At 58.8% G+C, this 137,257-nt stretch overlaps 6 protein-coding genes across 8 annotated transcripts; 3 read left to right on the top strand and 3 right to left on the bottom strand.

Annotated features, from left to right (window-relative positions):
• Positions 1-4,717: 4,717 nt before the first annotated feature.
• On the bottom strand, positions 4,718-21,669 carry PFKFB3 (6-phosphofructo-2-kinase/fructose-2,6-biphosphatase 3). 2 transcript variants are annotated; one of them, XM_056114556.1, is made up of 17 exons: positions 21,578-21,669; positions 16,997-17,122; positions 16,200-16,296; positions 15,301-15,367; positions 14,954-15,028; positions 14,568-14,624; positions 13,058-13,182; positions 11,698-11,905; positions 10,778-10,924; positions 10,544-10,648; positions 9,670-9,799; positions 9,232-9,294; positions 9,075-9,139; positions 7,960-8,133; positions 6,693-6,715; positions 5,715-5,766; positions 4,748-4,879 (listed from the first exon to the last, which is right to left on the bottom strand). In XM_056114556.1, the coding sequence occupies exons 1-16, from the start codon at positions 21,651-21,653 to the stop codon at positions 5,724-5,726; spliced, it is 1,581 nt and encodes a 526-aa protein (XP_055970531.1). In that variant the 5' UTR covers positions 21,654-21,669; the 3' UTR covers positions 4,748-4,879; positions 5,715-5,723. The 2 variants fall into 2 exon arrangements, with proteins under 2 accessions (XP_055970532.1, XP_055970531.1); XM_056114557.1 differs by lacking the exons at positions 5,715-5,766; positions 6,693-6,715 and having other exon boundaries at positions 4,718-4,879.
• Positions 21,670-40,603: 18,934 nt separating this feature from the next.
• Positions 40,604-51,338, bottom strand: RBM17 (RNA binding motif protein 17). Its single transcript, XM_056114560.1, has 12 exons — positions 51,243-51,338; positions 51,023-51,160; positions 50,015-50,131; positions 47,803-47,969; positions 47,546-47,643; positions 47,228-47,284; positions 45,903-46,044; positions 44,541-44,722; positions 42,772-42,845; positions 41,955-42,053; positions 41,206-41,278; positions 40,604-41,125 (listed from the first exon to the last, which is right to left on the bottom strand). The coding sequence occupies exons 2-12, from the start codon at positions 51,143-51,145 to the stop codon at positions 41,022-41,024; spliced, it is 1,236 nt and encodes a 411-aa protein (XP_055970535.1). The 5' UTR covers positions 51,146-51,160; positions 51,243-51,338; the 3' UTR covers positions 40,604-41,021.
• An 8,832-nt stretch (positions 51,339-60,170) lies between these two features.
• Positions 60,171-84,590, top strand: IL2RA (interleukin 2 receptor subunit alpha). The gene is made up of 7 exons (XM_056114578.1): positions 60,171-60,294; positions 78,479-78,667; positions 80,961-81,176; positions 81,494-81,586; positions 82,699-82,767; positions 82,925-82,997; positions 84,483-84,590. Exons 1-7 carry the CDS (start codon positions 60,171-60,173, stop codon positions 84,505-84,507), a joined length of 789 nt encoding a protein of 262 aa, XP_055970553.1. The 3' UTR covers positions 84,508-84,590.
• Positions 84,591-91,575: 6,985 nt separating this feature from the next.
• IL15RA (interleukin 15 receptor subunit alpha) lies at positions 91,576-97,770 on the top strand. Its single transcript, XM_056114577.1, has 4 exons — positions 91,576-91,704; positions 95,284-95,478; positions 96,658-96,756; positions 97,688-97,770. Exons 1-4 carry the CDS (start codon positions 91,593-91,595, stop codon positions 97,768-97,770), a joined length of 489 nt encoding a protein of 162 aa, XP_055970552.1. The 5' UTR covers positions 91,576-91,592.
• Positions 97,771-100,880: 3,110 nt separating this feature from the next.
• FBH1 (F-box DNA helicase 1) lies at positions 100,881-124,355 on the bottom strand. Of its 2 annotated transcripts, none has more exons than XM_056114553.1 (21): positions 124,241-124,355; positions 117,934-118,089; positions 115,092-115,672; positions 111,865-111,995; positions 111,651-111,786; positions 111,223-111,413; positions 110,445-110,537; positions 109,514-109,617; positions 108,558-108,726; positions 107,703-107,925; positions 107,340-107,427; positions 106,791-106,877; positions 106,101-106,237; positions 105,870-105,969; positions 105,666-105,787; positions 104,754-104,829; positions 104,400-104,597; positions 104,030-104,155; positions 103,281-103,387; positions 101,480-101,611; positions 100,881-101,218 (listed from the first exon to the last, which is right to left on the bottom strand). In XM_056114553.1, coding segments are annotated over exons 1-21 (3,129 nt in total). In that variant the 5' UTR covers positions 124,242-124,355; the 3' UTR covers positions 100,881-101,047. The 2 variants fall into 2 exon arrangements, with proteins under 2 accessions (XP_055970528.1, XP_055970529.1); XM_056114554.1 differs by having other exon boundaries at positions 117,934-118,092; positions 124,241-124,350.
• A 258-nt stretch (positions 124,356-124,613) lies between these two features.
• ANKRD16 (ankyrin repeat domain 16) lies at positions 124,614-136,449 on the top strand. Its single transcript, XM_056114561.1, has 7 exons — positions 124,614-124,957; positions 126,726-126,946; positions 130,235-130,277; positions 132,219-132,327; positions 133,792-133,953; positions 134,931-135,009; positions 136,199-136,449. The coding sequence occupies exons 1-7, from the start codon at positions 124,650-124,652 to the stop codon at positions 136,432-136,434; spliced, it is 1,158 nt and encodes a 385-aa protein (XP_055970536.1). The 5' UTR covers positions 124,614-124,649; the 3' UTR covers positions 136,435-136,449.
• The last annotated feature ends 808 nt before the right edge of the window (positions 136,450-137,257 follow it).

Raw genomic sequence — 137,257 nt, 5'->3', positions numbered from 1 at the left:
TCCTACACCCTGAGGCCTCCACAGTGTAGCCTCTCACTATCCGCTTCAGAAGCTCTGCACACAGTCCTGCGGGGTCTAAGGAGCAACAGATTAGCCTTCCAGCCACCAGACCAGAAGTCGCGGTGCAGGTTGGGTCCTGCACACAGACCTCTGCAGCCTCCACCAGGGCAGATACTACCAGGCTCTCTGACGCAAACCTCTGCCACAGAATTATTTGTTGGCCGTAAAGCAAACTTCCCTTTTAAAAAATATATATTTTTAAAGGGACACTCATGTAAAAGAACACAGTGAAGCACCGAAGCCGGATCCTCCCCAGCCCTGTCACCATTTCCCGGAGACTTCTGGTCAGGAATCACAGCCCCGGCCCTGTCGAGGCACCTATGACTGTGTCTCCCATTCCTGAGTGGCTCTGAGGGTCAGGGGCCTCCACTGGGTCATGCCACCACCTCCGAGCACCTCTGGCCTAGCCCTGGGGCCGTCTGCATGGGCCCGCGGCTTGCACCCACGAGCACCTGAAAACCTCCACCTGCAGACACAAACCAGGACCCCCCTGAAGAGGCCGCTCCCTCCACGAGGCCTGCGGGTCCAAGGGCACAGAACCCCGCCAGGTCTTCCTGGCCCATGCACAGCTGTGACCGGTATTGGAGGCCAGTGCCAGCCCTCAGCACTGCACGTGGCCCCCGGAGCCTGGGCCTGAGCCTTGCGGTCTCCCTGTCACTGCGGTCCCTTGCAGGGGACAGAGGCCCCTAGAACTCAGTTCCACGTGCCCACAGGCCAGGCACAAACATGAGGACAGTGGGGCACCGAAACTCATGCCATCCCAGCTGCACAGCTGCCCTCCCGGCCCTGAACACGGCTCCCATTTGTATTGTAGGATAATCTGGGGACCAAACTGCAGCAAATAGCTTTCAGGGTGGTTTGGGTTTTTTAGGGTTTTTTTTTTTTTTGATATTTTCCCTCTGTGGGCTTTAGGAAGTTTTATAAAATATTTTCACCAAGGAATCTTGGTATTTCCTTTGTAGTTGTTTTGGCTTTGTTTTAGTTGCTTTCAAGCTTGCTCTTCTTCCATCCAAAACTTAAGCATTTTATTTATTTTTTAAATAGCTTCAAAAGATTGTTTTGCAGAGCCAAAGGCCAAAATCCAGGGCCTCCCACAAGCAAAGCCTGTGCTGGCCGGGAGAGCCCATTCCTAGCCCTCAGAGCTGAAGCCATGAGGATTCACGGAGAGGTCACAGCCAACTCTCCACAGCCACCCCTGCGTGTCTCTGCCTGGGTGGTGATGAGGGGCTGAGGGGCGGGTGGGGAGCGGGGATGGGACTCAGGTTCTGGGGACGTGCCCCATGGGAGCCCAGGCCTGAGGGCTGACTTTGCCTTGAAAAGATCAGTAGGACTTCTGGCTGCTCAGAGTCTGTGATCTGATTAGCTTTTCCCTTCCAAAGAGCTGGCCGATTCTCCCTGGGCTGGTTCAGATATTCTAAATCAGAATACTCTCAACCACGCCCACGGGGAAAGTGCAGAAGGAGGCCAAGGGCGAAGCAATAGAAAAATAAATTAGCTAGCGTCTGACCCAGCAGGCAGGCTTGAAAGGTCGTGGGAAAATTCAAAATAATGGTGGTGGGAGGCGTAATGGTGGCGGGATTGGTGTTGAAATATGAAATGTAATCAATAAATGTGAACAACCTTTTGAAAATAAAATTTGAAAAAGAGAGATGAGAAGCTGGAGGCACCCAGGCGGCAGGGGGGGGGCGGAGCCTCAGAAGCATGAGCTTAGCCGGGGGCGGGGCCTGTGAGGTGCACCTGCGGGGCGGGGTCTGGGGATGTCAGCGTGGCCCCGCCTCAAGGCTCCGCCCCCAGCATCGCCCCCCAGCATCGCCTGCAGCCCAGGTTCCCTGCAGGTCGCCTTTCCCAAGCCCTCACTTCTGCCTCCCCTTTCGCTCAAGTGCCATCTTCAGCCTCCGAGAAAAGCTAGTGAAATTCCAGGCAGAATCTGGGCATTACCTGGAGAGTTCCAAGATCCCGGATCGGGCTGCCCTTTCCAACCGCTGATGACTTCCAGAAGGGCCCTGGCCATCCAGCTGCCTGTTCCAGGGTCAAAAACCTATCCCCAAAAGACGGAGACTCTTCCGGTTACGGGTCTTTGGGGCGCGGGGGGCGGGGGGCAACTGGCAGGCAAGCCCCGCGTGCCGGGCATCGACTGCTTTCCGGCTTCCAGAGCTGCAGGGCCCTCAGCTCCCCCTCACTGCACTCTCAGTGCCTCCGCGGGGCCTGCCCTGGACAGCTGGTGCCTCACATCCTCCCAGGGCCCCTCCCAGTGTCCTGGGTCCAGAACCTGAAAGACCTGAGAGGAAGACCCCCATTCCACCCTAGCACCCACAGGTAGCCAGGTCAGGCCATGGTTACTCTGCCATGGGGTGCCCCCACAGGGGCCGTTTCAGTGATGCCTGCTCTCAGCAGCAGAGCTGGGAGGGGCAGCCTGGGGGGGCACCAGACACCACCCCAGGCCTGACTGCTACCAGCACTGCTGAGGCCAGGCTGCTCCCGAAATGCATGTTTCCCCTGAACGGAAAGGGGCAGGGTGGGGAGCAGCCTTCTTGGGACTGTCCGCGGTTGCCAGAAGGCTGACCAGACCCTTCCCCTCTGCCCTGGGCATGCAAAGGCAAGCGGGGTCAGGCTCACGCACACCGTGAGGTGCACCTGCGGGGCGGGGTCTCGGGATGTCAGCGTGGCCCCGCCCCAAGGCTCCGCCCCCAGCATCGCCTCTTGACGAGTGCAGAGGGCCGATCTTGAGCCCAGAAAGAATCATGGCACACGCTGTCAGGGTTTCAACCAGGCATTTTATTGATCTGGCAACCGCAGAACAACGTCTCCGAAAGGCAGCCCCCACCTGAAAGGTGGCCGCTTGTTCCCAGACAACGAATTTGGACCCACATGGAAACACAGAGGCAGCCTCAGACCCATCCGCACCGCTCCCCACCTTCGGCCTCACGTACGTCTTAAATAAATAAATAGCACATCTGCTATCAAAGTAATATAAAAATAAATTTCAAGTTTTACAAATGCAAACGTCCTTGGTGCAGTTCAAACAGTTGTTCCTCCCCCCAAAGGGGAGGTTGGTGGTGGTCAGTGAGGAGGGCAAACACAGCGAGACTCTGACCGGGAGGCCAGAGGCTGTTGCAGGCCCCGCAGTCCCGAGGGAGAGGTCAGTAGTCAGTGGCCACAGCCACGCACCCCATCAAGTTCTGGCTAGGGAAGGGTCCCCGCCCTAGGGCCTCTCACTTATGCTGCAGTTACCCAGGCCTCACCAAACCAAGGGGCCGTGCTGAGCCCATAAGCATCAGAAGGGGGTAGGGGGCAAGGAGGAGCAGGGCTGCAGCCCTAGGCCACTGTGGGACGGCCAGCTGACCACGCAGGGCTCACACACCCAGACACATACCAAACCACAGTGCTCGGACACACGTGTACACACGTGTGCACACGGACACTTATGTTCACACATGTGTATGCAGACACGCATGTGAACATGAACACTTCTGCTCATACGTGTGCACACAGGCACACTCATACATGTGCACATGAACATTTACGCTCACACGTGTGTATGCAAACACACACTTGTGCACATGAACAATCACGTGTGTACTTGTGATTGCACTCACACCTTTGCTTAAATGCTCAGGAATGTGCATTCTGGCACATATACAATCATACATGTCCTCATACATGTGTGCAGACATGCATTTGCACTGACCTATGCGCTCATACCAACACATTCACTGACATGTGTGCTCCCACTAATACGTGCATGCACCCATACGAGTGCACACATGGATACACACTGACACACATGTGCATGAGAGATGAGACTCCAGAGGGACAGAGAGGGGCGACCATAGCTGTGGGCACAGGAAGGACACTGTTGGCTGCCCCTCAGTGGGAGAGGGTGGGATGGGCTAAGGGTCGGCTGGATGTTGCAAACGGGCTATGTCTAGAGCGTCCCTCCCTTCTGCTGACCCCACTGAGAGGACAGCGCTCTAACGGCAACTCCCCCCCCACCAGAGCTCGGCTCTTGTCTGCCCTGGTAATGCAGCAAACGGCGAGGGAGAGCGTGGCTGGGGAAACCCCAAACTGGTTGCTCATTCCAGCTGCTGAGTCCCAGGACAGGCCTGAGTCCAGAGCAGGACTACAGGGATGCAGAACCACAGGCCACACGATGAAGGCAGGGCCCCCAGGCCCCCGCCCTGCAGGAGGCAGAGAGCCATGAGGGCTGAGGCAACACAGACTTTAGAAGCAGGAGCCCGGCCTGCCCCTCAGATGGGCCCCGACACTGGGCCACTGTCTCGGCCCTGCACACGGTTCATCACAGGCACGCCCCTTGCAGCTACACTTACTACCCTAAGAATGTGCAAAAGCAACCACCGAGTGCCGAGGGCCGGGCACGGTGGAGACAACAGACAGTCCTTGACGATGTCGGCGCTGGGCTGTGCCCTGGGCAGATGCGGAGACACCAGCCCTCTGCCCCCCGAGCTGCTCCTGGTGTCCAGCGCGGACACCCAGAGCCAGCCTCCTACACGTGGCACTCCGTCGACACTCTGTCGCAGACTCCTCCGCTGCCAGAGCCCCCCCTTCATGGGGGGGCAGGAGGCTGCCCACTCCAGGAGCCCCGAGGGCGCTGCAGGTGCTGTCCCGGGTACAGGTGGCACCGCTGCTGTGGGCAGGGTTCTCGTGGGCCGCAGGGTGGTCTTCTAAGCAGCCCTCAGCTCAGGAGCAAGGGTGGGCGTGGGGCGGAGGGGCTGTAGCGAAGCTGCAGAGACGGGCCGGGCCGGGCGGTGGCCGCTCAGCGGGGCCAGGAAGGGCCACTGCTCTGGACGTCCTGCAGGTTCTGTTTCCGGGAAAGCGAGGCAGTGGTTAGTTCCTGTGAGGAGGCTTCTGAGGCCAACACCAAGCCATGCACCCGCACTCCCACACCCCACACTGGCGCCCCCAAACAGAGAATGCGACAGGAAGGAGCTCGGGGAAGAGGGTGGGCGTCTCCCTGGGGCCCCTATTCTGCCAGCAGGACCCGGGCAAGACCTGATACAGGAGAGCTTCCTGGCACCCCCAGCTCTCTCCCAGGCAGGAGCAGAGCCTGGACCCAGGCGCCGGCAGCTGGAGCACAGGGCATTCGGCGTGGCCACTCTGCCCACTTCTAACCAACCCACCCCAGCCTCCAGTGGTGGACGACATCAACGCCTCAGAACATTTCCGGGTGTGACTGCCGCCTCCTGCCCTGAGCCCTAAGCCCTGAATCTGAGTGTGTGGCCAGCAGGGCTGCACTGGACGCGCATTCCGCCCCCCCCAACCCCGGGCCAGTTGGCGCAGACCAGAGCCCACATGGGAGAGGCCACAGCCAGGGTGGCCGACCAGCCCTCCCAGCCACGATGCCCGCCACGTGGGGCCTCCCGGGGCCCCACATCCAGAAGCCCAGCCCCGTGTGGGGTGGGAAGGAGATGCTTTGAGCCACCTAGACAGACAGTCAGCCCCATGGACAGACGGACGAACGTGGCAACGAGGATGCCAGAACAGCACAGAGGGGTCTGGGGGGCGCTCAGGAGAGGAGCTGGAGCGACCTGGCTGTGAGGGGCGTCGGTGTCACGCCCACAAGCAGGTCACACGCAGACAGGACACCAGCACAGTGGCCCGTGGCGCAGGGCGGCCGGCATGCACCGAGCATTTACCTGTCCCTCTCAGTAAGGAGAGAACTTTGAGAAAAAGTGACAGACAGTTCGCCTTGCGAGCAGGGCGGGGGGAGGCAGAAGCAGATGGAAAAGAAAAACAGAACAGCTTTAGTGCTTTCACAGTGCATGGGACGCGAGACTTGAGGTGCAGGAACTGTCCCAGGGAGGACTGGGCCCAGGGAGGACTGTCCCCACAGGGAGGACTGTATCCATAGGGAGGACTGTGTCCCAGGGAGGACTGTGTCCATAGGGGAGGACTGTGTTGCTGGGAAGGGCTATGTCTCTAGGGAGGACTATGTCCATAGGGAGGACTGTCCATAGGGAGGACTGAACACAGACTTGCAGGCCTTCTCCCTAGGAAATGGCAACCCACTGGCATCCATGAGAGCTCGACTCCTCCTCCCCAGTGTCATGTCCCCAGGGAAGTGCAGGAGATGGATAGGGGGCAGGGCCGGCCCCGAGGCCCACAGGGCAGCAAGGGTGGCCCTCTCCCATGTGCTCGGCCCCCTGGAGACCCGGCAGAGACTGGGGACCTGCTGTGTTTGGGCCCCCAGAGCAGGGGATAGGCAGGATCAGCCCAGCTGGAGAAGGGGACCCGGGCTGACAAGCACTGCTGACCCATCCCTGAGCGGTGTCCTGGGGTATCCCTAGGACAGGAGGGACAGGCTAAAGGACCATACTCGGGGAGCAACTCTCTCAGACACGTCCCTCAGAGTGGAAGAGTGTGGGGCGGGGGACGGCTGAGGCCCAGTGGCCCCTCAGAAGGGACCAGCAGCAAAGGGGAGACTGACAGAGTTGGGGGGGGGACGGCACCAAGGTCAGTGGCAGTGGGCACGCGCCCAGCGGACCACCAACTATTGTTGGCAGGGGAGGCCACGGGCCCCACAGTCCTGAGCCCCCTGAGATAGCCCCCACCCTCCTCCCCCTCAACACGGCAGGAGCCCAGGCCACGGGTGGGGAAGGGCGCCAGGTACTTACAGGCAGGCCTTCCCTAGCAAGGGCTGCAGAGAGAAGCGAGAGACAGTGAGCGAAGCCACGGGCGGCACAGGGCGTGCCCCGCCCTCCCGGCCTCACACGCCTCTGCCCGCACACGCCAGAGCTTGCTGCTCCCTCCCGCACTCGGGCTCCAGGGGTGCTCCCCGCCTTACCAGACGGAACCCGACTGTCGACTGTCATGTGGTGAAAGACAGAGGAACGAGTCGGAGGCCACGGGGTGACCCTACATAGCCTGAACTTGGCCCCCTCACACAGGGGACGGGGGGTGACATCCAGTCTCACCCCAACATCCCTCCACTGCCTTCTGCAGGGCTGCCAGTCCCCAAGCCATAGACGGATGCGGAGATGGACAGGGCGGCAGAGTGGTCCGAGGCTCCACGCCCCTCGCTGTGCCCCATACACAGGGTTCCCAGGGCAACGCCCAGACATTCTGTGCCCGCCTGTGCCCAGGCTTGGCTGCCTTCGTGGGAAAGCAAGTTCTGAACACAGATGCCAGGCCCAGGGGCCTATAGCTGCTCTACTCACGTCAGAGCAAGCAGAGAAGGAATCCCGAGAGGAGCCCTGAGGAGCCCTGAGGAGCCTTGAGGGGAGCCCTTAGGGGAGCTCTTGGGGGACAGGGCAGCAGAGTAGTGAGGGGAGTCCTGAGAGGATCCTTGGGGGGAGTCCTGAGGGAGCTCTTAGGGAGCACTGAGTGGAGTCCTGAGGGAAGCCCTGAGGGGAGTCCTGAGGGGAGTCCTGAGGCTTGCGCCCTTAGGGGAGTCCTGACAGGAATCCTAAGGGGATCCCTTAGGGGAGCACTGAGTGGAGTCCTGAGGGGAGTCTTGAGGGAAACCCTGAGGGGAGTGCACCCATCTGCTGCAGAAGAACCAGAGAAAACAGCTACTTCCACCTGGGTCTGAATGGCCAACAGTCCTAACCTGAACATCAGAGTCAGTGGCACAAGAAGAGACCAAGGAAGCATCAGCATGCAGCTGGAACCAAGAAGATGACCTTGGGCCACACAGGCACCACAACCATAGCTGAATGGAACCTTCCAGAAAGGTCTAGAAGCATGCCCTAAACTGTTTCGGAGAGCCTGCACTAGAAGGTGGCTGACCAGGCTCTGCTCTCTCTGCCCCCCGCCCCCAGGGCCACAGGGGCACCCTGGGCCAGGAAGACCCTCCAGGGGATGCCGGCTCCACTGCTGCCCACCCGAGAGAACCGCAGAGGGAGGAAGGGTGAGCATGGGGTGAGCGCGGGGTGAACGCACGTGGCCAGGCAGCTGCGTGGGCGCCTCCGGGGACAGGCAGGCAGGCAGGGCAGCCGAGGCAGAAGCCGCAGGCTCCCCCATGCTGTCGATGCGAGGCTTTTTGGTGGGCTCGGGGCTGGCTAGCGGGGTGACACTATTGCGCCTCATCAGTGGGTTAGGCCCCTTCTTTGCATCCTAAGCCAGACAAAGACAAAAGAGAGAAGGCGACAGTTACAGGGAGAGGGTGCAAATAAGCCACAACACAGACAAGAGAACCCAGCAGGGCGCCCCCCGATTTCCTGCTGCCTCAGACACTACCCAGGCCTGGACCACAGTGCCCCTCTGCTCCGCTGACCTGCAGCCCATGGGACCAAGAGGGTGTGTGTGCAGGGAGCAGGACAAGGAGAGGAGGCTGGGAATTAAAGAGAAGGGAGGGAGGAGAGTGGGAGAGAGGCGGGCAGAGAGGGGGCCCTGGAGGAGGGACGCTGCATTGAGCACCCTGAGGACAGCAGAGTGGGACGAGCTGGCTCTGCAGAGCTGCCACAATGGTCCACAGGCCCCAGGCCCAGCTGGGGTCTGTGGTCCCCTGAGGTCCCCACAGACTCTGCCCCAGTCCTGGGCAGGAGACCAGGAGCCTGCCTGCTCCCCTCCCCATCCCCCACCAGCTGGTCAGCTGGAAGATGCTGAGCTTTTGAAGCAGAAATCGTGGGCCCAGCTGCTGCCTTGGGAGTGTGAGGGGAGAATGTCTTCAGCCCTCTGCTCCCCAGAAGACACAGCCCCTGCCTGCTCCATCAGACCTGCTGGGCCACTGTGTCCCTGAGCACAGACAGAGGGGCCTGGGGGGCTCTACGTTCCAACATCACGCAGGTCACTCAGGGACAGATGGGAACCCAGGAAGGGCTTCCAGGTGCATGCAGCTCGTGCCCAATGTGGGAGTTGTGGCCAGACATGGGGGGCCCTAGGGCCGGGTCAGGTCAGCAGCGTAAAGAGGAAGGCAGGGGCACTTGGGCAGCAGGAAGCAGCAGCAGGAGGCAGAGCCTGGGAGGCAGGGCCAGCCCTCCTCAAGGCCGGCAAGAGGGTGAAGCCAGGCCCACACAGCAGCTCTGTGGAGACCCTAAGTGGGGCCCTGCACTCACCTCAGGCCTGTCCCTGTGGGTGCTCACCGACCCCACATTCAGGTAGACGGACTCGACACGGCAGCCTGGCCAGGTGGAAGTGACAAAGGGGTCGGTCACTAGGGCCCCCCAACCCCCAGTCACCGTTCCCTGGATGCAGTTCCAGACCCCCACTCACCATAGGCAACGGGGGTCAGTTTGAGGACAGTGTGAAGGGGACACTTCAGGAAAGGCATCTCCTCTGTGAGGGGGGACATGGTCAGGGTCTGGGTGGGCTCCAGGGATCCCAGCTGCAGAGGGAGCCCAGTACCTACCCAGACTCAGAGGCTGTCTCTACTCCAGCCTCACAGTCACCTGCCCTCAGCCCCAGTCACCCGCCCTCATCCACAGTCACCTGTCCTCAACCCCCTAGACACCTGCCCTTAACCCCACAGTCACCCATCCTGACCCCCACAGTCACCCGTCCTCACCCCCAGTCACCTGTCCTCACCCCCTTGGTCATCTGCCTTCACCCCTACGGTCACCCACCCTCACCCTAGTCACCTGCCTTCATCCCCACAGTCACCCACCCTCACCCCCACAGTCACCTGGCCCCCCACGTCACCCCTCCAGGCACCTGCACTCTTGTCCAAGAAGTAGGCCAGGAGGCAGCGCAGCACGGCCTGGTGGCAGATGACCAGCACATTCTCCCGCCGCTCGAGCTCCATGATGACGGGTTCCAGCCGCTGCACCAGGTCCTGGTAGGACTGCAGACAGCAGGACACAGACAGAGGGACAGAGCTTGAAGACCACCGTGGCCACATGGGTCCTGTCACCAAGACTCCAGGAACATGCCACCCACCCACCCACATGCCACCAGCTCCAGCTCTGGGTTCCCCCCAGCCCCGCAGCACCAGTCAGAGGGAGGAGGAGCCGGGGCTGGAGCACCAGTCAGAGGGAGGAGGAACCTGGGCTCCTATGCTGGGCCAATGTCTCCCTCAGCCGAATCCAAGCCCCCAGAGCCTCCCTCACCCGCTCACACGGGGACTCTGGCCTGGCCGAGGCGACCGGCCACTCCAAGTGTCCGGGTCCTTGTCTGACAGGACACTGGCAGCTCCATACAGCTGGCCCCAAGGGTTACATCCCTCTTCCCCTTCCGCCTGGGGCTAGGGGTCGGGGGACCCTGGGCAGGGGAGAGCTGGGCCTCTCGGGAGTGATAGAGCCTCTGAGCCTGTTGGAGTCACCTGTGATAGCGGAGCACGGCGGGCCCCTGCGAGGGCTGCCCTGAACTGTGAGTTCCACCTCAAAGAAGGGGAAGGCCCTGACCACCTGGGTCCCCCAATATCCCAGCCCCCCACCCCTCCTACTCGGACCGGGCACAGGGGACAGGGCAGGGAGTTGGCTGAGGGGACTGAGCTATGGCCACCAGAGGCAGAGGGCATCCCCCGCCCAGAGCTCTGGGCGGACTGTCCCGGCGTCTTCGGCGCGCAGCACCTGGGGAGCTCACGCACCTCGCCCGTCGGGTAGCGGTAGTAGTACTTGTCCTGCTCCCGCAGCGCGTACTCCTCAGGGTACGTGGCCTGGATCTCCTCATAGGTCATCTCCTCGCAGACGCCCTGTGGGAGCACCGGACTCCCTCAGCTACCTCCTGAGTCCACACGGTCGGGCCACCCAGCCCAGATCACTCAGGCACCCACATCTCCTGGGCCTGCCCGCCAGGTCCACGCACCCACCCACCCGCTCACCGCGTCGATCTCGTTGAGCGCCTTCCACTGCTCATAGGGCAGCTGCAGGGCCTCCGCCGTCTGGATGGTGCTCTTCAGCTGGCTCGTCCACACCTTCAGATCCTTCAAGTTCTGCTCCTCCACAAATTTGCTCAGTGCGCCAGCAAACTGGGAGGGCAGAGGCACAGGTGAGGCCAGCCCTGCTCCCCAGAAACAGCTTCGCTCCACATCTGAGGGGCCCCAACCCTGGGGCCACTGAATGGAAGGGCCCGGGAGCGACCAGGTGGGTCCTGTACACACACCCTCTCTCGAAGCTGGAAAGTCTCCTCTTACTCCCAGACACATGCACTACACACGGAGGGGCAAAGACACACATGTAACAGACATGGACATCCACACATGGGACAGACATAGAGACATCCAGACATACACACAGAGACACACATACATACTCCATGCTGTGAGTAATAGGCACGGAGACAAACAGATGCATCCACATAATAGACACAGAGACATATATCTCTATGTTATCTAGAGACATATATCTCTGTTATATCTCTATGTTATATATCTCTATGTTATAGAGATACGCAGACACACATGTAATAGATATGGAGACATATAGACACGTAATAAAAGGCCCTCCCGTTGATCGTCGATTTGCTCGAGCGGGCCCAGTAACGTCTCCATTGGAGACTTTGTTGTTACTGTGTCTGGCATATCGAATACTCTCGGTAGCTTGCCAGGCTATCCGAGAGGGGCGGAGGAATCGAACTCGGGTTGGCCATGTTGGCCGCTTGTAAGGCGAACGCCCTACCCGCTGTGCTATCGCTCCAGCCCACGTAATAGATACATACAGATACACACGTTCATGAACACTCACAGATACATACACACACACACACACACACACACACACACACACACACACACACACCTACCTTGCGGCCCCTGCTGGATAGGCCCGAGTCTCCCCCAATCTTGCCCTGGAGGTTGTGCTCACTCTCGCCGTGCCGGCACAGGTAGATGGTACGGGGCTGCACGTGGATGTTCATCAGGTAGTACACAATGCGGCTCTGGATATGATCCTGGACCCGGTTCACCAGGAACCGCCGGCCGACATCAATCACCTTGATGAAGGATAGTTCCCTACAGGGCAAGGCCACAGACCCCTCAGAACCCACCAGATACCCCTCAGAACCATCAGATCTTTCCTCAGATCCTCCTTAGAACCCACCAGATTTCCCTCAGAGTCCCCATCAGATATTTCTTCAGATTTCCTCAGAACCCACAAGATTCCCCTCGGATTCTCCTCGGAATCCCCATCAGATCTTTCCTTAGATCCTCCTCCCTCTCCAAGCCCCCAACAGATCTCTCCTCAGATCCTCCTGAGAACCCACCAGATTTCCCTCAGAATCCCCATCAGATATTTCTTCAGATTTCCTCAGAACCCACAAGATTCCCCTTGGATTCTCCTCGGAATCCCCATCAGATCTTTCCTTAGACCCTCCCCCCTCTCCAAGCCCCCAACAGATCTCTCCTCAGATCCTCCTCAGAACCCACCAGATTCCCTTCAAAGTCCCCATCAGATCTCTCCTCAGGTCCTTTCATGTTTCCTTTAGATCCCTTCAAGCCTTTCATTCAATTCCCTATCAGATTTCCCCCTAAAATCTTCCTCAGAGCCTCCATGAGATTCCCAACAACACCCCCATTATAGCCCCCCAATCAGGATCCCCTCAGAAGCCCATCAGCTCCTCCTCAGATCCCCCATCAGAACCTCACCAGATCTCATTAAAACCTCCAATCAGAACCCCACAAGAACCCACACCTGGACCCCTCACATCGCGCCTCAGATCCTGTCAGATCTCGGACCCGCCACCGAAAGCACACAGCAGGGCAGTGCCAGGTGTCTATACCCAGGAGATCTGGGGAACAGGAGCCTGTGGCAGCTCCTGCCCCGCCAGGGTGGGGCCCCAAGGACTGGCCTCCCACCACAGGACAGAAGCCACACGGGGCCTTCTCTTCACTGCCTTGCTTATACACCATCCTTGTCCAGAAAGTTCCCACTGAGACACAATCCAGGATCAGGTTTCATTTTGCGGGTGGGGTGAGGGACACACCCGCTCGGTATACTCCTGGCTCTGTGCTCAGGAATTACCCTGCCCTATTCAGGGAACCATATGGGATGCTGAGGATCAAACCCGGGCTGGCCGCATGCCAGGCAAATGCCCTCCCTGCCGTACTACGCCTTGAACCCGGGACAGAGCAGGAAGGGGGAGCCAGTGGCAGCCGCAGCATCACCTGTCATGCTTGTCAGGGTCCAGGGGCTGGTAGCTGGCCTCGTAGCAGCTGATCCTCTTCATGAAGTCATCCATGGCCTCTGCTGAGTTGCAGTCCCGGTAATCGGGGCTGGACAGCTTCACTTCCTGTGAGCCAGAGGCAGCGGTGAGTCACAGTCCTTCCGTGTCCCAGCACAGGGTTGGGAGAAAGCACGGCATTTCAAAGAAAGCAAAACCCCGGGGAAGGGAGGGCTGAGTCACGGGCTGCAGGCTCCTCAGAGAGGACACCCCTCAACCCAGAGAACGGGGGCCCAGAAGGACAAAGACAGGAAAGGCCTGCGAGTCCAAAACTGCCGCAGCGTCTACACCCACAGGCCAGGTCTGGGTCCCCGCCCTCCAGGGCGGCAAGGTCCTTCCCCGGGTCTGACGGGCTCTGGCCCTCTGTCAGGATCACCTGCCGCTCTTCTAACTCAGCAGAAGCGTTCAGAGCATTGAGGTCTTTGGACACTTACAGCTATGTCTGGGATCGAACCCAGGGCCTCACACATGCAAGGCAAGCGCTGTGCCACAGAGCCACCAGGGTCCCACACTCTGCCATCTGGGCAAGATGCAGCCCCTCCTTGGAACTCCAGGTTCTGGTGTGTTGGTATCTGAGGGGCAGACTTGGGGGCCATGGGGGTCAGCTAATCTCGAGACGGCGGGAACGGTTCCCATGAAGCGGGGCGGTGGAGGCGAAAGCCTTTGTGTTTGATCTTTCCTACACTAGCTGAGCAGCTCACAAAGCTCCGGATGACGGGCCTGCTGGGCAGAGCTGCTCCCGGCCTGGGGCCAGGGCTGGCCACAGAGCAGCAAAGGAACAAATCTCACACCACACCAAGAAAATGTTTTCTGTGCTCACTGGGCTTCCCCACCCTGCAGGACAAAGAAAGTGGCCCCCAGAGTGTGAGCTGAGTCCCTGCTTACACTCACTGCTTCCGCTTCCTTCCTTTGAGTCTCTTCCCTGCCACAGCCCCAGGAACCTGGCCCGAGGCCTGCCTTCCTATAAGAGGCGGCGTTTCCCAGAAATGCAGAGAGCTTGGGACACTGAAGACACTCGTGCCGCGCCAGAGCCAGTGATGAGTGCGGGGCCTGGGGAGGTGCCCCTTCCCTCAGGCTGTGCTCCCCCCTGTCACTAGACAGAAGATCAGTGACACAATCAGTATCTAATACCTGGACGTGATGAAGCATTGGAACCAAACAGGCTAGGAGCCATCTCTGATTATGGCAGCCTCCATGCTGGTGAGCCCCCGCAAGCCTCTTGAGGTCTGTCCCCACACAGCCGCTTCCAACCGCCAGGAACCCCCGCCCCTTTCCCCTCTGGGGCAGCTGCCCTTTGACCTGGCTGCCCCCTCACCACCAGCAGCCCAGAATTCCGCCCAGGTCTGGGTCCCACCCGCTTCCCGCCAGCCTAAGAAGGACACCCTCCGCCACTGGGCCTTTCTAGGGTCCCCCTTCCTCAGCACCCGCCCCCAGGAGTCCCCACAGGTTCTCACCATGATGTTGGAGGCCACTACGGTGGGGTCATCACACACAGACTCGATGAAGAACACCTGGTGGGGGTGGAAGGCCAAAACAAGTGGTTGCCCAGGGTGTGCGCCCCTGGGCCAGGCACCAGCCCACGCCCCCAAGTGCAGAAGCCCCAGGCTCATCCCAAGCCTCTGCACCCTGAATCTGTACCCTCCCTAGACGGTACCCAAAGGTCCCCGCAGGAGAGCCCATGTCTCGGGGGGCAGGAAGAAGGGCCCTGTGGAGACGCCAAGATGGGGGTCTGTACCTGCAGGGGTCACCTGCTCCTGCCTGCTCCTGCCCTCTCCTGCCCATTCCTGCCCACTCCTGTCCACTCTTGTCCATTCCAGACCCCAGCAGGGCTTCAGCTCACCTTGAAATCATTTTCTTTGGCAAAGTGAAGGATCATTTGTCGCCTGTCCCTGGTCGTGTTGGTGGCATCAAACACCTGGTCAGGAGGAGAAGGACAGGCCGTGAAGTCCGCGGGTGGCTGATTCGCCCTGTCCCCAGGTCCCTGGGCACTGTTGGGGGTATTGGGGGCGGCCGGGCATAACCCCCCAAGCAAACAATGCAGCACCGATGAGCCACAGGCCCTGAGTGGCCCCAGGTGTAGCCGAGAGGTGCCTCTGAGAGGGCAGCGTCTCCCACAGCCCTGCCGAGTCCAGCTCAGCACGGACCACGGTGTCCCCCTCAGTCACAGTTCCCACGGCCCGGACTCACTGCAATCTGGCCCCCCTCCTGCGTCAGGTAGGTCCTCACATCTCTCAGCGCGGCGAGAGCACACTGCCTGCAGCGCAGAGAGGCATATCAGAGGGCACCCTGTGCCTGCCCCACGGGTCCTCCCACACCCTGTGCCCGACCACACCCACGGGCCCTCCTGCTGTGTGTGCCTGCATCCACAGGCTCTCCTGCACCCTGTGTCTGCCCCCATGGGTCCTCCCACATCCTGTGCCTTCACCCACGGGCCCTCCTGCACCCTGGGTCTGCACCCACAGGCCCTCCCGCACCCTGGGCCTGCACCCATGGGCCCTTCCGCACCCTGTACCCACACCCACGGACCCTCCCACACCCTGGGCCCTCACCCACGGGTCCTCCCACAATCTATGCCCACCCTCACCCACGGGCCCTCTTGCTGTGTGTGCCCGCATCCTCGAACTCTCTCCTACCCTGTGCCCGCCCCCATGGGCCCTCCCGCACCCTGGGCCCGCACCCACTGGCCCTCCCACCCCCATGGGCCCTCCCGCACCCTGTGCCCTCACCCATGGGTCCTCCTGCACCCTGTACCCCCACCCACAGGCCCTCCTGCTCACCCTGCATGAGAATCCCAGACACATTCCAAGACTCAGAGAGTTCAGAGCAGGGCCTGGGGAGGGGGGGTGAGCCCCCCAGGACCCTAAAGCCTAGCCCAGGACCCTACACTTACTTCTGGGACTCAGGGTCACCCCATTCCTACATGATCTCATTGAGATGTGGGGACAGGCTGTGTCTCCCCACCCAGTCTCCCGCCCTACAGCTCTGGCTACAGAAAGCAACCAGCCCTGCCCCCACCATGCCCCCGCCATGCCCCCGCCTATGCCCCTGCCTGCACCCTGCCCGTGCCCCACCCGCGCCGGCCTCACTTGCGCACTCTCATGGCCTCCTCGTTGTCAGGCCGGAAGAAGTCGTAGGAGCTGAAGTGTCTAACAGCCTCACGGCGGTACTCGCCCACGTTGAACACTGGGGAGTGATACAGACCCTCAGGGCCGCCCGCTCACACCCGGGACAGGTCAGACCCACACACAGGCACAGCCTAGCCACCACCCAGGGCAGCCCACCAGCCTGAGAACAGGCCGCACGTGCCGTGATTGCAGCCCACCGTGTCCAGGAGGGAGAGGGACCCCCACACACGCCGGGCCCCAAGCCACACTCATGGGGGACAGGGCCCAGGTATGTGCAGTGAGCCCTGGAGACACGGCTGGACAGACCAGGCTACTGGACAGACCAGGCCACAGAGCCTGGGGCCACAGGACTCTTAAGGGGAAAGAGAGGGTGAGACCCCCATGGGCCAGGACGTCTGCGACGGAGTCAGGTCCAGCACAGGGACCCCTGCACTGCAGGGCTGGTAAAGGTCGAGTTTTAATTTTCATACCCTGGGACCAGAGATATATAAGGGGGAAATGCTTCCACTGCACATGGCCACCCCAGGTTCGACCCGAGCACCACAAGAAGTGATCCCTGAGCACAGAGCCAGGAGTCAGCCCCAAGCACTGCTGGGTCGGGCCCCCAAACCAAAAAGAACCCGTGCCTGTGAACGCGCTGACATGGGCGTGTGCCACCAGCGGCGTAACCAAAACGAGCCAGAGCAGAAGCAGGCACGCGGTCAAGAGGAGGAAGAGAGAGACGGGCAGGGAGGTGAGGGTGGGCGCAGCCAGCCTACCTTTCGTGGGGACCCCGATCCAGTTGAGGTAGCGTGTGAGCTTCTTGGAGATGTAGGTCTTGCCGCGTGCTGGGAGGCCCACCATGACGATGACCGTAGGCGAGTTGGTCAGCTTGGGCCCGCAGGCTGCCGGGACAGAGGGGTGGGGGTCAGGGGGTCTCCAGAATTCTACAGAACGCCCAGGGCCCCCACCAGAGCCTCCCGCAGAGCAGGACCTGGGTTCAAGCCCAGTGGGACTGCGCCAGGCATGGAAGGGAGTTCCCGAGGCTGGAAGGGCCCAGTTAAAGGGAGACAGAGTGGCCTGGGACCCCCAGCCACAACACAGAGGCCAAGCACTGCTCCCCAAGTTCCTTCCTGAAAGCAGGTCAGGACGTTCGCCTGGATAAGACCAGCTCAGTCCAGGAGTAAATGCGGCTCCTGTGGGGTGACGGGCACAAGCACCCATCCCTGGGGGAGCCTGCCTCTGTATGCCTACTGTCCAGCTGGACAGAGGCCCGGATGACAGGGGTCCCCGGTTAGGGCATAGACCCAGGGAAGCGTCCAAGAAGACACACAGAGTCTGTCCTAGTGGTTCCAGAGTGTTCTAGCCTGGGAGCCTGAGTGACTGTGGGCCATGAGACACCGGCCACCTGGTTGCTCCAGGCAGCTGGCCATCTGGGGGTGGGGGGCGGTTCCGGCCAGCGCAGGCCAAGGCCACAGCAAGTGTCTCTGCAGACGGGCACCAGTCACCAAGCATAGAGTGGCGCAGCTGCCACACAGCCCACTGGGTCTCAAGAGCAAGGCCTGGGGCCAGATTCTAGAGCCAGGGATGATCACACCATGGACAGGGTAAGTTTTGGGGTTCTGAGCAGACGGCATGGTCACGGAGTTCCAGGGGCAAGTGTGGGAGGGGACTGTGTCCTCAAGAACCAGCCAAGCCCAGGGACACAGGAGTTCAGCCACTGGAGCGGGCTGGGGACACTCGACAGCACCGACCACTGAGGTTTTCCTATTGTCTGGTGAGCCCATGGGGCCACTGACCAGAGCAAACATGCACGCTCACGCGGCGTCTGCATGTCTGTCTGCGCGACCATCTCTCCAGCTGCTCCCACTCGGCCACTTTGTCCAGCCCCACACCAGACAGGGGCTGGAAAATGGGTCATCTGGGGGGCAGGTCCACTCCTCCTGCAGCCTACACCAGGGCGAGGCCCAATAGCCCAGTGCCCCTTCCCTGGCAGAGGAAGTCGCTTTCCCCAAAACTGCTGACTTGGGAGCGAGCCGGCGGCCGTCCCCACTTAGCACTTGGCAGGCAGCTGGGCAGGAGGGGGCAGGGCACGCGGCACCCAGACACAGGGCACTGTGGGGAGACGCAGGGACGTTCCAGAATGCCCCCTTTCTCACCGGGTGGCACCAGCCAAAACCGCCCCTCCTACTGCTCTGCCAGCCCAGCTCTGCCTCAGTTTCCCCTCAAGCCCCTGCCCAGTTTCCTCCCCTCCCAGCACAGGATTCTGGAGAAGTCCAGGGTTAACACTGGCTGTACTGACCTCTGTCACAGCCACAGCGGGAGACTCAGACCCATGCCAAGCCCAGCCACTGAGCCTGGAACAGGGCCATGGGTGTCCACTACTCCACGGAGAGCAGTGAAAGACCCCTCTGGGCTGCGAGACCAGGCATGTGCTGGGTGCGGGCTAATCCCCAGAGGCGGGTCCCCACACTTGCACAAAAACAGAGCAGGGCGGGCACCCTCCCTGAGTGGAGAGGGTCGAGCCCAGGAGCCATGCAGGTTCTGACCAGGACCCCCAGTACCAAGTCACAGACTCTCCCCGCCTAAGCCGGGTCCACTCCTCACTTGGTGTGGACACCTTCAGTGTTTGGCTATCCAGGGGGCCATGCCCAGCGTGCTGGGCCGGGGTGGGTGGCTAGAGTCAGGGCCGCACACGGCTCATGCATAGACTGTTTTTTCCACACTGCCCCAGACCTGCATGAGGTGAGACAGAGCTGAGATTGGTGCCATGGGCGATTAAGGACCCCCAGCCCCTGCCCAGGCCTGGTTTAAAGTCAGCCAGCACCGGGTGGCCCTTCTCTCCTGGAACTGGGATCCAGAGGAGGTCACGAGCCCTGCATACAGCAGGACTCACCCCAATGAGCACCCCGGCCCTGCACACACACCCACAAAAGCCCAGGAAGTATCTTCCTGTCAGCATCTGATGCCAACCAGAGCCTGAGCGCCAGGCTCAGTGTGGTGAGCAAGGGACATGGCACAGGAGGAACGCCTGCTTTCCAGGCACAGGCTCCATCCCTCAGAAGCACCCCCCAAGTCACCCAGTGAGCTCCCCATTCCTGCAGGTGTGACCCCCCAGGAGCACTGACCATGTGAGTAATATCAAGTAGGTGTGACCCCAGGGTCATATCGATTATGTGTGATCCCAGAGTAATATTAAGTATGTGTGACCCCGAGTAATATCGAGTATGTGTGATCCCAGAATAGCATCAAGTATGTGCCCCAGAGTAACATCGAGTATGACCCCAGAGTAGCATCGAGTATGTGTCCCAGAGTAACATCAAGTATGTGTGATCCCAGAGTATTATCAAGTATGTGTGACCCCAAGTAACATCGAGTATGTGTGATTCCAGAGTAGCATCAAGTATGTGTCCTAGAGTAACATCGAGTATGATCCCAGAGTATTATCGAGTATGTATGTCCCAGAGTAACATCAAGTACGTGTAACCCCAGAGTAACATCATGTAGGACCCCAGAATAATATCAAGTATGTGTAACCTCAGAGTGGTATCAGGTATGCATGAACCCAGAGTAACATTGAGTACGTGTGTCCCCAGAGTAACTGAGTCTGTGTGACCCCAGCAAAGGGGAGCTGGGTGGGCGGGGAGCAGACAGGAGGAAAAGGGGGCGCCTGCCTCCTCTGGGACCCTGGGGAGGGGAGGGTCTCAGGCTCCCTGGAAGCCCCCTGCTCTGGGGAGAAAACTGGAAGCAAAGCCCAGCCTGAGACATCAGTCACCACCTCACCCCAGGGCGGGTCTTGCATACCGGTGTTTGCATGTAAGGAAGAGACCAGTCAGCAGCCAGCAGCAGCCACAGGGGTTGGGGCGAAAGGTGGTCAATCCCTGACAGCTGATGTCACTGCCCCCACACTGAAGAACCTCAGGACAATGGGCCAGGGCTCCCCAATCCCTTGGGAAGAAGCTGTCTGTCTAGGAGAAACGCCCCCTCCATCAGCGATCCCCACCCGCAGGGCCCCAGGTCCCTGGATATCGAAGGGGACCGAGTGAAGAAAACTGAGTAACAGGGGAGGGCGCACAGCACAGGCATGGGGGCCCAGAGCCACAGCTGGAACAGGGCTGAGAAGCTTTCCCAACCTTTTAATCACCAAGACAGCCGGGGCAGGGGGGGAAAGGGAACCAGAAGAAAGTCTCCTGGCACCAGAGCGGCCAGCGTGACCGTCCAGCGTGACCCGCACCGGCTCCATTGGCGGCACGTGACCAGTCGGGCTACGGAACTAGTCGTCAAAGGTTTTTATAGGCGCCCGAGACAACCCCGGGAGCCACCCGCGGCGGGTCCGGAATGGCCGGGGAGGGTTTTTCGGCAGATCTCTCCTCTGCGTGCGAGACGTGCAGCCCGGGCGCGTGCAATGGACGGAGGAGGGCGCAGGGACGCGATCCGCCCCGGCCTCCACCTGCCCGGGGACACCTGCTGCCAGCAGCGCTAGCGGGGCTGTACCCCCGTCTGGGTCCAGCCCTTAGACTCCCTGGGAAAGTCGGGGAGCGGGAAACTGATCGTCAGCCGCCCCGGAAGCCACAGAGTCATCCTTAACAAAGAGGGGCTGCCCGCCCGGGATTCGGGAGGGGCGAGGCGGGCGCCGAGCGGCCGCTCCAGGGTCGGGCCAATTCCGTGGGGTCACTGTCCCCGCTGCCCAGGAGGGGCGGCTCGGCGGCCGAGCCCAGAAGCCCCAGGGAACGAGCTGTCAAGGCGGCCGAGGGGACTCGCCCGCGGGGCCGCGAGAGTCAGCGCAAGGCCGCACACGCACCCGGCGCTTTGGTACCTCCGGCGCCGCCCTCCTCTCCCCTCAACCCGCGAGGGGCCCCTGGGGGCCGTGTCGCTTCCAGACCACCCAGATTCCCAGTTCGGACTAGCCAGAGCCAAAGATACTGGCCGACGCGACCGGCGGCCCCCGCATCCCCAGCGCGCCGGCTGTGCTCGTGCCCCGACTGCGCCCCCAGCGCACAGCCCGGCCCCCAGCCCGGCCCGTAGCCCCCGCCCGGCGCGACAAGTGGAGCGCGGGGTTGAGAAACGCCCTGGGAGGTCGAAGCAGAGAGGGGCGGACAGGCGGCCGGGAGGGGCTGCCGAACCCGGCGACCCCCAAGAAGCCTGAGCCTCAGCGCCACCCCCCTTCCCCCGCGCGCTCCGGGGCGCCGGCCCTGCTTAGGAGCGGCCGGGCCACAGCGCCCCCGACGCGGGCAGCGGGAGGCGCAGCTCGGGGCGCCCCCGGCCCGCCCCGCCGACACGCACCCGGGGGTAGCCGGGGGTCCCCGCCGCGCTGCACAAAGCCGGGCCGGGCACGCGGCCGCGCCCGCATCCGCACTCACATCTGGGCAGCGAGGGCCGGTGGTCCACCGGGATCCAGATCTTCTGCACCCGGCTCTGGGTTAGTTCCAAGGGCATCTTCGCCAGCTGCGCGAGGCGCCGAGACTTCAGGCGGGGCCGACCCCCCGAAACAAAGCCGGACCAGGGGGCGCGGCCCGACTCGTGCTTGGGGCTGGATGCGGGCGGAGCCGCTGCCTTCGCGGTGGCTGAAGAGCCCCCGGGATGCGCGCGGCGCGGTGACAGCCGAGTCGCTCCCCACCCCTAGCCCGCTCCCACTCTGCCCCGACGCCCGGCGCTGCCCCGGCTTTTAAGAGTGGCCGCGGCGGGCAGCGCGACGTCAGCTCGGGGCGGGGACGCGGGCGCGGGCCGGCCCCCTTGGGCGGGAGGAGCGTGGGGCGCGGGCCCGGCCGCGGGCGCCCCTGCAGGCAGGAGGAGGCGCGCGCCTCTCCGCGCCGGGACCCTTGGAGGCCCGCACCCCCAGATTCCTCGGGCACCGCGCCCCGCCAGGCGCCCCGCTTGAAAAGCGTTGTCCCGGCCCGGCTCCCCGGGCGCGGCGCCCCGATGCCCTTCGCCACACGGGCGCAATCCGACCCGGGAGCCCCGGCTCAGGGTTAAAGGCTGCAGAGGGCACTTGGGGCAGCGAGATGCCTGGTGGAGCGAGGGGGGTCTCGGCTGACTTGGAGGAAGCCAGAAGGACGCTTGGGAGGGGGGGCGTAGGGAAGGTTCTTGGGGTCGCCCCTTGCACAACCTGAGCGCTCCCACCCTGACCTCCACGCACCACCCGGAACCCCGCAGGGTCCTGGACTCCACGTCGTGGGTCTGCTGCTGGGGTGGGGCAGCCCTCTGCGTGCGGAGGGCAGAGGACGACCCCCCCCCCACGCCGGACCCGGTCGAACCCGGTCTCTGGACCTTGGGACCTGCAGCAGACGCAACCCAGGGCGCGTGCGGGGCTGTTCCTGCCCTCGCGCCCCAGGATCCCGGGGGTCGCGGGATCGTTGCTTCTGCCCCGCATCCACGCCACCGCCCGGCTCGGTTTGTCCTTTCGGCCACCCCCACGCCCCCTGCGTCCCGGCGCCCGGGCACGTTGGCATCATGCGGGGGACCAGTCGGGCCGGCGCGCCAGGCGACCACACGTCGCTCACGTCCCTCAGGGCTCCAGTCCGCCCAGACTGACACACCCCCGCCCAGAATGACACGCCCCACCCCGATGGACACGGCCCCGCCCCCACCCAGGCGGACACGCCCCCGCCCCCGCCCAGATGGACACGCTCCGCCCAGGCGGACACGCCCCGGTCAGGCGGACACGCCCAGCCTGCCGCCCGCGCGCTCTGATCTCCCATCTCCAGGCCACCCTCCCGAGGTCAGTACCGCGCCTGAGCATCCAGAGGCCTGCCTGGCCGCGGCGGTTTGGATCCCGAGCCTGACACGAGAAACCTTCCTACCTTTATTTCCTCCCTTCTTTCCTTTCTTTTCTTTCCTTCCTTCTTTCCTTTCTTTTTCCTTCTTTCCTTTCTTTTTCTTCCTCTTTCTTTCTTTCTTTCTTTCTTCCTCTCTTTCTTTCTTTCTTTCTTTCCTTTCCTCTCATTTCTTTTTCTTTCTTTTCTTTCCTTTCTTGCCACACCCAGCATGCTCAGGGCTTACTCCTGGCTCTGACTGGGGGTCACTCCTGGCGGTGCTCAGGGGACCATATGGGCTGCCGGGGATCAAACCCGGGTCTCCTTACGCGCTGTACTATTGCTCTGACCCCAGGAGAACTTGCTTTTTTCTGCAGTGGGATGGGAAGAGGCCGAGGGAGCAAAATCCCAGGGGGAGACACCAGTCCCAGAACCCCAGGGACGGGCTGTCGCCCTAGAAATGGGGCGGGGGGGAGGGTTGCATCCGGATGGTTGTGCTGGCCATACTGGGTGCTAGCGCCTTCCTGAGGGGGTGTCCCCAGGAGCCTGCTGGTTTCCTACATGGCCTGGCCTGCATACAGCCCTGGGGAGCAGCTGTAGGAAGCGGCCAGGTTTTTAAGGGACCCTCATAATGTGTGTGACCCTGTCTGACTCTGGGAGCACTAGTAGCTGCCGGGGTGACCAGCTGGACCTCTGGTGGGCAGCCCTAGCCCTGATTTCTGGGCACGCTCCACTAGAAGGAGGGTGTCCCCCTGCACCTGGCATGGAGGTCTGGGCGGGACCCTGAGCTCAGGTCCCTTCCTCCTGCCCACTGAGCTGACCAGCCGGCCACCCTGACTCGCACTGCCCATGAGCTCCTTCACTGAGACTGTGGCCAAAGTGAGGTGCCACCTCACCCCTAATCCAAGCAGGGGGAAGCCCCAAGATCCAAACTCCCTAGCACTCTATAGGGCACAAGAACTTTCTAGATAACCCAGCCACCGTTTTGTTCTCAGTCACTGGAGGGAAGATGAGCGATGGAGTTGGGATAAGGGCAGGCATGGTGAAGGGTCTGGGTCAAAGGTCAGGGAGCTGGGCCAGCTCAGATGCCCCACACACCCCTCCTTGGCACACGGGCACATCCTCCCCAGGACTGGCCTCAGAGTCACAACACCAAGTGAGCAGATGCGGATGGAGCCACAGGGGAACCTCTGGCCAAGAAGGCCTCCAGCTCAGGGCAGATGGGGACAGGATGGGTAAGCCCCTCACTGCCCCTGCATGGACAGAGGCCCCACTCCCTGAGGGGCCCCATCCTATGCGGTCACTTCGCCAGTTAGAGCAGATCACTGGGGCCAGAGCCGTAGGACAGTGGGAGGGTGTTTGCCTGGCGCAGCCCACCGGCTCCCCCTATGTACCAAGCTCTCCTCTCCCCAGTCCACCGCGTCCGAGTCTGTGGCGAGTGGTTGGTGACCCCACAGTGCAGGGCTTTCCAAAAGCAACTTCCATGCTGCAGAGGGGAGGGAGTCAGGGTTCAGTCCCAAGCACGCATGTGACCCCCGAGCACCCTTGGGAGTGACCCTGAGCATACAGGGTGCCAAGAACTGTGTTCGAGTTCTGATGCTTTCTGACCAAACTGGGGGAGAGTAAGGGAAAGGGCCATGGGACTATGGATATGATTGGGCAACTCTGGTTTCAAAATAAAAAGCTTTTTAAAAACAAAATCTCAGCGAAGGCTCAGTCTGCTCATATTCTGGGGAAAAGCCTGACAGGGCAGAGGTGACACCCCAGGGGAGAGGCAGGAGCACAGGCGCTACGCGACATTCGCCTGCCGAGCAGAACAGAGCTCGGCTATTTCCCGGATCCCAGTGCCACTTGCCTCCAACCAGTCCGGGTGATGGGAGATGACACGGTGTCCCTCACCAATCTGGGCTACAGGAGATGACACGGTGTCCCTCACCAGTCAGGGTGATGGGAGATGACATGGTATACCTCACCAGTACTAGTGATGGGAGATGACATGGTGCTACTCACCAGTATGGGTGATGGGAGATGATGCGGTGTCCCTCATCAGTCTGGGTGATAGGGGATGACATGGTGTCCCTCACCAGTACAGGTGGCAAGAGATGACATGGTGTCCCTCACCAGTCTGGGTGATGGGACATGATATGGTGTCCCTCGCCAGTACAGGTCATGGGAGATGGTATGATGTCACTCACCAGTATGGTTGGCGGGAGATGATGAGGTGTCCCTCACCAGTCTAGGTGATGAGAGATGACATGGTATCCCTCACCAGTACAGGTGATGGGAGATGACACGGTGTCCCTCACCAGTACAGGTGACGGGAGATGACACAGTGTCACTCACCAGTACAGATGACGGGAGATGACATGGTGTCCCTCACCAGTACAGGTAATGGGAGATGACACGGTGTCCCTCACCAGTATGGGTGACAAGAGATGACATGGTGTCACTCACCAGTACGGGTGACAGGAGCACAACACGGTCTCCCATGACCTGGAATGATGACCAGATGCCAAGAGGGCCAGTCCAGGGTGTGTGACGTTGATGCGGAACAGATGGTGTCCCAGGCCCTTACCTGAGAGCCCCAAGAATCCAAGATCTTCTAAAGTAAAATGAGAAAGCAGGGAGTAGTTGGGGAACTCGGAGAGGGTTCCCGCCCCAGCACCTAAAGCAGGAGGACTCCAACATGGAGGGGGCTGTGAGCACCCGTTCACCAGGGCCCACCTGTGCCCTGGCTGCGGGGAGGCCTGTGAGACTGGTCATGGGGCTGAGGTCATGACCCGGAGACCCTGGAAGAGCTGGGGACCTGAATCTGCAGGGGAGAAGGGCTGAGGGGAGAGGGGCTGAGGGGGGAGTGTTTGAGGGGAGAGGGGTTGAGGGGAGAGAGTCTGAGGGGAGAAGGGCTGAGGAGAGAGGGGCTGAGGGGAGAAAGGCTGAGGGGAGAGGAGTTGAGGGGAGAGGGGCTGAGGGGAGAGTGGTTGAGGGAAGAAGAGCTGAGGGGAGAGGCTAAGGGGAGAGAGGCTGAGGGGAGAGAGACTGAGGGGAGAAGGGCTGAGGGGAGAGGGGTTGAGGGGGGAGTGGTTGAGGGGAAAAGGGTTGAGGGGAGAGAGGCTGAGGGGAGAAGGGCTGAGCAGGGAGTGGTTGACAGGAGAAGGGTTGAGGGGAGAGGGGCTGAGGGGAGAGGAGCTGAGGGGAGAGGAGCTGAGGGGAGAAGGGCTGAGGGGAGAAGGGCTGAGGGGAGAGAGGCTGAGGGAGAGGGGAAGAGGGGAGAGGAGCTGAGGGGAGAGGGGATGAGGGGTGAAGGGCTGGGGGGAGAGGGGCTACGGGGAGAGGGGCTGCAGGGACTCCGTGAGCAGGACACTGAATGAGTCTCTTGTTCCAGCTGCTTGGCTCTTGGTTCCCCCACCAACCCCAGCACTTATCCTTGCGAAACTGAAAGAGGAAGATCAGCCAGGAAACTTTATTCTGGAAAATTCCTTGCCAAGGCCAGAAAAGCAGGATTTGGGTGGGGAGGGGGTGCCCACTGCAGTGCGAGGGCTGGCGCCCTGGAGAGCAGAGCCAGGAGGCACCACCACGGTCAGAGAACCACCCTCAGCTCTGGATCAGCCATCCCAGGCCCCAAGTCCTTGAGTCATGGCCGCTGGGGACCCCCTCCTTCCCTCTTCCCTTGAGCCACCCAGGACAGGCCCTGAGGCTTCAAAGTCCAGTTCCCTCCACCCCCACCAAAGCAGCTGGGATCTTGTCCCGAGGGGCCTGGGGCATCACTGCTGCTGGCTTCTCAGGCTCGAGCTGGCCCAAGTGCCCACAGTTGTGTGAGGCCAGAGGACACGTGCAGGGGAGCAAGACCCCCCCTTTTCTAGGTGCAGCATACACGGAGGGGGTAGGGCCTCCCTCCAGGGCCACAAGTCCCTCATCCCTGCCTGCAAACATGCCTGTGTCCCACGAAGCCACAAGTGAACTTCGGGCAGCCCTCAGTCCAGCCAACAGCATGGCCACGAGACCAGTGTCCCTAGAGCTCTTCTCAGGCCCCTGTCGAAGCAGAAGCCCAGTGGCAAAGGGGGGCCAGAGACAGTTCCAAGCCCCCAGCCATCCGCCATGTCCACCCGCCATATCCAGCTGGCCCTCCCTTTGGGCCCTGAGCACTCACGTCTGAGGATGGGCAGCAGTGGCCTCATGGGGGTCTACCTGTGTGTGTGTGTGTGTCTGTGTGTATCTCTGTGTGTCTGTGTGTATCTGTACGTCTATATCTGTTTTCACTTGTCTCTATATGTCTGTCCATATGTCTGTGTATATCTGTGTTTGCATCGAAATCTCTGTATGTGTCTGTGTGTCTATACCTGTGTGTCTGTCTGTGTCTGTGTGTATGGTGCCGGATCTCTAACCACCCGCCCATCTCTACCCAGAGCAGGAGTGACATTTCCTGGACCAGCCCTGGGCAGGCACAGCTCTGGGAGACTGAGGGGTATGGGCAAAGGATTGTCACAGCCACCAGCTGCAAACTCCACCAGGAAAGCCCGCCTGAAACAAACAATCCCACCGGGAACGAACATTCCCACCTGGACAGAACATTCCCACCAGGAGTGAACATTGCCTGGGTTCCATTCACGGCCCCCTGCTCTCACCCTTTGACTCTGCCCATAAGGAAGCAGCTTGGGGTCGCTGCTGGGGAAGGCACTGTGGCGGGTGCAGGGGGGTTGGGAGCCGAGGCTGACCCCCACTGCTGTGTGCCAGGTCTGGCGTGGTTCCCACAGGCACCACATCTCACTATTCCTGGGGCACTCATGGCTAAGGGCTGACATTCAGCACTTCTGCCAGGAACCCCAGGTGTAGACCCAGATGGGCGGCGGCACGCACTGGGGGTGATCAAAGTGGGGCTATCTCAGAGCCCGGAGCACCTTATGAAGCCCCGCACCTGCGCGCGCGCGCACACACACACACACACACACACAGACACAGACACAGACACACACACACACACACACACACACACACACACACACACACACACACTCCATCCATACAGAAAAGTCAGCACAATTCCCTGATGCCTGAGTACATTCACTGGGCAGATTCGGAAGATGTATCACTCTGGTTTTTGTCTTGGAGGAGACCCCGCCATGTAACTCTCAGTCACCGAGTCAGGGGCACCCTAACCCCTACACCATCTCTCCGGCCCCTGCATCTCTCTCTCATTCTAAACCTTAAAGCGAGGGGCCCGAGAGAGAGAATAGCAGGAAGGATGCCTGCCTTGCCCACACCCGACCTGGGTTCAATCCCAGCACCCCATAGGAGCCTCGGAGCACTGCCAGGTGTGGCCCAAATGCAAATCAACCAATCAGTCTTAAAGTCCTCTTCCTGCTCCCCACTCAGCAAGGTGCTGCCTCCCTGCACTTCCAGCTGGGTTAAGAAGCTATTTCTGGAGCTCGGGACCGGTAAACATGGGGTTCCTGCTCCAACTCTCCTCCCAGTGACCCAGAGGCGCGCCTCCGCCCCCCAACCCGCTTCAAAACAACCACATGGAGAAGCCAGGTTTCCAGAATGTGACTAATTTAAGGTTCCTGCAAACTCACCGCTCCCCCCTCTCCCCCCCCCCCCGCCATCCACCCTCCCATCTCTGTAGCCAGCCTCTCAGCCCAGACACCCCCCCACGCTGCTGAGCGGCAAAGGATTTTGGGGAATTCGCAGACACAACAGAAACTTCATAAAAACAGGGAGTGCGGCGGGCCCATCCCTCCTAACTGGATCCTGGACCAGCTTTGCCCTCGGAGCTCAGAGGCTGGGAATCTGCCCGGGGCCCACACTTCACCAGGGTGCCAACATTTTTAGAATGATTCAAAGATTTCCACATTGTCGTCTCTCTCTAGACCTCCGCAAACACCCCCCTTCCTCTGTGCCCCTCGGACCTGCCCCACCTGCACCCCATCAGTGGACAGGGCAGGGTTACCCCAGAGCAGGACAGCTGGGGTGCAGATTCAACCCCAGGGACAAGCCGCCATGCTCGAAAGCCCCCTCTGGCTCAAGCCCAGCCCTGTCTGCTGGGGGCAAGACATAGAGGGGCGACCAAGAGAACTGAAAGCTTTTGCTCAGGGGACTCCCCTCAGACAGTTGTACTTCCTGGAGTGGGGAGAGGGACCCCCAGAGCACTCTGGGCCCTGGATTGTCAGGACATTTCCTGCACTTGGTGGGCAGGGGGTTCCACACTGGCAGGCAGTAACAGGCGGGGCAGGTGGGGGCGGGGCGGGGTGGGGGGAGCAGTCTTCCCAGCCTCCCGGAAATCCTCAAGATGCAGGGGGTGGCAGCCCCCGGAGAGTACCACAGCGCCTTGGGGGGCGGGATGAGTGTTTCTGCTCTGTCACCCTTTCAGACTCACAGACACAGGCAGGCTGAATAAGCTTAAGGAGCTTATTCAGGCCACAAAGATGGGGCAGCAGAGATAGGACAGCAGCTAAGGAGCTGACCTCGCACATGGTCAACCCAGGTTCAATTCCTGGCACCCCACAGCATCCCCTAAGCACCGCCAGGGGTGATTCTTGAGCTCAGGGCCAGGAGTAACCTCTGAGCATTGCTGGGTATGGCCCAAGCAACAAACAAAAGAGAAAGGTCACAGAGTTTCTGAGTGGGGTGCAGGCATCTGAATTCACATCCCGCAGCCCCCGCACATTGCTGGGGGGGGTCCCCTCATTCATGCCTGGCGGCTCAGACACGGGTTGCAGGAAGCCTCTGCTCCCACAGGCCAGAGTGCTGCGGAGGGAGGCTGGGGAAGGGAGAGCCCCGTGACTCCAGCCTGCCAGACCCTGGCCCCAGGCTGTTTATGCTTCAGAGCCCCAAGGGAACCAGCTCCTCCTAGCTGAGTCCTGCCTGAGAAGAAGCGCAGAGGAAACGCCTTTTCTCATCTTCACAGCCTTGCGGGTAGGGAATGCAGAGGACAGCAGACAGCAAGCACAGGGCAGGACAGGGCTATCAGATGTCCTCTAGGCGGTCACAATGGGCACATGCCCGTGCAGCCTCAGGCAAATTCCTGGTGGGGAACAGTGCTCAGCTGCTGTTTCCCTTCTGATAAGGCACCTCACCAGGTCTGCTTGGACACCCAAGGAGGGCCATTGTGTCCTCTCTTGACCCTGTCCACTCCCGCCCTTGGGGGACGCTAGGCTGAGTGGCACTGGGCTTTCCTGATTGATCAAGTCAGTCCAGTGATTCTTGTCTCCGTGGGCTTCCAGCCTCCCACACTGAGGACTCGCCTGCTCCTCCCTGGACTTGCGCTTCTGCTCAGCCAGGAGGGCAGAGAGCGCTCAGTCCAACTTCTCTTTCCTGTGGCTCACATGGCAGGGGCACATCTCATCCTGGTGAGGGAGCTGGTGACAGATGGCTGCCGTGATCACTGTTGGCCTCAAAGTCAAGGCGATTGTCACAGCAAGTGTGAGAGTACCTTTCACAGGGACATGAGTCAGGGCTGCCCCAGGGGCCAAGGGCTGCGCCTTGCTGGGAAGTCTAGCTGCAGGGGAGCTGCAAGGTGGGGCCGCCTGACACCCACTCTGGATAGCAGCGTTGGCCACATGAGCCTGCCAGTCCTGCTCATCCTTCGGCATTACTGTCACTCCCAAGGTGTAACCTATTAAACCAGAGGAAACCTGAGAAGGGCCAAGGCTGGGAGTCGGCAGGGGAGTGCTGTGTCTTGGCCTTACCACAGTCCCTTGCGAGGACCGTTCCACAGAGGAAGAGCTCCACAAACATACCGGGCCTCTCCGCAACTGACCAGAAGCCATCTCTGATACACGTAGCTGTGCCCACAGGCAGCACAGCACAGCTGTAGTCTCGTGCTCTTAGGAGAGGCCTTGAATATCTCTGGGCTGAGCACCAGGTCCCCAAAGCCCATCGGGGTTAAATGCTCACTTCTCCCCTGCCCTGGTGGGTTTCCAGTCCTTTCACTTGCCAACTCCTTCTAGAAGTTAACTTCAGGTGCTTCAGGAAAAAGGGCTGTGGCCAGGGTCTGAATTCATGGGGTGGAGGCAGGAGAGGACATCCTCGATCACAGTAGGGGTCTGGACCACAAATTGAAGCCGGGTGGCCCTTAAGTTCTGGAAGAGTTTGCTCACAGGTGCTGTGGCTGGGGTGGACAGACAGCTGTGATCCGTATGTACCTGCTGTGGCTGGGGTGGCCAGCTCTGGCCTCTATGTACTTGGACATACCCTCAGATATCTGTTTACAGTTTTCCACGGAACACTGAGTCCATGACCGGCGGGCCTGGCTCATCCATCTGCCAAGCAGGGAGAAGCATGGCGGGACTCTTACCCTATGTACTCGGGGTGCCGCCCTCGCTTATGCAACCCGCGCCGTTTCTGGAAGAGCCTCCTTCCTCTCTTTCCCAGGCGGGGCTGCATTCCAAAGACACCTGCGACCCACGCCCCTGGGTGCTCCTAAAAGTTTCACACACACAGCCACACCACACACCGTCATACACAGTAAATACACAGCATCTCCCGGGCCTTTCTAGGAGAAAAAGGTTGCTGGCCTAGGGGAAAGGACAGCAGGGGCAGGAAGAGGCTGCGAGGGTGGACACGGTGCCCGCCTGAGCGGGGTCAGGGCGCTCCCAGCACAGACCCAGGTGAGAACACGTGAAAGCATCGAGACCACGCGGGGAGGAGCAGGACGGGGTGGGGCGGGGCGTGCCACTCGCACAGCCAATCCGTGCGCCACAGAGGCCCTCACGCCCCGCCCCTTCCACCAAGGCTCCTCCCCCACCCGCCTAGCCCCGCCAGTACTGACTATGCCCCGCCCCTCCAAGCTCTACGCTGCTGGCAAGGCCACGCCTCCTTCGACGAGGCCCCCCCCCTCCAGGGTCTGCACCGCTGACAAGGTCCCGCCCCCACCTATGAGACCCACCCCACCAGGTCCAGCGCATCCTCAGCTGATCTCTCTCTCCAGTGTTCCCCCCAGCAAGTCCCCACGGCGATGGAAGGTCCGGCTTCTGGCCCTGACTCCATCCCACAGGTGCCCAGGTCCTGGGAGTGCCTGCAGGTGTGTGTCCCTTCAGTAGGTCCGGGTCTGTCCACCCTGCTGACCCCGCTCCAAACGGGGGAGCTGGGACTCAGGGAGAAAGCTGGCTGGGCTTCAGCAGAGAGGCTTCAGGAGTGGAAGGAAAGGACCTTCCCAAGGATGGGCAGCGCCTGAATGTGGATGGCCCCGTGTTGTACGCTTTGCCTTCAAGATGACCACTGGCGATTCTCAGAAGGGCCTGTGTGCATTAAGGCCTGACTGGGAGACGCAGGAAGAACAGCAGACGTCTCTGGGTCTGGGCCAGAATGGATAAAGCCCCGAGAGAGGCTCAGCTTTCTCAGTGCTGGATACCCGCTCTCCTGCTCACTGTCACTGCAAGGGGGACTTAGACGTTCCTCCAAGGAACTTTGTTTCCTAATTAGTACCAGGAATAAAGGGTTTGAGGTGCAGCCTCTGTTTATTTGGGGGCCACACCTGGCAGTGCTCAGGGTTTACTCCTGGCTTGCACTCAGGGGTCACTTCTGGCAGGGCTGGGGGGACCATATGGGATTCCAGGGATTAAACCAAAGCTGTATGCAAGGCAAATGCCCTGGCCGCTGTCTGTGGTTCTGGCCCGTTGCTCCTGGTGTGGGGCTCCTGGAGGGGGCACCTGCCTGGCATGTGTGGAACCGTGTACCCTCATGGTCCTCAGCTCCTTGGAGGCCCTGAGCACTGTGGCTGAGGTACAACCTGTGGGCACCGTGAGAGTGAGGAAGGGGAGTGCAAAGAGCCAGCGGAGGAGGGAAGGGAAGAGCCTCTGGGATGGACGGGAGCCAGGACAGCGGGGTGAGGGTCTGGGGGCAACAGGAAGCTGAGACCCTCTGGCGAAATCTTGGTCTCTCGCTCCAGTCTCCGGCCCCCCTACTCCCCTGGTCTAGGCTCTGGAGAAGGGCAGGAGCCCCCTAAGGGGGAGCAACAAAGGGCATGAGGAGACCACTGCAGTCATCACTACACACCCTGCCATCCACATCCACTCCACACAGACCCACGCACCACACACAGTCACACACACACAGACTCCCCCCCCCATAAACTGACCACACACACACACACACACACACACACAGATACACACAGTCACATACACAAACCCCCCACCACACAGACCCCACAGTCACACACACACAGTCACACATGGTCATACACAATCACACACATACACCCTCACACACAGACACAGACCACACACACAGACCCCACACAGATACACACAGGTACATATACACACATAGTCACACACACAACCCCCCACAGACCCCACACAGTTTCACACACACAGCCACACCACACACCGTCATACACAGTAAAAGCCACAACCCTCACACACCCACACACACCCAGATCCCTCCACACACAGTCACACACACATGCTCCCGTACCCAACCCACACCCCCCCACACACAGACCCCCCAGCCACACACCTATACACACATACACACTTACCCGCCCCTGAACTGGTGTTGGACCACCACTAAGAAGCTAAGAGGTGATCCAAGTGCCTTAAAGGGCCAACAGGCAAGTCCCACGCACGAGAGAGCAGCCCGGGAGGGCGAAGCCGTGATGCCTCCCTTGTCCTGTTCCAGAAGGTTGAGATGGGAGGGTGTCAGGGCAGAGCAGCTGCCTCGCACACATGAGGACCCAGGTTCAAGGCCCAGCACTGCATAAGTAAAACGACCGGAAAGAGGATCCTCTGTCCACACTCAAAGCGCCTCCAGGTTCCCCGGTTGCAGGGACTCCCCTCATGGTACAGGAACCACGTGGGGTGGGCTAAGTGCCTCCTGGAGAGCGATGATGGGGAACAGTGAGGCGAGCAGTGGGAAAAGCAGCAGGGAGGCTCGAGGGGGACAGGCTGAGAAGCCCCCACCCCTGCTGTGCAGCATAGGCCATGGGCTCAGTCCCTGGTGCCGCCTCATGTGGTGTGGGTCCCGCAGGCTCTGTCTGTGATCTCCTGCCACACTCCAGGTGTGTGCAAAACTCCTGGCAAGGGGGAGCCAGAATATGCAAGAATTCCACACCAAAGACTGTCCTCGTGGGCCGGTGTGCCAGTACCCAGCTAAAGCACCACGCCCTCGGTGAGCACTGAGCCTGAGGAGCAACACTGGGTCCTGGCAGCCTCCACAGGGGAGGAGCAGAAGGATGCAAGAGATCAGGCGCACGGGACTTTGTATTCCTAAAGTCAGGCAGAGAAGGGGGCGCGGCCTGCAGGGTCGGGGTCTTCCCAGAGAGAGAGTCTGTCACTGCCTCTGTTTGGGGGTGAAAACCACATCCCCCAGACCCAGCGATCCTGCTGAGACCCAGTGTGCTCCCCCAAGACGCCCTCCCAGCAAGGTCCTCGAAGGGTCCTTTTGTTCACTGGAGCAGCTGCTGGGGACACGGTCACGCACCATTCTGGGACCGTGACAGACCTGCATAGACACTGCCGGCCCAGGCTTCTCCCCAGCTGCACGCCACTCCGTGTCCCCACTGCCGAGCCTCTAGGATGCAGACCCGTTTTCTCTCCTGTCAAGTGTCTTATGTAGTGGATGCAAATGAAGTCACTGGACCTTTTGCAAGCTACAGTGGGCATCAGCACTGCTCCCTGAGGACCTAACCCCATCTGTTCTGATGGGCTTGTGGGCAGGGCCTGCACACAAGCTCCCCTCAGCACTCCCCCAGGCCCGCCACCTCCAAGTCAGGATTGCTGGATATAACACAGCCCACACCCATGGTCATGCCTCTGAGATAGACCCTGGGCAGCACAATCTCTCCCAACACCTCCAACCCCCTAACTCGGGGCCAGGTAGTACAGCAGGAAGGGCACTTGTCTGGCAGTCAGTCACCCCAGGGTTGATTCCGGCACCCTATAGAATGCCCTGGGCACCATCAGGAGTGATCCCTGAGCACAGAGCAAGGAGTAAGCATGGAGCACAGCCAGGGGTGGCCCAAACACAAACAAATGGGCTGGGGAAGAGCTCAAAGCCTTCGTGTGTGCGAGGCCCAGTGCCGCGTGCCCCTCCCCCACCCCGCTGAGCCCGGGGTGGCCTGGCTGATCCCCAGCACCTCTGGCTGAGAACCATCGCATCCCCAAGCCTGCACGCTGAACCATCCGGGATGGTTGGTTGGGTGTCACTGATCCTCAGGCCCCCTGGACGTTAGCTGGGAGCTTATGCTCCAGTTCTGACTGATGTCTCCTGCCTCGAGCCCCTCAGCCTGCCCTCTGCCCGAGGCCAGCACTCTTTTATCTCTTGCTCCACACTTCCTGACTTTTCAGAGCTGTCACCAGTCAATTAGGGCCTTGTGACTGAAGCCAGAGAGTCGGATGGCAGCAGAGAACAAAGGGCTGTAGGGACAGGTCCCCCCATGCCGCTCGGGGATGCATTGTGTATGACTCGCTTGAGCTTCGCAGAGTAAGAGCACGGTCATGGAGTGACCTCTGGCTCGTCTGAATTCACAGCGGAGCGCATGAGCGCCTGCCTGGGCCCGCTGTCACTGTCCAGCGTGTCCAGGACACAAGGTGGCAAGGGCAAACATGTCCCGCATGGCCAATTCGCGCCCCAGTTTGCTTACCTCATCCGCTTGTCCACAGACTCTGCCCTGAGCCCTGGCCAGGCGCAGCACCCACTCCTCTGCCCTTCCTCAGGATTCTCTGAGGTGCCCACGGGCATAGCACTTGGAAACTCCTGTTCAGGTCTCAAGCCTGTAGCCCAGGACTGGAACCAGCACGCACCCTTCCTTCCTGCCACCCAGTTGTGAACAAAGCACCCCTAAGTCTACAGGGCCGAGACCCGTGGGTGTCATGGGGCCCGTTCGTGGCTCAGGGTTGGCAGAAGGCCGCTGGTCTTGGGACCATCTGAAGACCAGCATGGGAAATCCAGGGGGCAACCCAGGGGTCTGGGGTCAGCTGGTCAGTAGGGGGCTGCACGGGGCTGGCCCAGGAGGCTCCCGTGTGGGTCTGAGCTCAATCCTAAGGAGCAGGGATCCTGCCAGCCCTCCCCTCCGCACCCCACTTTCCCCATGCCAAGTTCAGGAACCCCTTCTGGCTGGTAGGGCTCACCAGCCTTGAGGCCAGAGCCATTTCTTCCTAAGGAAGGGCACCAGGGCGCTGACCTGGAGGCTGCTGGCTGAGCTATGGACAGACCCAGAAAGGCAGCACAGAGGGCCACTGGCTCAGCCCGTCTCCCGGCCCACGTGCCCAGCTGCTCTTGGGTCCTGCAACCACTCGGAAAAGCATTTGGGGGGTGGCCCCAGCCCCCCCTGAGGCCAGCGCTGCCTCTCTCTCCTCCAGAGCCCCCCTACCAGCCTCCTCTGCTCCGGCACCCCCCCCTCCCCGGTCGTTCACCCCACATCCAGCTCTGTTCTCTGGAGGGAGGGGCTTAGTCTATGACATAATGACACCCTCAGAGGTGCATGAGGGGTGCCCACGCCATCCTCTAGCCCCTTCTCAGCAAGCAGACCCTCCTAGGCCCCGCCACACGCAGTCTCTGTGCCCCAGGACCTTTGCACCTCCACAACTCCTGAGAGAGCACACAGCTCTCTCCTTGAGTCTCAGTCCCTGCCCAGGGCCCCGTGACTCCTGCCTCAGCATTCTCTCTCGTACCCACCAGGAGGCGAGTTTGCGGGCCTGGCTGGTTCCCGAGGCAGCACTTCCTTTTCCATGATGCCCCCCTGCACCCCAGTGTGAGAGTGTCCCTGCTAGGCTGCCCAAATGTCCCCAAAGAACTGTGGTCCTGGAAGGTGGCTGGTTGTGGGCTTCTCTGGAAGGCCGCCTGGGCACACCTGGGCCCGGTCAGGGAGGCTGGGGTTCAGGGGTGGGCCGCCGGGCACAGGAGAGGCCAGTTTCCTACTGGACCTGTTTTCAGGCACATCCCTGCTGGCCTGGCGGAGCTCTGGGTGGAAGACATGGCCCTGGGGTTGCTCCCAACTCTGAAGACCCCCCCCTCCGAGGCCTTGCCCAGGGCTGTTGGCAGCGATCCTGACCCTGTGTTTGATCAGAGAACACCCCAGCCCATGGTGACCTCCTCCCAGGGACACCCCAGCCCATTGCGGCCTCCTCCCGGGGATACCACAGCCCATCGCGGCCTCCTCCTGGCCGCCTCCTCAGGCTCTCCTGCCCTTCTGTTCTCCTGAACTTTTTTCCCTCTCTCCAGAGGAAAGCTGTCTCTCAGCTCCAAAGCTGCGTCTTCCAGCAGTACTGCCCCAACTCAGCTCCAGGAGGCCGCCATCTGCCTGACACTGACCTGTCCAGACAGCTGGTCACATGGAGGCCAGATGGGAAACGCCACCAGGTGCCACCCAGACCAACCGCAGCCTCATTGTCCATTCTGTGCTCAAGGCTGGCGCCTGCCTGATAATAAACTGCGAGGCCTCAGCTCAAGCGGGATCATCTCTATTCACCTCGCACCCTCACGCCTGGCGGAGCAAGGGCATCTGGAGGCCGAGGGCAGACAGTGGATGGATGGATGGATGATGGGACGGTGGACAGATGATGGGCTGGATGGACGGATGGTTGGCAGGTGGGTGGAAAGATGAATGAAAGGACACACAGAAGGATGAACGAGGATGGAAGGACAGAAGGGTGGGTGTGAGGACGGATGGATGATGTAAAATTCAGTCACTCCAACCCAACTGCTTTAGGGCCAACGATCCTGGACTGGTTACTTCTGACCACCAGCTCCACCCTCAGGATTAGGATCCACTGGTGTAGATCCGATCCCAAGGGCCCCTGGTCAGCTGGCCACCAAAAGCCAAAACCTTAAGGTCAGAGGGAGATAGGAGCCTTAGTGGGGAGGGGTTCTCCCAATTTTCTGTCTGTAGACGGGGTCCCTGACCTCCAGCTCCATACCTGGCGTTCTCGCTCCCCTCTGTGCTTTTCCTGTACCCCACACCCCTCCACAGACACCCCCTTCTCAGCATTCCCACCTGCACTTCCTTCCAGGCCTGACCGGCTGACACGCGCCCCGGGGATGGGCATTGTGGGCCAGGGAGACCCTTCTGGTTGCTCCTCTCCTGACAGGCAAGTACAGAGCAGTTTCACTTCCTGATCTTATCACTCGCTTGGAAGAGCTACTCATTAAGATGGTCTGAGTGCCTGAAATCTGAAAGGAAGTACCCCCAAGTGCCCCCACCGGGGCTGTCCCGCGATGGAGCGAGGTGCCCTCACATAGAGCTTCTAGGACCCATCAGCCTTCAGGAACCCCCAGCAAGGCCAGGGGCCCACTGCTAGGGCAGCTGTAGGGCTGCTTCCACAACACCCCGTGCAGGGGCCTGGGGCGGCAACCAGAAGGCAAGCATGCTCAGCCTGGTGGGCTGCTCGGGACAAGCCCACCGGGAGCCCCTGGGTGTCCGAGCTTCTTGGCTGCTCCTAGGAGAGGCTTCAGGGGTTGCATGGGTGACAGCAGGATGGGCAAAATAGCAGGTCCTAGGATAGGTGGGGGTGGGAGAGCTGGAGTGATCATGGGCCACACTAGTCTTCAGGTTCCTGTTCTGAGCAGCCCCTTCCTCCTGGGGAGCCCTGACTTCCCTGCTGCTGCCCTAGAGCCCCTGCTGGCCTGCCCCAGGCAGCTGGCTAAAGGCACAAAGGTTAGGGGGAAGCGGGCACCAGCCTTACCTGCCCGTGACACTGAATCACCAGGAGCCCCGCCCAACCGCCCGCCCGCCCGGCCCCGCCCGGCCCCCAGGCCAGCTTCCGGGTCCCCTGTTGGCCTTGAGCCCAGGAGGCCTCGGCGGGCGGCGGGCCGCGGTGTCCGCAGGGAGGGGAGGGTAGTGAGTGGCCGGCACTTGCCTTGCCCATGGCCGGCGGGCGGGTCCACGCAGCACCGCACAGGAATGAAGAGAATAAGAAAATGAAACGAGTGACAGCTGGGAGAGAAAGTGAAACTGAGCGTCCTCCCGCGGGCAGCGCCCCTTCCGTTCCCCGGGCTCGCCTCGGGGACCCCCGACAGGAGGGGCGCGGGGCGCGCGACCCTCCCCGCGGGCCCGCACTGGGTGGGCGTCCCGGAAGGGCCTGAGGGGCCCCGCGGAGGGCTCACTGCGCCCATGGAGGAACTGAGGCTCGGGAGGGGGACAAGGCGGGGCGACCTCCCGGGACCCCATCCCGTGCGCGGGACCCCCAGAGGGGCGGCGCGGGGGGGCAAGTGTGCGGGACCGGCAGGGAGGCGGGTGGGCACAGCAGGGGGCGGCGCGGGGCGGGGCGGGGCGGGGCGGGGCGCCCTGCCCTGCCGAGCCCATCTCCCCCGCCCCCGGCGCCCCCGGCCCTGGAAGCGCCGCCGCCCAGCGCGCGCCCCGCACAGACCCGCCCGCCCCTGCCGCCCGGCGCCCCGCCTACCTCTTCGGAAGGACATCGCGGCGGGGGTCCCAGGGGAGCCCGGGACCCCGAGCCCGCAGACGGAGTCTAGCCGAGCACGGGGCGCCGGCGGGTCGCGGCGGGCGGGACGCGATGGAGTTGGGCAAAGGCGGCACCGCGGGGCGGGGCAGGGCGGGGCGGGGCGGGGCGGGGCGGGACCGGGGCTCACCCTTCTCCCCACGCCCTGCGCTCCGGCACCCTGAGCTCGAGCACCCTGCCTGTGCCCCGCGCGCCCAGCGCCTGAGCACCCTGTACCCCGCGCGCCCAGCGCCCCGCTCACCCAGCGCCCTGCGTCCCACTCGCCTCGAGCACTCCGCGCTTCACCCCCCCTCCCCCCGCCGCAGTACCCGTGGCATCCCTAGGTCTGGGCACAGGCGCTGTGATGTCCAGGCAGTGAGGACAGGAGGGCGCGACCCCACGGGACACCCCGCCCCCACCGGTGTCTACGCCGTGGCATTCCCAGAGCCCAGCCGGCCCGCGTTAGCCCAGAGCAGCTGCTCCTGATAGCCAAGTGGACAGGAGGCCTGGGATGCTGATGCCGCTGTTCTGGAAAGTCTTGCTGGGCGCCCCGTTGGTGCAGGGGAAGGACCAGCCCAACCCACACCCAGAACGCACCCTGCTCGGCAGGAGATGACCAGGTGCCCCTGGTCTCCTGTCCCTCCTGAGGTCAGTCGCCATCCCGGGGAGCTGCTCTGGGGCTGGTGCATCTGGGCAGCTCGCGGGACCGCGGACCTCCGGTGCCCCCTGCAGGCGGGGAGCAGAGCGGGAATTTCATGCCCCAGGCCCAGTGTCTCCTTGGCTGTAGTTGAGGGATTCCCAAAGATACTGACCCTGGGCCTTCTGGGTGGACAGCAGGCTCCCTGCGGGAGAGTGGACCCCAGGGAGGGACTGCAGTTCTGCCCCTCCCCCACATGGCTATCCCCCAACCCCTGGCCGTGACAGTGGCAGCAGGCTCACTCAGTACTGCAAGCTGGACCCAGTGCTAGTAGGCCCCGGGCTGGCGTGGGAACGGGTGTGCTGGCCCCAACCATCCCTAACCCAGGAGTCGGATGGTCGTTCTAACCTACCCTGAAGACTGAAAGCAAATGCCAGTCCAGGGCTTTGCGCCTCTGCCCCTGCACCCATCACAGCCCGAGCTTTAGACTGAGCCGGGCTGAAGATGAGCATCATGGGCAGGGCCTGGCGGGCTCGAGCCTCGCCAACCTCAGCGCAGGGCAGGAAGCGCCTTCCTCTGACCCGGGAGGCCTCTGTTCGAGAAAGCAGACATTTTTGGCAGACCGCCAAAATGATACTTTATTACGTGGTTTGTGAAGCTGCCATCCAACACCCAAGAGGTATAAAAGGAGCCAAAACAAGAGCAAAGGATAAACGAACACAATCCAGGTGGCAGAGCTGTCTGAGATTCGGGTGCAAGAAACGCTGGTTCATCAAAGCACTTCAGAATACCAGAGTCCAAGCAAAGCACATGACCAGCTCAGGAGCAGTGAAGGAGAGAACCAGAGGCACACAGAGGTTTTTTCAAAGGATTTTTATACTATATTAAAAAACCATAAAATAAAAAAGGGATCAATCAACATATATCCTAGAAGTCTTTCGCGTCTGCCCGGCAGCCCGGCGGGCAGCTCGTGCCTCTCTCCTCCATGCGCTCCGAGGCTCAGTTTGGGGTCGGCAGGGATGCCTTGTGCCTGATCCTACAATCACACTTGCTCTGCCAAATCCAGGACCCTGAATTTATCCAAATTGTAGAAGCATGCTTTGACCACCCGTCCGCCGAAGTACCTCCCATTCAGGTCGACCACAGCTGAAAGGCAAGAGAAAACTGAGGTCAGGGGCGGCCTCGGGCACAGCCTGCAGCCACTCCTCAGGACTGCTCCCACTCACCTTTGATGGCCGACTCCACCCGCTCGAACTCCAAGAATATCCGGACTGCTTCATCGTCAGGGGCGCCGGGGATCTGGGAGGAGATAGCCATGAAAGACACAGTAGCCATCATCCCCTAAAAGCTCTTCCTCGTCAGGCCTTTTTCCCAATTATCACCACCCCAGAGAAGGACAGAGGGGCCAAAGGTGATGTGTCCGGCCGGGCACGGAGGGGCCTCTGCAGCCGACATGTGAAGCACCTGGCCACACAGAACTATGCCAAGCAGCAGCGACATGGCACAGAGCACAGTGGACATAGCTGAGGGCGAGATGCATGCCGGGCACTGGCATGAAGGGAAGGCGCTGGAAACCTGCAACCCCCCAGTCCCGTTCAAAGACTTTCCCAGGCTTCCTATGACTGATTTAACCCTGTCTTCACTTCCTCCGGCAACACTAAGTCCCACAGCTAGAAATTCTCTATTTTAACAAAGGCTTGTTCTGCCTTTGGCTCAAATGACCATATGGGGAATGTGGGAGGCCCTGGGCAGACGTGGGCACCGTGTCCGAGTGACCCACTGCTGCTGCGCTGGGACAGTCCTGAGTGAAGTTCAGCAGAAACACTCTTCACCAGGCTGAGTGGGGGCCTCCCGCTGTGTTTAAACGGCTATTCTGAGTGCACCACAGCAGCCCAGGCAGCCCGCCTGCAGGAGACGCTTGGCGCTCTGTCAGAACTTGGCTTCCATGTAAACCCAGAGATAAAAGCCCTCTTACTTCAAATATCACACATTTCCCAACTTTGCCATATTTTTCACATTCTTCCTTGGTTTCAACTTCCAAGTCTTCATCTACCTCTCCTGCACCAACCATGTTCTAAAAACAAAAACAAATTAATTCAAGGAACAGACATGATTTGGAAATGCGTAATTAAAATACATAGCTTGCTTTCATGATGGTAAAGGTTCTCAAACCCAAATGACACAATGAAAAAGAATAATTTTTGGTTTGTTTTTGGGCCACACATGGTGATGCTGAGGGTTTATCCCTGGCTCTGCACTCAGGGGACCATATGGGGTGCCAGGGATCGAATCCAGGTCAGCCTCATACAAGGCAAACGCCCTACCATTGTACTAGCCCAACCCAGTGAAAATGTTTAACCCCATAGCACTCCCAAAGTTGGCATTTCTTTAGAAAACAAAGCAAAAATACAGAAACTTTCATTGCCAACAGCCAAATTAATTCAGAAAATAGAGAACAAAACTGGGAGGGGCCAGAGAGAGGGTTCCAAGGGCTGAGCACAATCCCGGACAAGCCCTGAGAAGACCCAGGAGTAGCTCCAGAGCACCTCAGATGTGGCCCAAAGGGTGGCTCCGCCCCTAAGGAACAGACCCCCACCTTGACTTCATGCTGAGGAGCTGCTGCCGGGGGTGGGTGAGGGTCCTTGGATGAAACTTTGGTGAAGAGGGTGGTATGGTGTCCAAGGAGGTCGGAGGACACCGGACCCCCCAAACCTGATCCTGCAACCCAATGTCACCTCAGGAGAATCTCTGTGCAGTGGGGAAAGCACACAGGCCTTCCCTCTGCCTCTTACCCTGAGCAGGACCACTTTGGTAGGGCACTTAAGGATTTCTGTCAGTGGGTTTGAGTCTGACTTCTTGGAAGCATCTGCAGAAAAAAAGTCACCATTTGAGTGTCTACAGCAGCACCGAGTGACAATTAGGCAGGCTCACACCCCCTGGGTGTCACTGAGTCACAGGCACAATCAGGCACATCAGACAGACACACCCCCCAGGTGTCACTGAGTCAGTAAGAGTCAGGCAGACTCACACGAGTCACACACACACGCACGCACGGCGACAGCTCTCCCTGCCATGGGGACTCCTGGACTTCTAGGACCTGCCACGTGTGCAGACACCTGAGTCTGGAAGCACCGCCCTGTGCGCGCCCTCGTCCTTCCACCAAACTCCTTCTGCTTTCCGGTGTTCATTTCTGTGTCCCTATCTCTGGAGTATCCCATATTCCACTCTGAACTAGTTTCCATTCTTAATAAAACTGATCTTTTTTGCTTTAAGAAAAAGCTAGCTGGAGTGATAGCACAGCAGGTAGGGCGTTTGCCTTGCACACGGCCCGACCCGGGTTTGATTCCCAGCATCCCATATGGTCCCCTGAGCACGGCCAGGAGTAGTTCCTGTATGCATGAACCAGGAGTAACCCCTGAGCATTGCTGGGTATGACCCAAAAAAGCAAAAAAAGAAAGAAAAAGCTACATCACAGATACAGGGGGTAGGTATTATTATTTGATCAGTCATTAACACAAAATACACCCAAGGCTAAACTGCCAGACCCACATGAGCCAGGAGCGGGCCGGGCAGTCCCGAGCCCTGCAGGTCAGACGGCTCATCACAGATGCTCGGATCACCAAGAATTTCCAGGATTGCTCACCAGGGAGCAGCGCTGTTTCTCCAATTTTCTTGCCAATAATGTCTTTTCTCCAGCTTACTGTATTCGAAAATACAGTGGCAACACAGGAACATGGACATTTACTTCACTCTCACTACTAGAAGTCTCAGAGTCACCAGCAAGCTGAGAGTTAAAGGTTGGGGAGCGTGGAGGTCAGAGGTACAAGTGCCTGAACCCCGATGTGTGCAAGTACTGACTGCATCTGTGTCCTAGATTTCTACGAGCACTGAGGCAGGTGACTGAGCAAAAATGAGCCCTGTCTGGGAGGGAAGCAGCTGCCTGGCTTGGTCTACTTTACTTTAACTAGCTTCCGGAAGGCACCCACACTGCCCCCATCTATCCACACCCCCCCATCCATCCACACCCTCCACCGTCCGTCCATCCACACACAACCCCGTGCATCCATCCACACCTCCCCGTCGTTTATCCACAACTCCCGTCCATCTATCCACACCCCCCCATCCGTCCATCCACACACACCCCCATCTGTTCATCCATACACCCCCGTCCATCCACACCCTCCACCGTCCGTCTATCCACACACACCCCCGTTTGTCCATCCACACCTCCCCGTCTGTCTATCCACAACTCCCGTCCATCTATCCACACGCCCCCATCCGTCCATCCACACACCCCCAGTCCGTCCATCCACACATACCCCCATCTGTCCATCCATACACCCCCGTCCATCCATACACACACACCCCTGTCCGTCCACACACATACCCCATCCGTCCATCCACACACACCCCTGTCCATCCATCCACACATACCCGTCCATCCATCCACACACACACACACCCATCATCCATCCACACACACCCGTCCATTCATCCACACCCCTCCCCATCCCCCGTCCATCCAGCCCCTCCCAGAACACCCAACAGAATAGCACGTCACCTGGGAAGCCCGGCCGAGGTGGCGAGCCTCCTTTCTCTGTGGCGTCCCCCACAATGATCTTGCCTCCTCGCTTACTCGTCTTCTCCACCGACAGCGCCGTGCTCAGGCCCTGCTCATGCTTGCCGAGCCCCTGGCCCTCCCGGAAGCCATACTTCTGCATGATTTTATGTGCAACCGTGCCACTGCGAGAGTGAAGAAGGGTCCCCCTCAGTCACCGGCCCTGGCCATGCCCCACCCATGGAGAAAAGCAACCTGGCTGGGAGCTGCAGGAAGCTCCTCACTTCCCCTGATTTTCGGTTGATTTTTGTCTGTTGAAGACTCAGAAACCTGTAACTATTGTCTAATCACCCTTGCCCGACCCCCAGCATTCAGTCATGTGACTGTGAGGACATGAGGCCGCCTAGAAACTGGGAGTAGAACATCAGCTGGAGGTCAGCTCCCAATGGTCTTCTGAGAGGGGACAGTCCTCAGGCTCCCACAGTGTGGCATATGATTAAAAACTGTGGGTGTTTTGAAGTAGGAAAAGTCCCGGCTGAGGACGGGGATGGAGCTCAGGGCTAGCGCAGGTGCCCCGTGCCTGGTGCCCAGCTAAAGGCATCATGGGACTAATCTTCCAACCACCCTCAGAACACACTGGCCCAGGGCGGCAAGGGAAGGCCCAGAAGCCCAGGGTCCAACCATAGCACCAGCTTAGAGCAGACTCAGCAGAACTTCAGTCTTATCACCAGCAGGGGAAACAGTAACAACACAGGCAGTTTCCCACCTAAAGATCCGCGACTGCCCTGTGGATGCCAGAAACCAGCACCCTACCAGGGGCTGTCTCCAGCTGCGCCATCAGCCCAGGCCCAGAAGCTGCCCTGTCCGGTGCTCCCCAGACGCTTCCCTGTAGCTCTGGGATGAAGCCGCCAGCCCGGGGCCCTCAGAGCCAGACTGAGGGCAGAGGGGTGCAGCGCCCGCCTCCCACCGATGAGGCCCACGGTCCTGGCAGGTGAAGGGCCCAGCACATGCTCCCTAGCACCACCAGGAAGCACTGGGGATGCCCCAACACTCACAATCGCAACCCGAAAGGCGCCTTCGTGGACATCAGAGAGACGAAAAGCTTCTACACCCAACGGAGAACGCCGCCCGGAGGCAAATGCTGCCTGGTGTCCCCAGACGGAGCCCGAGTCCCACTCACGGCTGGGAACCGGGCCTGCCTCAGGACCAGTTTGCTCCAGAAACTTGAGCCTTAAAGGCTTCAGGGGGTGAAGGGAGCCTGCAGCGTCTTGTGGGCCACCCTCGCCCTCCTCCCAATGAAGCGGGGGCCGTGCGCCTCATTGGCAACAGCACAAGGCGGCTGGGAAGGAGCTGGGGCAGACTCACCCCATGTTGGCAAGGAAGGAGTTCCCAGGCCCAGGAGGGGACCTGGGCCTGTCCTGCTCCTCATACACGGGCGGAGGGATGGCGGCTTTGGACGACTGTGAGCGCGGCCGCGACTCCTCCTCGTAGGGGAAGTCTCGGGGCACTGTGGGGAGAGCAAAGGCATCAGCAAGAGGCTGCAAGGGAGTCGGAACCCTTCTGTCCGGACCCGCTCGTTAGGTGGCAGTTCTGGTTCTCTGCGAGAAGAGCCTCATCCAGGGCCTGGAGACACAGGACAGTGGGCAGGGCTCTGGCCTTGTACGCAACATCCCACAGGGCCCCCAAGCACCACTAGGACTAATTCCCGAGTGTAGAGACAGGAGTACCCTCTGAGCACTGCTGTGTGTGACCCAAAACAAAAAACCAAAAGAATAGCTGAGTCCGTTTTTAGTTCCTACACATTTTCTTTTCTTGCCTCTGGTTTTGAGCCTCACCTGGGGGTGGGGGGGGCTGTGTGGGGTGCCAGGCTGACGCCCTCCCAGAGGTGCTGCTTCTTGGGCACATTCGACCCCCCTTCTCCATGAACAAACTGCAGAGGGGTCACGAGCTCTGCAGGGTCCACCTCCTCCTGCCTATGGCCCATCCGGGGCCTCCCTAAGGAGACCGCCTGCCTGCTGCCCTCCAGTGATTAGTCCTGGGGGGGCAGGGTTCCCAGGGATGGGCGCCCACCAGAGTGCAGGGCCGTCTGACTGGCCACACAAGGCGCTACTCGGGGCTGCTCCTGGCTCAGTGCTGTGGAGAAGCACACGGCAGCCTCCATGCCGGGCACGGGCCCCTGGCACACACAGACCAACCAGGCAGGGCTGCCAAGCCCGGGGCTGGCCACACCAGGGGGATGGACCGGATGAGCTTCACTGAACGAACACCAGATGTCAAGAGCTGGCTGGTATTGAAACTACAGAGCAGAGCTGGGCAAGTGAGGATGGCTGAGGGAGAAGCGCCAAGGGGCACAGCAGAGGTCGGGGTTACTCCTGCAGACCCTCAAGGCAGCCAGGGAGCACAGCGGCGGGGGTGGAAGCTGTGGCCAAGCCCAAGGGAGCCCAGCCCTCTGCCCCGTGCCTGGCCACCACTCAGCCGGTCAGCCGCCAACTACAAAGCTACTCAGTGCTTTTTCCCTGCCTCCTCTGGGGACCAACCCTGGGCCTCTCCCCCCTCCCCCCCCCCGCCCACAGAACATGCTCAGCCCTGATTCTCTTCAGCCCTAGAAACCGTTCAATTTAGCCCTAAATACAAATAAAAAAGCACGACACTGCCTGAGATCCCAGTGCGGCCGGGCCCAGGGTACGTACGCTCTTTGTCCTTCTCCACCAACGATGTGGGGGGCGCGATGGCAGCTCCTCCCAGGCCTGCGGGAACAAAGCACTGGTCAGAGGCACCTGCCCCACCCCACAAGCAGCGAGGGGAAGGCTCCCGACCCCCCCCATCCTGAGCACCCAGAACACAGCGATCTGGGTGGGAACGTGGCAAGTGGCCAACCCAGACTGACAAAACGCTGTCTGCATCTGCAGCAGGCAAACGAGACGGCAGCCTCCGCAGAGGAGCCCAAGATAGTCGGACCCTGCTGGGCACAGGGCAACAGCCAGGCCCACGCTCCGCCCGGCCCTTACTTCTTTTCCTCCTCTCTCGCTCATAGTCCTCATCTTCATCAGAATCCGGGTCTGGTCTCCGGGAGAAGCCACTGGATTCATGTCTGTCTTTGCGCCGTCTGTGTGGGAGAGACGCACAGAGCTGGTCGCAGACAATGAGGGCAGAGGGGACAGGCCGGGCCCTGATCCTCTCTCTCTCAGCTAGGAGGTGGGGGTCGGGCAGGGGACCGCCGCCCGCTCGGGTTCCCGTGCCAGGCCCCGGCCCAAACCTGCCGTACTTCTCCCTCTCCTCTATCTCCTTCTGTCGCTCCAGCTCCCGCTGCCGCTGCCGCTCTTCCCTCTGGCGCTTCACCACTTTCTCGTAGTCGTTGGGAAACATGGGGTCATACTCGTCAGCCAGAGGAATCAGAACTTCCCCCGCGGAGAAGCCACTGGGAACCGGATCCTGAGGAAGGGGAAGACACCGAGTGAATCCCACGGCGCGAGGGCGGCAGGACGCGAGCCCTCCTTCCGCCCGACGCCCAGACACAGCCACACGCCAGCGTCAGCGCCTCACCGCTCAGTGCCACGGGGTTCCCCGATGCCGAGGCAGCTTCCTGGACTTCAACCGTGTGAAATAAACACGAAACCGTTTTCTTAAAACTACATCTCTGTGAAAACTTAGAAGATGGGGCCGGGACGATGATGGCATGGCAGGTAGGCTTCTCGCCTTGCCGTGCCTGCAGCTGATCCCTGGCATCCCACTGGTGCCCCCAGCATCGCCAGGGGATTCCTCGAGTGCAGAGCCGGGAGTAACCCCTGAGCACTGCTGAGTGTGGCGCAAAAGAGCCAAAAAAATAAAATAAAATAATAAAAACTTAAAAGCAAGCAAGCCCACAAAGAACACAATCATTTTCACAGTCACTGAACAGAACCACCCCTGATTCTGAAACTTGAGAAAAGGCCCCTTCTGCTTTCAGAAGGCTCTAGAATCATCTCCCTGTCCAGGGGGCCCAGATGAGGTGCGTTCACAGCTTCGTTAATTAGGAGACCCAGACAGTAATGTAAGCGGGGCATCCCTGGAGGGGACACGGTCACCCAGACAGCAGGCCAGACCGAGAGGGACAGGGCAGCCTCCAGCGGAACGTGGCTGGCAAGAGGCTGAACCGAGCGGGCACCCGTGGACACCCAACCCTCCTGCTCACTTAGTCCCTCCCCAGCACCGTGCTAAGGGTCCGAGGGTCAGCATGCCCCAGTGCATCTCTAAGCATGTCCTCAAGCCCCCAAGCCCAGGCTGTCCTGGGTGACAGGAGTGTGTGGAGCCCCAAGGGGCTGCTGTGTGACACGAGGGGCCTCCGGAAGACTCAAGACAGCGCCAGGCTGAGGAACACAACCCAGTTCCGGAAGCTCTGCGCCCAGGGCCTGGCCAGCTGGACCCAAGCTCCAGAGTCCCACTGGTTTCCTTCCAGCCACAGCCCGCCCTTTTCTTCTTTCCTTTTCTTATCATTTTTGGTGGGGGGTTGGGGAAACGACACGGTCTCCTCGGGGGTCACTCCTGGTAGGGCTTGGGAGACTGTATGTGGAGTTAAGGACTAGATCCGGGTGTCTGCGCGCAAACCCTGCCCACTGTTATCTCTGGGCTCCCATAACTGCCCGTACCTAGAGATTTTGTTGGGGGCCACACCAGGCGCTGCTCAGGGACCATATGGGCTATCAGGGGTCCAGGTGGGTTGGCCGCAGGCAAGGCAAACGCCCTCACTGTGCTTCTCTCCAGCTCCCTTCTGCCCTTTGTTAGTTTGTTTTGGGGCCACACCTGGTGATGCTCAGGGATTAGTCCTGGCTCTGCACTCAGGGATCACCCCTGACAGTGCTCAGGGGACCATATGGGGTGAAAGGGATCAAACCGGGTCAGCCCCATACAAGGCAAACGCCCTCACCGCTGTGCTATGGCTCCGGCCGGGGCCATCTGCCGGTATTCTCATTGCGATCCTGACCGATCCTTTCCTCAGCCACTGGAGAGACACCCTGCCTGCCTGCACCCTCAAGCCCTGTGAAACCACTGGGACCAAGCGGGCAATTTACTTGGTTTGGGTCCACTCCTGCAAGTGCTCAGGGCTTACTCTCGCTTACAAAGCAAGTGCCCTCCCAATGTACCATCTCTCCGGTCCTGACGTAACTTCTTTCAGCTCTTTCTCCAACTTCCTCCAAAGTGAACAGTACGCTCAGAGATCCTTTGTCAGCCCAAAACAAGGATGCCTCCGAATTTCCTCCCAAAACGAACTTCTTGGCTTGTTTTGGGTCACACCAGCCATAGGGGCAGTTCACGGCAGTACTGGGACTCAGGGCTCACCACGGGCTTCAGCCCTCTGCGCTCTCCCTGGCCCACAACGTCATTTTTAAACTTGACAAAAGTGAGGGTCTGGAAACGCCCAAGGAAACGAGCTGGGTGCCAGGTGCCGCGCAGGGGGAGACGCCCCAGGCAGGAAGGGGGAGGGCGAGGAGAGGGCTCACCTTGAGGCCGGCAGCCACGTGTGGCGGGGTGTCCACGATCTGCCGCTCATCCGAGGAGCCGCCTCGCTTGAGGTCGATGACGGGGGCGAGGACAGTGCTCTGCTTTGTCCTCTGGCTCTGAAACCGGTGAAAACAAGTGCACTGAAGCTCTGGCGGCTTGTGTGGCCACCACGGCCTCGCTACACTTTGCCAGGCACAAACCCCACCCCGACTTCCTTCATTTTCACAAGGTGCCTGGGGAACTCGGTCCCATTGACTGAAACGTGTCCCCTTCCGTGCAAGGGCGACACAGGGCCTCTGCCCGACCCAGCGGACAGGCCTGTGAGCGAGGCAGGTCCACACACTGGACCAGAGACCACACCAGCTTTCCATTCCTTGCCCCCGCCACACCCCCCCCTTCATTAGGAATCCACAGAAATTGATCCTTTAAATTGGTTTCTAGCTAGGCCTGGGGGCCACAGCCCGCGGTGGATGGAAGCGGGGCCCCTCCGAGCTCTGTCTCTGCCCGGAAGCGATGGTCAGCCACGGACGGCCACTCACCATCCTGCTGGGCCAGTCACCCGCATTTCTCGAGTTCTCGGGCAGCTGGTGGTTCCCTGCCACCCTCCCCCTGATGTCCTACAGTTCCAGACTCGCTTGCATCCCGAGCCCCAAGACTCCCACCTGCAAAGTGAATAACGAGCCCGCACGGGATTAACCCAGGACCCGCTCTGTGGTCCTGCCCAGCGACAGGTGTCCTGAGCCGTCCTGCCTGCCACCGTCCTCCCCCCCAAAGCCCCCACCCAACGCCGGGGGCTGCGTGCTGGGCGCCGAAGGATCCGGGAGCTGCTGGCCACGCGTCCCCGGGCCGGGCACCGCGGCCGGACGTCCCTTGCGCTTGGCCAGGCCGCCGCGGGCCCCCTGCACAGGCGCCCCCGGCCTGCAGAGCCCGGCGCCCGCCCGGAGGCGGCGGCGGCGGGGCCCGGGGGTCGGGCGGGGTCCCGCGGGGTCCGGCGGGCCCGGCCTCACCTTGGCCTGCGTCAGCGCCGCCTTCTTCACCTGCAGCTGCGACTGCAGGAGCTTGAAGTTCTTGGACCAGCCCTCGGTCTTGGAGTCGCTCGTCTCCACGCCCAGATCGTCGTACAAGGACATGGTTTCCGCGGGACGCTGCGGGCAGAGGGGACGGCGTGGTCAGCGGGCTCCCCGCCGCCGCGGACGCCCCCGCCCGCCCGCCCGCGCCCGCACTCACCCGGCGCGCCCGGCCGCTCTCCCATGGGCCGCGGACGCAGCGCGGGGCGCGCTCGGAGCCGGGACGCGACGGCGCCGGCGCCAACCCCTGCGCGAGTGCGCGCCACGGGGTCAAGGGGCGCGTGCGGCCGGAAGAGCGGCGCCCACGCGCCGGCGCCAAGGGCCGCGGGCTGCAGCGCCTCCCGCGGCGGGAGGCTGGCACTGCGCCGCGGGCCAGGGACTGCCGCCGGCTGCAGCGCCCCGTGCGGCGGGAGGCCAGCACTGCGCCGCGGGCCAAGGACTGCAGCTGGCTGCAGCGCCCCCCTGCGGCGGGAAGCCCGCACTGCGCCGCGGGCAGGCTGCCTCGAGGCTTCCAGGTGGTCCAGCGGTGAGCGAGGCGTGGAATCCGTCTCTCCTGGCCAGGCTCGCTGGGTCTTTCAGAGGGGGGGCTTTAAAAAGAGGAAACAGGGCTAGAGCGGAGAGGGCGTTTGCCTTGCATGTGGGCCACCCAGGTTCGATCCCCTGCATCCCAGAGGTTCCGCCCTCACCCCGAGCACCGCCAGGAATCATTCCTGAGCGCTGATCCTGAGCACAGAGCCAGGAGTGAGCCCTGAGCACAGAGCCCTGAGCACAGTGTTGGGAGTCATCCCTGAGCACAGAGCCAGGATTAATCCCTGAGCACAGAGCCGGGAGTTGAGTCCTGAGTACAGAGCCAGGAGGGATCTCTGAGCACAGAGTCGGGAGTCAGCCCTGAGCACAGAGCCAGGAGTGAGTCTTGAGCACAGAGTCAGGAGTTCCGCCCTGAGCACGCTGGGTGAGACCCAAGATACAAAAAAGAAAGAAAGAAAGAAAGAAAGAAAGAAAGAAAGAAAGGAAAAGAAAGGCAGGCAGGCAATAACAAAGAAAGAAAGGAAGAAAGAAAGAAAGAAAGAAAGAAAGAAAGAAAGGCAATAACCAGGTAAGACCTTAAGAAATGGATGACTCTGTCAGCAGAGGCCAGCCTGGCTCAGGTGGCGTTGCCACTTCTGGACTATGGCCCGGTTCCTCACCTGGGTGCCTCAGAGCTGGCCTTCTGCCCCTCTCCTCTGTTCCCCAGGGTCCGGCTAGAAAGGTATTTCTGAAGGCACTGCCCAAGTGTTGAGATAAACCTGGGTGACGGGAAGGAGCCCGGTGCTAAGCGTGGGATGAGGGCAGAGGGGCAGGTAGGCGCTGACCCCAGGTTCACATCATTCCCTGGGAAACCTGGTGGGCAGCACGCCTGTGAGCAGCTGCTGCAGTCTGAGTGACGCTGGCTCATGGGCACAGAAACCAGAAGGCACAGCTGCACTCAGGACACCTGCATCCGCTTCTTGTCTCTTTCCTTGTCGCTGAAAACGTGGGAGTCGAGGTCACAGCCTGCACAGCCATAGGCAGAGGTTCAATGGGGCCCGTTGGCTGCGATCTTGAGGGTGCAGCCATGGCCATGGCCTCCTTCCCTGCCGAGCTCATCCCCGGTTACAGCAGCTGCAGAGTCTGGACAAGGAGAGCAAACCACCGTTACTCAGCCTTGGCTACACCTTCAGACTGCTTCTGCCCAGGCAGAGGAAACCGCCTCGGGCCCATGAGGCACAGCTGTAGAACCCGACCAACCAAGCCATGTTTCCAAGGTGGTGACACGCACCCCCACATGCAGAGCCAGATTCATGCCCCGCTCTGTCACACGCCACACAGAGTTGTACGGAGCAGTACCCACCGGGGACACGCTGCCATCTGCCAAGCAGAGGAGCAGGAACCGGCAAGGCAGCCACGGTGCCGTGAGCGGGCATGAGGCCAGAGAATATTCTGAAACCCAGGATCCAGGGGCATCTGCACACCAGAAAAATAATCGAGAGGTTTGGGAGAGGACCCAAGGGCCTTGCCTGTGTGAGGCCCTGAGTTTGATTCCTGGCCTGAAAAGAGACAAAATCTTGTATATAAATGTATTAAAAAGAAATTCTAACAGAACCATTTGACAACAAACCTGCCTACTGTTTCTTGCCTCATTTTCATTTCATTTCATCATCCTGTTATTCGTCGATTGCCTCGAGCAGGCCCCAGTAACGTCTCTTTCATCCTAGCCCTGAGATTATATTCAAGGCTCTTTAGGAGAATGAGACCCATCATTGTTACTGGTATTTGGCATATTTGGTACGCCACAGGGAGTTTGCCAGACTCTGCCCTGTGGGCAGGCTACATTCGATAGCCTGCAAGTTTGTCCAAAGTAGGAATGAGATAATAAGATGTCATAAAAAGATGTCCTGGTAAGACATCGCGCAGCCGCAAATGCGGCCGCGCGGTTCCAGGAGCTGGATTTTATAGTCTCTGAGTCTTGGCCGTTGATGGGATTACACGGCGCCAGGGGACCAGGTGGTGGGTGTGACCCCCGCCTACTGGGATTTGGAGGATCTGGGTGGAAGATGCTCGACTCCAGTCCGAGTAGGCTTGGAGATCTCGGCCCCGGAACCCGCGTGGCTTTGTCCCTCTGCCAGTACCTTCATGTGTGCGGAGAGTGGTCTCAGCATGGTGGTGGCTGGTCCTGGAGGTCTTCGGCTGCCGGAACCCTGGTCGGGGCAGGGAGGAAAGCTCAACCCACTCCCCTCCAAGGGGCCTCGGTGAGGAACAGCCAGGCGCGGGGGCAGAAGACTCGTTTCGAAACGAAACGAAACGTCAGCAAACGTTTCTTGCCTATTCACTGACAAACTCAGTGATGCTGTACTGATGTGGCCAGTGACGTGGGTGCTCCCTGGGGGATGAGGGTGCATTCCAAGCTCTTCCTAATTGTGAACAAGGCCCTGGTGCACCCAAGTTCCAAAACATCCTCATTAGAAGAAAAGTGCCTACCACAGAGGCAGGCTGGGTGACGGGGGTGGGGGTGGTATTGGGGGATGGTGGGAGGAAATGGGGGGTTGGTGGAAGGGAAACAGGGAATAGTGGTAGTGGGAAACAAAACTGGTGGAGGGATGGGTGTTGGATCATCGTATGACTGAAACACAATCGTAAACAGCTTTGTCATGGTCTATCTCATGGTGGTTCAATAAAAACAAAACAAAACAAAAAAATTAAATCCCTTCTTAAACCAACAGCTGGGTTCCCCTGAGGAAGTGTGGAAATGAGATATAAGGTGTGCGACTCCGGGACACTAAGGAGACAGCCTTGAGGGAAGTGGGCACCATGCGTCTGTCCCCCAACACCTGCCTGCTACACCCTCAAGGCCAGCTCTCACCCACCTCCAGAAACACGAAGCCTCCAGAAGGAGCAGCATTGAGTGGATCTCCTGCAGGTCTGTGGGGCCTCCCTCTGCCTCCGCGGCAGGCTTAGGCGCCTGTATCCCACACACCGGGGCACAGTGGACTCGTCTCTGCCCCACTCTGCAGAGTCAGGAGAGCAGGGCTGCTAGTCCTCCCCCGGAACCCAGGTCAACTCACGTCTCCCTGGCCTGAATGGGCCAAGCATCTCGGGGGGAAAGTGCAGAGAGCACCGTGTGCTTCATTCCCTCTCTGCTCTGAGTCCTGAACTGCTGAGTATGAAGGACGGTTCTGGGCTGAGGCAGATCCAGGTTGGTTGCTGTGGGGAGAGTTGAGTGACCGGGACAGATACTGGCTGGTGCCCGCTGAGGGCAGAGATCCTGGCACACCCTGACCAAGAACCCCGCTGGACACAGAAACACAGGCCACACACACTCCTTTGACCCCGTGACCACCGCCCCCATCCCACTGACTTGGAAAGCCAGAGAGACTGAAGACGTGCTGGCGACTCTGCTCAGTCTTTTTGTTATCCAGAAACAAATCAGGCAGACGCTACCACTCGGTGACAGTTGAGATTCTGGTACCAGCCTAATGTGGAACTAAAATCTGCTCTTCGGCCCTTAAGCACCGACTCCGCTTCCTTTTTTTTTTTTTCCAGAACAGAATTCAATACCTTTCCTAGTCCTGCGCCATCTGGTGCTGGCTCTTTCGTGTGACTCCTTTCTTTCTAAATTCCAGTGGGTCTATTTTCATTCCAGAGTTCCCAGAGTCACCAAAATTCCTATGAAAATAAACAGAAGGTGGCTACTTTCCCCCAAGATTTCCTGTCCCCACTTCTCACTTTGGGTTGAGTCCACGTCCCCTGCCCCCTCTACAGTCAGACTGACGTGGCACACAGATGCCAGTCAACATTTCCTCCACCGACCTCCCGGGTGTGGCTCCCTTCCCAGTCTCCTGCATGCATGCAGACCCTCGCCCCTCGCTGCCTGCGGTCCCAAGGGAAGGTCTCCTCTTTAGCAGGTGGCTCCGTTTCTCACAGAGGGGCTGCAGTGAGCGAGACGAGTGTGTGAACGAAGCACAAGCCACTTGTGCAAAACAGGAAGCAGTGGCTCCCCCGTGTCCGGGGGTTTCGAAGTACGGAGATGCTTCTAGTTCACAGGTGTTCCTGTTTCCCTGCGTTTCTCATCAGGCTTTTCCAGCCAGCCTGAGATTTCTCTGCTCAGAAGGAAGCAGGTCTTCAAGGCACGAGACTAGATGGGAGGGAGGAAGCCGCCTGTTTGGTGTGGATGGGAGAGATCTGTCATACAACAGGTTCTACAGATCTCGTTTGATTCATCCGTGTTTTTCTTATCACGTGTTTAGGTTAACCCCGTTTCTTTTGGGGGGGTGTCTACACAGGTCAGCTAACAGAAAGCTGCTTCTTTTTGGTTTTTGGTCTGGGGCCATGCCTTTGATGCTCAGGGGTTACTCCTGGCTCTGCACTCAGGAATTTCTCCTGGTGGTTTTATACGGGATTCCAGGGATGGAACCCAAGTTGGCCGCATGCAAAACAAGTGCCCCACCCCCTGTGCTATCTCTCAGGACCCCAAAGGCTTCTTCTTCTTCAGCCTCAGTGGGGACAGAGAAATCGTACAGGTGTTGGGGCAGTACAACCAACCCTGGTTTGATCCCCAGTTACCACACGTGGTTCCCTGAGCCCTTCCAGAGCTCACCCCTGAGCACAGAGCCAGGAGTAGCCCCTGAGCACCATAGGGGTGGTCCCCCAAACAAACCAGAACAAAATATTTTTAAAACCCACCAATTCTATTTTAATTATCTTTAAATTTAGCTGCATTTTTCCCTAATTGCATGTGTTTATTTCACTTTTTTCCTCGCAGAATTATATCCTGTTGTAATTTCCTTTTTTTTTTTTTTTTGCTATTTTTGTGGCTCATGCACTCCGGAATTACTCCTGGCAGTGCTCGGGGTACCATACAGGAGGCTGGGAATCGAACCCGGGTTGGCCGCGTGCAAGGCAAACGCCCTACCCACTGTGCTATTGCTCCAGCCCCGTAATTTACTTCTTTTATGTTTGAAAGTTGTTTATCTTCCTACTCCTCGACAAATGTTTACAATTTTCTTAGTTTCCTGTAACCATAGACATGTTTAAAAAAATTTTTAGACTGAGTTTTTAAAACTTACTATGAGTAGGGGATAAAGCAATAATGTAGCGGATAGGGCACTTGTCTTGATTCAGCTGACACGTGTCAATCCCTGCCACCCTGACACTCCGTATGTTCCCCTGAGCCCCTGCAAGAGTGATCTCTGAGTTCAGAGCCTGAAGTAAGCCCTGAGCACTGCTAGATGTGACCCAAAAACCACATTCCCCCCACACACATCCCTACACCCCCTCACACACACATACAGCACACACACACACACACACACTCACACACACTCACACACTTGCCTATGGGTAGATGAAACGTCACATCAATTGCTCACCCACCACCAAACTCTTCACATCAAATCTTAGTGACCCGTTAGCCAGGCTACTCAGCGCAGCTGCAATGGTTAGTGACTAGTGGAACAGAGTGACCAGTTAGCCAGACGACTCAGCACAGTTGCAGTGGAAAATTACTTGGAAATGTTCTGAAAACTCTGCTGCCCCAGCGACATCCCCCACTGATTAAGTGTGAAACTCTAGGTGAGCAGCTGGCACGAACGTGCTTTGAAGTTTCCCCAGGTAATTCGGAGAATTGCCCGATGCTGTGGCCAGGGTGTTTGGATTAATCACCAACCTCTGGAGGTGTCCAGCCAGTCAAGCTCACTGCAGACCCTGTCCAGACACAATTTCTACTTCAAGAAAAGCAGAAGGAAGCACCATTCATTCAAAACAGAAATTCACCCCAAAGTCTTCTCTTTACATAGAAATTGGTTTTCACTTTCCAAAACAACTTCTTTTTTTTTTTTTTTTTGCTGTTTTTGTCACCATTTCAGATTAAAAAAAAATACACTTCAATTTATTTGGCAACCACTAAGAAAGTGAAAATTGAAACTACAGACTGGGGGAAATTATGTGTAATATAGACAGCAGACGAAGAACAAGGTAGTGTGCAAAGACTCAGAACGCATGAAGAATTCCTAATAATCAGGTTAAAAATAACCTTCAAAGGCATGAAGGGTGCGAGACCAACTTGTCGCCCCCGACAAGAGTGGAAAGTTCCCTGGAAATGTTTCCTGCCAGGGCCTGAGTAGGAAGCTCTCAGGGGAGGGTCCAGCTGACAACAGCGGTCTCTAAGGCTCCCGGGGGATCCTGAGGCTCCGGCCAGCCTGTAAGCCACCTGCCAGAGAAGACCCCCACGGCCAGTGAGTGTGTGAGCAGAGTGACATTATTATTTCGTTGGGAAATAATACACATGAGAGCTACTGCGAAGAACCTTCGCTGTACAGCAGAAGATCTGAAACTCAATTCCAGAGAAACCGTCAGCACAGTGCTCCCGGGCCTGGAAGTCACACTTCATCAGGCACCCGAGGAAACAGGGCGTGTGCCAGCAACTGTCCAGGAAGAATGTTCTAGGGATTTATGTGTCATAGCCAGAGCTAGAAATAAGCCAAATGTCCATTGACAGAGAGTGGGCAAAGGATTTTTTTTTCCTCTAAAAAGAGGAAGAAACTTGTCATGAGGGGGGATGACATGAAGGGCTCTGGAAAGCATGACACAGGAGGACAGATTTGGGCCAGAGATTGGACAGTGGGCAGGGTGCTTGCCTTGCACTCGGCCAATCTGGGTTTGATCCCAGCGCTGTGTATGGTCCCAGGAGCTCCGGCAGGAATGATTCCTGAGCACAGCCGATGTGGACTCCAAGCAAAGCAAAACAAACAAACAAAAAAATAAGTAAAAAGACATTTAAAAATGTCCATTGTGTCATTTCAGCTCCATGAGGTGAAAGAACAGAGAGACCTTCATCACAGTGAGGAAAATCAGAAAACAGTTCTCCCTGGGGGACACTGGACACCGAATGGATGAGGCCTGAGCAAACTTTCTGAAGAATCTCTGTCAGCTGGTGGCCTGCAGCAGGCCTGCACTCACTCAGCCCATCACCTGCTTTTCAGAGAGTGGCCACTCCGTGCCTCTGGGAAATCTGCCTCCTCAAGCCAAGAGAAATCACCTCCTGAGGTCTCTACTGCTTGTCATCCCAGTACCCTCGGGCAGTGTTGCCCACCTCGGGAGCACTTGGTAGGGCATGAGGCGATCAGGCAGCACAGACAGTAAAGCCCTGTGAGCTCTAGCGGGCGCAGGGGGTGCAGAGAAGCAGCTCTGAGTCCTCGTGTGCTGGGCTCCGGCCGTGTGATCTGCTGGTACTGATGAACATCTCGAGGAATGCACCTTCTGGAAGGACGCTGGAGGCCATCGGGGGCTGACCGCCGGGCTCGCCGCCTGTGGCGGGGATGGCACAGGGCTCTTGCTCTGTGACCCGCTCTGCATGGGGCGGGGGTCCTCTCTGGGCCCCTCTGAGTAGACTCTGCATCCCGGCAGTCTCTGGGCCCAGATTTCTGGGCTTTATCACCAGGGACCATGAGGCCAGACCTGGGGACACTGTGCTGAGTGGGAAAGCCAGACAGAGAGAGACAAACGGGGGTCCCACTGCCGACAGGTAGAATTGAAAATGCTGAGCTCACTCTGTTCGAGTGGCGGGTGAAGGGGAGACGCGGTCAGGGGACTGATGTCCAGTGAGTCTGGCCGCACGGGAGCCTGGAAGCTGCCAGCTGGGATGTAAACACTCTTGCCACAGGGAGACATGACCAGCAGCTGCGGCTCAGGCGGTCGTCACTCATAGCGGGGACGAGCCCTCATGGGCATCAGGCGCCTCAGCTTAGCCACGACCTGTCCATCACGCTTTAACACGGAGGGGGGGGGGGAGTCCAAGTGGCCTAGGACCACTGTGGAAGAGACCACGTGAAAGGGAGGGGGACCGGGCCCACATCCTCCACAGGGTAGACAGTCGCACCCAGAGGAGAGGCAGAGGGACATGGTGGGCTCTGGCCTTGGAGGGCCCTGCCCATGGTGGGCACCAGCTGTGCGGCGTTCGGGCCTCTCCATGGGAAGAATTCCAGCAGAAGGGTCTACTGAGGCCTGGGGGCAAGTGGGGAAGACTCCGTGACCTCAGGTGTCCCCACCCCCCCTTCAGGGTAAGCAAAGCAAACCAGGCCGCTGACCCAGCTCAGAGATGGTGCAGCGCTGACCATCATCAGCTCTGCCTGGAATGAAGGTGACAGAGACCCCCGGGGCATGGACGGGGGGTAAACAGGGGTGCTGAGTTTGAAAGGGGGCAGTGCCAGGGGCACTCAGCAGGGCGCAGAGGTGTGGGCCAGCAGGCAAAGCTGTAGGGAAGAGCCGGCAGAGCTGGGTACCCAGGAGAGTGCGGCAAGAAGCTCAGCTGATTCCAAATGTTTGGGGAACTGAACTCCCAGTGTGTGACCGGTTTCCTGTTCTGGGGAGCAGCGGGTGTCCATGTCCGTGTGGGAGGGGCAAGCTCAGGGGCACCTGTTTCTGCCTTTGTCCTCTGGCTTTGCCTTTATGTGTGGGGCAGGGCCCGTCCCCAGATACCTGCACCTCTTCCCACATGTCCCCGCGTGGATGGTCCCTGGGACCTTCCTGGCCAGTCAGCAACCTCTGTGCAGCTGACCCACATCCACATGGCATCATGGCTTTTCCCACCCACATCCACGTGGCATCAGTGCCCACTGGCCACTTGCTGAGGCAGGACGGAAGCCGCAGTGTAAAGATCGGCTGGGGTTCTGTCTGTCACTTCCCCACCGACTGCCCAGGTGAGTGGCCAGCAGGAAATGCAGCCTCCTTCCTTGCCCGCAGGTCACCCGCTGGAGGGGTGTGGGGAGAGCAGGGTACAGGTTCCGCAGGAAAAGGCAGGTAAGATGCGGGACATTCTCACCCACTGAGCCCCCCGTGCCTTGCAGATAGAGATCTGTCAGACGCAGACGGTGGGAGATGAGGTCACTGAAAAGTTTTGAACTTCTTAGAACAAAAAAAATTTGGTCGATTCAAGGAATTGTCTGTGCCGTCGGTCTGAGGAGACAGACCCTCGGTTCCTGGAACTGAGCCACGTGTGAACGTCCTTGGGGCTGTTCCAAGGGGACACTGCTCGGCCTGAGCTCTCCAGGGGGTCACATTAAGAACTTTGCCTATAAAGAATCTCTGACCTCAGCGCCAAAAATGACCCCGTTATTTTGCTTTCTGTTTTTGTTTCATTTTTTTTTCTCCTTCAGTCTCTGAAGCTACAAGTTACTGGAAAGAATCGTGGGGGGTAGTTTTTGTGGAGGGGGTGAAGTCGCTTAGACTGAACCGTATGCAAATGCCATCTTCTGGCCCACAAAGGCCAGCAAGGCAACTCGGATCAGCTCAGGCCTGGCCACAGGGCTGTCTGCTGGCTTTCCCTCTTTTGTAATTGCCACGGAAGCTCTGCTGTTGGTTTTTTAAAAGCTTTTCTTGGTTTTTAGTGGGGAGGCATGCCTAACACTGCTCAGTGCCTCTTCCCGGCTGGATGTTCTGCGAAGCTTGTGATTCTGGGATTTGGACCCGGGTCTCCTGTAGCTAAAGCCTTTGTTGCAGCCCCTGAGTATCTCCAGCCCTAAAATTTCCTGCTTTAAATAGTTTTATTTACTTTTTTAAATCATTTTTTTTTCAGATTTGAGTTGCTGTGATTTATAGTACCATCTAAATTTTTATAAGCACAAAAAGGCCCTCCCGTTGATCGTCGATTTGCTCGAGCGGGCCCAGTAACGTCTCCATTGGAGAATTTGTTGTTACTGTGTCTGGCATATCGAATACTCTCGGTAGCTTGCCGGGCTCTCCGAGAGGGGCAGAAGAATCGAACTCGGGTCGGCCATGTTGGCTGCTTGTAAGGCGAACGCCCTACCCGCTGTGCTATCGCTCCAGCCCAAAAATTCGCTAAGCACAAAAATTACCTCAAATGTTTATAGTGCAAAAATTAGTCTCATCACAAAGCCAGCATAGCATATGGTCCTTGAGCGATCCAGTAATGTATGCGTCTCTATTCTAGTCAGTGTTGTAGAATACTTTTTGGATAATAGCCCTAAAGGGACTGGAGAGATAGTACGGCAGGTGGGGCATTTGCCTTGCACACAGCTGACCTGGGTTTGATCATCAGTATCTCATAAGGTTCCCTGAGCACTGCCAAGAGTAATCCCTGAGTGTAGAGCCAGCAGTAAGCCCTGAGCACTGCTGGGTGTGACCCCCCCTCAAAATAGCCTAAAACGCTTGTTCATTTGGCTTATTTGAAATATCAAAGTTTGGAGGGAAAGAATGCCCCACCAAGAACTTTCCTCCTGAATAAAATCATGATATTCATTCCCCCAAATAACCAAGAAAATCCACCCCTACAGGCTGACGCAGTAGAACATGACTCACACTCTAGACCTTCAAGGCTGCTCTGTGGCAGTTAATCATCCTTCAGAGGGTTTTTTCTCAAAATGAACCCCGGCTCATCAAAATGTGTGTCTCGACTTGCTTCTAGAAACTACTAATGATTGTTACAGAAAAGAAAGCTCAAAGGCTGTGGTCAGTGGCCAGCTGGTTTCCGGGCCACACTAGAGTGACAGATGGAATGACTGCCGCAGCCCTGGGGCTGGAGAAAGGAAGGAAGGAAGGAAGGAAGGAAGGAAGGAAGGAAGGAAGGAGAGAAAGTAGAAGAGAGAGAGAAAGAGAGGGGCTGGCGCGATAGTACAGTGGGGAGGGCGTTTGTCTTGCACATGACTACTGACCCAGGCTCAATCCCCGGCATTTCTTTATGGCCCCTTGAGCACCGCCAGGAGTGATTCCTGATTGCAGAACCAGGACTAACCCCTGAGCATTGCCAATTTGATCCAAAAAGCCAAAAGAAAGAAAGAAAGAAAGAAAGAAAGAAAGAAAGAAAGAAAGAAAGAAAGAACGAACCAGGGTCCAGTTCCAGGGTCCGTGCTCATGTGGGTCCTCCGGGCGGGGACGTTTCCTAAGCAAGCTCACTCCAGTCCACCCGTCTCTGCTGGACCATGCCCCTTCTAGATGCTCTAAACATCCCCCCATGACGTCCAGTACATTTCTGGCCCTATCAGTCTCCATTTGGTCAGTCTCTGCCTTGGAGACCCTCTTGGCCTCAGCCTGACACCTCAGCTCCACCTCTGGGATGAGCGCATTCCATGCTAGTGTCCCCTCCTTGGTCCCTACCCAGCTGACCCGTCACCCCAGATCACTTAATCACTTAACTTCCCGTTAGTCGTCGATTTGCTCGAGCGGGTGCCAGTAACGTCTCCATTTGTCCCTGTCACGTGCTAGTGTAGCCCAATGGCATCTGTTCGCTCTGGGAACATGAAGAGCCTCAAACCCCCAGATGAACCAGCCTATTCCAGGGAGATGGGAGGGCTCTGACAAGGTTCCTCAGTAATGCCAGTCCCACGAGCCCATCCCGCCCCCATGATCACTCCTCTGCCGCCCTCCTCAGTGGCCCCCTTCCCCATCCCATCCTGTGGTCTCTGCCTCTGTTGCCCCCCTCAGTGGCTCCCCTCCCAGAGAACTGTGCGGAAGATTGGCTCCAGGGGGCCACAACTAAGATGTATCAGCACCAAGGCCAGGAACACGGCCAGCGGGTGCACATGTGTGGGCCTCTCACACCGCCTGGCGAGCGCCAGAACCAAGACTCCCGCACCTCGTCCGGGGCTGAGAAGGGGTGAGCACATGCGGAAACACTACAGCTAGGACAAGTACCCAGGACACCCGTGAGCGCCCAGCCTGAGGGGCAGCCCCAGAGAGAACAGCGAGGAGGGACAGGAGGAGGACATTAAAGCCCCTCACTAGAAAAATACCGAGACTGCGGCTACCCAGCACTTGAGGCAGACTCTTGGGAACGCACCTCAAAGTTCTGATTCAGATCTCCAGGGAGGAATTTTCCGATGAGCACAGCACAAAGATTCCTAATGGAGAGTTTTTGGTTTAGGGAGAAAGGGTATTGAAAAGAGAGATGTGGGCCAGAGAGGTAGACGTGAGGTCTGGCCCTGCACGCAGCTGGCTCAGTTCCTCCTGGCATGACACAGCGCCCCCGAGCATGACCAGGAGCGACCCTGAGCACAGAACCAGGAGTAAGCCCTGAGCACTGCTGGGTGTGGGAAAGAAAGGGAGAGAGTGTTAGGGCATGGCTCTTGATCTTCAACCTCCGAGGCTGTCCTGTCCTAACAAGAGAAAGAGAAAAAGAATGGAAGGGAGAAAGGAAAGAAGGGAGAAGGAAGGAAGGGAGGGAGGGAGGGAAGGAAGGAAGGAAGGGAGGGAGGAAGGAAGGAAGGAAGGAAGGAAGGGAGGGAGGAAGGAAGGGAGGGAGGGAGGGAGAGAGGAAGAGTAGGAGGGAGGGAGGGAGGGAGGGAGGGAGGAAGAGTGGGAGGGAGGGAGGAAGGAAGGGAGGGAGGGAGGGAGAGAGGAAGAGTGGGAGGGAGGGAGGGAGGGAGGGAGGGAGAGAAAAAAGAATGGAGGAAGGGAGGGAGGAAGGAAGGGAGAAAGGAAGGGAGGGAGGGAGGGAGGGAGGGAGAGAGGAAGGGAGGGAGGAAGGGAGGAAGGAAGGAAGGGAGGAAGGAAGGAAGGAAGGGAGGGAGGGAGGGAGAGAAAAAAGAATGGAGGAAGGGAGGGAGGAAGGAAGGGAGGGAGGAAGGAAGGGAGAAAGGGAGGGAGGGAGGGAGGGAGGGAGGGAGAGAGGAAGGGAGGGAGGAAGGGAAGAAGGAAGGAAGGAAGGAAGGAAGGAAGGAAGGAAGGAAGGAAGGAAGGAAGGAAGGATGGAAAAAACAAAGAAAGAGAGAACCTTCATCTTGGGTCACTGAGCTTCTCACAGGTCAGTGATCAACTGTGTGAGCCAAGATACAGATTTTCAGGTGACAGTTTGACACTATCATCAAAAATGATGGGAACTTGGGGGCTGGAGCAATACACTGTGGGTAGGGCGTTTGCCTTGCACATGGCCAACCCGTGTTTGATTCCAGCATCCCATAAGATCCCCTGAGCAGCGCCAGGAGTAATTCCTGAGTGCAGAGCCAGGAGTAACCGCTGTGCAGGAGTAACCCAGGTGTGACCCATAAAGAAAAAAGAAAATGATGGGAACTTCCCAGGAGAACTGACCCTCTCATCAGATAAGGTATTTTCGACCAAAACTGAGTTTCTCACGGACGGATGGCCAGCCGTGCAAGTGAAGTTTCATTTCTTGGGAAACGGCTCTAAACCATAACCAGCGATTCTCTGCTTCCCCGGAGAACATTTGTTGAACAAGGCATTTTTGACCCAAATGACCTGACCGTGGTTTGCAGTGGAGACAGAAGAGGGGAACCGAGACTGGGGAGAAGGAAGGCGGCTGGGGAGGGGACAAGGGCGGCCTCTTAGGACGAAGGAGCTGCGTCTGGTGGGCGCATGGGGCAGAACCAGGGGCTGACCAGCCGCAGAAACCAAGGTTAGAGGCATCACCGGCTGAAGGGCACAACAGGACGTTTGTACTTCCAGCACAGGGGTGGCTCTGCGGGGACGGCCAGGGCGGAGAGAGCCCAGGTCAGCCTGAGCTGAGGGGACAGGCAGTGGCTGGTGGGCACGAGGGCTTGGAAGGACCAGAAACCGCTTTCTTTCCAGACAGAGCCCCCCACAGAGTAAGGCGGCCCACCCTAAGGGCTCCACTCTGAAGGTCGCTGTGCTGGGGGCCACCCACAACCTTGCGCCCAGCCTCCCGCACTGAGCCCCTGGCTACCCCCCATCCCCCAGAACCCGCAGGCTTGGGGAGGCCCTCAGACTCGAGGTGACGTGTTCATGAAACTCAGCGAGACCGCTAACAAGAAGCGCTCGCTCACCCACTTCCACGGCAGGGAATCTCCCGTCTGCTTTCCGAGTGAGGCCAGGGAGATTCATACGCAGAGCCCGGCCCTCGTCACCACGCTCAGCCCACACCTCCCAGCAATCGAACTTGAAAAAACCCTGGTTAAAACCACTTCCTGTCTTTGAGCCCTGCGGGCCAGGCACGCTTTCCTGCCGAACAAAGCCCAGAGCAGCGCCCGCCCGGCGGCAGCTGCACACCACAGGGTCCCGCAGGATGACCGTCCACCGCGCAGTGTCCTCACAGCTGCTGCCTTGGCACATGGTGCCCCACAGAGGCTGAGGGCTGGCTGCACCCGCCAACGCCCACCCCGGAGTTGCGCCCAGAGCTGGGAGATGGGTCCCAGCTTGCTGGTCGGGGGGCTCTTCACCTTCGTCCTGGTGTCTGGCTGTCTCACAGGTAAGGGGCGTGGCGTGCTGGGGTCTCAGGAAGCTGGTGGAGGGGACCACTCCCCTCTGAGGGAGAGCCCAGAATCCAAGGGACAGTGAAAGGCCAGTGCAGCAAAGGACTGGGAACCCGGGGTCCACGTCCCCTGGGCCCTTCCTTCATGACCGCATTGACCCTTGTCCCTGGGCAAAGCTAGGAAGCGGGTGTCTCTGATGGTTAACTCAGGGCAGAAGGGACTCTGTGCCGGTCGCTCGGGCCATGATGAGTCAATCTTTTAGATTTCTCTCCCAGTGGAGCGGGTTTTTGGCTGCGCCCACCCATTGTCCACCAAAATCAAGAGACCTCTGAGCGTCTCTCAGGGAGACAGTGGATATAGCCTAGAGGTCAGCAGCCTTGGTGTGCCCTGGGGTAGAGAGGAGCTCAGAGGAGTGAGCTGCCACATGGCTGGGCTTTGGGCATCTCGAGAAGCTCCTTCCATGGAAACACAGAAGCCTTTATAAAGTATGCTCACGATTAGAACGGTGCTATTGTATATATTTGTAATTTTTTCTTGATGAAGCGAGATAGTTTTTATTGGAACTTAATTAGAAAGATGGGAGTGGAGAGAGAAAAGCCCGCACTCGAGAGAGAGAGAGAGAGAGAGAGAGAGAGAGAGAGAGAGAGTTCCCAGGCCTCTCCAGCTGAGATAGGGAAGCAGAGCCAACAGAGCGGTGTGGTGTGTTCTGCAGAGAGCAGGGCTGACAGGCGAGTCCTCTTCTGTTCTCAGAGTGTGGATGGGCTTTGGCAGGCGTGGCTGCGCACCCACAGAAGATGCAGGTACCCACTCATACATGCAAATCCGGGATTTCATTCATCTTCTCAAATGAGTTGTCAGAAGCGTTTTCTTGTAAGAAGTAAGAAACCACCAACGTGCACCTCAAACCACCTTTCCTATCGAGTGTGAATTTTCTAATAACTCCCCCCGCTGGGTCAGGAAGAGATAAGCCATCAAGATCTGTCCTTCCCCTCCTCAATTTCTAGGCACAAAGGATGCTCCTGGTGCAGTGAGGAGGGACCCAGGCTAGTGACCGGGGGCTGGTCTGAGGTGGGGAGGGGGGCGAGAGGTATCAGGCCGTGGCCCATGACCTGAGCATCTGAACCTGGTTTGGAGGGAAGCAGAGCCAGCACCGACCTGGCCATTGGCGGCTCCTCTGAGGAAGGGAGGGAGCAGAGGGGTGCGTGGGAGAGTGGGGGGCTCTCGTACCTGTTCTTCCCTGCCGTAGAGTGTGCAGTGGCCGTGGCGTGGGGGACTAATGGCTGGGAGGGAGCCCCGGAGCCCTGAGGAACAGGAGGGAGAGGAAGGCAGCCCTGACTCTCGGGTCAGGTGGGTGAGCAGACGATGGGGAAGGAGGACGCCAGGAGGATGGGAGTGAGTCCGACTCCTGACCCTGGGAAAGACCATGAGGACCAGGCAGGCAGTTCAGTGGGCTACACACGCTTGGAAGCCCTGGGTTCAATCCCCAAAACCTTGGAATCCCTGAGCACTGAGCCAGACGTAGCCCCATCACCAGCACCAAGCAAAGACACACTCTTCCCTCCTTCTCTCTCTGCGGGCCCCTCCAGAGCCAGGACAGAGGGCTCCTGGGGGTGCCCGCCTGCTTGGGCCCCCAGAGCTGACACCTCGGGAGAGCAGGGCTTATGCTGGGGTCTCTCTGTAGCTCCCAAGCTCTTCAATTTTTTTTTTTTCCTTTTTGGGTCACGCCCAGCAATGCTCAGTGGTTACTCCTTTCTCTGCACTCAGGAGTTACTCCTGGTGGTGCTTGGGGGACCATATGGGATGCGGGAATTGAACCCTGGTCGGCAGCATGCAAGACCAGTCCCCTCTTCAATATTTTCAAGAATGAAAATATCAAGTAAGAAAGATGCTCAATTATTTTAAATAAATAAATAAATTTTTAAAGCAATTTTTAGCAGGGGCTGGAGCGATCGCACAGCGGATAGGGCGTTTGCCTTGCACGCTGCTGACCAGGGTTTGATTCCCAGCCTCCCATATGGTCCCCCGAGCACCGCCAGGGGTAATTCCTGAGTGCATGAGCCAGGAGTAACCCCTGTGCATTGCCGGATGTGACCCAAAAAGCAAAAAAAAAAAAAAAAAAGAAAGAAATTTTTAATGCTATAGCACTGTCCTCCCATTGTTCATCGATTTGCTCAAAAGGGCACCAGTAACATCTCACAACAAATTGTGAGACTTATTGTTACTGTTTTTGGCATATTGAATATATCACAGGTAGCATGACAGGCTTTGCTGTGCGGGCGAGATACTCTTGGTAGATTGCCGGGCTCTCGAGAGGGGCGGAGGAGTCGAGCCCGGGTTGGCCGTGTGCAAGGCAAATGCACTACCCACTGTGCTATTGCTATTGCTCCAGACCTTCTTCGATATTTTCAAGAACAAAAATATCAAGTAAGAAAGATGCTCAATTATTTTAAATAAATAAATAAAATTTTAAAAGGATTTTTTTTTAAAAGAAAGATGTTCAGAGTTAGAAAATAGAGATGTTTGTTGGAAAGAAGAAGAGAAAGAGGTTCCCCAGCAGGGGAGAAACTTAGTATAGAACTAAGTACGGCTGGTGTTGTGGGGGTGATATGAAAACCAGGGTGACTTGCCGCTAAGAACGCTACAGGAGCCGGGCGCTAGTCCAGAGTGTGTGGCTCCTTCAGACCCCTGGGTCTCGGTGCTACCACTTGCCTGGGAGTTGCCCCTTAGCATTCGGTTTCCTGTGAGCCTGAGGCTGGGCAGAATCCAGGATCTGGAAATTGTTGATGCTCAGAGACAGCCCAGGATCTGCAGGGATGGGGCAGTGGGGCATTGGGCTGACCGCGGCAGCTGGGCTAGGGAAACTGAGGCCCCTCGGGAGTCTCCCAGTTGAGGCCGTTTGGGTTCCTGGAATCCGTGGGTGGCACAGGGCCAGTGTCAGCATGTCTGAAATGCATGGGGGTCCCAGGTGGGGCCTCTGCCAGAAGCCAACAGCCCTGGCAAGTCCTCGGGTCACGCTCCCCTGAGCCCGGGGACTGGGGCTGTGCCGGGGCTGTGCCAGGGTGTGGGTGCCCCTCCCGGAATGACTCGACCCGCAGAGGAGCACCTTCTGCTGTCCCTGTGGGGCTGGGCAGGGCTTCATCGGCAGTGGAATTTCCCAGAGGTTGTCTGGGCCGAGAGCATCTTCCTTCCATTCTAGGAATTCTCTGATCAAATCTTCACATGCTCAGAGAATGCTGAGGGGCAGAAACTGACTGAGTTTTGGGTCGGATGGTCCCTCACGGGAATCTCCCGGCCCCAGGTTCACCGTGGACATGTGGGCGGTGAGCCTGCCCCGTCGTCCCAGAACTGGTGACAGTCACTCTCGGCGATTCCCTCCAGCTTGGGTCTCGGGCCAGAGCGGCAGGCACCCCAGCCCGGCTGCCACTTTCCTGTTTGGAGGGTCGGGCCCAGCAGAGCTGCCACGTCCAGGCTGATTCCAAGGAGAAGGGCCCCTCAAGGGACAAGCCAAGACTCCGTGGCCTCCAGGCTCACCCATGGCGGCCGCGGTGAGGAGTCCTCAGGACCCCCAAGTGGGGCTTCTGTTCCCATGGTCCACCCAGCAGAGGTCCGGGACGTGAGCGGTTGGGCCCAGAGCGGTCACTGCTGGAAACTCAACGGGGTGCCCGGGGAAAAGCTCCCCGGGCCATTCACAGCAGCACTGAGGGGTGTCTGCCCCCACTCACGTCTCCCCAGCCCAGAGCTTCCCTCTTGCCCCACCACCCGGGGGCTCTTCCCTGCACCGACTCTGCTTCAGAGAAGCCTGGCTGCCGCCCACAAGGCAGAGGAAACTCTGAGCACCTCTGCCGTGAGTCACCCTCGGGCAGGAATTGCCGCCTGCCCACAGAATCACCCACTCTCTGGGCCCGACAGAAATAGACATGTTGGCAAAGCTGGGTGCGCGGCGCAGGGAGGGTGGCGTAGGGCAGGGAAGAGGAGGGGAGGGGAGGGGAGGGGAAGGCAGGGGAGGGCAGGGCAGCGGAGAGGAGGGCAGAACAAGGCAGGGGAGCGGAGGGGAGGGCAGGACAGGGCAGGGGAGAGGAGGGGAGGGTAGGACAGGGCAGGGGAGAGGAGGGGTGGGCAGGACAGGGCAGGGGAGAGGAGGGGAGGGTAGGACAGGGCAGGGGAGAGGAGGGGAGGGCAGGACAGGGCAGGGGAGAGGAGGGGAGGGCAGGACAGGGCAGGGGAGAGGAGGGGAGGGCAGGACAGGGCAGGGGAGAGGAGGGGAGGGTAGGATAGGGCAGGGGAGAGGAGGGGAGGGCAGGACAGGGCAGGCCAGGGGAGGGGAGGCGAAGGGAGGGGAGGGGAGGGAAGGGGAGGGGAGAGAAGGCAGGGGAGGGCAGGACAGGACAAGGGAGGGGAGGGGAGGGGAGGGAAGGGGAGGGCAGGGCAGGGCAGGGCAAGGCAGGGCAGGGCAGGGCAGGGGAGGGCAAGGACACGGTGGGGCAGTACAGGCGGCAGCTCCAAGGCCGAGGAGCGTCTCCAGGGCCCATGAAGGGGGCAGCAAGGGGGTGGCGGGCCGGCGAGCTAGCCTGCTGGGAGACTTGGGGCGAGCCCATCACTCAGCAGAGCCCCTGGGCCCAGCTGGGCAGAGCCTGGGCTACTCACGCCTGACTGTGATGTGGGACAGGGAAGCTCGGGTCTGCAGTCCTGGGTGGGCTCTGCCTTGGCACCTCTGGGGTCTCCCTGCCCCCACCATCACCTGCATGCTCCCTGTGTCTGTGCCAGGGGCTGGGGGGAGAGTAAGGGTCTTTATCAAGAGGAAGCCTGGGTTGAAAAGAGCAAACTAGCGCAAGAAACCCTTTTTCAAACAAAAGGACCCTTTCCCAAGGCAGCCTGGCCGCTGGAAAAGCCAGGGCTGAGCCCTTCAGCCTCCCCCCCTCGCCCCTTCCAGCCTCCCCACCGCCCAGCCTCCCCCCACTGCCTCTCATCCCCCCCTGCTCCTCCCCCTCCCTTGACCCTCCCCCTCCCCCCCTTCTCCTCCTGCCTTCTGCTGCCTCTCCAGTCTGGCCCCTCCTCTGAGTCCACTCCCCCACCAGCTCTTTGAGCGACTGACCCCCACGGGTGACTTGTGTGAGGTGGAGAGGAGAGAGACGGTCACTTTCTGCCGAGCAGCCCTGCCGCCCAGGCCGTCTGTGAGCTCTAGGCCTGATACAGCCCAGGAAGTCAGCCTTGCCCAGGGCTCGTCTCGCAGAAAAAAAAAAAAAAAATTTCAGAAGTAGATGCACGATGAAGTAAAACAGATTTCATTTGGAGACTTTTAGGAAGGGGAGGAGGGAGAGAGAGAGGGAGAGAGTAAGGCGTTCAAGAGAGAACCCGGCTTCTCCAAGGGCAGAGTGAGCCCCCCACGTCTCAAGAGGGGAGATGAGGGCAACATGTGTGCTCGGACACGTGGGCACAAGCAGCACATGGGCCCGGGCAGCATCTGTGCCCTTCCTTTGTTCCAGGTGGCTTTGTAGGGTCTCTCCAAGCCGCCCCATGTGGGGCTCCTGGCTAGGTAAGATTGTGGCTGGGGGTCGCCAGGGAGCTAGTGCTGGAGCGGCCGACAGTGCTCTCTGGGGACTCCTCCTCTGATCTGTATCCCGCTGTTCTCTCTGGGGGAGCCTCAGGTTAGTCAGACAAAAGGAAGGCACCGAGGGGTCTCTGTAAGCGTCAGGCCCTTCCTGTGGGGGCCTGGGGGCTGCGGAAGGCCTGGAAAGCCTCTTTCTGTAGCCACAGGCGCGTCAGCCTTAGGACTGTGGCTTTATTGTTTCCCAGAAACTTTGCTGCCCAGATGTGAAGTCTGTTCCCTTGCCCCCTGCCTACATCACTAGAGGGTGCAGGGTCAGGGGGGGCCTGGTCCCCCTCCTCTACTCCATCCTTCTCCTTCTCCTTTCCTCCAACAACGCAGCTTCCCCAGTGGCTGTTGGGATGTTGGGGTCACACGTCTCAGGTGGGTGCTTGGGAAGGTCACAGAGTAGTCAAAGTGCCCCCACTTGGGCTCAGCGGGGTTCATTGGGCCTCACTGGGCTTTCATTGGGCCTCACTAGGCCTCACTGGGCCTCACTGGGCCTTACTGGACCTCACTAGGCCTCAGTAGGCCTCACTGGGCCTCACTGGATCTCACTGGGCATCACTGGGACTTACTGGGCCTCACTGGGCCTTACTGGGCCTCACTGGGTCTCACTGGGCCTCACAGGGTCTCACTGGGCCTCACTGGGTCTCACTGGGCCTCACTCGGGCCCACGGGGGAACCCCCATCACCAGGTGTCTCACACACACTCCCGGGCTCACCCTGCCGTTGAGACCAGTGCTGGTGTGGTGTTCACCAAAGGGCAGCCCCTGCCCACACAGGTGCCATGGGATGGCTGGAAATGTGGCCGACAGCAGAGCCACAAAGGTGGGCTCAGTGTGGAGCCCCTGGGGACTTGAACTCATGACCTCCCTCTTGCTGCAGCTCCCCAGGTCCCCACACACCCCTGGTTTGGATCCCGCCCTTAGGACCACGGCAGGACCATGACCCATGGGCCCTAGGAGAGCACTGGGAGCGAGCCACACCAGAGCCCATGGGTGCAGACAGGAAGTGTGCGGAGTCCAGGCGCGAGGCTGGGGCGGCTGATCGGGACCCTCAGCCCAGTTGAGCAGGGCAGCTCCTGGGGGTCTGTCCGGGCACTCGCCCACCCCGGGCCTCCTGAGAAACCAGCGGGTTCTCCCGGGGCTGCTTTCAGTGGGCCAGCCACTGTGTCCTCCCTCCTGCCCAGTGTCCCACCTGTCGCCCACCGGCTGGGAAGGCTGTTAACTTGTTCCCTCGGGCAGAGGGGTCTGTGAGGCAGGGGACACATGGATCCAAGTTCACATATCACCCCGTGCTCTGAGGAAGGGTCGGTCAAATGATGTGGCTACATGCAAGCCCAGGGCTTTGCTCTTCTCTCCCCATCCCTCTCTGTCTGTCTCTCACTCTTCCTCTCTCTCTGTCTCTCTCTCTTTTCCTCTCTCTCCCTCTTCCTCTCCCTCTCTCTGTCTCTCTCTGTCTCTGTCTCTGTCTCTCTCTCTCTCTCTCTCTGGTCTCCCTCCCTTCCTAAAGGCAGAGCCAGCTAAGGAACGGGCCAGGATGGTGGCAGGATGTGAGCTGAGAGGGAACAGGCCTTCTCAGGGTATAGGCTGGACGCTGCCAACGCAGATGATGGTGTTGGTCTGAGCACGGCCGAGGGCTGTTCCCATCCTGCCCTGGTCTGACCCTGGTGCTGCGGGGCCTCCTGCAGACCATCAGGCTGGCCCTGGTGACCCCTGCTCAGCAGGATCTCAGGAGCACCAGTCACCATTAACTGAGCACCCCTGGGTATGGCCCCGGGTTTCTGGGCACTCTTGGGAGATCCCGAGAAACACACAAGCAAAATCCCAACTCTCAGGCCAGAGGAACTGCCTCTCCTGGCCTCCACCCAGCGACTGCCCAAGGACCCTGGACCCCACCTCAGCCCCCTGCCCATGTTGTGAGCTGCTCCAGTGCTGCCCTCTGACAGCTTTCTGGGGCGACACGGATGCTGCTCCACACACTCACGCTCGCTGTCCACACGAGCTTCCTGCAAGTAAAAGTGAGATTTTTTTTTAAGGCAGAAATGGGGACAGCGAGGCCATCTGTGCTTGTGACTATCCCAGACTCCGCACCACCGAGTGCTTCAGCCCCAGGCCACGTTGCTGAAGGAGGACCCCAGCCAAGAGGCCGGAGGCTGGGGTCTGGGCTTGGCTCCCAGGGAGGGCAACCCTCTCCCCCAGATAAGCATCTCACTGAGTCGCACACAGCCCCTCCCAGTGACCCAGATAGCTCAGTCAGCCTGGCCTAAGAGCCTTCCAGAGCCCGGCAGCTTGGCCTGGCTGGGGCTTCCAGGGGCCTGGAGGCTGTCCTGGAGCTTAGGGGTCCCGGCTCCCTGCCAGACCGTCTCTGCGTTCCACTGGCTGATCCTGAGGGTGTCTCCCAGCTGTCTCCAAACTGTCCTACCAGCCTTTCTGAGGAAACTTTCTCAAGGAAGCTGGGGAGGTAGAGACACGGGGCAGCCTTGGGGTTCTCTTGGGTCTGGGGTGGAGGAGGTACTTTAGGTCAGACCCGGACAGCAGTTTTCTCCTGTGCTAGGCTCTCGACTCTGCTGTGTCTGGGGGAGATTCCCCTGTGGCCCCTCGGCCCCTGCCCTCAGCTGCTGCCTGGGACACCCTGGCCCTCCTCTGGGTCAGCTGCTCTGACCGGTCTCCCACCTCCTGAGCCTGAGGCAGAAAGTCGCCTGGACCACAAACCCTTCTCCCTGCCCACCTGCCGGCGCCTCAGCCCCAGTCTGGAGGGAGGCCATGGGCAGCTGGGGCCACACTTCCTCCCTAGCCCAGAGGGCGTTTCCTTCAGCCCCACACGCCTGTTTGTCCCCCGTATCACTGCCAGGTGTGCCCCCACAAAAGATTTTTTTTTTAATTTTTAAATTTTTTTTCCAACTTACAGACTTTTGTGATGATGTTTCAGTCATACAGTGATGGAGCACCCATCCCCCCACCAGTGCCCATTCTCCACCACCGATGTCCCCAGTATCCTCCCACCACCCTTCCCACCCCTCCATCCCCCGCCTCTGTGGCAGGCACCTTCTCTCTTACTCTCTCTCTCTCCTTTTTTGGTGTTATGGTTTGCAATACAGGCATGAAGTGGTCATCATGTTTGACCCATACCACAGAAAAAAATTTAAAAACTAGAAAATAATTTAAAGCGTTCGCACATACGTTGCCCGAGTCGATGTGCTGCTTGTGCCCACGTGCCCGAGCACGCATGTCGCGCGCATCTCCCCTCTTGCGATGTGACTTTCATGCGTTCCTGTCTAATGCTGGTGTGTGTGTGTAAGGTTCTCCCTGCCCTTGAAGAAGCCCAGATTCTCTCTTGAGTGTGTTACTCTCCATTCTCTCCCACTTTCTCTTCCTCCTTCCCTTCGAAACCTCCAAATAAAATCTTTTTTTTTTACTTGAAAAATAGATAACTTAAGGGACAGAACGTATTTTCCTGGAGCAGACCGATAGTCCAGCAAGTAAGGCTTTTGCCTTGCACGCGGCCCACCCAGGTTAGATCCCGGCAGTGCCAGGAGTGATTCCTGGGAGCCGAGCCAGGAGTCAGCCCTGAGCACAGCCAGGCTGGCCTAGAAAGAAAAACGAAGCAAGACCAGAAGTGTTTTCCTTCTGCCTTCTAAAGAAAACCTGCAGGAATCCCGAGCTACGGGCCTGCCATGACCTCTCCTCCCCCCTCCCATCTCCCTCCTCCCATGTCCCTCCTCCTTCCTCCCTCCTCCCCCGACATGTCCCTCCTCCCATGTCCCTCCTCCATCCTCCCTCCTCCCTCCTCCCATGTCCCTCCTCCATCCTCCCTCCTCCCTCCTCCCATGTCCCTCCTCCCCCGACATGTCCCTCCTCCCATGTCCCTCCTCCATCCTCCCTCCTCCCTCCTCCCATGTCCCTCCTCCCCATGCCATGTCCCTCCTCCTTTTCCTTCCTCCCTATGCCATGTTCCTCCTCCTTCCTCCCTCCTCCCCTCCCATGTCCCTCCTCCTTCCTCCCTCCTCCCCCTCCCATGTCCCTCCTCCCACATGCCTCCTCCCCCACCATGTCCCTCCTCCCATGTCCCTCCTCCATCCTCCCTCCTCCCTCCTCCCATGTCCCTCCTCCCCATGCCATGTCCCTCCTCCTTTTCCTTCCTCCCTATGCCATGTTCCTCCTCCTTCCTCCCTCCTCCCCTCCCATGTCCCTCCTCCTTCCTCCCTCCTCCCCCTCCCATGTCCCTCCTCCCACATGCCTCCTCCCCCACCATGTCCCTCCTCCCATGTCCCTCCTCCATCCTCCCTCCTCCCTTCTCCCCTTCCCTCCTCCCTGTTTTTGTCTCCCTCCTCCCTTCTCCCATCTCCCTCCTCCCATCTCCCTCCTCTCTCCTCCCTCCTGTCTCTTTCCTTTTCCTTCCTTGCTACTCACTCCTCCCCTTCGTCCTCCCTCCTCCTCCCTCCTCCTGTCTCTGCAGGTTGCAGCAGACCCCAGTGCTCCTCTCACAACCCCACACTCTGAGGGATAAAACCATCTCAGACACAGTCTCATCAGACTGAGGCCGAGAGGGCAGAGAGAGAGTCCAGGAGGGGGCACTTGCCTTGCCCACAGCCAACCCCGGATCCATCTCTGGGACCACACAATAGCCACCAAGAGTAAGCCCTGAGCACAGAGCCAGGAGTAGCCCCCGGCTCCCCAGGTGCCCCCACCCGAGCAGACAGTCCCTCCCCATGGCCCCGCCCTCCTACAAGCTACTGGACAAGGCCAGGGCAGAGGACTCAGGCCCAAGTCTCTCTGACTTTAGCCAGACCTGGAAAGTTTCAGTGTCTCTAAAGGACAGAGCCCACAAGGAAAGGAGAGTCAGGAAGAGTTTCTGGAACTTTCCGTCATCCCATATGACCCGCTCAGATATATTTATCCGGGCCCGCCCTTGACACTGTCTCTGAGGCCCTTGTTTGTCCTTTTTTTTTGGGGGGGGGAGGGTCACACCAGGCAATGTACAGGGATTACTCACTCCTGGCTCATGCACTCAGGAATTAGTCCTGACAGTGTTCAGTGGACCATATGGGATGCTGGGAATCGAACTCTGGTTGGCCGCATGCAAGGCAAATGCCCTATCCTCCGTGCAATCACTCCAGCCCCCTTGTTTGTCCTTTTAATCGTCGATTTGCTCGAGCGGGCCCAGTAACGTCTTCATTGGAGACTTTGTTGTTACTGTGTCTGGCATATCGAATACTCTCGGTAGCTTGCCGGGCTCTCCGAGAGGGGCGGAGGAATCGAACTCGGGTTGGCTATGTTGGCCGCTTGTAAGGCGAACATCCTACCCGCTGTGCTATCGCTCCAGCCTCCCTTTTAATACTGTTGGATATTCTGGAAGCTTTATATTTCGAAAGAGGGTTTAGACCCAAAACTGTACAAAAAGTATGTTGGATTTTTGTAACTGTTTTGAATTTATCGGTCAACTTAAATGATGAGTTAACCTCTTAAAAAAAAAAAGGATCTTCCCATCAGGAAAGATGCTACATTTCTCTACTTATTTAGAGCTTTCATTTATTTTGGCAATGTCCCATACTTTTACATTTAGAGATATTCCGAGTTTTTGGTAAATGTTTTCATGAGTATTTTATGATTTTTTTGCTACTACCACCCATGGCATTGCTTTTTAAAGCAATTTTGGATTTTCTAACATATTGCTCCCAACATAGAGAAACTAACCACAAATGTTTTTCTATTATTGAGATTGCATGATTCCAGTTATTTTGTAAGTGACTTGGTCTTTTTTCAGCATAAACAAGCAGGTCTGTGGGCTGGAGAGATAGCATAGCAGGTAGGACGTTTGCCTTGCACGCGGCCAACCCGGGTTCGATTCCCAGCATCCCATATGGTCCCTAGGGACCGCCAAGAGTAATTCCTGAGAGCAGAGCCAAGAGTTACACCCGTGCATCACTGGGTATGACCCAAAAACAAACAAACAAACAAACAAAAAACCCCAAAAAACCAAGCAGGTCTTTTGTGGACACTGGCTAGACCTGCTTCCTCGTGGAGGGTCCCACTGGACGTCTGTGTCTCATCTTCCCTCTCACCCTCTTGCTGTCTCCTATTTAAGGCCCTCACGATTCCAGCCATGGTTCCTCCCATCCCTTTTCCTGCTGCCCTTTCCTTGACCCTCGCTTCAATGAGAAGAGTGTCGCTTCGTCTGCCGCTCTCCTGGGCACTGTGAGGGTCTCGGCAGCTCTGAAGCTCCAGAAAGACCCTTCAGAGCTGTCTCTGGTGGGTCGGTTTGCAGAATGTCTAGGAAGCCGGGCTCCAAGCCACAGCTGGGGGGCAGGGGGGCTGCACTGCGTGTACAGGGGTCCTGCTGTGGTCAGGGCTACCGGATGCCCCTGATGTGAGGAGGTGTTTGGGGACCCCCGAGGCTGAGAGGGGTGGAAAGTGCCTGTTTCTTTGGGAGCTGGAGGAAGGGGGACCACACCCAGCTGTGTAAACCAGGGCCAACTCTTGGCTCCGCGTTCAGGGGTCCCTCCTGTGAGCTCCGGGTTCTGTCTGTGGGGCTGGAAACCGGGCCAGGTGGGCTACATGCAAGGGCAGCACCTGCTCTGCTTCCTCTGTCCACCCCATAGACGCCCCTCTTACCAGACACTGGGCTATGTGCTCTGCATGTTTCTCTAGAAATAACGGCCACAAGTCATTCATTCTGGAACGTCTGACTATTTTTAGTTCCTATAAGCCAGTCTCCTAGGTGGGCTTCTGCCTCAGTTCCCTCCCCAGGGAGTCCTCTGCCCCTCCCCGTGCTGACCTCTATCCACTGCCTTTGCAACGCTGAACTGCAAACTGTCCCTGACACACAGTTCTTAGGGTGCAGTGGTGGCAACGCTAGTTTCTTTCTCAGAGGAAGAGAAAAGTGTATGCCAAGGGAGCCGAAAAGATGGCTCAGTGGTCAGTGCATGCCAGCGCTCAGTCTCAGCCCCTCATAACCCATTGAGCACTGTGGGGAGTGACAGACCTGGGACTGAGCACCCCACCAGCATTGCCAGGTGGTTCCCTGAACCCGAATAAGGAGAACAGCAGTGGGAGTGAGCGGGCAGAGCTTGGCAGTGCCCTGTACCCTCTGCCCCTGATGTGCCCTTTCTTCCAGCAGAGCTTTGCAAGCCGCCCCCAGAGGTCAGGAATGCTGTGTTCAGAGCACCCGCGTACAAGGTGGGCACCGTCCTCAACTGCCAGTGCGAGACGGGCTTCCGCAGGGTCAGCCGCCGGCCCTTCGTGCGCTGCACTGGGAATGCCAGCCGCGCCACATGGGACAAGGAGTGCCAGTGCGTGAGGACCTGTGAGTGACAGGCGAGAGCAGCTGGGTGCAGCAGGGCCTCTTGAGAACCCCGGCCCGCAGATGGGGACCGACGTGCTCTGGGATTCGAGTGGGGCGGGGGCTCGCGTGACACCAAGATTCACAGCAACTCCAATTGCCCGTCCACACTGATCCAGGTGCTCTGGATGCCACCAGGCAGCCCCGCCAAAAAGCCGAGATGGGGCAGGGCTTAGGGGCATGTCTGGTGCGTGGCCAAGCCCACTTGGTTCCTAGCACTGCAGGGTGCAGAGCTGGGCGTGTCCATCTGGGGCACCATGCAGCTCTGCACATTCAGCGCTGGGCCTGCTGCAGGGAACGGGGCCACAAAGCGAGGTGTCGGCAGACCTCCTGTGGCCCCCCAAACCCTGAGAATGCTGACAGCCCCTTGTGTTACCACGGGGCCTTCTTGACCCCGGCATCCCTTCCCTGCTGCATCCATCTGGGCTGTCAGGAGCAGTGAGTCGAGGGAGGTCACTCTGTGGCGCTCCCCCATGCCTGTTTCCTGGGCTCCACCCACTGGTCTGGTGCCCTCCGGGCAACCCCAGGCTCAGCCTGGCACCAGCATCTTCGGCACAGAGGAGGATGCAGGGGGAGTTCTCTCATGCTGGACGTCATGTCCCTCTAGCTCAGAGAAGACCAGGGTGCTGTGGGCAGGCCCAGCACAGCACCCTTGGCCTTGGTGCCACACACTCCTGGGCGTGGGCACCAGCAGGCCCCAGACAGGATTCACCCCCCCACCCCCCGCAGCAGACACACCTGCAAGCACAGAGCCCGCGGGGAGCCAACTGGGTGTTTCGAGACTTCGAGCATGGCCGTCACGGCACGGAGATGCTCACAGCCCCGCTGTGGGAACCCCAGGGCCAGGGAAGCTCATTTTGGAGCCCCTGGACCCCACATCGTGGGCTCTAAAGGAGGGGAAGGTGCACGCAGGCAGTGTGGGAGGCGTGGAGGGCGCGGCTGGGCTGAGCTTCTGTCCTGAGACTTTCTCTGCCCCTTCTGCTCCCTCCAGCCCCCGGGAGCAAGGGACACGTGACACGCTCACCTGACAGGCACACAGGGTGGAGATACACAGTGGGGCAAGGCCAGGTGCAGTCCCCGGGGCAAGTCGACCTGCCAGGTAAGAGGAGCTGGCCTGCAGGTGAGCAGGTAAGGCCGTCCCGCGAGTAGGCCAGGCAGAGCCTTGGCAGGCGGCCGCTGGAAGCCAGGCCTCGCTCTCCCGGGCTTGGGGGCTGAGCTGCAGGGCTGGCATCTCCCGGCACATCCACCAGCCCCACCCAACCTGCTTCCTCCCCGCTGGTGCAGGGGCCATGTGTGTCCAGGAGGGTGTGCCTCGTCCCCCCATGGCAGTGCCTGTCCCCCTCGGTCACTGACCCCAGCCCTCAGCTGCCACAACCAAGGGCTCAGACTTCCTGTGGCGAGTGCCCTCCCTCAGCCAGACAGAGGCCATGTGCCATCTCCAGCTGTCTGTCCCGCCCCGCTGACCACCCACCCCAAAGAGTGGGGCCACCTGGTGCCAGCAAAGTGCCTCCTACATATATGTTTGCCACTCAGAGAATGGATGGACGGATGGATGGGTGGATGGATGGATGGACAGACGAATGGATGGACGGATGGATGGACGGAAGGATGGATGGATGGATGGATGGATGGATGGATGGATGGACGGACAGACGAATGGATGGACGGATGGATGGATGGATGGATGGTTGGATGGATGGATAGATGGATGGATGGATGGATGGATGGATGGATGGATGGATGGACAGATGAATGGATGGACGGATGGATGGATGGATGGATGGTTGGATGGATGGATAGATGGTAGATGGCAGGTGCATGGTGGATAGATGGATGGTGGGTGGGTGGGTTGAGGACAGATGTACGGACGGACAGCGGAGGCGGGTGGATGGATGGTGAGGAATGGATGGGTAGCTGGGTGGATGGTAGGTGGGTGATGGGTGGTGATGAATGAATAGTGGATGGACAAATAGTAGATGACTGGATTAAGGATGGATGTATGGATAGTGCATGGGCGGATTGGCAGGTGGATGAAGGATGGATGGATGGATGGATGGATGGGTGGATGGATGGGTGGATGGATGGGTGGATGGATGGATGGTAGATGGATGAATGGTGGATGAGTTGATGGATAGTGGCTGGGTGGACAGCTGGTGGCCGATGGACAGGTGGGTGGATAAATGCACACACCAAGCGAGGCCCATGGAAGAGGCGATGCTTTCCCACCCTGCCTAGGACACTCTTCCCCTCCCCGCAGGCCACTGCAGAGAGCCCCCACCTTGGGAACATGAGGAGTCCAGGAGATCGTACCATTTTGTGGTGGGGCAGGAGCTTTACTACCAGTGCACCCAGGGGTTCAGGGCAGGTCAGAGGGATCCTGTCAGGAGCATCTGTGAAGTGAGCTGTGGGGAGACCTACTGGACCCCGCCACAGCTCACCTGCGTGAGAGACGGGGGACTTGGCCCAGTCCCAGGTAAGCGTTGTGAGAACCCATGTCTCTTGTCATGGCTGAGGGGAGGGTGGGTGAGGCGGGTGAGGGCTCCTTGTCTGGGCCATCTGTCCCGGCGTTGCCTGAGCTGGTTCCCGGCCCACACAGAAACCGGGAGTGCCGGGAGGGAGCCCTGGGAAGGTATGCGGGCTGGGCCCCACCACCTCTAAAACGTGTGTGGGGAGTGGGGTTTCCCGGGTCATGCCCGGCAGCGGGGAAGAGCCTTAGCTGTGTGAGGGAAGGAGACTCCCCCCACCCCAGTCCCCGCTACAGCCCTGGGTGTGACTTCCTCTCTCCCCCAGGAGACGAACAGATTCCTCCAGAAGCTCCAGGGAGCCACACCGCCTGCCTGCGCCCCACAGCCGGGGCCCCCGCGGGGACGGCTGAACCAGCAGGTACGGCTGTGGGCTGGCGACGTTCTTGACTGGGAGAAGGCTGTGCCACTGACTGCCCAAGCCACTTCCCGCCTCGTCCCCTCTCCCCAAGTCCCACCTCTATGTTCCAGGAGGCATGATTTCACCTTGTAGTGTTTTGTTGGGGGTCCCCCCCAGCTATGCCCGTCAAGGTGGTCTCACTCCTGGTGGCAGGCCCATGCCCAGAAGAGCGGGAGTGGTTTCCTCAGCCTGTCTCCTGTGGGCTCTCGAGAATAAACTGCTGTGGGCAGTGTGGGGGAGGCCCGGATCTGGGGCCCTGGGGCCCCCAGAAACAATCAAGAAATTTAGGGAGACAAAGAATGGGGTTGAGCTGAATGGGGAAATAGCAATCGGTTGAAACTAGTCTGGACTGGGAAAGAGCCCGGGTCACGGAAAGGAGACGGGCTGGAAATAATTCCTTAGTTGTGGATGTGCCTAGGGCAGGCGTGTGGGTCACGCGCAATATCCGCTCAATTAAAACCTTCCTTCAGCGAGCACTTTATTCTGACAATGCCATGTTGGCGTGTGGCCCCAGCCAGCCGTCCCCAGGGGACACGTGTGGGGGCAGGGGCCGTGTGGTCATGGAGAGTAGCTTGAACTTTAGGGCGACAGGGACGGGAGGGGCATGCGGAGATCAAATGTGACTCTGAACTCCCCAAACTTACATGCTGGAACCCAACGGCGTGCCAATCTAATTTTTTTCTGTTTTGTTTTTTCAAAAAAGAACATGTCTGGGGCCTGCAGAGAGAGTACAGTGGGTGGGGCACTTGCCCAGGCTCGATCCCTGGCACCCCACAGAGTCCTCCGGGGGGGGGGGGGGGGCGGGGGGCGCCAGGAGTGATCCTTGAGCACAGAGCCAGGAGGAAGCCCTGAGCACTGCCGGGTGTGACCCCCAGTCAAAAACCAAAAAATCGTAATTTTTCAAAATGCTAAAGCTTGATCATGAAATCCTAAGGTGAGAAAGAGACGCATGTGCCTGGGGCCTGGCTGCCCAGGGACCCCTGCATGGTCAGCAAGTGTGTACAGAGGAGGGGGCAAGGCTGAGGGTCCCCGCAGGCCACAGTTGGTATCACCTGGGTCCTCTTCTCCTGCAGAACCCCCGGCACACACCGGAGCTGCTGTGGCCACCGAGTGGCCGTTACCCATCAAGTATCTGATAGCAGGTGGGCAGCGTCGGGCGGGCAGCGTGGGCGGGGGTGGAGCTTAAAGTGGCCCCCCTTCCCGTGGGCTCCACCCACTGCCCGCCCCAGCCTCCTCCCAGGTGCTGTGGGCCCCAGGGAGGCTGGGGGCCGCGTGAAGCCTGACCCTCGTCTTTGACAGCTGCCTGCTATGCACTCCTGCTCCTGCTTGCCGGTGTCCTGCTCCTCGGAGGCCTTGCGTGGCAACGCAAATGGTGAGTGGCCTTGCTCTCCTGCCCACGGACTCCCCATCCCCTCTCAGAGTGCTCAGGCCCCCCCCATGCACACTCAGCCTGGCTGCAGCCCCAACATTAGTGCCATCATACTTGAGGAGGAACCGGCCCCAGAGCACAGACTGACCGTCGCCCCCCACCCCGTGCCAAGTCAGATGTCCAGGACCACAGGACCCCCACGCTACCCTCTCTCCCTCACACACACGTTCTCCACACACTCACACGCTCATATGCACACATACTGTCACACACACTCACACATACACACTCACATGTACACACACTCACACATACTGTCACACACTCACACGATCACACACCATCACACATATACTCACACTGTCACACACTCATGCACACTCACACATACACTCACACTACACTCACACACACTCACACATACCCTCATACATACACTCTCACACATTCACACACACTCACACACTCACACATTCAGGCACATATTCTCTCACACTTAAACACACAAACCACAGAGACCCCGTGACATCACTCCATCTCTCCAGAGTCCCCCTGCCCCAACATCCAGGCACCTTCTGACCAGCTGTCAAAGACGAGGGTCAGAGCACCTGATGTTGACTTCCTGTAAGACACATGAAACGCACAGCCCGACACCTCCCAGAGCCGACTGAAAGACGTCCCCCGAGTACAACACTCGGCAGACCCTGGCCCTTCCCCGCGCCAGCCTGTGGCCTTGCCTGTCTGGCCACTGTGACAGACCCAAGGAGAGGGAAGTGCATGCAGGACTCCTGTCAGCCCTGTCCCCTGTCCCCAAACTGAGCACGGCACCTTCAAGCCCATCCTGTGACTTGTGAGAACACACACACTCACACCTCACACAAAGGGATGAAGTTGTTCATCCTGACCCTGTATGAGAGAACTCCCAGAATTACAATCCTGGGGACACATGCACACCACACACACACACACACACACACACACACACACACACACACACACACACTCCCCTGGCCCAGAACAAGTCCCCAAGTTCTGCTTGCAGTGAAAGCCATCCAAGGGTGCCCTCTAGTGGAAAGATGGAAATCCTACAGAAATGCCCCCGTTTTCCTAGTACAGTTTCTCAGGCCAATTAGCTGAATCAGCCTGCAGCTGGTCACTGGCTGAACTGACCCTTCACCCCCTCTGGGCCACCCATGGGATTTTCAGGACTTTCATGAGTGGCTGGGAGCAGAGCCCTGATTATACATAAGACGACATGCAGCCTTGCCATGAAATTAATAGCCCTGAAACAAGCCAGTGAAGTCAGTGCCAGCCACCAGCTATGCTTTTGTTGTCCTCGAGGTCAGGGCACCTGCTGCGGCCCCAGTAAGAGAGTGGGCTCACATGTCAGGACGCCCTGCTGCAGGGAGACCCGGGGATGTTTACATAGGCAGGAGGTGAGGGCGCTCTTCCCAGGTGCACCACGACCCTGGCTCTGTGTTTGAACAGGAGGAAGATGAGAGGAACCATTTAGGCCAGGAGGACAAGGTCGCCAGCCTCTTCCAGGAGGCCTTCAGGGTTCCACCAGATCCTGTGTGCTGAAGGCATTGCCCCCCCCCCCCCCCGCCCTGGCCTGCCCCTGAGGCAGTGTGGAAGTGTGTCCCGGGGGCCTCTGGCACCGTGTCGGCTTTCCTGGGTTCATTAAAGCTTGCTGATGAAGATCCCTCGACACTCTGAGTCAGCGTCAGGCCCTCAACACGGGCGCCCGCTCCCCCCAGCCTGCTGGCCCTGCCCCTCGCCCTGTCTCGGTCCGTAGCTAGCCCCTCTAAGACCTGGGACCCGGGGGGCAGTGTCTGGCCCTCAGCCCAGCACTCAGAAGCCTGTGCTGCTTGGCATGAGAGGCCATGCGGGCCACAGCTCAAGCCTCAGGAAGGGAGCCCCCTCCACAGCCAGGCCGAGCCAGGTGACCCCGAAGGACGCCCTTCCTTTGCTCCGGAAGAGGCTTGGATATTTAAAAGACATTTATTGGGGCTGATGCCAGGAGCTGTTTGGGGACAGCATAAAGCTCCTTCAGGTCTGGCTTCTCTGGGGCTGTTACAAACAAGGTTCTGCATCAGGTCTGCTCTGACTAGATTATCACAGACACACAATGTACACATTTCCGAGGAAACATCATTAAACCCGAGTTACAGAGCAGCATGATCAGTGTGGAAGGAGGGGGGAGGGAGGGAGAGAGGGAGGGAAGAGGGAGGGAGGAAGGACAGATGGAGGGAGAGAAGGAAGGTAGGAAGAAAGGAAGAAGGGAGGGAGGGAAGAAAGGGAGAAAGGGAGGGAGAAAGGGAGGAAGGAAGGAAGGAAGGAAGGAAGGAAGGAAGGAAGGAAAGAAGGAAGGAAGGAAGAGATTTCAGGGACCGGGTGAAACACGGGGAAGGGCCTCGACCTGTCGACCTGTCGGCAACTGTTTAGCGACCCCCACTGTTCAGGGGCTCTGCAGAGGGGGTTGGGGAGAGAGCTCTGAGGCTGGGGCTCATGCTTGCATGTGAGGGCCCCAGTTTCATCCACAGGACCCGATGGTCCCTGGAGCACCAACAGGTGTGTGACCAAAATGAACAGTAAAACCCACAGCTGAGAATGTGTTTCTGACATGACTGAGGGTGTGTCCAGGGACCAGAGAGACCTGCTGGATCACTTCGCACCCCACCCCCCAACTCCCGCTAGAAACATCAGCTTCAGCAGTGTGGGTGTCGAAGTTCGGGTTTGGTTTATTTTTTTGCAACATCTGAGTTCGCAAATCAGAGGGCTCAGCTGTCCAAATCCCACATGACTGCGTCCTGGAGTGAGCGAGTGAGGAGTTCCGAGCACAGACAGACTCATGTCTGGAAGGGCAGGAAGGCCCATTTCTACGTGAGAGAAGCATTCTCTGCCCTCCCAGGATAACGCATGTCCCCTTAGTACGCTCACCCCACCCACACACCCGACATACTTGTGTCTGGGTAAACTCAGTGTAAAAGAAGTCTCAGAGGGCGCCGAAGAATTTTAAACCTACTTATGTTCCTTAAATAAAGCAGAACGGAGGCCAGAGCGACAGTCAAGCGGGTTGGTTGGCTGCCTGCTGCACGCGTCCAGCCTGGGCTCGATCCCCGGCATTCTATATGGTCACCCGAGCACTGCAGGAGTGAGCAGAGTCAGGAGTAACCCCTGACTACCGTGGTCTGGAAACAACAAAAAATAAACTGCACTGAGTGATATCAGGGGAGAGACATTGACATTTTTTTCCGTGATAATGTACCTTCCCCCCTCCTTCTCTTACAAGGGAATTTTCCAGAAACTGCATGATATGTGCTGTCATCACTGATGCTACTGTGGGAATTCATTACTGTCATTCACAAAAGATTTAATAAACAATATGTTCAAAGTTCGTTGGCTTCAGTTTCTTTCCTTTCTTTTTTTTGGGGGGGTGGGTGGAGTTTGGGTCACACCTGGTGTTGCTCGGGGCTCACTCCTGGTGGTGCTCGGGGGATCATGTGGGGTGCTGGGGTCAAACCCGGTCGACGTGTGTGTGCAAGCCCGCACCCTCCCGCTGTCCTAGTTCCGTGTCCGAGTTGGCTACTCAGATGAGATTTTTCTTAGCAAAGACTCTGCCTGTCAGGGCTGGCATCCTGTTCAGTGAAACCGTCACTCCGTGTCACTTCAGTGGGGCCCCTGCACCCCCGAAGGCTGTGGAGGAACTGCAGCCCCAGAAGGACACGGTTGGGCCTGGTGAGGGAATGCGGGACCCTCACCGGCCTCCTGGGCCACTCCATGCGGAAAACCCTGCTGAGCCCCACAGCTGTTAGATTACCCTCCACATCTCCACACTGACCTGAGTTAAGATGCTGCTTCTAAGACTCAAGTGAACCTACTGCCCATTGGGGAGTGAAGGTGCGACATGCGTGGCTCTCTGGGAAACCATATGACGGAGCTGTGGAGGGACGTGACCCTCGGGGCCACCTTGGTGCTGTGTCGCTGGCATTTCCTCGGCAAAAGCGGGAACTGCTGCCAGCCAGCGCTGTCCATAGGCGGTTGTTCCGTGGCCCCAGCGTGGCAGTAGGGTCCTTTGTTCATGGTGGACTCTCACGGGACACCCCCCCCCCCCCGCCACTGCCGCGACTTCACACAGAGGCCTGCCCTGATGCAGCCACGTGCCCCGCCCTAAAGTATTCCTGGCGCCCAGCCCAGACCCAGATGTGGTAGGGGTTGGAATCATCCCGCGAGACCTGAAAGCAGGCCTGCCTGTGCTGTGTCTCCCAGCCCACGCCTCTCTTGTCTGAAGCCCCGTCTCAGCAGCAGCACCCACCCTGGACGCATCTGCCGACTGATTTTCGTGGCGGGAGGGCCAGGTGCCTGTGGGGTGCTGACCTTCCTCTCTGACCTCTCCACTGGTGGGCGCCTGGGTGCGTGGGGGCATGTGTGAGGCTCAAGCAGGTGTGTTGCTGTGCTACAGCATCTGTCCTGCCCGTGGTGGGTGCTGGGCCCTCTTGGTGTCCCGGGTGTGGTGAGAACGCTCCCCCCAGTGGCCAGCAGACCCCAGGGATGTGCCCCATCAGGTGGCCTTGTCCTCACCTGCAGCTTATGTCCCTGCCGATGTCACCACACACATTCCCCCCGCTTACCCTGCCATGGACAGGTCTTCCTGTCATGTGACCTGGCCCCAGCTGGGGGCTCCAGGCCCTGCTCCAGAGCCTGTGCCAGCCCCCAGTCCAGCCTGGCTGCCGTGCTCCTGGCCTGGGCTCTCCCTGGACTCCACCTCCCCATGTTTATGTTTCCAGCTCACCTGGGAGAAGTGAGCCGGGACTGCCCAGAGAGCCCACCCCCGGCCGAGGAGACGCAGAAACCTGCACCCACCTCTGCATCTCCTGGATGAGCTGTGTCACTTCCAGTCTGGCAGGTAACGGACTTACCTGTGCGTTTCCTGTGGGTCCTGCTGTAGCTTCCTTGCAGGGGCGAGAGCCACAAGGCCTGGGCTGGTTGCAGAGTCTCACCCAAAGGGGAAGTGCTCATGCAAACACTCACACACCTACGTGTTTCCAGGGGGAAAGGGAGGGGCCCTGGCACCGTGGGCTGGGCGGCCAAGGCCTGGGAGACCCCTGAACTCAGAGCAGGGGCAGCGCTTGAGCACAGCCAGGTGTGGCCCCAAACCACCATGAAGGAACCCGTTACCCAGCATTTCAGAGTGCCAGCACATGCTCAAGTCAACACGTGTTTTCTCTTCCAGAAGGATCACCTGGAATAATTTTCCATCCTGGAGATAAATTGTTTTATCGACCAGATAAAGTCGTGTGGAGTCCCCATGCTCTCTCAGTACCGGCTTACTCAGCACCCAAGAATGAGGCCGTTCGCTTTTGGTGCCCCAAATTGAGGGTTCACGTGGGGATTCTCTTATCAGATGATGCTTTTTGGCCAAGAATGGGGACGCCAGGACGAAGCGTGCAGATTTCTGAGCTGATTCGAGCTTGTTTCTCCCCGTCCCGTGTGAGGTGTGGTGGAAATGCCTCTTCGTGCTGCTCTGCCCAGGCCCCGCCTTGGGAGCTGCCTTCAGAAAGGCAGGAGGCAGGGCGGGGCCATGCCAGCTTCCGAGCACTGTAGCAGGGGCCCGCAGCTAACAACAAATCCAAGCCTACATTCCTCCCTGGCAACCCCGCTTTTGCTCCGAGTTCCCCCTCTGCTCTGTATCCATCCCCAAACAAGCTGAAGCTCGGCGGCAGGGAGCTGGCCTGGTCACAGCAGACAATAGCTTCTCTCCACCTTCTGCCTCTCCCTGGCTCTGCAAGGCCCATGTCTCCTGGCCCGGGTCCAGGGGGTGGAAGTTTAGGGTGGGGCGCAGGCTGCTCGTGGCTCTCAGCCCTAGAACCGTGAGCGGGACCCAAGTTGCTCACGGACAGGGAGGAGGGCAAGACCCAGAGGAAAGTGAGGAGTGGACCGGAGCACCACCAGCATAGCATGGCTCTGTGCCCGGCGGCAAACAGCATGGCGCTGGCCTCGACGGGGCAGAGACATGCTAGAGAATGACCCGATCGTGTATTCCAGTCACACTCTGACTCAGCAGGAAAGGGCGAGGGTGCTAGGAGAGGAGTTGGACCTCAGACCTGGAGCCTGCAGCAGCCAGAAAAGGCGTCGGGCCACGGGTCATGGACACAGTGCCCGGCAGTGTCTCGGCTGGGCCCCAGGGTGGCCCCAGCAAGATAAATAAGAACAAAGTACATCATGCTCTGAACCCCAGCAGTGGCTCCTCACGAGACCCAAGCGGCCCTGGGCAGTTATTTCTTGCACTGCTGGGAAGGAGGATGTAGTGCGGGCACCCGGGCATCCTGCAGCTGCACAGCAGCGGGCACAGCAAAGCGGACAGGGCGGGGTCACAGCACACAGCACACGCGGGCCCCCGAGGTCTCTCATTAGGCCCTTCGCCTCTGGGAGCCTCACCACCCCTCACCCCATCTCCGCCCACCACATGAGAGGACACCCCAGATCCCCAGGAGCAGGGCTCGGGAGTTCTGGGAGGAGGCCCTGCCTGGCTGTCCGAAATAGCACTCCCGCCTGGTGGACACGCCGAGGGGCCCGACTCAGTCCAGGAGACCCCAGGTCCCTGAGGAGGCCAGGGTGTGGGACACTGTGCCCCCTTCCTGGGGATGCACGGCCTGTTCACTCTGTTTGGAAAACCCCTTTCCGGAACAGGCTCCTGGGAACTGATGGTGCCTGTGGGAGGAGCTGTCTGCCCCCCTCAGCAGCATCCCCAGCGTGGTTCCCCAGCCAAGCCCCTCCTTGGAAGGGGAGTGACCTCACACTGCTTCTGTTTGGAGGGCCTGTCCCTCCTGCCAGGGTGGCAGAGTGGCACCCCATACTTCACCATGATGCCCACCAGGGAGCAAGCCCTTGACTACTGTGCCCACACATGTGTGGTGATGCGGGTGGACCCACAGGGGCACCTGGGTTGCAGTGGGCTGTTCTGAGGCTCGAACATGGGGACCCACATGTCAGGAAGGTGTGCTATTGTGGCCTCCATATATTTTTAGAGAGTTTTGCAGGAAGCTTCTGGAAACTGTGGAGCTGTGAGAGATTGGAAACGTTCTTCACTGAGTCCATCAGCCTTACCACTGGCCCTCTGCCATTTTAATATGTGCCAGATGCCTGCTGGGGTTGGCAGAAGGATGCTGCCTCTTCACCTCACACCAAATACATCCATGTGGAAACTCCTGGAGCCGCTCCCTCGCCCCTCACACAGTGACGGGGATTCAGTCTGCAGAGGCAAATCACATGGCTGGTCAGTGAGTGGACTTCGGAGATGGTTCGTGTGGCCGCAGCACATCGCCAAGAGAGTTCATGGGGCTGGAGTGATGAACAGTGGGCAGGGCGCTTACCTTGCACATGGCTGACCCGGGTTCGATTCCCAGTATCCCATAAGGCCCCCTGAACAGCATCAGGAGTGATTCCTGAGAATAGAATCAGGGGTAACCCCTGAGCATGACTGGGTGTGGCCCCCAAATCAAACCAAACCAAATAATAAAGTGGACGAGTCCAGGAATGTGCCAGGAACATGGGCGGCAGCTGGAGAAGGCAAGAGAGTCACCCTGTCCTGCGGGCTGGCACCATGGCTGAATGCACACCAAGCTGAATGCTCCCCTCGGCACCCCCCATGTGGGTACCTCACGGGAGTGGCTGTAGGGAAAGGTGGGACAGCTGCTGGCACTGGCAGCATGGGTCGCTCCTTGCCGTCTCCCTGCCTGGCACCCTGCTCAGAAGAAACCGGAGCTCTAGTTTGGTTCCCGGAGGGCCTTGCTGTCTACTCGAACTCGAAGCCTGGAAGGACTGGGTCACACGCACGTGAGCAGGGCTGGAGGACCAAGCTGGACCTGTCTGTCGCTCAGAGATGCCTGCCACTCCCAAGGAAAGAAGGGCGGGTGGGGGCGCTGGCTAAGAGCAGGCAAGCTTCCAGGACACGGTAGAGACCGTTGATTTGGGCTGGCCCGGTTGCAGAGCACCAGGGAGACTGACCCAAGAGCCCTCCCTGGAGGAAGGCCACTGAGACAGGCAGGCCCACACCTGTCTCAAAAAGCATCAGCTTGGGGCCAGTCTCCTGGCTGGACATCCCTGTGTCGAGCATTCAGAAGGGGGGACATTCAGGTGCTGGGACAGAAGTCCCTCTCCCCAGAGGCCTCCCTCTTCCCTCCCACATCCCGGAATTTGCGACCTCTTTCAAGCTGTGATCCCCAAGAAGAAGGATGGACACAGCCACAGGGGCCAGCTAGGTGGAGTGAGGGGTCCTTCCTGCCACCCTATACCCCTACTAGGCAAGAGGAGAACCCCGGGAGGCTGCTACGTTCTTGGAAAGGTGCAGCGGCGGCGCCACGGCGGGTCATCCAGGGGTCCCACGGGGTGGGGTCTGAGGGCAGAGGAGGGCAGAGGAAGGCAGGGGCTGCCCGCACCCCACCTTGGGCAGGGGCGCTGAGTCACGGGGCCTTCCCAGCTGCTCGGGGGCTAAAGCAAAAGCGAAAGCGAAGGCGACCGGCGTGGCCGCGCCGCGCCCGCCACTCCCCGGCCGTGTGTCCCCACTGTAGGGCCCGGCGGGCGCGTCCCAGGTGGGCCATGGGCCCCGCGGGGCTCCGGGTGGACGCGCGTCGCGGGCTGCCGCTGCCGCTGCCGCCGCTGCTGCCGCCGCTGCTGCTGCTGCTGCTGCTGCTCCCGCCGCCGGCGCCGGGTAGGAGCCACCACCACGGGGCTCGGGGCGCGCTTCACGGCGATGGGCAGGAGGCGAAAGCGCCTGGGAAGTCGCCGAGGAGAGCGCGCGGGGAGCGCGCGGGGATGGAGGGCGCGGGGCAGTCGGGGACGCACCGTGGGGCGCGCACGGGGCTGGAGGGTGAGCGGGGCGCCGCCTGGGGACGCATAGAGGGGAGCGCGGAGCTGGAGGGGGTGTGGGCAGTCACGGAACGCACCGAGGGGAGTGCGCGGGGCTGGAGGGGACGCCGGGCACCATTTGGGAGCGTGCGGGGCTGGAGGGGACGCCGGGCACCATTTGGGAGCGTGCGGGGCTGAAGGGCGCGCGGGCCGGGGGCGCGGGACTGCGTCCCGGACAGCAGCGCACCGTCAGGGTCGGGTCGCACACCTGCAAAGCGAGGAGACTGGGCGGGCAGGGGGGCCTGCGACCTTCCCGGGGGCGAGGATGAGGTTGGGGACAGGACTTGGTGTCTAGCGCTTCCGACCCGGAGGGAAACGATCAGGCGTGCGCCGATGGAGAGTGAGGACGCGGCCTCGGTCCGTCGCAGCTCTGCTTCTCCAACTCTGTGCCATCAGGGATTCGGGGTGGGGCGGACCATGATGCCGCAAACCTCGCACCAAAATGCCCCGGTGCAGGGGGCCCTAGACTGGGCATCCGCCCTGTCTGGAGGAGATGGGGCGGGGGCGGGGACGCCTCCCCCTAGGTGAAAGTGAAAGACCGCGTCCTTCCAGCCCCGCCTGCGGCTGTCCAGCTGGCTCCCAGGGGCGGGGCCAGTGGCAGTAGTGACACAGGGCTCCCGCTCCAGTGTTTTGTGGGCTGCTGTAGGCGACAACATAATTAGGGTAGACCGGCGAGGCATCAGGCGGGCGGTCGGGGGGAAGCTGACTTCCCAGGCGCGCACTAGTGACCATCCCCCAGGCAGGAGGCCCTGGATCTGCCCGCTGGGCTGCAGGAGGGAACTTTGCACCAGGGGGTCCGAGGGATCCTCTCTTCCTGGTTTCTTTCTCTCTCTAAGTGGTAGTGCTGGGCCTTGTGTGATGAGTCCTCACAGGGGAGCCGAACCCCCTCCTTATGCCCACGCCCGTGTGCCTGCACAGCTGCGCACACGCTTGCACACACAGGGTGTTGCTTGTCCGGGCACGGAGCTGGCCCGGGGTGCCATGGGTATATTTGGTTCAGCACCAATCAGCCAATGCCAGTCCTCCCCTTCCGGAGCGTGCCTCTTCACACCTCCCAGGCGCCATCTCTGACAGCTTTCTGGAGATAACATGGACCTCTAGCGCTGTGTTAACTCCCGCCTGGAGCAGGGCGTCACCTCCCCCCCCCGCCCCGCCCCCGTGTGTGGCCAGTCCTGCGCCTTCATGCTTACTAACGCTGCCCAGTCTCTCCAGGGGTCACGTGCCGCCCATGCATCTTGTTTGGTAGATTGGAGTCATCTCCAGGATGCTTCTGTGCCTTTGGGGGGTGGGTGAGGAGCCATACCAGCAGTGCTCACGTCACCCCTGGCTCTGTGCTCGGGGATCACATTGGTGGGCTCGTGGGCTCGTATGTGGTGCTGGGGATCAAACCCGACCGGCTGTGTGCCTGGGAAGCGCCCCACCTGCTGTACTATCGCTCCGGCTTCCTGTCAATTAAACATGTCTAAACCAATTTTCAGAAGCCCTGAAATATTCCTTTTTACCAAAATATTTTATTTTGTATTGAAAATCAGTTTTATTGAGCTGTTATCACTTTGTAAAGGCCCTCCCGTTGATCGTCGATTTGCTCGAGCGGGCCCAGTAACGTCTCCATTGGAGACTTTGTTGTTACTGTGTTTGGCATATCACTTTGTACAGATACTGATGGCAAACAGTCAATTAACAGGGGCTGGGAGGTGGCCCTGAGGCCTGGAGCACGCGTGGTGCCAGCACTGCATGGCCTCTCGAGCACTGTCACATGTGCCTCTCTGCACCAGCCCACCCAAAAAATGATACAAATTTAAAGAGACGAAACACAAGATTTGAGGTCAGAGAGAAAATTCCAGGAGCTCAGTCCTGCCTTGCGTGTCAGAGGACCAGCTTTGGTGTGGTACACCACAGGCAGCCAGAGTGGGAGCAGGCCCTGAGCTTACAAATATGCCCACTTGTTTCGAATGTCTGGGGGGCCTCCGAAGGGAATGGAATGGGGAGCTGAGCCATTGTCAGGTCTGGAGAGCCGAGCCCTGGGCAGTCAGCTGAGGTGTGTGGGCAATGCGGATGAAGGGGAGTGCAGGCCAGTGGTTAGCGAGAGGCATGGGCATACCTCCTCGTGGGCCCTTCAGCATGCCAGAATTTCTTTCTCCTGTCTCAGCTCCCCACCCCCCGCCAAGGGCCACAGTCAGGACCTAAGGACTAAGTCTGCGGTGAACTCACTCGCACTGGGAGGCGCAATGGTCAGCCTTCAAGAAGAGAGTGGACGTGTCAGGGTCAGCGGCCTGGGGACAGGTGTCCGCATGGCTGTCTGGCAGGAGAGGGTGCCAGGATGGCTGTGGGCTAGTGGACTCCGTAAGGGCAGAGGTCACGTCTCCCGTGGGTCCCTTCCTGGCATGGGCTCTAAAGCGGGGGAAGGAAAGGCTGGTGGCCCCTGGAACTGACTCTTTTGAACTCTGTGCGGGTCTCTGGGCCAGGGGACTCACTTGAGACTGCACATAACAAGCAATTCCTTCCCGGAGTGCAGAGGTGTGGTCCTGGACGCTGTTTGCGGATGCCATGCACAAGGGCCTTGGGCCTGGCTCCATAGAGAGGCTCACTCCTTTCCCTGGACTGTCCACTGCGATCGGTCCTCTCTAAACCATGGACATCGCAGCAGGAGAAAGCAGACAGGGGGAAAGGCACTTGCCTTCGGGGAGAACCCCTCCTACAGACTCGGTGCCAGAGGAGCTGGGTTAACCGCCCTAGGAGGGCTCCTGGCCGGGACCTGGGTGCCTCCCCATTTCCACGCTTCATCCCTTTCGCCTGGTAAGAAAGCCAAAGCTCTCCTTTTCCAGTTGTTGCTGTAGCGTGTAGAAGAGGCCTGACGCCTCCCGGGCTCACTTTAGCACTGCTTCCATATGGAAGGGAACTTTCCTGCATGGATAACGACTCCCCAGAGCCAGCCCACAAGACGGTGCTCTCAAAGTGGGGGCGGCCGGGGCTGGAGCGATAGCACAGTGGGTTGGGTGTTTGCCTTGCATGCGGTCAACCCGGGTTTGATTCCCAGCATTCCATATCGTCCCCCAAGCACCACCAGGAATAATTCCTTAGTGCAGAGCCAGGAGTAACCCCTGCACATCGCCGGGTGGGACCCAAAAAGCAAAAAAAAAAGGGGGGGCGGTCAACCTGCAGTATGCTTTTCCCGTTGGGCAAAGCCCCTTCCCAGCAGAGAGCAGAGGGCAGCCCAGGGGCTGTTGGTGAGTGTGGTCAGCCGCTGGGGCTGACCATTGACCTGGCTGGGAAGATGGCTCAGAGGGCAACCGCTGGGCTAGGAGCCCTGCAGTACCACCCAGGGTGACCCCCAAACAGAACACAACTGTTGGCTGCCCATTCACCATCGTGTCCACTCTAGGTGTCACCTGCCCCCCGCCCTCTGCCATCGAACATGCGGACATCCAGGTCAGGAGTCACCGCCAAGGCTCCAGGGAGAGGTACGCGTGTTACTCGGGCTTCAAGCGCAAAGCCGGGACGTCCAGCCTGACCGAGTGCGTGTACAACGAGACCACACGCACTGCCCGCTGGACCAGGCCCACGCTCCAGTGCATCCGTAAGTGGCTCTGCTGGTGCTGAGGGCCGAGGACAGCCACATGGCTGAGCACACCTATGCAGTTCCAGACGGCTCCCGGGGAGGCAGGACATCCTGGGCTGGGAGCGGGGCAGAGTGAACCCAACCCCCAGTTCCTTGTGCAGATCCCGCGGAGCCGGGCTAGGGCCTGATGCCAGCACTGTGGGCTGCAGACTCAGTGAGCAGGAGTCACAAGCTGGACTCTTGTACAGGAAGTGGGCCACACACAGCTGGATGCTCCAAGCGTCCTGCTGTCCCCGAGGGCTGTCTGCGGGGAGCTTCCTCTTCCTCTCCAGCACTTGGCTCTGTGTGAACTCACCACAATCATTTCTTTTGCTGTTCTTTTGGCTGTTTTTGGCCTCGGCACCACCCCTGGCGGTGCTGGGAGCTCTTCCAATTTGAAAGAGGTCACTCTGCCGTGTTCAGGGTGGAGCTGGGGGACTGAGCAAGCAACAGCAGGTACAGAGTCCGTGACCCCTGATGCAAAGTCTGGGCTCCATCCTTTGAGCCCTGCCCTGGCCCCCGCAGCTGTTTCTTTGGGTGACTGTCCATAGCCGCGAGTGGGAAGCCACAGGCCGAGGGAGGGCATGGCATTCCCAAGAGCTGGCATTGCCTCTCTCCAGGGCCAGGCGTGTCCTGGGGAGGTGCTGGGGACCGACTGCGGGCTCTGGGCTTTCTCCTAGGATCTCCCTGTACCCCTACCCAGGGGAGTGGGTGACAGGCTCTTTTTAGGAAAGGAGAATCAGACCTTCTGTTTCGGGGCCACACTCAAAGGTGCTCAGAGAGCCCCAAACCAGGGTCAGCCATGTCCAAGGCAAGAGCCTCCCCCAGTGCGCTGCACTTGGATGCCCTGATTCTTTTAGAATTTAGTGCTTTGGACAGGCTGGACCTCCAGCCCCAGACGGAGGCAACGAGCAGCCTTCTGCCCGCAGGAGGCCGCTAGCGCAGGGCTCAGAACATGAGGAGGAAATGGTTTGGGATCTGGGTTTCCCGCCTGGCAGCCTATGACAGAGCTGAGCTGGGCAGGGTCACTGCGTGTGTGCCCAGGAGGCGCAGGGACACAGCACAATCCACGCTGACCAGTCCCTGGGAATGGACGCGTTTCCCCCTCGCTGAGACCACCTGCGGCCACCCTCCCGATGCCTGTGGTTCTCTCTCTAGGCGACCCCTCCCTGGCTCCACGCCAGCCGCCCTCCACCTCCACGGCAGCACCGGCTGCGGTGACCGCCGAGCTGCAGAGCCCCTCCCCCACTGGGAAAGGTAGGTGGAGCCCAGGGAGGGAATGGACAGGGCTGGCCTTCCTGCAGGCAGTGGTCATGGCCAGTGCCCAGGCGGTGCAGCTTCTGGCCTGCCCCCGGGAGAGCCGGGAGTGGCCATGTGCTGCAGAGAAAGTCCCGCCTTGTCCATCTGTGGTCATCGTGACCGTCCCTCCCAGCTGCCCCATCTTCCACAGTGCCTCAATGGCAGATTTGGTCCCAGACCCCCCAAAATGGGCCAGTACAGTGATAAAGCGAATCAGGGTGCCAGCCCAGAGGAACTGACCTCTGGAGTAGCCAGGGAGACACCGCAGGTGCCCGGAGAATGGTCCTTGGGCCAGAGTGTCGCCCAGAGTTATCACCTGTCTGGCATATAGAAAGTCCTGGCAATTCCCAGCACTGAAAAAAAAAATTTTTTTTTTAAATCAACTACAAACTACAAAAACTGTTTTTGTTTTTGGGCCATACCCAGCTGTGCCAGAGCCCTCCTGGCGGTGCTCAGGACCATATGACATGGGTGCCAAGGATGGAGCCTAGGTCAGCCACGTTCCCTCTGCCCCCTACAAACACTTTATCGCTGAACTGTGGAGTCTTCAGTGAGCCCCATTTCCCTGCAAGCCCAGGGACATGCCACTCAAACACCGCTCGCTGAGCTGAGGGCCCCAGCCTCCACTCACTTCCGCGGCCCCTCAGGAGGCCTGAGGATCTGGACCCCGGGTCACCTGAGCTTCAGCCCGAGGTGCCCATCCCCAACTGGCCCTTCCCCTGACCTCTGACCCTGCCAGCTGGGAAGAACTGAGGGCCATCACCTAGGGTCTGGGCCACGCAAGGCACTGTTGGCAGAGACCAGGGTCCTGAGGTCCGTGTCCAGCAGGGTCTAGGGAAGAACCCAGGAGCAGGGCCGAGGGTGCCTGAGGGCTGTGATCGGGGGCCAGGCACCTTCACCCACCAGCGACAGTCGGCCTGGATCAGGGCCAGGCCGGACCTAGCCATCGGCTCCGCTGACATCAGAGGTTGAGAGTGAACTGCCCAGAACTAACGTTCACATTTCTGACAACTGGTGCTCTGGCCTCGAGTTCTGGTCCCTGGGGCAAACGCTGCTCCAGTGAGCAGACCTGGGCCTGCTGGCGCCGAGCACACAGGTCTCACTGAGGCCCCAGGGCCTTGCCGGGAGACAATTCCCTGGGGACAGGGAGACAGGGAGTCCTGAGGACCTGACTCTTGTTGTGTCTTGGCTGCCAGAGATGCCTCCTGCCCTTCCTATGGCAATGGCACGGGGGCCCCTGAGCCAGTGTCCGGCCTGGGCTCCAAGCTGATGCCACCTGGACCCCTGTCTGCTGGGCCTGCGGGGGCGGGAGGGGTGTCAAGCAGGTGTCCTCCTCTCCAGCAGGTCAGTGCGGGGACAGCCCCCTGAGGCTGGGAGGCTGGGCTGGGCAGTGCAGAGACCTGGCCACCTGCTCCACATACTGCTCCGCTGGAAGTAAAGTCCATGGCCAGGCCCGGCAGTGGCCAGGCCCACTGCTGCTGGTACAAGTCCGCCCTCTCACCCGCCCGGTGTCAGGGCCAGAGGCACTAGAGGGCCCAGGAGCCAGCCTGCCTGCTCCTGGCCAGCGAGCTTGGCTGGCAGCCCAGTCTCTGACCTAATAAGATGGGGGCAGGAGAGGGCAGGACCCCCTGAATCCCTCCTGCTTCCTCCAGAAACGAGTACTTGCCATGACTCAGCTCTGGTTTCTCCTCTGCAGATGTGCCTACGTACGATGCCGCCCATGTCACTAGTAAGTATTCCCGTGTGCCCAGGCCCTGGGGGGGGGGGGGGCGGGGGGGGTACTGGCCCCGCACCATCCTGCGCCCTCCCCTGGCCAGTCCCTCACTCTCTGAGATGTCCATCTTCAACAACCCAGAAACCCAACTCGCCCCCAACAGCCGTGGGCAGGAACGACCCCGTTTCCTTCTCAGCAGGGCTCCTGCCACCATAAAACAGACTGGGTGGGAAGGGGGGGCCCGTGATACTTGGAGAAAGTCCCAACACGGCTGCTGATGCCGCCTGGTCCCCACAAGCACTGCTGCATCACCCGTGGAGTCACTGGGCACAAGCAGGAGTGACCGCCCCACCCAAATTCATGACTGAAATGAAAACAAAGTTGCCCTCCCCACCCGTCAGGTGGACAGAAGGGTCCCCAGCCCAAGGTGCCCTGCCAGACCATCCCTGCAAGTCCCTCTCTGCCATTGTGATCCTGTATAAGAAAGAGGTCGTCAGACTTGTGTGATCTGGGGACACGCCTGGTGTGTCCTGCTTGCTCGGGATAAATTTCTCCCAGTGGAATTCGAGGGACACAGGGCTGCACTCCTTGTGCTTTCCATCACCCCTCATCTCCTTCCCGGGGTCCCCCTCGTCCCTCTGCTGCCGGCAGGGACGAGGGTCTGGAAGGGCAGCCGCGGGGGTGGGGTCCGGGCTCCTGGCTGTCCAGCTGTCCTTGGCGGAGGGTAGGTAACGGTAGCACGGAGCACTCACAGGGCCGAGGGGCCCTGACTGGAGCTGGTCACAGGCGCAAGCGTCACCCAGTTGCTTGGCAAGCTGGTTCCCACCTCCACCAGAGACTGGCCTGCGTGCATGGCCCTTCACCCAGGCCCAAACAGGCTTCAGCAGACAACAGGATAAAGGGGGCAGGAGGCATTCTGGCCAGTCTCCAAGGCCCGGCAAGAGGACACTGAGGGGAGGCCCTGGTCTGTCGCCCTGCCGTGGACTGGCTCTTGTTCCCGCTCGAGAGGCATGAATCAGGGGAGGCGGCAGAGCGGAGGGGTCGCTGGGATACCTGCCACGGCACCTCTCCCCCCCAGGGCTGCTGTCGGTGGTGCCCCTCCTCGGGTTCTGCGGACTGGTGCTGCTGTGTGTCCTGTGCTACTGGCGGTGGAGGTGAGTGGCCAGGAGCCCGTCCTGGGGAGGGGCGCTTCTCCCCTGCCCGTTGGCCCGTCTGCTAGGTGGTAGCCTTCCTTCCTGCAGCAGCCCCGGCCCTCAGCCCTGCCCTGCACAGCTGAGGCGAGACCCCTACAGTGGGCCTCGGCCTTCCTGCCAGTAAAGTACTCTGGGCCCGGAGCCAAAGTCCAGGGGAAGGTGCTGGCCCACTTTGACCTGGGCCCTGCTGGGTATGGCCCAAGGACAAGGGTCCTGTGTCGAGCCTGCTGGGGGCCTCGGTGCTTCAGGCCCTGACCCTTCCCGAGCTGCTTATAGGGAAGAGCTGTCTTCTGGCCTACTAGGAGCTTCTAGAAGCTTCTATGCACTTCCTCCCTGCCACTGCCCTAGTCAGGCTCCTGGCTTGGCTCTGTCCCCTTGGCCAAGCAGCCCCAGCTGTGCCCCAGGCTGGTGCTGGCAGCTCTCGTGAGATGTCCAACCTCCTGTTCCTTATGCACCACTGCCAGCTGAGCCGGGCCTCATGCGGGCCTGGCATTGCTGTGACTTCTCCGCAGGCGGGGGTCCCGGCCCCGGGGCGTCGCGACAGAGAGCCCGGAGGAGCTGCCCATGACGGGGCCATTCCACGAAGCAGAGGGGGAGCCTGGGAACCGCCCAGCCTAGCCTGGCCTGCTGGATCCTGCCACTCACACTCGTGGGTGGGACAGTCACTTCGGCCCCCACAGGCCTGCTCCAGTTCTCTGTGGCAGCAAATTAAAACATGGATGGCACACCCACAGCTCATCGCCCCACCTGCTTCTCATGCTCCCTCGGGGCCACCCCACAACAGCCCGGGTGAGGCCAGACTCAGTGCGGAGCTGTCCACAGTAGCCTGTGGGCACCTGCCCATGGTGCCCTGCTGGACCCACTGACCCTACCAGGCCTTTCTCCGGTGGCCCTGGGTGGGCCAAGGCTGTGCCAGCCCGCCTCTGCCAGCCGCATCCGGGAAGTGCTGTGGCACAAGGTGGACGTGGGGTCCTGGGTGCTCTGAGACGCAGCTCCTGGGTGAGTCTGGGACTCTGGGCCACACCCTGCAGTCCGGCCCATGTCTGTGCTGGGACAGTAAGCCAGGCGAAGAGAGGCCCTTGACCCCAGGGAGGGGTGGCTCCTGGCCGCCCTCTCCTGTCCCGGGAGAAGGACTTCCCAGCACGGGGACCCAAGGCCACGTGTCAAACGTGATCTGCCAGTGCTACAATGCCCATTTAATCGAAATCTGGTAATAAAAGTTTAAATACATAAAAGGTTTGTATTTTCTATCAAAAGAACATCCCCCTGCACGTGGAGGACTCGGGGTGGGGGCGGGCCTGGCCCCGCATGGTGGGTGTGCTGGCGCCCAGCGCTGGGCGGCTCAGAAGACCAGGAAGAGCAGAGCCTCGTGTCGGGGCAGTGCGACGTGCTCCTCGGTCCGCTCCATGGCGCGCACCTGCTCGGGCGAGGCGGCGAGGAAGACCAGCGGCCCGATGCGCTGCTCTGCACACGAGTGGCACAAGTGGCCGCCCTTATTCTCCTTCCGGTTGCTCTGCGGCCAGGGAGGGGAACGTGAGCACAGGGAGGGGGACGTGAGCATGGGGAGGGGGAGGTGGGCACAGGGTGGGGATGTGAGCAGGGAGAAGGATGTGAGCGGGGACGGGGACGTAAGCAGGGGCTGAGGTCCCATCCAGGGCCCACGCCACCCCCCAGTCCCCAGGGCAGGAGGCAGACTTGAGGGCGGCAGGGGGAGCCAGAAGCCGATGCTGCCGCCGCTTGCCACCCGCCCCAACCCCAGCTGCCGGGCACCTACGTAGGTGATGGGCAGCTTGCGCATGGTGAGCGCAGTGTCCACGGGGATGGCATTGTTGCAAGGGCCCACGCAGCACCGGACCACGCCCGTCTTCAGGACGTTGCTGGTCAGCTCCGCCTGCAGCATGTACTCCTGAGCGCAAGTGGGAAGACAGTGAGAGCCAGTCCACGCCAGCGCCCACCTCGATTCCCACCCGCCCCCCGAAGACCCCCCCCCAATGGCCACTGCCCTGTTCTGTGACCAGGGTCAGAAGGGTGCAGCCTCCTAAGGGGGGCAGACCCAAGAGCCACCTGGGGAAGCCACTCGGGGACATGCCCAGGTAAAGATCCCAGCGTGCCTGTGAGCAAGCGGGCCTGGCTGGGGGTTGGACAGGGAGACACGCAGCAAAAGTGCCCCTGGGCACATGGCAGGCCTCGGGGGCACAGTCGGGCTGCAGGACTCTCCCATTCCCCAGCACTTCACCCACCATCCCCCCGCACCCCCACTCTGGCCCACAGCTCAGCTGGAGATGCTGCATCTCCTTGAGTGAAACGCACCTGGACAAAGACATCTCATATAGCCCCTAGAACAGCCAGACTCACCCCTACAGCCCTGAGAACACCCAGACTCACCCTTCCCTATAGCCTCAAGGACATCCAGACTGGCCTCTATAGCCCTGACCCACCCCTACAGCCCTGAGGACACCCGGACTTGCCCCTACAGCCCTGAGAACATCCAGATTCACTCCTCCCTAAAGCTCTGAGGACACCCAGACTCACCCCTACAGCCCTCAGGACACCCAGACTTGCCCCTACAGCCCTGAGACCCTCCCATACAAGGAGGCAGACGAGCCTCCCATCACCGCTCAGAGAAGAGTCTGGGGACTCCGCTTGCAGGTGAAAGAAGCAGCAGCAGGAATTCATGAATGGCAACATGAGGGTTTTCTGTTGGAGAACACTCATGGGTTCCAAGGCAGAGCCTCGGCTTGGCATGTGAGCCTGGGTCCGGGCCTGGCCAGGCAAAGTCCCCAGGGCACAGCCAGGAGCGACTCCCCAGCACAGCTGGGTGTGGCCGAAACAGAAGGTCCCAGCGGAGGCCGGGGCCAGAGTGGACACTTGCTCAGGAAGGCTGGGGACGAGCACCTCACACAGGGTGGCGCTGTCACCCTGACAACTAGGAGACGCAAAGCGACCCGTGGGGCACCTTCCCTCACCAGGGAGAGGCCTATGGCATGGACAAGGGCCAAGTGTGGGAGGGAACCGCACATACTGGAGGGAGCCCTGGAGGAATAAGGAAAGACCAGGAGCCCACTCCTGGGGCTCACCCAGAAGCTACAGAACACGGGAGAGCCCTGCAGGGTCCCTGCAGGCCCAGAGCTGGCCACAGCCTCAAACCCGTTGTGACTAACAACAAAAGGTGGGTGATGGGCCCCAATGAACACGCCCAGCTCCGGCCCATTTGGAACCGGAGGACAGATCCAGGGGGCAGCAGAAGGACACTGGGGTCTCACGATGTAGGGATGGACTGCGCGGCCCAGGGTCATGGGAAATGAACACGGCAGAGTCCATGATTCACAGGGATAAGGTGATGGGAAGGAGAAGAGACCAAGGCCCGCTCAAGCTGTCCTTTCCCTGAGATGCTGAGATCCAGCGGAAACCCTGAATGCACGCTGTGGACAACCCCAAGGTCCCGGAAGGCAAGGGGAGGTGCCAGCAGAGCCTCGAGTGCCAGGCACAAGGCATCTGCCCTGGGTTGGCGAGTGTCTATTCCAGCCCCCGACCACTGCCAGCTCTGCCTATAGGGCACTCCCGGCTCCTCTTACCCCGGCCAAGGTCAAGATGTTCTCCAAGGATTTGGTCATGATGAGACGCTTCTTGGCACGTGTCACCGCCACATACAGGAGGTTCCATTCATCCTCAGAAAATGACTCTGACAGAATAGAAAGGGCAAGAGCCACGGCACAGCTGCCCTACTTGTGCACGGGCCTGGGTGCGTCTGTGCTTCCACAGCTTCTCACACCCGGGGCCATGGGGGTGGGCGCCAAGGGGACTTCTAGGGACCCAGAGGCCCCTGTGAACGCCTGCTCTTACCCCACCTGCCTGCCACTCCCACCCTCACTCAGGACCCCTGGCACAAATGGTTGGGGTGAGGTCTGTGTGTGGGGGGGGGGGGGGGGGAGTTACTGTACCAGTACCAGAAAGCCCTGGGATGGGGTGGGGTGCCAGAGTAGGTGGGTCTCAATGAAGGGACCGCGCAGACACGCTGTGGTCTCAGGGAAGGAAGCGTTCCCCCAGAAAAAGGTCTCCCAGGTCCACTCTTCCCCACTGCGCTCCACCCCACAGCCTTCTCCAGTGAAGAGATCCCCCCTCCCCCCGAGCTGCAGCCCTAAGTCTGAGCCCACCACTTAGAGCCAATGTGTGCCCGACACTTTTATGGTTTTACCCTGTGACTTTAAACATGCAGAAACGCAGAGCAATGGCCACGGCCTCATCCTTTTGAAAGCTCCGACCTCGTCAGTAACTAACCCTGGGGGGAGCGTGCAGGCGGGAGGGCAACTGCCCATCTCCTTACCCACTCGGAAGTGCGGCAGCTGCGCCAAGTTGTGCCTGGCACATGGCACCTTCACAAAGTCGTCCAGAACGTGCACTGTGTCGAACTCCAGGCCCTTGGCTTTGTGCACGGTGCCCAGAATGTACTCTGCAAGGACCACAGGCCAGGGATGAGCAGGGGCACACACAGGCCGAGGGGTGAACAGGGGGACACACAGGCCAGGGGGAACGGGGGGACGCACATGCCGGGGGTGAGTAGGGGGATAGAGGCCACGGGGCAGGCCGAGGAAACTGCAAAGGGGACCGGGCAGGAGACAGTGCCGGCACCCAGTGACAGGGGCAGTGGGAAGTCCTGCCATGCCTGGAGCCCCAGTTCCCCTGTGGCCGCACACCTGCAAAGTCCCGGTCCTCGATGTGGCACTTCTCGATCCTGGCCACCAGCTCGGGAACCCGGACGTTGTACTTCTCCACCACCGCAATCTTGGCTTCCAGCTCCTTGTCCTCAGCCGCTGTCACGTAGCGCTTGAGGCCGCCAAAGCCCTCCTTGTGCAGCCACCGGCGGATGAATCGGTCCTTGATGACGAGATTCTCTGCAGGGACGTGGCCGGCGTCAGTGGTGACCTAAGACCGCACCCCCAACCAGGAGCCCTTTGTCCACTCCCCAGGGACCAGAGTGCCCCACAGGGAGCTGTGACAACTGACATTCCCGCCGGCACTCCTTCCCTCTCCCACCAGGCCCCACTCACGCTTTCTCCGCTCTTCCTCTGGCTGGAGAAGGATCCAAATATCAATGATTCTGTCCAGTCCAAATGATTTAATCCCCTGGAAAAATGTGCAGGGAGGTTTTTGGCTTTGTTTTGTTTTTTTAAATGGCTGGTAATTGTTGTTGAAACAAAGTGAAGCTGGTGTGGAGATGGGGAGCGCCCGGAGGCATGGCGGGACAGTGAGTCTCGGGGCTGCATGTGGCTCTGAACTTGGGTCCTCAGGGGCCACGTTCAGGCAGCGGCTCAAACACTTCTTGTGCTCTGGAAACCAAGGCCCACACCGGCCGCCGGCTCCTCCCTGGTGTGCGCCTCTCGTGCCCGCAGAGGGGAGGGAGAGCACACGTGCAAGGCCATGCAGGGCACTGTGCAAGTCCCTTCCTGAAGCCTGCCTGTGCCCACACAGCGAGGATGGCACCAGCTGGCACAGACAAGGGGACAGCCGAGACAAGGTGTGGCCACAGGGAGGTGGTGAGGGGCGACTTCCTGCTTGCCACGACCCCAGGCTGTGCCCACAACATCTCTCATTGGGAGGAAGCCCGTGGTGCCAGCTGTGGGAACAGAGTCGCTGGCACCGGGCGGGTGTGAGCGCTCTGGTCTCTCCCCGGCGGCCTGCCGTGGTGTCTTGTCTGAAACTGTGATGGGAGACTGCCAGGGACCTCGCTCGCTGGGCCGAGAGCCACATGGGGGCTCTTAAGGACTATCCCCCCTCTCCGGGCACGCGTCTGCAGCTGGGAGCCCGGTCCCCACAGCTGACTCCGCGCTAAAGGCGCCTGACCTCAGGGAGGGAGAGGACAAGGCTGCGGAGCTGGGACCTGCCGCAGCCCGTCGGTGACAGAGCAGGTGGCAGCCGCGCTGCGCCAGCTCCCCTGCAGCGCCTCTCACGGCCCCTCTCACCCCGATGAGGTGGATCCTCGCGGGGACCTCTCCCTCGGTCACGCGCACTGCCTCGTCAAACACGTTGGCGTTGGTTCGGGACAGCAGTGCCACCTGGCCCTGGGCATCCCCGCGAATGCCACCTGCCGGGAGAGAGCGCACACTGCGGCGAGCCCAGTGAGAGGCGCAACACGGCCGGGCGTGGGAGGAGGGTCGGGGCCTTACTTGGGTGGTTCCCGCCGACCAAGGTCTTCTTCCGCACCCGCTTGCAGACGTCCAGGATGGTGGCCCCCACGTACGCAATCTCCACGCCAAACCGAAAGCTCTGTGGGATGGCGGAACGTGGTGGTCAGCCCGGGGCCCATGAGCCGGTCCCGCCAAGGGATCTGGGCTTCCCAACTGGGCCCTGTTGCATGCCTCCCTCCCACAGCGCCCAGGCGAGGCGGGCAGCAGCACCTGAGTGAGGTAGAAGACATGCGTGTGCGGGACGGTGAAGAGCGCGTTGACGGCGCCGCGGAAGGTGTAGATCTGCTGGTGGGGGTCCCCCACGAAGATCTTCCCGCACGGCTGGGACAGGACGATGTTCATGATGGCTGCAAGCAACAAGGGGGGGTCAGGGTCTGTGGCAGGAAGCACCCGCTCGGGAAGGAAAACGTAATGCAAAGGGAGGGTCCAGACAGGTCACTGAGCAGAGAGAGGGGGCACAGTGCCTCCCCCCGCACCTGCCCGCATCCCACACGCCTCACTCGGGAGCACGTGTCACTGAGGGAGCACGTCCACCCCACCTCTGCACGTGTCAGAGGGGGCACGGTCCTCGCCGTCACTCTGTGTCACTGAGGGAGCCTCCCCACCCCACCCATGTTCCTGAGGGGACAGAAGCACGGAGCACCCTGTCAAGCGTGACTGATGAATTTCAAATCACTGTTTCCTGCCGGTTACACAGCCTGGCGGCCACACAGACATTCACTCTGATCGCCAACGTGGCTGCACCACCATGCGACCACTCATGCTGCGCCAGTGCTTTCCGGACGAGCCGAGCAAAGCACTGAGTGCGAGACCCACAGTGAGGGTCTGAGAGACCCCGGCCCGCTCTCTATATACATGCATCCTTAGTGCTAACAGACGCTGTCCCCAACAGCCTATCACCTGGGGTGCAGTCCTGGGCCTCGTCCACAAAGATGGCATCATACGAGGCGAGCAAGGGCTTGCTCAGCTGCCAGAGCTTCAGGTACCCTGAGGAAAGGAGGCGGCAAGGGTGAGGGTCACATGCACGTGAGGAGGCGGGGTGAGGGGTCCCAAGCATGCAAGAGGCAGAGGTGAGGGGTCCCACAAATGTGGGGAGGCAGGGGCCAGGGGCCCGGGGCTGAGCATGCGAGAAGGCAGGGGTGAGGGGCCCGAGTACCTGGGGAGGCAGGGGTGAGGGGCCCCGAGCATTCATGGAGCAGGGGTGAAGGGCTGCCTGATTCTGCCATGGCAACAGGAAGCAGGTGTGTGTGTGTGTGTGCGCGCGCGCACGCACGTGCGCATGCATGTGCATATGTGTGCGTGTGCTTGTGTTGGTGTGAATGTACGTATATGTGTGCATCATGTGCGTTTGTGTGTGTACGTGTGTGCGTGGGTATGCTTATTTGTGTGAATGTACATATATATATATGTGTGCATGTGTGTGTGCGTGTGTGCGTACGGCGATCCTACCGTCGTGGGTCATCTGGTAAGCCTCCTCCTTGCACTCCCCCAGCTTCCGCATGTTGTCCCAGAGCCGGCTGGCCTCCAGGACGCCATTCTAGGATGCCAAAGTCACGGCCCTCAATGTGGGGCATACCCGGTTGGAGCAGGGGCACCTGCCTGGGGTGGGGGAAGCAGATCTCCCCAGCTAAGCCCAAGGCCAGGTGGGGAGGGGGCAGAGGTCTGCTCCAGACCACAGGCCGCCACTGAGCTCATGGAGAGAAAGTGCCAGCAGCACCGAGCGGTGGGCACGGGCGAGGCTGGGGCAGGGTGGGGGGCTGCAGTGGCCAGCAGGAGGCTTCCACCCCCCGCAAGCCGATGCACCCCACTCACCAACTTCTCACTGGGCTCCACCATGACCCTCTGGCCTTGGCTGTTCTTGCACCAGATGGGCACGTGGTCGATCGTCAGCTCTTCGTCCGCTGAGGCAAAGAAGTTCTCGAGCGTCTTACACACCAGCTTGGCCCTGATGAATCCACCTTTCCCTTCGGCCAGGACAGAATTGACCATGAAGGGGGTGAGCTTGAAGAGATTCAGCTTCTTCTTAGACTGGTACCTGGGACACACAGCCCAAAGGAACAGCAGCGCTTTACGGCCGCGCCCCAGTCACACCACTAGGACGCAGAGTCCCGCCGGGATGAGGGAGAAAGCAGAGAAGGGAAGTCCAGGCACACAGGGCCTGAACTGATGCCACGTTGACTGGGTTTCACTGGCAATGTCACCTCTAACAGCCCAGAAGACCCGGCCGCCGAGCAGACATAACTGTCTGGAGGAGTGGGCTAGACTCTAATGGGGCACGAGGAGGTGGGGGCACGCCAGTGCCCTGAGAGCAGGTCCCAGCTGCCTCCTCCCGCTCCACCTTCCCAGGGAAGGCTAGACCAACCAGACTGGCCACCTGCCCTCCCGCCTGCCTGGGGCTGGCCCTAGAGAACGAAACTGCCCACCACAGTCAGGCATCAGCGAGCATCTAAGGGCCAGAACTGGGACACACAGGCCCTGGGTTCAGTCCGACACCACACGACCCCCTGGGCACCTCTGGATGTGGTTCCCAAGCACCCATAGGTGCACCCAGGATAAGGAAAGCCGTGCTCTCACACACAGTGAGAGAGTGGCGAGTCCCCCAGGCCGGAGTGTGTGCACAAGGCCCCCCGCGTCCGCACTCCCTCCCTCTGAGGCACCACAGCTCACTTCCGCCCCACGTGTCCATAGGCCATGGAGTGGAAGGTCTTGCAGATGACGTTGGCGGGGAAGACGCGCTCGGCCTGCTTGGCAATGCTCTTGTTGAAGGTGACATACAGGAACCTGCTCTCGGACCACTTCTCCGCGTACTTCACGAGGGTGGATGTCTTCCCAGTGCCTGGGGGACCAAAAGCAGGGTCGTGAGTGCCACCAAGCAGGCCTGACGAAAACTACTGTCCTGCGAGAGGCAGAGAGGGAGGCGGCAGCTGGAGCCACTGGTTTCTATGTTGTGATCCACCACTTCAGGCCAGGGAGATACCCAGAGGGCTAGAGAGCACTGGCCCAGGGTCCGTCTCTGGAACAGGAGTGCCCAGAGTATCACCAACAAACACTGAGGATGAGCCCCAAGTGGACCCTGCACACCTTGAGCATGGTGTCCACAAATCAAAACAGAAACAGATTCATCATTTCTACTTTGTCTGTGGTGCCAGGAGGGAAGAGTTCCCTGAGCCCCGGCCTTTAGTGAGGACTAGTGGGGAGGTGACTCAGGCTGAGAAACAATGTGAGGCCCAGGGGAAGCGAAGACTCCAGGAGATGCTAAGAACCAGGAACTGTTGGAGGCAAGAGAAGAATGTTGCTGTAAGCAACGAGGAAAGAGGGTAGATTCGTGCAGACGGTGGGCAAGAGATCAAGGAATAGGGCTGGAGCCCTGCCCCCCAAGAGATCAAGGAGCAGGGCCGGAGCCACAGCACAGCGGGGAGGGCGCTTGCCTTGCACGCTGCCGACCCGGCTTTGATCCTCGGCATCCCATATGGTCCCCGGGCCTGCCAGGAGTGATTCCTGAGTGCCGGGCCAGGAGTAACCTCTGAGCATCACCAGGTGTGGCCCCCAGACAAAACGAAGCAAGACATTCAGGAGCCACTGAGCACGCCATCGGGGCAGGCCAACGGCAGGCGGCGGCTCACCTGCAAAGGCCATGATCTTCACCACCTGCAGAGGCTCCATCCTGTGGCTGAGAATCAGCTGCTGCTCGTGCGTGAGCTGGATGGTCTCCCTGCCGGGGCCATTACTGAAGGACGAGAGAAAAGAACAGGAAGGACTCGTGGATGGACCCTCCCAAAGGCAAGCGGGAAAACTGGCTGAGCAGACCTGGACCCCAGAAAAGGGATCCTGACACAGAGATGAAGCTGCTCCAACCACACGAGGCCGCTGACTGCGCACTCAGGAACGACAGGAACCCAGAACATTGGACACAAACCAGTTTTTCTTTTTTTTTTTTAACCAACATTTTTTTATTTTCACTTGTTCTTGAGCCACAGCCAGTGGTGCTCAGGGAGCACTCCTGGTTGGTTCAGGGAACCAAAGGGGATGCCAAGAACTGAACGAGGTCGGCCGAATGCAAGGCAAGTGCACTGCCCACTGTACTTTTGCTCTGGCCCCGAAGTGGCTGAATTCTAAGGATGAGTAATTTACACTCAACCTACTACTCAACCTGCACTAACCAGACTGATATAAAAATAATGTGATTTTCTAAGATAACACAAACAAATTAACTACTGACATTACATCTGGAAAGCAAAATGGATTTGTGCAAAGCTCAGCAATTAAGGATTAGGCTATTCTGTTTGCTCCTGTTAGCTATGCTTGTGGTTTTGTGAATAAACGAACAGAAACGTCTGTCACAGGAGGGTCTAGGTATCACAGAAGCAAGAAAAATGTCTGGACAGACAAACAGAAGTACGTTGGTTAGGAATGACCTGAAATACTACAACAAAACAGGTGAGTGTTACATGCTGAATGCTGTGGTTCAATAAAGCCTCCGAACCCTCACAGTCGGCTACAGACAACCCTGGCTGGGCCTTGGAGCCCTGAGAGCACAGTCAGAGGCAGACTTACCCGGGCCAAACTGACGGCTCCTCCTTCGCTGGTGTGACCTGAGCACAGGAATTCTCCTGAAGATACAGGCAATAGAAAATGTTGTAGTGAATCCTGGCAGGAGAAAAGGCAGATTTAGAGGTTTTCAAAGTGAGATCTGAGCTTTCCTCGGAGACATGCAGATCTCTCACCATTCTTCCGGGAAATAGCCGCGGTTGTTTAATTCTAAAATAAAGGACAAAACACCCAAGTGCTCTCAGGCTGCCCGCCTGTCCCTGGGGCATCTTGCTCTGGGGAGGAGGACGCAGCTAGGAGGCGCGTGGACAAGGCAGGGGCCGAGACAGCAGAGCCGGGCTGAAACCAATGTCCACTCATGCCTCACTGAGAGAGACTCCTGCTCAGTGCCCGCTTGGTGAAGCTCACAGATTCCTGTATCCTGGCTCTGCCCCATGGCTCTGTGATGGGACAATGCTCCAGAAACATGGAGAACCTTCTACCGCTGAAGGTCCCATGAAAGGCTGCTATATGCCAATGCTCCAGAAACATGGAGAACCTTCTACCCATGAACGGCTGCTACATGCCAATGATCCAGAAACATGGAGAACTTTCCACCCATGGATGGCTGCTACATGTCAATGATCCAGAAACAGGGAAAACCTTCTACTGTTGAAGGTCCCAATGGACAGCTGCTACACGCACCCCGGCCACAAGGTCAAGGATAAGACAAAAGCCTCTGAGTGATGGGGGGTGGGCCGAGCCCCAAAGATGTGGGTGCCGGGCACCCAGGCAGGGCCTTTACCGGTTGCTGATGTTGACGCCCTTTTCCCGCATGGCGTAGAGAAGCACCGCGATGCAGTACAAGGTCTCGGTGATGTCCGGCATGGTCACCGTGGAGCTGGGTCTCCGGAGGCAGGACAGCAGCTGCTGTATGTCGTCCACGCTGCTGGACAGCAGGACGATGGCGGCCACCAAAGCCCACACATTGACACCCTGTGAAGGGAGGTGACCGGAGAGAAGGGCCAGGCTCTGTTCGTGCACACATGGCTGTTGGCTGCACGCAGCTTAGCCTAGTCCCCTGGGCCCCAGAGAGGCGCTTGAGACCGGAGTGCGGCCAATGAATGGTTGTCAAGGGAGCATGGAGACAGCCCGGAAACCCCCAGAGCAGCCGCCTCCACCCGACCGAGGACCCCGGGAAAGGCACTGCCCCGCCCCAGCCCATTCACGCACGGTGGCAGCCATGTAGAGGTCAGGCAGGTGTTGGCGCACACACGCCTCAGCCTCAGGGAGGAGCAGGTGGTCCCGCAGGCTCCAGAGCACACGCCCAGGGTCCACACTGGGGGAGCACTTGGTGGTGGCTGTGTACCTGGGAGACAGGGAGGCGACAATGTGACAGGGAGCACGGTGGCGGGTGGGTGGCGGCGGCCCAGGCAGCGGCACTCACCGGATGAGATTGAGCACGCACAGGTCAGACTCTTTGTCCAGGCCGCAGCTCAGCAGGATGCCGTCCACCTTGCTGACCGCCTGCTCCTCGCTCAGCAGGTAGCGGTGGTACAGCTTCTTCCACGGGATGAACTGCAGGGCCGGGAGATCCAGTCACACGCACACAGCAGTGCTCAGAAAGGAGAGAGGTGCACAGGCACGCAGACACATGTACACAGACACGCACACACATATACATGTACACAGACACACAGGTACATACGCATGCAGACACAAGTACATAACACACATGCACACATACATACACACATATACATGCACACATACATTTACACACATGCGCTAACACACCTGTACAGATACAGACACAAATACACATACATGTACACATACACACACATCTGTACACATACACGCACAAACATAAAACATATATACGTGCATGCACACACCTATACACATGCATAAACATATACACACATGCACACACACACGTGCGCACATGCACACACACATATACACACACAGAGAACACCCGTCCACCAGAACGCAAGCATAGCTAAGAGTCCAAAAGGCGGGAAAATCAAATGAAAGTTTTGCACAAAAGGAGTCTCAGTCCTAGTTCTTACACAAACTCACTACAGAGTCTGGGAAAGCCAGTGGCCTCCATGACCCATCTGACCTACCAGGCTACTGACAGCTCAGTTTCAATGAGAATCAAATACAGGAGAACTGCAACCATCTCATAATCAGAAAAAAACAGACTTAAATCAGAAAGTATTACAAGAAATGAGCTGGGGACGTGGCTAGGCAGTGGAGCCTGGCGAGCGGGAGGCCTAGGTTCAATCCCTGGACAGCAAAAAAAGAAGAGCCCGTGTATCTATGAAAACCATAAATACACGAGCACCAACATGGCTGGCTGCTGGCTCCAGGAAGCAAAGAGCAGGAGAGGAGGAAACGGCAGCAGCCCTGCAGGACAAGCGGGCTTCAACGCCCGCCTCTCCCAAGGTGTCAGAAAATGCACACAGAGACTGACGAGGACAGAGACCCTGCATGACAGAAGGCCACCCCGCCAGGAAGAGGAAAGTACACCCAATATTCCCTGGACTAGGACACACGCCAGGCCACGAGCCCGGCCTTCACAACTCAGAAGCACTGAAATGATAAGAGAGGGAGAATCTTTTTTGAGTCCAACGAGATGAAACTAGAGAACATCAGCAGAAAGAAACACCAAAAAACCCACAAGTGGGAGCTAAACAACGTGCACCTCAGAACAGCCTGTGGGACAAAGGGGAGCTCACAGAACGCTTCAGCCAAGAACCTGAGACCAGAGAGGCCCACCCGTCCTTCCGAAAAGGGACGAAGGAGACACTAGGAAAAGCCGCTGGCTTCGGATGCTTGGATCACAACGGCCCAACAGGGCACGGGAGAGGCATGGCAGCAGGGGGCAGGCTCTCACACAAGCCTGAAGGGGTTCTGGCTCTGCGCCCCAGGCACCCAGGAGCCGCTGAGTACTGAGCTGGGTGCAGCCTCTGGGCACCACCACAGTGACCCCAGGAAAGCCCCCAAATCAGCAGGCTCTGGGGCTGGAGTCTAAGTTCCAGTTTCTATGCCCGGAGCCCAGATCCACACACCGAAAAGAAGCACCACCTAACTCTCTACCTGAAACACTCGCCCCCCCCCGCCCATCTCAAAAAATAACGAAACAAATCCAAAGTTAACAGAAGAAAAGAAACTGTATTAAAGACAAGAGCACAGACAAACAGAGAACAGAAACAGAAGGAAAAAAGACCAACCAGAGAATTGGCTTTTTTCAAAGACCAACAGAATTAACAACCCTTAAGCAAATTAAGGGGAAAAAGAAAAGGGGCAAGAGAGAGAGTACAGCGGGGAGGGCACTTGCCTTACAAGCAGTGGACCCGGGTTCGATCCCGGCACCCCACAGGGTCCCCCGAGCACCGCCAGGAGTGATCCCTGAGCACAGAGCCAGGAGTAAGCCCTGAGCACTGCTCAGTGTGGCCCCAAAACAGAACAGCACCCCTTGATAGCAAAAAGGCATTTCTCAGGAAGGAGAAAGAAGGCAGGGCCCAGCCAAGAGAGGGGCGAGAGCTGCGTGTGACGTGTCCTCCCACGTCCTCTGCCCTTGGAGGACAGCACTCTGTCCCTGCTGGTTCCCCGTGGCGGGTCGCAGGACCCTGAGCGCTAGACTGGGACAGGGAGGTGTGAGCAGCACAGGTAAGCAGGGAGGCAGGCAGCAGTGAACTAATGCAGAGACTGTGGCGGGGGTGGGGGTGTGCCAGGCCCTCACCGGGTGCTCACCACGGATCCCCACCAGGTAAGAAGCATCAGGAACGGAGCGCCAGGCACACGGGCCAGGCTTCCGGCAGTAAGCCAGGGAATGACAGGGCGAGGGGGGATTCCTAAGGAAGCGTGAGCGCGGGGGAGCAGAGGCTGGTGTGAGCGAGGAAGGAACCCGATAGCCCTGGCTGAGGTGTGAGGGCCGGGGACGAGACTCCAACCAGAGCAGGGACATAGCTGCTGTGCGCAGGCCTCGGAATGTCAGGAGGCCTCACTTCCGTGGGGGGGACATGGCACAGCCCGCAACTGCTGGGGTCCCGAGTCCATGTGCCCACAGACCTGTGCAAGGGGGCTAAGGGGCTGCTCTGGAGGGGCGCACAGTCCAGCTGCTGGGCGGCTCTGCCTTTCTCCACAGGAGTGCAGCAGCTCGGACAGCCAGAAGGCGGGTGGTGAGGGAAGGACTGGGTGCACCCTAGGGCCTGGAGTCCCACGTGCTGCGGGGCGGAGGATCTCCCGAGCAGCTCCCAGACCCTCTCCCAGCAACACTGGGCCACCTGGGCTGAGTTCAGTCAGGGAGACCCTGCGCTGATGACTGACCTCAGCTCTCTGAGGACAGCCTGAGTGCTCCTGTGAGCACAACTACAGCTCCGGGTGACATCAGGGAGCCAGAAAGCATGGAGAGCACAGCTACGGCCAGTAGGGAAATGGGAGGCCCCAGGGGAGCACAGTCACGCCCAGCAGGGTGCACAGGAGGCCCTAGGGGAGCACCGTCACACCTAGAATGGAGCACGAGACCCCAGGAGAGCAGTCACGCCCAACGGGAGCATGAGGAGCACAGTCACGCCCAGCAGAGACCACAAGAGGCCCCAAGGGAGCACAGTCACCCCCCAGCAGGGAGCACCAGGAGCACACACGTGTCCTGTCGCTTACCAGCGGGTCACTGATGACCTCCCGCCACAGGTGGCACACCAGGCTGAGGTTCCAGTAGAGGTCCTCCACTGGCAGGAAGGCAAAGATGTGGCGCAGGACCTCGCTGGGGAGGCTGCAGATGTGGCTCTGGGTTTCTGGGCAGGACGAGGTCCCCAGGAGCCCGTAGCAGGCATCGGGGACAGGATCAGGGCCGATGTCCTCCACCTCCGGGCTGGTGGCTCTTGACTCTGTGGACAGGCGGGGCAGCGGGTCCCCCAGCTGGCGCCTGCCCTCCCGGGGCCTGACACAGGACAGGGACGGCCGGGGCCGTGGTGTCTTCTTGGAAGCCCCGTCCCGCTGGCCGGTTCCCGTGGCATGGTTCCGCTCATCCTCCAGGGAGCGGGAGCGCTTCCGGGCAGGCAAGGGTGAGCGTGGGGAGCCCAGCCGGGCCTCCCCACCTGCCTCGGGGGCCCGGGCGCAGCTGTTCTCCGCAGCAAAGATCATGCCCCGCTCCGCGTCCTGGGCCCTCTCCTGGCCCGCACAGCTGCTCTTGGCCATGTCATGGGGGAGCGGCTCAGGGGCAAGTCTCCGACATCCTCGGCCTAGAGGGAAACCAGAGAAGGAACGAGCCATGAACACTGGCCACTGGCTGCTGCCGAGCCAACGCCAGACTGACCTGCAGATCCATGAACAGGCCGGCGGACAGGGGCGGGCATGCTGGCCAGAGGCCAGGAATACCTCCTGCTGCCGGCCCCAGACATCTGGGCAAGAGCGAGATGGGCCTGTCCATGGTGCTGACCACTTTGTGCCCCGCGCCTGGCCATACCCACACCCCTGCAAGGAGACAGCCCCCCTTGGTGTCCCTGACAGAGTGTGACAGAAGCCCAGCTCAGACGCCGGAAGAAGCTCTGGCTCTCGGGGACCAGGAAACCCACTCTGCCCGGCACACAAGGGAAATCTTTTGGTTTCTATTTGCAGTAACGTGTTTTTAAACACTCAGTGGTAGTTGAAGAGGCTGGAACACATGCCTGGTTGCAGGGGGCCCCGGCACCCCTGGGGCAGAGTCAAGCCGCTGAGGCTGTCAGCAGCTCCGGGATGGCTGACTCCTGCCTCACGGACAAAAAGCACAGAAATCAAGAAGTCGGAGTCACCTGATCCGGCATTTCCTGAGCCTCAGGCTTCTCAGCACCGGCCACCCCTGCAGCTGCGGCCCCTAAAAGCTGACCCAACTGCCAGCAAGTCAATGACTTCTCAACACACAGCAAAGTGGGGCAAAGCGAGAGCACAGTGCAAGGGCGTTAGCCTTAAATGCAGCCCACCTGGGCTTGATCTCCGGAAACCCATGATCCCCCCCCCCCAAGTCTTCCAGGAGTGATTCCTGAGCCCAGAGCCAGGGAATACCTGAGTATCGCCAGTGTAGCCCCCAAAAAAACAAAAACAAAAAACAAAAACAGAACCAAATATATGGCTCCTTCCTAAAGGACGCCAGACGGAAGCTCCCTCGGGAAAGTAAGAGAAAGCGCAAACTACATCCAGCCTTCCATAGAATTGATGTCACAAGGGAAAAAAACGACAACCTGCAACTACTTCTGGAGAAAGTTGATAGAAACAATCAACATCAGCATTTGCAAGGAGCCTAAGACAGGCTCAGCATACACACACACGCACAGGCACATGCGAACACACATGCACACACACACACGCACACACACCCTCGAATAGTCTGAGCACCTGGACATGCATGCACACACTCCTTGCAAAGAACTCACAATGCATTGCAGTTAACTTGTACACGCAGAAGACTGCGCAGCACTTAGTTCCTAGGTTTAAACTGCCCCACACAGCCGATTCCGGTCATTCCCGAGGGAGCAGCAGGTGTGTTCCAGAGAATCAAATGGCAGCTACATGAGCCAGGGGCTGGTTCAGGCAGTGAGGAGAAACTGGCCGCTGAGGTGTGGCGCCTGTTGGCACTGGCCCACACACCTGAAGGCCCAGCCACGGCTGCAGACAAGCAGGTTTTTTTAAAAAATATTTATTTATTTATTGTTTTTTGGGTCACACCCGGCGATGCACAGGGGTTCTTCCTGGTTATGCACTCAGGAATTACCCCTGGTGGTTCTCAAAGGACCATATAGGATGCTGGGAATTGAACCCGGGTCGGCCGTGTGCAAGGCAAATGCCCTACCCGCTGTGCTATTGCTCCAGCCCCGACAAGCAGGTTTTGACCTTACACTCACATGGGACAGTGGCAGATGGCCGCTGCAAGGAAATGGCCCCCCACAGGGTCCCTGACAGTGCTCTCGCTGCCAGCTGCCAGTGCCCGGTCCTGGGGGGCCAGTGGGCAATCAGCAGAGGGCAGCCGCCTCCCCAGTCATCGATCCGGGCAGGAGCAAGTGGTGTCTCCAATGGTGACAGGGGACATTTCACGGCAGGTTCTCAGAACTGGTAGGTCTAGAAACGCACTAAGAATAGTGGTGAGAGGCTCTGAGGGCTGGAGCACAGACCTGCATGTGGGAGCTCAGGTGCAAGCCTGGCAGCATCTTGTGCCTGGAGCATGGCCAGGGGAGGTGGAGGAAGAAAGAGTGACGAGGGACAGGCCCTGCTGGGGTCCCGACTCGCTCACAAAGAACCTGTGTGCTGGCGGGCTGGAAATAAACAGTCTGTAGGTGAGCGGGGACCAGGGCGGCAGTGCAGCAGGGGGGCGACAGGGAGCACTGGACAGAACCCCAAAGAACAGGACCACGTGAGCAGGACCTCGCGCAGGGAAGTGGTCCTGCGTGGACTCCAACGCAGGCTCTGAGGTCCCCACAGAACACACAGGCATGGCAGCAGCCACACTTGGGGACCCGAGAGGGAGACCTACCCCTCGTCCCTCTTCTGGTTCCGGGTCTAGGATAGAGGCCGTGGTTCGGGTCTCTGTGTGTCCATCTCTGACTGAAGGGCTGAGACACAGCCAGGTGACTCGGGGCCAAGAGCTGGCAGTCGACGGCTGTCAGACGCTTTCGCTTACACCGGCTCACTGCTTCGCACCCATGGGCAGAAGGAAAGGGACACACGTTAGTCACCCTGTCCCAAAGGCCACCAGGGAGCCCGCCAGCTCCTAGCACCCAGCCGGCCCTACCTCACTCCTCCACCCTCCACTAGCGCTTCAGAGAACCCACAGGACGAGATTAAAGGAGTCTCTTTTCTCCATCCTAGCAGCCCCATCATGAAACGTTCCTTCCCACCAAGAGCCAAAGCAGGCAGGCCTGCGCCAGCACCTTACCCCGCCATTTGCTGGTGCTGTTACTACCACAAATCCCTGTGGGCCCACACTCCCACCCTCCCCGAGAAAGCCTGCACCCAGACCCAAGTAACCCAAAATGGTTTCCCAATCCGTCCCCTCTCTGCACCCGGCTGAGCCCATGCTTCATTCCAGGCTGGGAGAGACCCCTGCAGGCTGAGCTCCCCCAGCTGTGGCCCCTCAGCACCCTCGCAACAACCCTTCTCACGGTCTGGCTGCTCTCTTGAGGCTGATGCGGTATCAGAGACTTTGAAAACACTTGTGTCCACACACACACACACACACACACAGCCCCTGCAGCCTGTGCCGTTAACTCAGGACTGAGATGGGAAGATCTCAGGGGCCCCCCGAGTTAGGGCGCAGTGACACAGAGACAGGCACCCAAGGGTGCGGTGTGCACAGCGGGGAGTGACAGAAGGCACTGCTAGTGGACAGGGAATGTGTGTGACGCCTCCCCCGGCTGCTCTGGAGTCCCCAATGTCCAGTTCACAGCTCCTGCAAGTTTTCGAGGCACTGGAGTGAGTAAATAAAAAAAAAAAACCCATGTAATCACAGCAGATTGTAAATCTGTAACTATATCTCACAGTGATTCATTAAAATAATTTTAATTGAAAAAAAAAGATAGCACAGTGGGTAGGGCATCTGCCTTGTATGCGGCAGATATGGCCGACCCGAGTTCGATTCCTCTGGCCCTCTTGGAGAGCCTGGCAAGCTACCGAGAGTATCTCACCTGTATGGCAAAGCCTGGTAAGCTACCCGTGACGTATTCGATATGACAAAAACAGTAACAAGTCTCATAATGTTACTGGGCCCGCTCAAGCAAATTGATGAACAAGGACAGTGACAGTGAAAAAAAAAAAATCCCCAGATACCTGTTGAGCAGAAAGACCCTGTACGTATTACCACCCTGGGCTTCCCCCAGTGAATAGGGCTAAGGTGAAAACTGGACATAAACTCAGAGCCAAGGATCCAGGTTCAAGGGATGTATCCCCCACGGCCACCCTGGCCAGCTTGGGAAAGCCCCCGACACGGGACACAGTAGAGTCCCGTGGATTGAGCTCCCAGTCAGTTCTGTGGCTGACGCTGTCTGTGGCACCGAAAGCCAGTCACAGTCATGGAGGCAGACCCGTGGTGGCCAGCAGCCACACCCAAGAAAAGCACTCACCCATCCCTGCCGCAGCCCACACACCAGCCACGGCTCAACCAGAGCGAGAGGGAGGAGAATCCCCGAGGTGGCGGTGGGGGGGGGGGGGTCCGCAGACATAACACTGGCCATGCCCAGGGAAAGCAGCAACTGGACAAACTGGACAGGAGCTGACTTTTGTGAAAAACAGCTGAATCTTTTGCTTTTGGAGGGCCATGCCTGACTCGCTGTCCAGGGAAGCCCATGGGGACGGGGTCCGTGCAGGCCTCATGCAAACGCTTGGGCCCCCTGGCTCTTACCCCAGCAGTGAAATATATCTGAATCTTAAATGCTCATTTAGTCAAGGAAATGCTTGCAGAAATCTAACAAAGGGATGGGGACAAAAGAAATGGCTATCTGGAGGTATGTTCATTCTGCTACCGGATAGTTCATTTCTGTCTTCGGGAGAGTTCTGGAAGATTCCAGTGTGTTTCAGGACTACAAGTAAGAGTTGAGGTAGAGCACACAGACCGGGCCTAGGGCTGCCAGGAACTAAGACAGCTGCCACTCTGCATCTGGGCTGTCCCCAGCACCACGATTGGGGGCAAGTCACGTCCTCCGCTAGGGTCATACAGGAGAGGTCACAGAGAGCAGGGCTATTCCCCTTCCTTGGGGTCACTATCTGGAGCTGGAGCAAGACGTGGTCTCTGTCTGGGACAGAGTCCTCTGACTTGGAAATGGCTGTGCTGGGACTCAGATGGGCTCAAAGGCCCACCTGCCCTCAGCAGCTGTGACTCACCATCAGGAAAACAGAGAGGCCAGTGCGGGCCACCAGGGCCTTCAGCTGGACACCACGGGAACTACACGCCGACCATGCCCCCCAGGGCCTGTGAAAGGTGGCAAGCTCAATTCCATCATTGCATTCATGGTCTTTACACAGTAAAACTACTAAAGTACTGATAAGACCACCCTTTGGCTCCTTCTGAAGACTGATCTTGAAGGTGTTCAACTATAGCTCTCCTGATCAGAGAAGACTCTTCCTTCACGAGCCGCTAAGCCAAGGTGTCCAGAGGACTGCAGGAGGACAGAGGCAAGCCCGGCCAGTGGGCCAGAGGGCCGCAAGTTCCACAGGCTACACAGCGGCTCCCCGCACTGCCTTCCCAGCAATCCTCCCACAGAGCCCACCACAGGGAGGCTCCACTCCCTCAGTGTTAGCACCGGACCAGCAGAATGAAGAGCATCTGGTCACTCAGGATACTTCTCATCCCTACCTGGCACTGCCCTCCCTGTCCCGACCTCTCTGACCCCCAGCTCTGGGGCCCCACTGGACTGGCTCCTTGGGCTCCTGGTCTGCTGTCTGCTTTCAGGGGTGAGGTTCCGTGGCACCTGGTCCTTTGCACGGCACCTCTTCATCCTGATCTACCCTGCTCGACTTCTGTGCCCCAACCTGCTTCTCAATCAGTCTCCCCTGAACCATGCTTTTTCTCACCCCCTAACTCTGGCCACCAGACTACAGACTCTGCAACTGCTATCACTGTCCCTCAAATGCTCAGACAACACTTAGCAAATAACCGAGAGTCAAGCATTTGTGAAAGGCCAAGCAGAAGGCTCCACTCGGTTTTAATCACAGCGTGGCTTCAGTTTCTCCCCTTGGCTACTGGAAAACACTGAGCACACATCTCCAAAAGTGAAACAGTATGTGGGATATGTGGGAGCTTGTCCCACAGCAAGCGGTCATGGCTGTGACAGAAATGCAGCCAGCGCGAGTATCTCTTCCAGGCCAGACTCACGCCCGCTCGCCGCTTCTCAGCACCCCTTCCCAAGCGCAGAAAGCCAATGCCAAGTCCCGCAGCACCCCAGCAGCCTGTGTCTATCCTTCCTGCAGGACAGCCTCTCCCAGTACAGTCTGATGGGAAACACGCCTTGGTGGCAAGGCCCTCACATGTCCGGGTATTTCTTCGCTCACTCCCCTCTGATGTAAGACCCGCCAGTGCAGACAAGGAGTGGCCTGAGGTCATAACATCAGGTGGGTGATGAGCCTGAGCTGCCAACTTCCTGGGATCAGGGCTCTGCTATGGCAATCCCTAGCCTGCTTCTCCTGGCATAACCCAAGCCCAAAGAACTTGCAACTATAAGAAACTCTAACTGCAAGGGAATGACTGGCGCGCCGACTCTAAAAGGAGTAACTGCGACAAGACACGTTCTCCACGGAGCCGGGAGAAGCCAGCATGGATGCGCTCCCTCCCGCGGCTTGTCCCTGTAGTCCAGGCCACAGGGGTCTCCGAGTCCCACACTACTGTCCTCCCTCCTCTCCCAGACAGCAGGGGTAGGTTTTCCAGACAAGTTTGGACATGGCACAGACGTTCCTCACGCAGAGCCAAGGAAAGAAAGGAAACCACTGGTTACTTAGTCCCTAAAGCCTCTTCTTTCTACCAAGGCTCCCTCATTGTCAGTGCATCCAACACCCACGAGTAAGTGTCCACTTCACCCTCTCTTGGTACCTGGGGTGTCACATGCTATGGGAGGCACAGTTCAGACCTCGCTAGCCCACAGACACACTTCCCCATCTGCAAGGAGGCGACCAGGGCCCGTAAGCACGCTGCGCCAAGGGTGCTGGTGAGCAAGGGCGGGCAGCAGGTGGCCAGGTGAAGATGGCCACAGGAGCACTCAGACTCCGCAGTGATGCGAACGGCATGAAATGTGCCAGGCAGGAAAGTGGCACCCCAGGGTGACGTGACGGTGTAAGGGGGGATACCCAGGAATTGGGAGAGGAAGTTGGAGGTATGCTGGGGTAAGGAAACCCGAGTAAAGTCAGGCAACATGGGGAACCCTTGGATTCAGAGGCTTGAGGATCAGCCGTGGTCACAAGTAAGGGTGCAGACGCCAAGCGGGCAGAAGCCACAGAAAATCGCTATTCACCCCAGCCAGGGCTGGTGAGGGGAAGGTTGCAGTGGAGAGGCAATAAGGCCTTGCCGGCCAGGCGTGCGGCTCAACAGCAGAGCGCCTGTTTTGCACGTGTGAGGCCCTGACTTCCGTCCCGCACCACAAAAACAAGACCAAGATATTTTGGGTCAAGATGGGAAGAGAAATGCGAAACAAAGAAAGGATAATAGGTATTCCCAACTAGAACTCGTACAACAGCATCAGCACAAGGCCACGGAGAGAGAAGATTGTGGCCATGTTCTCATCGCCTCTTCCACAAAGACAGGTCGGTGAGAGGCTCTGAAGAAGGTGCTGCTGTTTTGTTTTACTCTCTTCTTCGGAATCCCAGGGTGGGCTCCCCGAAGCTGTCTGATCCCAGGTCCTCAAAAGGCGCAAGTCTGGGCGGGTGATAGAAGGGTTCGGATACCCTGGCAGGGGTTAGACTCCGGGGAGCAGGTGCTCTCACAGAATCGACTGAAAGCCAGTTTTGAAAGTCCAGAAAAGGCAGCTGGACATGAAGAGAAATGCGTAAGAGCCAACGAGGTCTTCCAAGTTCTTCCAGGCCCTCTGCAGCGCTCCCACGCTCACAGGTGACAAAACACAGCAGGTGACGTTGACCTCAATGTCCACAACCACAGACAGGAGACAGAGAGCCAGGTAGCAACTCTAAGGGTTGACATTTGTAGGCTACTTGTAAAATGTCAATTCAGTCAGGCTACAAGTGCTGGCCAGGAAATCAGCCTGGAGAAACCCAGGAAATAACTGCCCTTCATTGTGACCCCACCTGAACTATCCATATGGCTGCTCACTGAGACGCAAGTGGGCCCTCAACCAACATAGGAGCTGTGGCCAAATCCACAAACACCCAGCTGTCCAAAGAGGGGATCACGGAACAAAGTTCCCAAGGCAGGCAGGTCACCAAGAGCTCCCTGGGTCTGCCAGGCTGGCAACCAATCACCAAACACTCGATCCTTTGCAGCATCCACGGGTGCCAATTTTGTTTTGTTTTTCTGGGGGGGGGGGGGTGTTGGGCGACACCCATTGTTGCTCAGGAGCTGCATTCAGGAATAACTCCTGGCAGATCTCGGAGGGCCATAGAAGATGCCCAGGATAGTACCAGGTTGGCCGCATGCAAAGCAAACGACCTCCCGTTGTACTATCACTCTGACCCCCAAGTCTTCGGTTTTTGTGCTTTTTTTTTTTTTAAAGCGCGGGAACTGAGGGCCAGAGAGATAGCACAAGGCATAAGGCACTTGCCCCGTGACTGGAGATAGGGACCCGAGTTGCCTTGCATGACCAAGCCCCGTTTGGATCTCCAGCACCACACCCCGGGCACCCCCAGGAGCGAGCCCTGAGCCCACAGAGAAGCAGGAGGGGGGAGGCTAGGCGAGGCCTGGGCTTCTCGCACGGCCCGACGGCACGGGAGAAGCAACCCTGGCGCGCGCTCAGGCCTCGGGCCGGTCGGAGCCCCAGGCACCCCTGCCTTCCGACGGCCCCGAGCCCGGCCCCGCGCCAGCCCAGCCCCGGTGCAGCGAGCGCGGGCTCCCCCGACGGCGCACCGCGGGCGGGCGCTCCGCACCCGGGGGCTGCGGGGCGGCGTCCAGGCCGGGCAGCGGGCACCTGCGGGCCCCCTGGGCGATGCTCGGCCGCGCGGCGGGGCCGCAGGACCCGAGGCCGGGATTCGCCAAGGTCAAAGCCCGGCCGCGGAGCACGACTCGGGGCCGCACCCGCCGCCCCCGCCGGCCCCCGCGCCTCGGCCGCCCGAGCCCCCCGCCCGCGCTCTGGCCGCCCAACCCCGCCCCGCCCGGCCCCGCCCGCTCGCCCGCCCGCGGCCTCACGCACTGCGGCGCCCCGGGCCCGGCTCCCGCCGCCGGCCCCGCCGCCCGGCCTCCCGGTCCCGGCGTCCCCAGGCCGGCGCGCCGCGCAGCCCGCCGACTTCCGCCGCCGGTGCCGCCGAGCCCCGCCCCCGCCTCCGAGCGACCGCGCGCGCGCCCAATCGGAGCGAGCGAGAGAGGGGGCGCGCTGACCGACGGCTCGAAGCGCCAATAGGCAAGCGCAGCGGGAGGGGGCGCGGTCGCCCGCCGCGAGCCCCGCCCCGCCGGAGCTTCCGCTCGGGCCGGGCCGGCGGGTGGAAACTTTCCCAGAGTGCCTCGGAGCGCCCCAATCCCGCCCCTTCTCAGCTCCCGCCCCTCCCGGGCGCCTCTCCCGACCCCGCCCACCCGGCCGGCCGCCGTGTCCGCCGTCCGGGACCATGGCAGCGCCCGCGGACGCGCGCCGCCTGTGCCGCCTGGTGCAGCAGGGCCGGCTGGACGCCCTGCGGGAGGCGCTGCGGGGCGTGGCCATGGCCCCGACGGCCCCGCTCCTGCTGCACTGCGCCGCCCGCCACGGCCGCCTGCACGTGCTGGCCTTCCTGGCCGAGGACGCCGGGCTGGACATCGAGGCCGCCGACCGCGATTCCAAGCGGCCCCTGCACGAGGCTGCCGCCGCGGGCCACCGGGACTGCGTGCGCTACCTGCTGGCCCGGGGCGCCGCCGTGGACAGCCTGAAGAGGGCCGACTGGTAGGTGGGCGGCAGGGGCGGGGTGGGGGGGCCGGGCCGCGACCCAGCGACCGGGAGGTGCAGGGCTTGGGCATGAGAACTCTCCTCCCCACGGAGCTCGCTTCTCCTGCAAAGGCTGATCCACAGCGGAAGCAAAGCATTGGTTTCCAGAGGCAGCTCAGTGGTCCTGCACTGAGCCTGTAGCCCCAGAACTACTGGGTGTCGGCCCCCCAGGAAATAAAGATAGTTGCACTGAGGCCATCTCGGAGACCTGTGAAAAGCAACCTGTGAAAAGCAACTGCTGGATAGGAAGCAGCCACGCCATGATGTTTGAGGGCCGTGAGAAAGAGGATTTGGGAGCGAGTTTACACTGGGCGCTGGAGATGGTCCCCAGAGTTCAGAGCCTGTAGTAAGCCCCAGGTACAGCCAGGTGTGTCCCCCAAACAAGGCAATAACCGACCCATAGTTAGATTATGTTTCTGGGAGGTTGTGTCTCCAACATTGTTGCTCATTCACACTTTTGTGACTTCAAGAATGCCTTCTGTCTTCTTCCCTTCTTTTCCAATCAAAAGGCCTGGCTCAAGATTCATTTCCTTTTGAAGCCCTTCCGGAAGAGTCTAGACCTCATTCACCCAAGGTTTCTCCCCCAGTTTCTCTCCCACTGTCACTGCTGCATTACCAAAAATTCACACACACACACACACACACACACACACACACACACGTGCGCGTGCTATAATGTGAATGATGTTTCAAGACAAATCCTACGCAACATTTGCCTGGCAAGTGTCATGGGGCTCAGGCGCCAAGGCCATCCCCACAGCCCAGCCAGGAACCACACACAGCTCTTGTGCTTCAGGTCCTGTAAGCCCCTCGTTTCTTAGAAACCAGGAGCCAGTGGGGATGAAGTGGATCACCCAAGGATCACCTCCACGATGCTAGTGCTGCCCCCCTTGAGACAGATGAAACTTGTGCTCCTATAGGGTCTTACTGGTAGCACAGCCGGGAGGGCATTTCCTTGCATGCAGCTGAACTAGGTGTGACCCTGGCGCCCTATATGGTTCCTCGAGCTCCACCAGAGTGATCCCTGAGCAGCGCCAGGTGTGACTCCAAAACAGAAAGAATTTGTGCTCTTATAAATAATTGAGTACCCAGCAAGCCAAGAACCTGGCTGTAGCCTCGAGGCTTCATTGACTTCACCACTGAACTGATTGCAGGCCATGTCAGAAATCCTCTTATACTTTGTTTCAGTTCACAGAGGGTTACTGGTCAAAGCCAAGGGGACAAATCCAGCAGATTTTTTTTTTTGTGGGGGAGAAGGGTGTTTGGGCCACACCCAGTGATGCTCAGGGGTTACTCCTGGCTCTGCACTCAGGAATTAACTCCTGGCAGTGCTTGGGGGACCATATGGGATGCCGGGAATCGAACCTGAGTAGGCCGCTTATAAGGCAAGCGTCGTACCTGATGTACTATTGCTCGGGCTCCCAAATCCAGCAGATTTTATGCAAAATGTTACTCAGGACAAATCTGAGGCTTAGATGGCCTCTGTCCCAGTTCACCGCCATGCTAGACATGAGTTCAGAGGCTGCTTTGCCTCCAAGTGGCAAGCACCTTCCTCACCCTGCTTCTGCTTGTTTCTCTTGAGGGGCGCCGGGCAGGTGGACAGCTGACCAGTCAGATCGTCCCGCTCCCCAGATTCCAGAGACCCTGAGGCCTTTCCTCTACAGAAGTTGCGCGTTTGCCCAGAGGCCGAGCCCTTCCCTCTGCAGCTTGTCCTACTCGCACTTAGGACCCCTCTGATGCTGGCGTGCGCCAAGAGGAACCTCGAGGTGATCCAGGAGCTTGTGGAGAATGGCGCGGACCCTCTGCTAAAGAACAAGGACGGCTGGAACAGTTTCCACATCGCCAGCCGGGAGGGAGACCCACGGATCCTCCAGTACTTGCTCAACGTTTGCCCCAGCGCCTGGAAGACGGAGAGTAAGATTCAAAGGACACCGCTGCACACTGCGGGTATGGCTAGTGGCGATCCCATGGGGAGGGGGTCTGGGAGACAGCTGGCCTTCGCTGGTTTGCCCGACAGTTTCCAGAGGTGGTGGCCCCGGCACTCAGGTGCTCATCTCTGCTGGCCTTTCCCTCCCCTGGCCAGTTCCACGCCAAGCTGCTGCCAGGAGTTAATTCTCTGCAAGCCTGGAGGATGGGCTCAGTCCCTGGCAAGCTAGAATAACCATGGGAAAGGTGCCTGTGACCCAGGGGTTTCTGAGGGGTGTGGGCACAGGACTCTGAGCCCCCAAGCACTTGACGTGGAGCAGCACCGAGTCCCTGACTGCTGCCATTGTGTTGATCCCTCTCTTCTCTTCTTTTTATGGGGATCATTAGCAGCAGAAGGAAAACGATGATATTCCCAGATGCCCTCAGCACTCCCAGCGTCTAAGACAGCATGTCTTAAGTAGAGAGAGGGCTGAAGTGCGCTTCACTTGTCTTTGGGATCGGCTCAGGTGTAAATGTCAAGGACAGCTTCAGTTTGTGTGGAGTAGTTTTCATCAATTGCAAATTATCTTTTTTGTAGATTATTTAAAGCTAGGAAAAAGTAAAGGTCCCATGACCTAAGATAAAATGAAAATGAAGGAGATTGGTCTAGGTGAAGAAAGATGGAAAATCCTCTGTAATCATTTTGAGAGTAAGTTGAATTGAGTACCGGACTTTTTTGTTGTTGTTATTGTTGCTTTGGGGCCTCGTCCAGCGCTGCTCAGGGCTTACTCCTGGCTCTGCACTCAGAGTCACTCCTGGCCGGGCACCATGGACCACACGGGATGCCAGAACTTGAACCCTGCTCCAGCCCGACAGTGCCACGCTTTCATTGGCTCTCTAGAAAACACCTGTAACCAGGTATGGCCCAGGTAATACGTGCACAGTGCTCTGGCTTCAGTGCAGTTGGGGACCATAGAGTCCTGTGGAATACAACGGGTGAGCAGGGGGCGGCTCTGGCACTGTCCGAGCAGCTCCTCACACACCAACAGCCAGGAGCAAGCTTTTACTGGAACAGCAAGATCACAATCGAGTCTTTCCTTGGAGCAGGGGCTGTTTTCGAGGGAGAATGGAATCCATGGCTGTTTGTTTTGGGTTGCTGCTCAAATGTTTTGCGTTTCCTGAGCAAAAACCAACTGGAGCGATAGTTTAGCAGGGTAAGACGCTTGCCTTGCACATGTCTAACCTGGGTTCAATCCCTGGCACCACATACAGTTCCCAAGCCCTTGAGTGCAGAGCCAGGAGTTAAGCCCTGGGCACTGTTAGGTGTGGCACAAAAGCAAAACAGAACAACAACAACAGAAATGACTGGCCCTACTGATTTGCAACAGGAGAGTGAGGAGATGAAAACTGAGTTTTCTGTGAAATTGCACATAAAGACAATCAAGGGCTGGCTGTGACCTGTGAGTTGTAAGTGTGGGTATGCAACCACCTCCCCAGGCTTCTCCAGCAGAGGAACAAAGAGATGGGGGACTCACAGCTAGATGGTCAGAATGGCCCATTTATGCAGCATACTTATAGAACATCTGAGGGGGTTCGAGGTACAGGACTGCACGTAGGTGTGATTGATCATTTACAGAGTGTGTTTTGTTGGAGGCAATTCCCTTGGGGGGAGGGGGTTTAACTCAAGGAGACACCCTGCCTCCCAGGGACATCTTGCTTTTCTCTTTCCCTTTAGTTGTACGTATTAAACAATTAAGTTCACTTCTTAGTCATACTTGCAGTTTTTTGGGTAAACACCATAAGACATGTAGGTTCCAAAACTTAGTTCTCTGGGCTCTGAGGGTAAGCAAGGATTTTACCTTAAATCCCAGAATAAGTCCTCAGGCTGGTCCACCTTGCCCTTCCCCATGCGGTCCTGTCTGTTAAGTCATAATGACTTGTATCAAGACCATGCTTTTATGCTTTCTAGACTGTCCCATTTCAATGCCAGAATAGCTTTGCTGCTCACCCCCAGTCTATCCCAGTTCCACAGCGGGACCTCCCTTTGCAGGGTATTAGAACTACGGCAATCAGAGCCTGAGTATTAAGTAATTGTGACAGATGCTCAAGAGTATATACATTTCAGAGTCAACCAACTCCCAAATATTAGGAGCACAGCGTTAATGGTCTTTCTGTGGTTAAGCAAAGAATATTGCTCTATAGTAAAATATGAAAAAGCTATAGGGGAAATAAAAAAGCAAGTATTTTACTCTAGATACAAAGTCTAGAATTGCCAGAAGTTCTGGCTTATAAGTAACCAAGACCGACTTGGGGGATATAACAATGAGAGGTAAAGCACAAAGATAAAGTTAAAGATAAACTCAAGGGATTAGGGATACTCGAAAGAGCACTGTAAGCTTGGGGGAGGGGCAATTTACTGATAATGCCTAAAACGCTGAGAATCAATATCCAACAGTGACCCACTCCTTACCAGTTGTCCAGCTAAATATCTCTTCCCTAGGGCTGCATCTGTAGACCTAAATTAATTCTTCCTGTACTCTGTGGTTGAGAGGATAGGGTTGAGACCAAAGAAGCCCTTTAAACATGCACTGAAAAGGGGCCAAAGGGACAGTACAATGGGTAGTGCACTTGCCTTGTTGCAGCTCACCTGTTTTGATCTCATGTGGTCCCTGGCCCCAACCAGGAGTAAGTCCTGGTCACCGGCGAGTACATCCTAAAATCCAAAACAAAGCAAGCACAGGCCAGAGCAGTAGTACAGCGGGGAGGCCGTTGCCTTGCACATAACCGACCTGGGTTTTATCCCCGGCATCTCATATGGTCATCCGAGCACAGCCAGGAGTAAGCCCTGAGCATTGCCGGGCGTGACCCAAAAAGCCAACTAAAATTAACACTTAAAAAAAGGGGGGGGGGGGGCGCTGGAGAGATAGCACAGCGGGTAGGGCGTTTGCCTTGCACGCATCCGGCCCCGGTTCGATTCCCAGCATCCCATATGGTCCCCTGAGCACCGCCAGGATTAACTCCTGAGTGCAGAGCCAGGAGTAACCCCTGTGCATCACCAGGTGTGACCCAAAGAGCAAAAAAAGGGGGGGGGGGGCTGAAGCAATAGCACAATGGGTAGGGTGTTTGCCTTGCACACAGCCAACCTGGGTTCGATTCCCAGCATCCAATAGGGTCCCCTGAGGAACTGCCAGGAGTAATTTCTGAGTGCATGAGCCAGGAGTAACCCCTGTGGTTTGCCAGGTGTGACTCAAAAAGAAAAAAAAGGAAAAAGCAAACGCATGCAGTCCAAAGCTCTAATTCTAGCTCTAATTCTCACTTCTCTTCTCGCAGCAATGCATGGCCGTTTAGAGGCGGTAAAGCTGCTTCTTCAGAGGTAAGAACAAAATAGCAAAGTGAATAAAATTCTTGCCAGTTATGATGGTTAATGTGGGTCTCCCATTAAGAGATGTCCAGCTACTGAAAGAAATGAGGAAAATGGGGGGCTGGAGCAATAGCACAGCGGGTAGGGCATTTGCCTTGCACGCGGCCGACCCAATTTCGATTCCCAGCATCCCATATGGTCCCCCGAGCACCGCCAGGAATAATTCCTGAGTGCAGAGCCAGGAGTAACCCCTATGCATTTCCAGGTGTCACCCAAAAAGCAAAAATTTTTAAAAAATGAGGGAAATGGGGGCTGGAGCGATGGCTCAGCAGGTAGGGCGTTTGCCTTGCACGCGGCCAACCTGGGTTTGATTCCCAGCATCCCATATGGTCCCCTGAGCACTGCCAGGAGTATTTCCTGAGTGCAGAGCCAGGAGGAACCGCTGAGCATTGCCGGGTGTGACCCAAAAAGCAAAAAAAAAAAAAAAAAAAAAAAAGAAGGGAATGAGCAGATAACTCAAAGACTACAAAACAATGCTAGTTAACAAACGTGCAAGAATGTCACTGATTTGCTCATTCGATAAATCTTTAGTTGGTGCCTAATATAAATTCAGTGCCAGAATGCACACTAGCTGCAAGCAGGAGATCTTCAGCCTGATTCCCCCTGTGGTGTCATGGACAAGCAGGGGAGACAGGCTGATGGGGCCTGCAGAGTCATGACAGGACGACCAGGTGGCCGAGAGTGAGGCATCACGGCCCAGTGACAGCTGTCCTTGGATGTGCAGAGGCTGAAAGTGGGCCTGTAGGGGGTTCAAGACGTTAGAAAACAGTAGCATTCAGATGGGGGGGAGGCACAGTGCCAAGCGACGGTGAGTTCCATCTCTGCTTAGCTGCCTGGGCGGAGGGAGCCTGTCAGCTGAGGCTGAGAGGACGCGGGGGCTCTGGGAGTAAGGACCCTCCATTCTGTGCTTTACCTGTCAGCTGCCCCTGGAGGCTTTTAAGCAGCAGGCAGGGCTTAAGAAATGGGCCTTTCCGGAGCTCCTGGTGGCAGTGTTGGGATGTATTGTCAGAGGTGGTGACTGGAAACATCTGGAAGCTTCTGCAGTGGAGAGGTGACAGGGCGGAGAAGCTGGGTCCAAGGATTTGCAGAGACTGACTTGGGACAGAGACACTGGGAGGGGGCTGCAGCTCCTGGATCCTGGTGGTGCAGCAGAGAAGTCAGAAGGGAGAGGCAGGCAGGAAGCAGAAGCAGGTGGTGTTGGTGCTGTCGTGGTGAACGTAGCTGCCTTCCAGGTGGGAGCCATGTAGCCTGGGGTGCAGGGCCATGCTTTCTGGGCCTCTGGTGGGCCCCGAGGCTTTTGGATCTGGTTTTGAACAGGAGCCACCATAGCCAGGCCTACTAGGGAAAGATCTCCGCAGGGTGTGAAGAATGCCCCAGTTTAGTAGGTGCCAGAAGGACAGAAGTCGGGGTTGGAGAGATAGTTCAGCCGGTAAGGCACTTGCCTTGCATGCCACCAGCCCCATAGGGTTCCCAAACCTGAGCTCAGAGCAGGAGCACAGCTGGGTATGACCCCCAAACTGAAACATAAAACAACAAAAGGACAGAAACCAAGCTAATGAGTTTGTCCTGAGTGGGAAAGGGGAGGCGGAGAGAGCCGGCAGCAGCTGCGTGTGTGCGTCTGGGATAGGCAGGGTGCCAGCGTGGGGTTGCCTCAACTGCCGAGTCCAGGGTTGTGCCACAGAACCACCCAGAACACCCAAACCAACACTGCAGCTGTCACACTGAGGTGGTGGGCCCCGGATGGGAAGCAGCAAGTTGGAAGCCAAGCAGATGAGTTCTGGTGAGGCTGGGGTGGGCTCTCCACACTCACATGACCTCGTAGGCATGTCACCCCTGCAGTGCCCAGGACGCCGTGTTCCTGGCTCATTCTGTGTCTCGGGGGCTGGGTTCCAGGTGCCAGTACGAGCCCGACTGCAGAGACTGCTGTGGCCTCACCCCGTTCATGGACGCTGTCCAGTGTGGACATATTGGCGTGGCCAGGCTGCTGCTTGAGGAGCACAAGGTAGAGAACGGGTCTGGCCACGGGTTGGCAGGAAGCAGGAAGCAGAGAGATTGGCTCTGCCCTGTTCCTCCACAGGGCCCAGGGCCTTTCTGTCGGCTTCCATGTTCCCATCCAAAAGAAGGAGGCAAACTCAACTCCATTGGGATTTCCGTCAGGGTGAAACGGCAGTTTAGACGAAGCCATCGGCCAAGTAATATTCAGTGACTAGTAGTTGTCCTGTCGCCCAAAGGACAGCAGATGCCTCCGGAAGTGGCTTTTGCAACATTGGCCAACCACTGATCCTTTTTTTTTTAATATATATTTTCCTCTTACACTCTGTATAAACACTGTGGTTTACAAAGTTGTTCAGGATGATTTGTTACCAACATTCAATATTCTAACGCCTATGCCATCACCATAAAACTTACCTCCACCATTGTCTCCAATTTTTCCAACTACCCCTTAAGCCTGCCCTCATAGCTGGCCCTCAATTTTTTTTATTTTGCTTGTTATAAATAATTTGCCAACAGAATGATCAAAAAGATTTTTCTGTAGAAGAAAGTTAGTGAAGATTGTTGTATCTCACCTTGGAGCCATTAAGAGATACTTGTGGGGCTGGAGCGATAGCACAGCGGGTAGGGCGTTTGCCTTGCACACGGCCGACCCGGGGTCGATTCCCAGCATCCCATATGGTCCCTTGAGCACTGCCAGGGGTAATTCCTGAGTGCAGAGCCAGGAGTAACCCCTGTGCATCTCTGGGTGTGACTCAAAAAGCAAAAAAAAGATATGTTACTGGTTAAGCCTTCTGTGTCGATAGTTTGTTAATCAAGGTTGGTGGTTGCCTTCTGCATTTACATCCCAAACAATCTGATGTGCTCCTCCTAGCATATCAGTGTTGTAGAGTTTGAGATGTCACAGAAGGTCCAAAATTTTTAATGGGGTGATAGGCTGGGATTAAACTTTTTCCTGGGTGGTGGTTTTGGGGAGTGCGAGCATTTATCCTTGCTTTGACTAGAGAGGCCCTTAAAAATCAAAAGGCCTGAGCAGTAGGACAGCGGGGGGGGGGGGGGGGGGGGCGTTTGTCTTGCACATAGCTGACCTGGATTTGATCTAGGCATCCCATATTGCCCTCCAAGCCCACCAGGAGTAAACTGAGCACTTTAGGCCGTGACCCCCCCAAAAAAAGGTCTGACAAAAGCTTTGTATCACCTCTGAAAAACACATGTGAAGGCAGGAGCAATAGGATAGTGGGTAGGCACTTGCCAGCCCTGCAGCCGACCCGGGTTCAATCCTCAGCATCCCGTATGGTTCCTGAAGCACTGCCAGGAGTAACCCCTGAGCACCGTTGGGTGTGCACACACACCCCCACCACCCCCCGCGAATGAAAAAGAGAAAAGGAAAATGCATGTGAGCACCAAGCAGCGCTGCCGTGGCAGGCCCGGGCCTCTGCTCCCGTTCTCTTCCCATCTCTCCCCTGTGCCTCAGGCTTGTGCTTCTGCTGAAGACTGCCAGGGGGCCCAGGCCCTCCACAGGGCAGCTGTCACGGGCCAGAGCGAAGCCATCAGATTCGTGGTCTCTGAGCTGGGCATCGGCGTGGACGTGCGAGCCGTGTCCACACACCTCACGGCACTTCACTGTGCTGCCCAGGTTTGTCCCCTGCCCTGAGCCAGGCCTCAGACAGGTCTTCCCGTGATGTCAGCCAGGTCCTGCGGGCTCCGTGCTATGGAAGAGAGTGCCCATGACCTGCTGTGGAATCTCTTGTGAGTCTGAGGCCTTGTGCCCACTGGACTGGAAGCCCGACTGTATTTGTGGGTAAAAAATGGAGGGGGGTGGGGAAAGTTTTAGGGGCTGGAAAAATTGTACACCGGGTAGGGCGCTTGCCTTGCCCGTGGCCAACCTAGACTCAATCCCCAGCACCCCATGCGGTCCCCCAGGTACCACCAGGCTCGATCCCTGGGTGCAATCACAAGTACCAGTGGGTGTGGCCACAAAAGAAAGCTGTGTTCTGTGTAACTCCTGGATGCTGTGCCCCTCCCGCCTCTAGAATATCAGCTGAGGCTGGAGAGAGCCACAGCATGGCTTCCGGCTCTCTCTCCTCCTGGTAGGTTTCAGGATTCTCTCTCTGTGCGAGGGAAAGGCAACCCCAGGCTCTCCCACGTTCAACTCAGGCAAGTGTTTTCTCAGCTGCGCACAGCCCTGATTGTGTGCTTTCCTCACAGCAGGAAGGAGGTTCTCTGGTGAGAGCAGAGCATGATCTGTGAGGCAGGCCTGGGGGCTGCTGCTGGACTTGCTCTCACCTCGTGGGTCTCTCTGAGTCCTGCCTCCTTGTCTTCCCTAGTCGAGCCTACAGTCTGCTTGGGAGATTCTGGGATTGTGTTTCTTGACGAGTGCAGTTATACCCTGACCCCGAGGGAGATCTGCTTCTTAGGGTAGACGATTTGGACTACAAAATCAACCTGTTCCATTGTCCTTACATCGCCAGCATCTTAATTTGCTCTGGAATCTTGAGAGTGATGTCAAGAGTCCTTCCACTGTGAAGCGTGGTAGTGGGGTATGTCAGGAGGGAGACGACATCACGAGCTCACCCTTGTTGTCACAGTGATAACATTTATTTCAACACACAGGAAGGCCACGTGAGCACGGTTCAGACGCTCTTATCCCTGGGAGCCGACCTCAACTCCAAGGATGGAAGAAGTAGATCAGGTACATTTCATTTTGGATCCACCTGAAAAATTATTAGTAAACGGAAAATGAGTAACACTCGTACCTACATATCCAAGACATCAATTTTAATACATTCCTCTAGTAGCTCAGCACCATTTCCTTAAAATATTATCTCCTGTTTGCAGAGCTGGGGAATTGTTACCAGGCAACAGTGATGCCCATAGTTGGGTGCGGCTTCTGTTGTTTTGTACACAACAACACCCACCAGGCATTACACAGATGCCATGCAGATTGTCTCTGTGGAGTGTATTTAAAACGTGTAATTATGGGGACTGGAGAGTTGGCGCAGGAGGTGAGGCACTTGCCTTGCTTGTGGCTGATTCCTGTTCTGGTTCGATTCCCAGGACCACATATGGTGCCTCTGGTACTGCCAGGGATGTCCCCCAGGCTCCTTGGAAAGACCCAAAACATATAAAAGTGTCACACAGCCCAATAGAGAGTTCGAAGGGCAGGGCCCGGGCTGCTCGCCAGATGCCTGAGTTCTACACTGGCACCAAGTGGTCCCCTGAGCGCTGCAATGCATCCCAACCCCAAAAAAGGTCAACATCGCCCCAAGATGTGTATTTTTCTATCCGTGGCACTGTCCTTGATTTGGGATCCTGAAAGGTCTTTCCGGAGGTGATTCTTCAGACTCGGACTTTATGTCTCTCTGAGGCTCTCCAGACCTGGATGGACCGTTCAGAGGCCTGGAGCCCGCCTCTTGTCTGCTTGCTGCCCCTCCCACCCCGTGTGCTCCCTACCCATCCCCAGTGCCACTAACAGAGCCCTGTGGTCCCTGCGTACCTCCAGGGTGGCCCAACTGGCCCCCACTGTCTGATTCCCAACTAGCCTCCAAGAACAAGGAGTCCCGGGGCCAGAGCAATAGTATAGCAGGTAGAGCATTTGCCCTGCATGAGGCCGACCCAGGTTCGATCTCCGGCATCCCATATGGTCCCCCAAGCACCGCCAGGAGTGATTCCCGAGTACAGAACCAGGAGTAACCCTGAGCATTGCTGGGTGTAGTCCAAAAAGAAAAAAAAAAAAAAAACGGGGCATCCCGCCCAGCACGAAGGAAGCGTTTGGGCCCATCCTTGCCAAGTCCTGGGGCTCACTACTGAGTGGAAGGCAGGCAGGCATTGAATGGTCCCCGGGAGCACTGGAGAGCTGAGTCCCTGTTCTTTTCCCCCAGCCCTGCACCTGGCCTGTGCGGGGCAGCACAGGGCCTGTGTGGACTTCCTCCTGCGGGCCGGCCTGCGGGACAGTCGAGATGGAGAGGGCGCCCTGGCTCAGCAGCTCACACACAGAGCAGACATCCTGCGCTGCTTCGACCAGGAGGAAGTGGCTGAGTCCAGCCTGCCTGCGGACGCTCCCGGAGAAGCTGCCCAGTGGGCACAGGAGGCGTGGGGCCCAGTCGTGCTCCCGTGACCTGCATTTTGTTTCTTCCCCTAGCGTGGAATTAGGGGATATGGACGGGTCCAGCGTGAGGGAGCTCTCGGGAACATGGCTCCTGTATGTCCATGATGGAGGATTCATATTTATGTGAGATGTTATATAATAAATACATAGTATGACCATGGTAGTCAAAATGCAACAAGTTACAATTAGCTTGAACTCTAAGACATATATTTTATTTTTTCTTGGCCCTACAGTGGAATAACTGAGCTCTGTAGAAAGGAAGGAAATACTTCTACTCATTACAGGCTTTTTACTTTCTACTTTTTGTTACTGAATTACAGTGAGATACAGTTACAAAGTTGTTGATGATTTGGTTTTACAATGAGATACACAGTTACAAAGTTGTTGATAATTGTGTTTCACAGTCATACAATGTTTCAACACCCAACCCTTCACCTGTGCACCTTTCCTTTTTTTTCTCTTTTGGGCGGCACCTGGCAATGTTTAGGGGTTACTCCTAGCTTTGGCTCTGCACTCAGAAATTAAGTCCTGGCAGTAATCTGGGGAGGGGGGGGGGACACACCATATGGGATGTTGGGGATTGAATCTAGGTCGGCCACATGTAAGGCAAATGCTCTACCCACTGTACTATCTCGCTGGCTCCTCACCTGTGTATATTTCCCACCACCAATATCCCCAGTTTCCCTGCTACCCCCCCCCCAGCCTTTCTCTAAGGTACTTTTCCTCTCTCCCTCCCTTCCACCCGCCCTTCGTCCCTTCTTCTCTCCCCCCCCCCTTATTCTCTCTCTCCCTCCTTCTCCCCTGCCCCCTTTTTTGGGCCTTATGGTTTGCA

This window comes from Sorex fumeus, unplaced genomic scaffold (assembly GCF_029834395.1).
Source record: "Sorex fumeus unplaced genomic scaffold, SorFum_2.1 ptg000026l, whole genome shotgun sequence".
Taxonomy (NCBI): domain Eukaryota; kingdom Metazoa; phylum Chordata; class Mammalia; order Eulipotyphla; family Soricidae; genus Sorex; species Sorex fumeus.
This window is presented reverse-complemented; position numbering and strand designations above follow the sequence as displayed.

What these genes read in the sequence shown, in the direction of transcription:
- PFKFB3 (XM_056114556.1), bottom strand. Translation starts at nt 21,653, where the DNA reads ATGCCCTTGGAACTAACCCAGAGCCGGGTGCAGAAGATCTGGATCCCG. An exon ending in TATCCAGCAGGGGCCGCAAG is followed by an intron (nt 10,925 to 11,697) that starts GTAGGTGTGTGT and finishes CTGCCCTCCCAG; the next exon opens with TTTGCTGGCGCACTGAGCAA. An exon ending in CCCACAGGGACAGGCCTGAG is followed by an intron (nt 8,134 to 9,074) that starts GTGAGTGCAGGG and finishes TGTCTGGCTTAG; the next exon opens with GATGCAAAGAAGGGGCCTAA.
- RBM17 (XM_056114560.1), bottom strand. Translation starts at nt 51,145, where the DNA reads ATGTCCTTGTACGACGATCTGGGCGTGGAGACGAGCGACTCCAAGACC. An exon ending in ACGTGGCTGCCGGCCTCAAG is followed by an intron (nt 47,970 to 50,014) that starts GTGAGCCCTCTC and finishes CCCCTTCCTCAG; the next exon opens with GATCCGGTTCCCAGTGGCTT. An exon ending in GGTGGAGTCGGCCATCAAAG is followed by an intron (nt 41,126 to 41,205) that starts GTGAGTGGGAGC and finishes CTTGCCTTTCAG; the next exon opens with CTGTGGTCGACCTGAATGGG.
- IL2RA (XM_056114578.1), top strand. Translation starts at nt 60,171, where the DNA reads ATGGCTTTTCCCACCCACATCCACGTGGCATCAGTGCCCACTGGCCAC. An exon ending in CTTCCCCACCGACTGCCCAG is followed by an intron (nt 60,295 to 78,478) that starts GTGAGTGGCCAG and finishes CCTTTCTTCCAG; the next exon opens with CAGAGCTTTGCAAGCCGCCC. An exon ending in GGGGACGGCTGAACCAGCAG is followed by an intron (nt 81,587 to 82,698) that starts GTACGGCTGTGG and finishes CTTCTCCTGCAG; the next exon opens with AACCCCCGGCACACACCGGA.
- IL15RA (XM_056114577.1), top strand. Translation starts at nt 91,593, where the DNA reads ATGGGCCCCGCGGGGCTCCGGGTGGACGCGCGTCGCGGGCTGCCGCTG. An exon ending in GCCCACGCTCCAGTGCATCC is followed by an intron (nt 95,479 to 96,657) that starts GTAAGTGGCTCT and finishes TTCTCTCTCTAG; the next exon opens with GCGACCCCTCCCTGGCTCCA. An exon ending in CCCCTCCCCCACTGGGAAAG is followed by an intron (nt 96,757 to 97,687) that starts GTAGGTGGAGCC and finishes ATCGGGGGCCAG; the next exon opens with GCACCTTCACCCACCAGCGA.
- FBH1 (XM_056114553.1), bottom strand. An exon ending in GGCGTCAACATCAGCAACCG is followed by an intron (nt 110,538 to 111,222) that starts GTAAAGGCCCTG and finishes TTCTCCTGCCAG; the next exon opens with GATTCACTACAACATTTTCT. An exon ending in CGAGGATCCACCTCATCGGG is followed by an intron (nt 104,830 to 105,665) that starts GTGAGAGGGGCC and finishes ACATTTTTCCAG; the next exon opens with GGGATTAAATCATTTGGACT.
- ANKRD16 (XM_056114561.1), top strand. Translation starts at nt 124,650, where the DNA reads ATGGCAGCGCCCGCGGACGCGCGCCGCCTGTGCCGCCTGGTGCAGCAG. An exon ending in AGCCTGAAGAGGGCCGACTG is followed by an intron (nt 124,958 to 126,725) that starts GTAGGTGGGCGG and finishes ACTCGCACTTAG; the next exon opens with GACCCCTCTGATGCTGGCGT. An exon ending in GACACCGCTGCACACTGCGG is followed by an intron (nt 126,947 to 130,234) that starts GTATGGCTAGTG and finishes CTCTTCTCGCAG; the next exon opens with CAATGCATGGCCGTTTAGAG.